This window comes from Oncorhynchus masou, chromosome 17 (assembly GCF_036934945.1).
Source record: "Oncorhynchus masou masou isolate Uvic2021 chromosome 17, UVic_Omas_1.1, whole genome shotgun sequence".
Taxonomy (NCBI): Eukaryota; Metazoa; Chordata; class Actinopteri; order Salmoniformes; family Salmonidae; genus Oncorhynchus; species Oncorhynchus masou.
In genome coordinates, this window is record NC_088228.1 from 25,203,080 (window position 1) to 25,341,295 (window position 138,216).

The 138,216-nt window shown below is 43.3% G+C and overlaps 3 protein-coding genes across 8 annotated transcripts; 2 read left to right on the plus strand and 1 right to left on the minus strand.

The window, feature by feature from the left end:
• The first annotated feature begins 11,465 nt into the window (after positions 1–11,465).
• Positions 11,466–20,255, plus strand: LOC135558243 (potassium voltage-gated channel subfamily H member 2-like). The gene is made up of 11 exons (XM_064991970.1): positions 11,466–11,480; positions 12,472–12,894; positions 13,107–13,503; positions 14,739–14,938; positions 15,181–15,433; positions 15,897–16,090; positions 16,245–16,344; positions 17,031–17,312; positions 17,497–17,698; positions 17,964–18,165; positions 18,702–20,255. Exons 1-11 carry the CDS (start codon positions 11,466–11,468, stop codon positions 19,047–19,049), a joined length of 2,616 nt encoding a protein of 871 aa, XP_064848042.1. The 3' UTR covers positions 19,050–20,255.
• A 3,364-nt stretch (positions 20,256–23,619) lies between these two features.
• Positions 23,620–77,753, plus strand: LOC135558759 (microtubule-associated protein 4-like). 6 transcript variants are annotated; one of them, XM_064992858.1, is made up of 15 exons: positions 23,620–23,808; positions 32,320–32,498; positions 39,515–39,634; positions 40,210–40,296; positions 43,594–44,877; positions 66,940–67,340; positions 68,243–68,375; positions 68,551–68,616; positions 69,319–69,563; positions 70,485–70,529; positions 71,842–71,934; positions 72,888–72,969; positions 73,156–73,280; positions 73,700–73,865; positions 74,137–77,753. In XM_064992858.1, the coding sequence occupies exons 2-15, from the start codon at positions 32,324–32,326 to the stop codon at positions 74,139–74,141; spliced, it is 3,027 nt and encodes a 1,008-aa protein (XP_064848930.1). In that variant the 5' UTR covers positions 23,620–23,808; positions 32,320–32,323; the 3' UTR covers positions 74,142–77,753. The 6 variants fall into 6 exon arrangements, with proteins under 6 accessions (XP_064848930.1, XP_064848931.1, XP_064848932.1 ...); XM_064992854.1 differs by lacking the exon at positions 23,620–23,808 and adding an exon at positions 29,356–29,701; XM_064992855.1 differs by lacking the exon at positions 23,620–23,808 and adding an exon at positions 29,356–29,701 and having other exon boundaries at positions 43,597–44,877.
• Positions 77,754–94,872: 17,119 nt separating this feature from the next.
• LOC135558760 (myosin-6) lies at positions 94,873–108,657 on the minus strand. Its single transcript, XM_064992861.1, has 39 exons — positions 108,643–108,657; positions 108,504–108,543; positions 107,963–108,175; positions 107,538–107,681; positions 106,420–106,576; positions 106,262–106,289; positions 104,688–104,793; positions 104,505–104,597; positions 104,301–104,364; positions 104,106–104,204; positions 103,903–104,006; positions 103,648–103,786; positions 103,422–103,540; positions 103,155–103,304; positions 102,878–103,048; positions 102,468–102,777; positions 102,241–102,311; positions 101,954–102,159; positions 101,741–101,864; positions 101,413–101,549; positions 101,059–101,314; positions 100,707–100,949; positions 100,448–100,624; positions 100,189–100,334; positions 100,013–100,103; positions 99,522–99,911; positions 99,288–99,414; positions 99,054–99,172; positions 98,755–98,951; positions 98,309–98,492; positions 98,052–98,217; positions 97,835–97,959; positions 97,432–97,740; positions 97,121–97,324; positions 96,715–97,011; positions 96,498–96,602; positions 96,304–96,399; positions 96,070–96,204; positions 94,873–94,990 (listed from the first exon to the last, which is right to left on the minus strand). The coding sequence occupies exons 3-39, from the start codon at positions 108,161–108,163 to the stop codon at positions 94,970–94,972; spliced, it is 5,811 nt and encodes a 1,936-aa protein (XP_064848933.1). The 5' UTR covers positions 108,164–108,175; positions 108,504–108,543; positions 108,643–108,657; the 3' UTR covers positions 94,873–94,969.
• Between the last annotated feature and the right edge of the window lie 29,559 nt (positions 108,658–138,216).

Consider the following 138,216-nt stretch of genomic DNA (forward strand, 5'->3'; position numbering starts at 1 on the left):
GAGCAGAGCAGTATGGAAAATGTCCACTGCATCCACACTCCTTTGTCTTTCTCTTGCACACGGATAATCCATCTGCATATGTATGGATGGACGACGGCTTAAACTCAATGTCATACATATGACTGGCAAGGAACAAGGCGTATCGCTGTAACCTGGCTGCTGTCATTGCCGGAAGGCCTTTCTTTGGACTGAAAATGGAAAGCAACAGCTGGTGATCCGTAACCAGTTTGAAAAGCTTGCCATATAGGTATGCGTGGAATTTCTTGACGAACCACACGAGCACCAGTGCTTCTTTGTCGATTTGTGAGTAGTTTTTCTCTGCATCATTCAATATTCGTGACGCAAATAAAACTGGCCTCTCTGACCCATCTTTCAGTGTGTGTGAAAGGACTGCCCCTAAGCCACAAGCGGACGCATCATAAGCCAACTTCACTGGCAGTTCAGGGTTGTAATGCATCAGGACCTGTTCAGATGTGATGAGCCGTTTTGCCTCAAGAAACGCATTTTCACACGGTTCTGTCCACCGCCATGTCCTATTCTTTTCCAGGAGCTGATTTTCAGGCTTGATTACTGCTGAAAGGTTTGGGAGGAATCTTCTGTAGTAATTGATCAGTTCCGTAAAAGATCTCACTTCTGTGATATTTTGTGGTCATGGTGCCTGTACCATTGCATCGATTTTGTCCTGTGTTTTGTGCAATCCCTTGCGGTCGATTTCATGTCCACAGAAGACAATCCTGTCTTTGAAGAACTCACACTTCTGTAAGTTTGCATGTAGACCATTCTCTTTCAGTCTTTTCAGGACCACTTCCAGGTTAGCCAGGTGCTCTTTGTCAGTGTGTCCTGTTATGATCATGTTATCCAGGATACACTGGGTGCCTGGGATTCCTTGAAAAATCTGGTCAATAGTTTGTTGCCAAATGGCTGGGGCTGATGCAATGCCAAAAACCAGGCGGTTATACCTGTATAGACCTTGTGTGTTTATTGTCAGGTAATCTTTGGAGCTCTCTTCAACCGGTAGCTGCAGGTAAGCCTGTTTCAGATCGATTTCACTGAAGTGTTTCCCACCAGCTAGTGCAGCAAAGATGTCATCCAGACGTGGCAGGGGGTATTGGTCCACATGCAACATTGAATTGACAGTTACCTTGAAGTCCCCACACATTCTTACAGACCTGCCTATCTTCACAATAGGAACTATGGGTGTGGCCCATTCGCTTCTGCCCACTTTTGTCAGGATCCCTGTATCCTGCAAGCGATCCATTTCCGCTTCCACCTTTGGTCTCAGAGAGTATGGTACAGATCAGGCTTTGCAGAATTGTGTCATCTCTTAGTACAAGTTTTGCTGTGAAGCCTTTTACTGTTCCCATCTGATCACTGAAAACTGTGTTGTATTTCTTTCGCAAGTGTTCCAGTGTTTGGTCTGTGCCTTTCTCTTTGGACTGGAATGTGTGGAGCATTTTCAAGTCACACCAGTTGAGCTTTATTTTTGAAAGCCATTCCCTGCCAAACAATGGGGGGGGGGGCAGTTCCAGGCACCACATACAGCTGTAACTGCTGTGTTTGCTCCCCATAACTCACTCTGTCCTGCAACGCCCCCATTGGGCTCAATCTCTCTCCTGAGTAGGTCTTCAGCAACACATTTGTGTTCTTCAGCTTGATATTCTTGAAGTGCTCATTGTAGACAGTAGTGGAAATTATAGACACTGCAGATCCTGTGTCCAGCTCCATTTTGAGAGGTTTGCCTTCAATTTCTGGTGTCACCCATATTATGCTACTGCTGGGAGAAGTCACTGTGTTTAACTCCATTGTACCAATTAATCGTTCATCTGAATGAATCACTGCCACTGTTCTCTGCTAGTGCATTCACAGACTCTTTCGTTTTCTCAGTTTTCCCGTTGTGACTGAATTTTGCTCTGCATGCTCTTTGAATGTGCCCCCTTCTACAGCATTTGTGACAAATTCCGTCTTTAAAACGGCGGTCCTCTGCTCTGTGACCATCTCCGTCACACCTGTTGCCTTTTTCGGCCACACGGGGGCGCTGTCGGTTGCGTGAACTTGTGTAGGAAAGTTTGTGATTGGTCAGTATTTCTTTTACTTTGCAACTCAAATGCATCTTTAGTCGCGATTTCCATAGCCACAGCAATTTCAACAGACTTTGCAAACGTGAGATCTGATTCTGTGAGCAAACGTTTTTGAATGTGTTCATGTTTCAGTTCACAAACAAATCTATCCCTTAATGTGTCATTTAGGTTCTCTCCAACTGGCAATGTTCAGACAGTTTCTTCAACTCTGCTACATATGTACTAACACCCTCCCCCTCATTCTGATCTCTCTTGTGGAAACAAAAATGTTCCGCGATGAGGAGTGGTTTAGGTGATAGGTGATTTTGCAATATCTCCACAATTTTATTGGAGGGCTTCAGAGGGGCAGTCAGATCTCTTAGCACACGGTATGTTTTTGGGCCAATTAAACTCAACAACGCTGGTACTCTCTTGTTATCAGCAATGTCATTTGCAATGAAGTACTGTTCCAGTCGTTCAATGTAAGTTGCCCAGTTTTCTTGCGTGTCATCAAACACATCTATTTTCCCGATGCTAGCCATTCTCTTTACCTCCGGCTCCACGGGTCTTTAATCTGCCGCCTCGTTGTCGTCAGCGCTCCCCTTCGTCTTCACTGCTTGCTAGCTGTTGTGCTACAGGGTCTAAATATTCCTCTCTTCCTACGAGCTCCATCTGCATTCGTGAAGCACACTGCAGATAATCATCCTCGTCACCATTGTAGTGTCTTAGCTCTTATTACTTATTTATATAATAAGAAAGACTCTGAATACAAGAAATTGAACTGAAGCTTCACATTTACTAAAACGAGTTAGTACCAGAATAACATAGAACAACACTGCGCATGACCAAGGGGGCTCCATTCTTAAAGGGGACATCAGTAATTAACCGAACATAACAGTAGGGATGGTATTGAGCGGTGCCAGGTTTCCTCCAGACATGACGCTTGGCATTCAGGCCAAAGAGTTCAATCTTGGTTTCATCAAATCAAATTGTATTAGTCACATGCGCCGAATACAACAGGTTTAGACCTTACAGTGCTTACTTACGAGCCCCTAACCAACAATGCAGTTTTAAAAAATACAGATAAGATTAAGAGATAAAAGTAAGTAATTAGAGAGCAGCAGTGAAATAACAACAGCGAGACTATATACGGGTGGTACCGATACAGAGTCAATGTGTGGGGGCACCGGTTATTTGAGGTAGTATGTACATGTAGGTGGAGACCAGAGAATCTTGTTTCTCATGGTCTGAGAGTCTTTAGGTGCCTTTTGGCAAACTCCAAGCAGGCTGTCATGTGCCTTTTACTGAGAAGTGGCTTCCGTCTGGCCACTCTACCATAAAGGCCTGATTGGTGGAGTGTTGCAGAGATGGTTGTCCTTCTGGAAGGTTCTCCCATCTCCACAGAGGAACTCTGGAGCTCTGTCAGAGTGACCATCTGGTTCTTTGTCATCTCCCTGACCAAGGCCCTTCTCCCCCGATTGTTCAGTTTGGCCTGCGGCAAGCTCTAGGAAGAGTCGTGGTGGTTCCAAAAGTCTTCCATTTAAGAATGATGGAGGCCACTGTGTTCTTGGGGACCTTCAATTCTGCAGAAATGTTTTGGTACCTTTCCCCAGATCTGTGCCTCAACACCATTCTGTATTTGAGCTCTATGGTCAATTCCTTCAACCTCATGGCTTGGTTTTCGCTCTGACATATTTATGTAAATAAGGTATTTTGGTTTTTCTAAATGTGCAAACATAGCTGAAAACCTATTTTCACTCTGTGTGTAGATTGATGAGGAAAACATTTGACTTAATCCAATTTAGTATAAGGCTGTAACGTAACAATGTGGAAAAACTCGCAATCTAAACACCGCATGCTCTTTATTTCTTGCTCTCTTTCTCTCGGAGGCAGAAGCAGTCATAGCATTGCCATTCTGCTTCAAACCACAATGAAACGTAAAGTTAGAAACACATATGTGCACTTACTTGACATCCTGTAGCCTAATAAAGAATCAATTGTCCCAGTTCCAATGCATTTAGCACATTTCCCAATTGCAGAGTTCCCTGGAGGACCCCAGGTGCTTTTGTTCTCCTCAGAATACACTTTGGAATATATTTGAAAAGATGCAAGAGGAGGGAGAGCTGAGTTCACCAGTGATGGAGGCCGTGTGATGAGGGCGACAGGGAAAGCCCTATGGACTACGCTAGGGGGACACTGGAGTGAAACATATAACTGATCAACTAAGACTTGTTTTATGGAAAATCTGTGGATGAAGCTTTTCCTCACAATAACAATTGACATTGATATGGAGATGTGTCAATAGGTGTCAATGTGCATCATGTTCGTGACCTAGAAATGTCAATATGATCCAGTAATTCACAGTACCAGTCATGAAAGGATATGATTGAAGTGCCAGTTGTGTGAAGTTGTTTATGGTAATCCTAGCATAGATACAGGAATAGAAACATAAATTAAACATGGTCTTACTTACCAACTGGGATGTCGATAGCAAGACATTTAGTGCTGCTGTTATGTGTATTACTGTGGGTGAGGAAAATTGTATGTTCTATGTTCAGCCCAAAATGTAATTTTGTATGATTGCTATCTATTTGCTGCCTTTTCCGGATCTGCTGTCATTTCTCATTCTGACTGGTACGTAATGAGCAGGATAAATATTCAAATATAACATCAGTTAATCATGTTTCTGGCTTTTAGAGTCTTTATGTGTATGTACATTGTGTGAAGCCGTCTGTAGGGCTACAGTGGATGTTAAAGCCCCAATGCAGTCTTTTTAATTGTATTTTTAAAAGCATCACTGTATGCCTAATTCAGTAAACCACTGTGTTTATTTCATGAAAATGATATATTTGTAATCATTTATTTCCCTGTGCCTCCTTTACATTGGTATACTCAGTGTGTATACTGTATATATACACTACATGACCAAAAGTATGTGAACACCTGCTCTTCGAACATCTCATTCCAAAATCATGGGCATGAATAGAGTTGGTCCCCCCCTTTGCTGCTATAATAGCCTGCACTCATCCCAAAGGTGTTCAATGGGGTTGAGGTCTGGGCTTTGTGCGGTCCAGTCAAGTTCTTACACACAGATCTTGACAAACCATTTCTGTATGGACCTCACTTTGTGCACAGGGTAATTGTCATGCTGAAACAGGAAAGAGCCTTCTCCAAACTGTTGCCACAAATTTGGAAGCAATTTTGTGACTGGGGCAGCTTTAGCAGGGCAGAAATTTGACAAACTGACTTGTTGGAAAGGTGGCATCCTATGATGGTGCCACATTTAAAGGCATGGAGCTCTTTTGTAAGGCCATTCTACTACCAATGTTTGTCTATGGAGATTTCATGGCTGTGGTCGATTTTATACACCTGTCATCAGTGGGTTTGACTGAAATAACCGAATCCACTAATTTGAAAGGATGTCCACGTACAGTGCATTCGGGAAGTATTCAGACCCCTTCTCTTTTTCCACATTTTGATACGTTATAGATTTCTTCTAAAATAGATTCAATATTTTTTTCCCCTCATCAATCTACACACAATACCACATAATGACACAGCGAAAGGTTTTCATTTTTGCAAATGTATATAATTAAACAAGCATAAATACCTTTACATAAGTATTCAGACACGTTGCTATGAGACTGGCGAAGAAACTCCCCAAATACAGGTGTGCCAAGCTTGTAGCATCATACCCAAGAAAACCCGAGGCTATAATCGCTGCCAAAGGTGCTTCAACAAAGTACTGAGTAAAGGGTCTGAATACTTCTATGTTTGTGATATTTCCATTATTTATTTTTTTATTACATTTGCAAAAAAAAATATGAAAACAGGTTTTTGCTTTGTCATTATGGGGTATTGCATGTGGAATAATAAGGGGGGAAACAATTTAATCCATTTTAGAATAAGGCTGTAACATAACAAAATGTGGAAAAAGTCAAAGGGTCTAAGTACTTTCTGAATTCACTGTATACTATGCTGCCCTCCCAAGCAAAAAGACAGTAACTGCTTTGGTCGAAAATGAGTTAATGTCATTTTTGTTACATTAAATGCATGCTTAATCATGTGGACAAGTATCCTGCCTCTATTGTATTGTGTTTTGGAGAAAATGGGGTCGTATTAGCAGTAACTGCAAAAAGTTACTGTGAAACCACGGTAAGTGGCAGTAACTGAACTTACTGCCTTTTACCTGCCCTTGGCTGCAGTTACTGCAGTGATGCCATCGAGGCTGTATGACACTGACAACTACACACATATATATACATTGCTAATCTAGGGATACAACACCATGGCCAGGCATTCCCGGGGGGAATGTTAGTTGAACTTGCTCTGAAACGCCGACATCCAGACATTGGTAAGAACTAACTAGCTAAGTAGATCTGACATCAAAATTAACTAACTAGCTAGCGAGCATAGACAATGCTACCTGCTCTCATAAGAGATCTGCAATTGATACTAACGTCAATCTATTAGCCATATAATGAATTATATTCTGAAATGTAATCTGATGGTTTCTTTGAATCAGTACACCATACACACGATTTCTAGCCAGTGACAGCCACCTAACTAAAACTGACGCGCCCCTACCAAAACGTCAAAACCTACCTAGCTAGCATTAGCATGAAGCAATAGATTTGTGCTACATGTTCCCATAAGAAACGATCAGCAGTTTATACTAGCTTCAGTCTATTATACCTATAATTAATATAATCCTTGTAGTTGTATTCTGACATTCAATGGGTTATTTGAATCCGTAACCTTACACCACACACACGATCTCTAGCCAGTTGACGGTCAGTTGGACGTGCACACCATACTGAATTGTCAAAAGCAACGCACACTCGTTTTCCGGATGAGCACACACACAGCATTGCTAGCTCATTGATAATTTATCTACTCACCTGTTCAGGGTTTCTGTTTTTCTTTTATATTCCAATATTGCGTGACTGTCCTGGTCAGGAAAGTTAAAATCCCAAATTATATCCATCACCTTTGTTGGTGGCATATGTAATTAGTACAACAAGCTTTTTTTGACATGCCAAACGTGAGCTCAATGTGTCTGCTTCGGTGCCATCATTACATGAATGCGGAAAAAACTGTTTTGCATGACTTCCACCAATCCCTGTGGCCTAGAAGATTAGTATCTATGCGGATCAAAGTTTCCATGTGAGGGTGTATTAGGACAGTACAACCACGTCAATACTAGGTTTTATTCCTGTCAATGTCCATCCATGCCATTTTTTTGTATTTGTAAATAGAAATGAAAATGTAAGAGCCTTTTTGAGAGTAGGTATGACATTAATAGATGAACTGAGTTATGACAGTGAACATTATTAAGATAATGTTTGCACAAGATAAAATCAACATAGATTATATCCCCAGAATAACTGAAAAGGATTATGATCATATGTTTGAACACCAGAAAATCTCAGTATTAATTATTATCATCCTTAACAGAATAGAATCATTAGGATGCATGTCCCTGATTATTTGCTCTATTTATTTGAGGGCCACATTCCAACAAAGATTCCTGATCTACCTCCTTTAACTGAAGTCACAGTGTCAACACTATCTGAAGAAATAGAGAACCAGTGGGTGGTCTCTGACTCCTTATAAATCAGTCTATCAGATGAGAAATCAAGTGCCGATGATGATGATGAAGATTATTATCCACCTTCAGAGTTGGATGTTCCAGCACAAGTGGCAACTGAGGCCGTGGACACAACTCCAGAACACCTATTAAACAAGAAATCCAAGATTCCACCAATGGGTAAGCCATGTGGTCCCAAATGCAAGAGGCAATGTACTCAGAATATTTCAGAGGTTAGGCGAAAGGAAATATGGGAAAAGTATTGGGATATGAAGTATAAGGAGAAGAGGACATGGATCTTCCACATGGCGGCACAGCAATCTAAGAAACATGTCACTGTTGGTGCTGACAGTCGACCCAGCAGACCGTTTCAGTACCATCTTCCAAACCAGAGCGGTTCTGCACAACACGTGTGCAAAGTGTTTTTTCTGACATTGGGCTACCACCCCAAAAATGACAGGTTGACGTCACAATGATGGGCAAGTCAATCACAACCAAACTGATTCCACCAAAGGATCAGAGGGGAAAGAAAGCTTCTGCGAGCAAATTGAACATGAATCCAATCCTTCCATTCCCAAATCAGCCACTACAGATGAGAACATGCCCCCCATCGCCCTAGTGACGTCAATATTCGGTTCTTGCATAATGACTACAAGGAGAAGAACAAAGATGCCAGCTGCGGTTATGAAACCTATCGCAAGGCGGTAAAGGGAAGGAACATCAGCTTTGTGAAGCTTGGAGAGGAGGAGTGCGAGCTCTGTTTGGTGCAGGGTTATCATCTGAAGATGGAGCACAGGGAACCCAAGCCTGCCAAGACAACAGCCATGCAGCACCTGAATTCACCATCACCAACCCTGACTGCATGCAATGTAGAAAATATGAGGAACATAGGAAGTCTGCAGGGCAGAGCAGAAGCCATTACCAGGCTGATTCACAGAAAGATTGGCCTGAGGACTGGTCTGTGAGGAGCGTTGATATGCAAAAAGTCATCATGCTCCCTCGCATGCCAGGTGTGAAAACAGCATTTTTCATAAGAAGAATTGTTCCCAATCACGAGACATTCACCACCATTGGAAAGAAGTCTAAAAAGAAGAAGAAAACAATCTCAGTGGTATGGCATGAAGGAACAGCTGGTCGGAAGGCAGAGGAGATTACTTCATCTTACGTAATAGCACTGGAGAATGAGAGAGATGTCAAGCATGCAGTGTATTGGGTGGATAACTGCACTTCTCAAAACAAAAACTGGTACCTCCTAACATCACTGGTGAGCGTTGTCAATGCTGACTCAACTTTGATGGAGGACATCACCCTCATGTTCTTCGAGCCAGGACACACCTTCATGAGTGCAGACAGTTTCCACCATGGCGTGGAACAGGAAATGAAAGCTCGACCTGGAGGTGTGGTGTACGACTTCGGGGACTTCCTCCATGTGATCGCTACTTCCAATGCAGGCAAGGTGGAGGTGGTCGAAATGAAAAAGGAAAACATCCTGGCATGGAAAGCTGGCCATTCCATCGTCAAGCTGAAGAAGGCAGCAGCACCAAAGCTGGTAGTGATGGCTGAGATCCAGTTGAGACGTGGATCCAGGCGCCTCTTCTACAAAGTCTCCCATGAAGAAAAGGACTTCACACAGCTTGACTTCCTCATGAAGAAAGTCACTCTAGAGACACCCTCGACACTACGTACACAGGATAGAGGGATAGAAGAGTTCAAGAAGATGGACATTATCACCAAGCTGTGTCCTCTGATGCCTCCACATTGAAGGCAGTTCTGGAATGACTTGGCTGTGAACAGCATTGCTGAGGATGAGGAGTGATATGGAAGAGCACTGAAGAAGTTTTACTTAAAAATGAAATGTTACTTAAAAATGAAATGAAGCATTTTATCAATTGTCATTTGGGTCCTCTTGTGAATATGAACATGGAAATATGTTTAAAATGTATTCTTAAAGCTGTTATTTATTCATTCAAAAGTGTCATTTGAAAAAATACAAATAAAATGTTTTTATTAGCAATCTCATGGTCATTTTTTATAATTTGTATTACCCTACATCATACTTCGATCCTGTTCCGTCATTATATATTACAAGACAGGTCATCATTTCATGTAATTCAAAGAATTTCAGTGCTACTTTTCACATTTATTCTTATAACAAGACATGCAGAACCTACATCTCCATGTAAATGCAACTGGTATCTTAGTGGAAGACACAAAGGATGCAGTTTCAACTCTGTTACACTGTCAGTAATTACACTGCTCTTGTATTAATAGCATAAATGAGAAGTATAGTAAACTAACAAATGAAAATGGCAGATACTGCTCTTTGCTTTGGTATTACCCTGCAATTTATAATAGATCATGCCAAGGAAGAAGACAGTAACTGCCATTTAAGTGTCAAAGGTCATGTCAGAGGTCAGGGTCAACATGAATAAAAAATGTACTCATAGTAAGGCAACAGACCATTACATCTCCAATGATAACCCTAGAATTAATTTGGCTGGACAATTAAAAAACTTTGAAGCCATTATTTTCAGTTCCACTCTATGAGCAGTTACCGCCTTTTTGCTTGGGAGGGCAGTATGCTTTTCTGGAATTGGGGAATAATACACCTTTATTTATTTACAATTCTGTCATTTACAGTGGAGGCATGAGCCTGACCAGCAGTTCCCCAGAGAATGCCAGACAGCCTATATAAGAGTGAGTTTTGATTGGGTTTTGGTGAGTGACTGAGAGGCTGGGGAGAGTTTGGTCGGTGAGGTTAACATTAGAACGGCTAGGGCTTGATTGGAAGTCCTCAGTACTCTGACTGTCACACTGTTTCAGTTTGCCTTATGTACACTGTTTTGTCGTGTAGATGTTCTGTACCTGGCTTTGATATCATATGTAACAGTATAGGTTCCGTCCCTCTTCTCGCCCCTACCTGGGCTCGAACCAGGGACCCTCTGCACACATAAACAACAGTCACCCACGAAGCATCGTTACCCATCGCTTCACAAAAACAGCAGCCCTTGCAGAGCAAGGGGAACAACTACTTCACGGTCTCAGAGCAAAGTGAAGTCACCGATTGAAACGCTATTAGCGCGCACCAACGCTAACTAGCTAGCCATTTCACATCGGTTACACATACAAAGAAACAATAACCAAAGGGCTTAGGGCTACAGCAGGTCATGTGATTCAATGTGCTTTAGCTGAAGATGCATGGTACACAGAAGGCTCATATCTTTGTAATTTATTTCCATTCGTATTTGGTCTTCACTTTGGAACTACAGTTTGCAAAGATGTTATGGGGACATTATGAGGATGTTGTGGTGTCATTCAGGTGTCGTGCACGAAGGCATGATATTTCTAAGAAGTTGCCAACATACCCTCCCATAAGTGTGTACAGTTCTTTAACTTCATCTGTCACATTTTCTTTGCAGAAGCCTGAAGGCTGGAGCCACCTGCTCCTCGACTCCAGTCTCTTGTTAAATCAAATCAAATTTTGTCACATGCGTAGTAAACAACAGGTGTAGACTAACAATGAAACGCTTACTTACGAGCCCTTCCCAACAATGCAGAGATTTTGTTGTTGAAAGAGTAATCAAAAACAATAATAATTAGAATAACAGCACAAGGAATAAATACACAATGAATAACGTTAACTTGGCAATATACACCGGGTGGGTACCAGTACTGAGTCCATGTGCACGGTAATTGAGGTAGATATGTACATATACTGTAGGTAGGGATAAAGTCACTAGGCAACGGGATAGATAATAAACAGTAACAGCAGCATACAGTACGTGATAAATCAAAAGAGATTAGTGCAACGAGGGTCAATGCCGATATTCCAGGTAGCTGTTGGTTAACTATTTAACTAACTATTTAGCAGTCTTATAGCTTGGGGTTAGAAGCTGTTCAGGGTCCTGTTGGTTCCAGACTTGGTACATCGGTACCGCTTGCCGTGTGGTAGCAGAGAGAACAGTCTAACAGTCCTTCCTCCCTTACTCGCCCCTTGCCTTGCAAGTGTATACTCATCAGACGTCATGATAAGTCATCAGAAGTGTCCACTTAATTTGAGGGCTGAGGGGATAGTCTTTTCAGTGTTTGGACCGCAATCACTGACTAGGGCCAGCTCAGGGCTGACACTGTCATCTTGATTTCAATATGTACAGATATAGGATCTTAATTTGATCACTCTTTGGATGCTGAGAATTTTTCTGCACCACAGGAAATGCAGATGAGCTTTGTGATTTACATCAATTCACTGAACGCCCACACTAACACATGGTTATATTAACAGTATTTCACTTTTCATGTAGCCTGCTTTTGGCCAGCTAAAAGCCCAAGGCACTGATCAAGCAACATTATGGTCTCTAAACTTTCAAATCCTGTTGTAGAATCTTCATTTGACCTATATTGTCACAGCAACATTTTAACATTTAGCCCGTAATGTTGCTTGATTGGTGGTTAGGCTATTAGCTGGCTACATGAAAAGTGCAATACTGTTTCATTTGCTCCTTTTGCTTTTTTTTTGCGCTATAATAAATCAAGTAGTTGTGTTGAAGCCTAATGGCTACGCTCAATAATCCACTGTTTGTGTGCTCCCATCCTATTCATTGGTACAACTTGAATTTGAAGTGGCTTTAAAGTAGAGAAAAAGGTAAAATCCTCCAAAAATGTAAATGATGATACTGGCCTACATTAAAGAGCATATTTGCTCTTGGACCACATCGTTTTTAGAGGACAGGTTTCCCTCGTGGTCATCAAATTCAACACCCTTCCATCTTTTGATTTCAGTCTCATCAGCAAAGTCAGTCACATTTCCTATCCTTCCTTCCCAAGGTCCTCTCACTAGGTGCAGATGTCCTACCAGAGTACAAGCTCCAGACCCCTCGCATCCATAAATGGACCATCCTGCACTACAGCCCCTTCAAGGCGGTGTGGGACTGGGTCATCCTGCTCCTGGTCATCTACACTGCCATCTTCACCCCCTACTCTGCGGCCTTTCTCCTTAGTGACCAGGAGGGGGCGGCCATGCAGACCTGTGGCTACTCCTGCTCTCCGCTCAACGTGGTGGACCTCATCGTGGACATCATGTTCATTGTTGATATCATCATCAACTTCAGAACGACGTACGTCAACAACAATGACGAGGTGGTCAGCCAGTCACAGCGGATCGCTGTGCACTACTTCAAAGGCTGGTTCCTTATAGACATGGTGGCGGCTATCCCCTTTGACCTGCTCATATACCGCTCGGGAGAAGAGGTGAGGAGATCAGGGTGGAATGGTCTTATTGTACCTATCCAAATGCTGCTGTGAGAGTCTGTTATAAGAATACGTGCAAATATGTATGTATTCTTTCTTAATAAGTAAGCTGACACAGTGATAATAATAAAGCTATTTTTGGTTTTATTGCTAGGTGTTCTGCATGTGTGAATGACCATTGTTTGACCTCTTTCTGACTTATACCGTTTTAGACAACAACTCTGATTGGTCTGTTGAAGACTGCTCGGCTGCTGCGATTGGTGCGCGTAGCTCGGAAGCTGGACCGATACTCTGAATACGGAGCGGCCGTCCTATTCCTCCTCATGTGTACCTTTGCCCTCATAGCTCATTGGCTGGCCTGTATCTGGTACGCCATTGGTAATGTGGAGCGTGCAGGAGCAGCCCGGATTGGCTGGCTGGACTCTCTGGGTGACCAGCTCGGAAAACCCTACAATCAGACTATACCAGGGTCAGGTCCCTCCATAAGGGACAAGTATGTGACAGCGCTCTACTTTACCTTCAGTAGCCTGACCAGCGTGGGCTTTGGAAATGTCTCACCCAACACCAACTCTGAGAAGATCTTCTCCATCTGCGTCATGCTCATTGGCTGTAAGTCACAATTATTAACCCTCAATACACAAATAAGTATTGCTTTATATATGCCTCTATTGCCTCTATTAACCCATGATTTGAAATTTGACAACACATGAATGGACAATGTGTAATTATGGATTATGTTTGTGGGATGTGTTCAACCTATTGGATAGCCATATCTCGTGCCCACTGCCCAAGGCAATTCTCCCCCAGGGATGTTCATTTTACTGTATCGTGTCTAATAATATAAAAAGCTGCACATTTTGATCAAATCAAATCAAATGCTATTTGTCACATGCTCCGAATACAACAGGTGTGGTAGACCTTACAGTGAAATGCTTACTTACAAGCCATAACCAGCAATGCAGTCCAAAAATAACATTTTAATAAAAACCTTTAAAAAAAAGAATAAGAAATAAAAGTAGCAAATAATTCAAGAGCAGTAGTAAAATAACAATAGCGAAGCTATATACAGGGAGTACCGGTATAGAGTCAATATGCGGGGGCACCAGTTAGTTGAGGTAATTGAGGTAATACAGTATGTACATGTAGGTAGAGTTATTAAAGTGACTATGCATAGATAATAACAGAGAGTAGCAGCAGTGTAAAATGAGGGGGTCGGGGGGGCAATGCAAATAGTCTGGGTAGCCATTTGATTAGATGTTCAGGAGTCTTATAGCTTGGGGGTAGAAGCTGTTTAGAAGCCTCTTGGACATAGTCTTGGCGGTCCGGTACCGCTTGCCATGCGGTAGCAAAGAGAACGGTCTATGACTAGGGTGGCTGGAGTCTTGGACAATTTTTAGGGCCTTCCTCTGACGCCGCCTGGTATAGAGGTCCTGGATGGCAGGAAGCTTGGCCCCAGTGATATACTGGGCCGTATGCACTACCCTCTATAGGTCTTTGCGGTCGGAGGCCGAGCAGTTGCCATACCAGGCAGTGATGCAACCAGTCAGGATGCTCTCGATGGTGCAGCTGTAGAACGTTTTGAGGATCTGAGGACCCATGCCAAATATTTTCAGTCGCCTGAGGGAGAATAGGTTTTGTTGTGCCCTCTTCACGACTGTCTTGGTGTGCTTGGACCATGTTAGTTCTTGGTGATGTGGACACCAAGGAACTTGAAGCTCTCAACCTGCTCCACGACAGCCCCGTACATGCACAAAATCATCATGTTTTCCTAGGATTGTAATGTTACGTTTCTTTTTTGCAAATATGCCAAGACCTCTATCTCTGTTCTCTCTGTCTATCAACAGCTCTGATGTATGCTAGCATATTTGGTAATGTGTCAGCCATCATCCAGCGTCTCTACTCCGGCACAGCTCGTTACCACACCCAGATGCTGCGGGTTCGAGAATTCATCCGGTTCCACCAGATCCCCAACCCACTGAGGCAGCGGCTGGAGGAGTACTTCCAACATGCCTGGTCCTACACTAACGGCATTGATATGAATGCTGTGAGTCATACACACATGCACACACACACACACACGCACGCACGCACGCACGCGCGCACGCAAACACACACACACACACACACACACACACACACACACACACACACACAGCTACTTGTTCTGGTCATTTACTGTAATTGTGGCAAAATGGTCACAAAGTAGTACTTGTAAAAAGGCAACACGCAGTGGTCGACACAAAAGACAAACCAGCTGATATCTGTCCACTCCTCAATGTTGTCCAGGTGCTGAAGGGCTTCCCAGAATGCTTACAGGCTGATATCTGCCTGCACCTCAACCGCACCCTGCTGGAGAACTGTAAGGCCTTCAAGGGCTCCACTAAGGGCTGCCTGCGGGCCCTGGCCATGAGGTTTAAGACCACCCACGCACCGCCAGGCGACACCCTGGTTCACACCGGTGACATCATCTCAGCCCTTTACTTCATCTCCCGTGGCTCCATAGAGATATTGAGAGGAGATGTGGTGGTGGCCATCCTGGGTAGGATATCATCTGAACTGCATTTCCATATGGCACAATAAAAATGGACTTGATTTGAATTGACTAATATCAGCCCTATCCTAAAGCAGTGGCTTTTAACCTTATCACTTTTAACCTGTATATTGTTGAAGAGGCTTTCAACCCAGTCTCTCTCATCTCCTCCACTCCTTGATATGCCTCATAGTCCTCCACAATGTTGAGCGTAACATCCTCATCTAGTGGTTACTATGTGTTAGTCACAAGAATATGAGCAATCACATCCATTTGGAAACCTTGTAAATCACTATAAATGCAGAAAAAGTGAATTACATATGAATTACATATGAATTACATATGAATTAATGACACATTGTCTGAATATCTGAAGCATATCATATATCCATGTTGATCATATTCTAAAATAGATATGTTATCATCTAATGTAGCTACATCCAGTAAACAATCTCTCCTTCCCTTCCTGCAGGTAAGAATGACATCTTCGGAGAGCCCATTAACATGTATGCCCGTCCAGGGAAGTCCAATGCCAACGTGAGGGCTCTGACCTACTGTGACCTCCATAAAATCCACAGGGAGGACATGCTGGAGGTGCTGGACATGTATCCCGAGTTCTCTGACTACTTCTGGGGGAACCTAGAGATCACATTCAACCTCCGGGATGTGAGTGGGCTTTTTGTTAAAGAATTTTGTCACTAATTCCTTGCTAGAAAGTGAGATTCAGAGGAATATGCTGTCTCTTATCTTTACATTTGATTGTTGGAATTCAAATGTTTTGACTAAAGAAATCACTCTATTTCTTCTCACTGTTTGTCAGACTGCCACGGTTGCTGGCTCAATGAGCAGAAAGGACTTTGACCATGGTGGAGTCAACCATCGGATTCCCAGACAAGAACTGTCTCTCAGCTTGGACAGAGGTGTGGTACCCTGTTAGTCAAGTACTCTGACAGGCACACAGCTAGATTAGATTGTTATGTGTAATTCAGTTTGATATGAGTAAACCCATTCAATTTGCATTAATCACACTTGCTTCAATTTAGACTGTTCTAAGTCTGTTCTATCCACACTGAGTATACAAACAAGAACACCTGCTCTTTCCATGACATAGACTGACCAGGTGAATCCAGGTGAAATCTATGATCCCTTATTTATGTCACTTGTTAAATCCACTTCCGTCAGTATAGATGAAGGGGTGGAGACAGGTTAAAGAAGGATTTTTAAGCCTTGAGAGAATTGAGACATGGATTGTGTATGTGTCATTCAGAGGGTGAATAGGCCAGACAAAAGATTTAAGTGCCCTTGAACAGGGTATGGTAGTAGATGCCAGGTGCACCGGTTTGTGTCAAGAACTGGAATGCTGCTGGGTTTTTCACGCTCAATAGTTTCCTGTGTGTATCAAGAATGGAGTCAACATGGGCCAGCGCCCCTGTGGAACGCTTTCGACACCTTGTAGAGTCCATGCCCAGACGAATTGAGGCTGTTCTGAGGGTGCACGCTATTCCCTATGCACGACCCTATAGGCCCTCGTCAGAAGTAGTGCACTAAATAGGGAATAGGATACCACTTGGGACACAATTTCTGCGTTCTCTGCCTTGTCTCACAGATGCAGGGGAGACCAATCCATCCCAGAGACCTGTCCGCAGGGCCAGAGGCCAGAGCTCCAGAGACCAGGGAGAGGGGCAGAACACAGAGTTTGAGGGGCTGAGGAACTCAGTTTATTCTCCTTCCCACTCCAGCGGAGATGAGGAGTCAGTGTTAACCAGCCCTGTACAACCAACTTCACTAATGGGGACCCCCTATAGTGAAACCACCATCCTCAACATCAGCAGTGCTTCAGAAGATGAGATGAACCACAAAACTGACAACACCTGCAACGCTCTCTCAGGTAGACAATCCATTCATGAACACTACTTTTATATAAAACTTTTGCCTTTGTGTTAGATCTCAGTGGTGTTATTTATCTCCATTGATGCACCAATATAATAGCTACACATGCTGCTATTCATGTCAGTACAGTATACTGTGGACTAGCTGGACTAGCTGTCAGTCTAACCTCCACTCTCTATCAGGGGCTATCTCAGGTGTCTCCAACATCTTCAGTTTCTGGGGGGAGAGCCGTGAGCAGCAGCAGTATCAGGAGGTACCCTGCCACAGCCTGCCCTCCCCTCCCCCTCATCCTCCCACTCGCAACGTTGCCCAGAGCAGCAACAACCGACGGCAGCGCAGCGAGCTAGAGAACAGGCTGGACCTGCTGCAGAGACAGCTCTACAGGTCTGCTAATTCCATATTTAGTGCACTACTTTTGACCAGGGCCCAGGGTATAGGGTGCCATTTGGGATGCAGTCGATGACATCCCAAACCTTTGCTGTTGGGAGGCTGTCTCCCTTTAACTGAGCGATAATAAGATGACACAAGTAGTTTTTACAATAACCTTTTACTATAGTGACATTGGGTACTTCAAGGATGGAAGGCTTGAGGTTTAAATGTGGTTGTAGCTGTGGTTGTAGATTCTGACTACTCTACTGGGATCCCTCAGATTGGAGTCACGGATGTCAACAGACATCGGGGCCATCATGCAGCTGCTCCAGAGACAGATGGTGCTGGTGCCCCCGGCCTACAGCACAGTGTCCTCCTCCCCTGAACCGTCTGTCACCCCCACCCTCACCCCCAGGCCTGCAGAAAGGCTGGTGCAGCCTGCCTCACCACTGGACTCAGAGACCCTAGCCTCCCTCTCACAGGTACTATATACCACAATTTGCAACTGAGCACACTGATGTGGGACCATCAAAGCATTTTGGCTGGTGAAAGACACATCTTCCAAGTGATTGTTTTTAGATTGAACCTGGTTATCAATTTAGTGCAGTTGATTTACGGACATGCTGACATTCTTTGCCGGTATTAAGGTCACGAAGTGCAGTTGCGGTTGTGTCATCAGTGTGATAGCAGCACATTGGTTTGAGAGCGTTTGTTTTTGTGCAAAAACATTGGGTTAAAGACACCATTAACATTAGGATGTTGGGTGGAAATCCGCTGAGCCCACCAGGTGGTCTGGTCTAACCCCCTCTGGATGTAGGTCATCAGCTGGTTGGGGCTATCATCCCTCGTCTGGATCCATAGCAAACCACTGATCAGTCTGTCTTATCTAGCATACTGTATATCAACCAATTATCCCACTTTTATGTTTCCATGTTCACTCTGAGAGGGTTTTCTGTAGTTGTCTACTGTAGATCATCTTATGATTCTTCTCACCTCTCACTCTTGTTCTTTACCTCAGTTCTTGGTCGACACAGACTTTGACAACAGCCCTTCCAAGTCCTGTGAGTCTCTGCACAGCATGGAGCCAACCCCAGTCCTGGACACACTCCCCCAGACTCAGCCTATTTGCATTAGCATCCCCCCAGAGCATCAACCCCTGGGCTTGTCCAACCATCCAGATACTGTGCCCTTAAGCCTGGTCAAACATGGGAACTTCTCAGTGTCAGTGCTGGGGTCAGGGACAGGATTGGCTCAGTCAGAGCCCTCGGATGGCCGGCGGCACTCCCTGCCTGAGAAACACACAGCTCTGGACCTGGAGAGCCCCTGGACAACTGCACACAGATACAGCTCTGACCCTGGGAGTTAGGGGCCATCCATGGCACGGTATGTGCAATACTAACAGTCTCACTGTTTATTGACATGGAGTCAGAAGAGGATGTAGTCAAACAAAAACATATCCAAACTGCTTCCCTCTCTGCTCCTGAAATACAATATCCTGGGCTTCGGATAACAACACTGTTTGGTCATCATGGTCTTCAAAGCATATCTTTCCACAAATGTATACTACCATTTGCAGTATTGTATATGGAAACATATTTGTCGTTGTTAGTCAATATCTGTCTCTATATGTCCTTGTTGTCTCCACGTACGGGTCAACTGGAGTGTTAGCCGGACTAACACTACTTTCTGTTTTGTCTGGTGTAGTTGTGATGGGAGAGATGTTGCTAAGTTTCACTGGTCTACTGATGTTGCTGTACCGGCTGTCCGGCTCAATGGGTAAAAGCCATGAATTCTGGGATCCATGTCAAGTTCTTGAATTACTGAACTATATTAGCAAGCGATATGCAAACTGTACAAGTTTTCTGTTCTGTTATCATGTTGTAACACGATATGGTTTCTTCTCTCCTTTGTCCTTGAGTTAGCCTAGATGTTAAATGAGATGGCGGGCGCGCTGAATGATGACATAATAACCAATCCCAGGCCAGCAGAGGATTACAGAATGATGATATAATCTACTGAATGAAGTATCTATCAGAACACATTAATATTCCATGATGCAGGCTGGCCAACTGGGACCATTCACCTCCCTTCTCTCTCTGACTCCAGAAGACAGACTACTCAGTTACTGTAACAAGCAAAGCCAAGTGTAATGCCACTGCTAAAATGCCACTGGTTACACATTTAAGGGCAGGACCTGCATGTGTTACAACCTAAATTAAAATGTTCTGTCTCTTGTTTGATAAAAGATTTAGATTGAATGATTTATTGAAAATGCATCTGTATATATTTAAAGAATCTATCGTTATGGTTTATTGATTCATTGTCCGTCTTAGTAGTACCCTTACTTATCCTATTGTTATAGTTGTGTTACTGTCCCATTCTGGGAAATAGATTACTGCAAGGAAAGTAGCTTGAAATGTAGGGATATAATGTAAATATCAGATACAGTTGTTGCTGGTTGCAGGTTTTGGCCAGGGTACAGTATTTATTGAATCAATTGAATAGAGTTACCATGTAGTTTGATTTAACTTTGATAATGAACATTTGAATGCTACTCTTGAATAAAAAGATTAACAAGAAATGCATTGTTTTGTGTATGGGTCATACCTTGAAGCTATTCAAACAAAGGACCAATTGAACAGGCCAATGCATATGCCTTATCACGTGTTTATTCATGTGTGTCTTACTAAACATGAACAATAGGACTTTCAGTGGAAAGATATTTAATACGAATTCATGACTTATGTGTATACGCTTCAGACTAAAGCCCTACACTGATCTGTTAAATAAGGCCTATGCAAATCTACAGTAACCCATAAAACGGCCGGTCATTATCATGTCCTGAGATACCCTTTTGAAATTACAGAGGTCATACAGTGCATTCGGAAAGTATTCAGACCCCTTGACTTTTTCCGCATTGTGTTGTTTCAGCCTCATTCTAAAATGGATTACATTTTTTTCTTAATCCTGGTCAATCCTGACACAATACCCCATAATGACAAAGCGAAAACAGGTTTTTATACATTTTTGAAAATGTATTAAAAATAAAACAGAAATACCTTATTTACATCAGTATTCAGACCCCTTTGAGGTGAAAGGAATTGTCCCTAGAGCTCCGAGACAGGATTGTGTCGAGGCACAAATCTGTGGCGCATTGAAGGTCACCAAGAACACAGTGGCCTTCATCCTTAAATGGATGAAGTTTGGAACCACCAAGACTCTTCCTAGAGCTGGCCGCCCGACCAAACTGAGCAATCGGGGGAGAGGGCTTTAGTCAGGGAGGTGACCAGGAACCTCATGGTCACTCTGATAAAGATCCAGAGTTCCTCTGTGGAGATGGGAGAACCTTCCAGAGGGACAACCATCTCTGCAGTACTCCACCAATCAGGCCTTTACTCCTCAGTAAAATGCACATGACAACCAGCTTGGAGTTTTCCAAAATGCAACTAAATGACTCTCAGAACATGAGAAACAAGATTCTCTGGATTGAACTCTTGGACCTGAATACCAAGCGTCACGTCTGGAGGAAACCTGGCACCATCCCAATGGTGAAGCAGGGTGATGGCAGCATCATGCTGTGTGGATGTTAGGGCTGAAGGAAAGATGAATGGAGCGAAGTACAGAGAGCTCCTTGATGAAAACATGCTCCAGAGCGCTCAGGACATCAGACTGGGGCGAAGGTTCACCTTCCAACAGAACAACAACCCTCAGCACACAGTCAAGACAACGCAGGAGTGGCTTCGGGACAAGTCTCTGAATGTCCTTGAGTGGCCCAGCCAGAGCCTAGACCCAATCGAACACCTCTGGAGAGACCTGAAAATAGCTGTGCAGTGACGCTCCCCATCCAACCTGACAGAGCTTGAGAGGATCTGCAGAAAAGAATGGGAGAAATTCCCCAAATACAGGTGTATCAAGATTATAGCGTCATACCCAAGAAGACTTGAGGCTGTAATTGCTGCCAAAGGTGCTTCAACAAAGTACTGAGTAATGGCTCTGATCACTTAAATCACTGTAAATGTGATGTTTAAGTTTTTTATTTTTAATACATTTGTGAAAAATGCTAAAAACCTGGTTTTGCTGTGTCATAATGCGGTATTGTGTGTAGATTGATGAGGGGAAAAAACAATTGAATCAACTTTAGAATAAGGCTGTAATGTAACAAGTCAAGGGGTCTGAATACTTTCCAAATGCACTGTAGATGTGTTTGATACCGTTCTGTTCCTTCTGTTCAGCTATTACAATGATCCTTTTCTCCACTATCTCTACTCACCAGCCTCCTCTGATGAAGCGATTTAAAGACATTGCCATATTACAGTGCATTCGGAGAGTCGTTCATGCTCAAGTGTCTCCACTCTACAATGAGTTCTTCTATTTAAGAATGATTGAGGCCACTGTGTTCTTGGGGACCTTCAATGCTGCAGAAATATTTTGGTACCCTTCCCCAGATCTGTGCCTCGACACAATCCTGTCTCTGAGCTCTAGAACAATTCCTTCGACCTCATGGCTTGGTTTTTGCTCTTACATACATTGTCAACTGTTTAAAAACCAATTAAAAAAAACACCTTCTGGAACAATGGGGACTGTGAAGAGACACACATAAAGGTACAGACACATTCATGCTTACACATTGTGACATTGTTGTATGGTGATATTGAACATGTTGCGTTGTGGATATGTGGTGGTGTAGGGATGTTATATGATGTACTATTTCATCTTTAGCTCATTCAGTGCAAACATAGTTCACCGTTTTATCTTTAGTTGTATATGTAATGTGGGTGCTTTGGTGTGTTTGGACCCCAGCAGCAGCTAATGGGGATCTATCCCTAATAAATACAAATAAAGACAAATAAAATCAAGTTGAAACATCTCAAGGATGATCAATGGAAACAGGATGCACCTGAGCTCACTTTCAAGTCATATAGCGATATAAGGTATTTAAAAAATATATATTATACATTTGCTAAAATTTCTAACAACCTGTTGTCACTTTTTTATTATATGATATTGTGTGTAGATTGCTGAGGAATATTTTTTATTTAATACATTTTACAATAAGGCTGTAATGTAACAAATTCTGGAAAAAAGTCACTGTCTGAAAGCACTGTATATCATGCATAGTCCATGATGGATGGACAAGACCAAAGTCAGAGGGGAACGGGTGTAGGCCCATATATAAACAGCAACAGCATAACTATAGATGAAAGGCACTTTATATTTGGCTGGTCCAACAATGGCCAGGGATTATCCACCAGGGATTATATTCCAAATCAAATGAGACCTGTAACCTCTTAATCTTATAGGAAGCACTGCATTACAGCACAGCACAGCACGTGAATCTGTTTGGATGGGATCGGAGGTCTCTTCTTGTGTCATGGTCTTAAATGTTTTAAAGCCTGGAGGGTCTGACTTTGTTTACCACATTAACCGAGAGAAACAGGTTTTTATTAGTGTCACTGAGGTCAGGGCAACATGCCCCACGATAAAGCAACACAGCTGCAGACCATTAATCCGGGAGAGTAGGCTAAAGTTACACATGAGCCTGTAACACTAATTAGATTTCATAATAACCGGCTGAGAGAGACAGGCTATGTTTCCATTGTGACGACGAACAGAGAGACTACGAAATGTAGGCTATCCTTGCATATATTTGAGTGAGACTAGCGGCAAAATGCGCAACTGCCATTGAGAGCTGCCTCCATATTATCATTCAGGAGGTTACGTATCGTGCCCATACAGTGTAAACATAACTGTTATCTACTGTTAGCGATGATTGGTCAAATTTCGTCACTTGCGTGGAGGGATGGAGACTATTGTTCATTCTGCACAATCACAACAGCTGTCCTTCAACAGATGTGGGCGGCATCTATGCAGGACCGGTGCGCGGCGCCGAATCCTGAGCGTGGATGCAATCATGTGCACCGCTGACAATCTCTGCGTCAAATTTAGAGAATCAAACGAAAAACACGGCAGCACTTCTCGACTGTGATAGGCTGAGCGAGGCGAAGGAGGTGGGCTGTTTTCCTGCGGTCAGTGAGTGAAGCGCACTGTATGAGAAGGTGGAACAGACTTCAACCAGCGACATCCACGAGAACCATTGAGAACTGATCAAAAAGAGACAGCATAGGGTGAGTAAAATTATGAATAATGACAATTGACGGGAATGCTACAGGTCTGGTGATTGTCTGGGTTGCAATATTTGTGTGTTTTGCTAGATTGTTCCATGCCCCAGACATGTAGTAATTATTGATGAATGGTTACACGTTTATACGTAGCAAGAAGCGTACAATATGCGCAATATACACAGTTCCCGTCTGGTTGACTGACGCTAATGCGCCCTATTCATTGTTGATACAATATCACATGATGCACTCAAATTAATGTTTACCTGTCCACAGTGGGCGTGTTTGATTCACTCCCACCACGACCAATGCAGAACATTCTCTTTGTTGTGGTGCCGCAGTTGAGTTAAGGCCAAAGGATGCTGACTGTAGACAGGTGTCCACCGCATCGCAGATAGGTTCACGCCAACAGAGCTGACATTGATCGTCGTTACATAAATGTGATATTATGCAGCTTCGACATTATAATGAATTAAGATAACAATGATAGATGCTTAAAGAGTGCACTGCCAGAAGGCTCATCCCTGCGGGAAACGACGAACACCACACAATGCCCCCCTCTCCATGCTGTATCTGTGCTGTGGATTAGGGCACATTGTTCTCCATCAATGTGTATTGTGTAGCGCCCCTCTCTCTTGACTGTAGCCGTACCATGCATGTAGGTAGGCCTATTGTGTGTTGTGCAATCATGGTTCCGTATGCATGTGAACTATGCCCTCTGTAACGTCCTGCAGTCGTCTGAGACCATGCTCTTTTCCTTGTTTAGATTTGTATTATCAGGTGTATTGCTCCTTGTCACACAAGAACGATCTATGTAGTCAGTCAGACAGACGGACAGACAAAGACGCAAGATAGATAAATGGACCGGGCAGACAGACAACAGACATAAGGACAAATGACTGTATATGGCATAGACAGACAAGTAGACAGGCATGCTTGGATTAGTAGAGATAGCCTAATGCATGCCGTGAAATGTATCTCTCTCAGTCCTCTGGAATGACGGGATTAAAGTGCAATCCTCAACAGATTATGGGAGACAGAGCTAGATGGACTGGGACAGCACAGCAGCGTGTCTGTCCATAAAGGTTCACAAAGCAAAGCAGAGACTGTTCCCAAAGACTTGCCGGACAGTCATACCATACAGATTGCCATGGTACTATGAGTAGAGATGTGTGGTACAGCGGAAAGCACTCCAGTGATGTATTGAAGTTTGCTTTGCTTTGTACGAAATACCAATATAGAACCAAACTTTCAGTCTCAAATGTCTGCATGAGTCCAGTGATCTAACAGCCTCTGCAGGAGTAGGAGATTCCACGATGTCATTGTAGAGTAGAGATACCTGAACCTGAAAGACACCATCTCTTAGGCTTTGTTTAAACAGGCAGCCCAATGTTGATGTTTTTCACTGATTTTGACCAATCGCATGAGATCTTTTCACATCAGATATTTTTCAGAGCTGATCTGATTGGTCAAAATACCAATTAGTGAAAAACATCAGAATTGGGCTGCCTGTGTAAACACAGCCTTAGAGATGTTGTCTTTCATGTTCATGTATCTCTACTCTACAATGACATCGTGGAATCTCCTACTCCTGCAGAGGCTGTTAGATCACTGGACCCATGCAGACATTTGAGACCGTTCTGTTCCAGATTCCAAACTGTCATTGTAGAGTAGAGATATTTGAGCATGAAAGACGAAGTCTCTAAGGCTGTGTAAACACACAGCCTTAGAGACCTGTATGTTATCATTATTATTTAATGATGCTGTCAGTCACAGAAGAGCAGTGAAATATTTAAGTTGTCATTCAGACTGTTTGAAGTGAAGAAAGCCATAACAGTTTGCTGGATTTTATTAGTAATTCTATATATTAATATATATTCCTGTTGCATCTAGTCCATCATTCCATTGCTCCTCCTCAGTCAACAATGGATATTCAAATGAAAACCCCTCCGTGTGAAATGAAAACAGGCTATTTTCCGTAAAAAATATCCCCCATTATGAGAGCAAAGTGAGGTAAATCCAAAGCGACAACATATGTTTGTTGAAGGGGGAAGCTCAGTATGCCTTGGTGTGCGGCTTCCTCGTCCGCTGCGTGGTCTTGGTGTCAGGTCAAGGTCTGCTGGTCTGTGGTGATGTCTAGCTTTCCTGTCATAAACCATCTTCATCATCTCCACCATGAGATGCTGTCCACTGACTGTGATCTTTGAGGACACCAGCCCTCCTCTTTTTCTCCCACAGTGGCCTTGTCTTCCCATCACCAGAGAACTTCACAATAGAGGCAATGTGAAGGTGCTGTATGAGGAGGGCAAGGAGGGCAAGGAGCCAGGGTCTTTGAGAAGAATCCAAGGGAGTAGAAAAAGGGAGAGTGAATGATGTCATCCCCATTAGATGCCACTGTGGCTCCGTTTGAAAATGGATTCTTTGGAGAAATATTTCCTAGATGACTAATGTCAAGTAGCCGTGTAGTTAGGTGGTTTCTACACTTGTTACTCATTGCTAGTGACACAGTAAATAACAGAGGAGTTATATCATTATATCATTGCTATATATTCTGAGATACCTTCTTGTTCATGCTGAGTGTTATGACTCCAACATGATTCTCTAAGAGATTGTACATTTGTAATTTGAAGGCTAGACTTTGTTAAGGAAGGATACGTATGTGTATTTCTAAGAGGAGCAAAAAATATGAGTTTAAATGAGAGAGTAGAACCGATTACAATGAGTGGAGGACCATCAGGTCAGTAACTCCTGGGTCAGGAGCCATTGTAATGGACTGGACTGTGTCAGGTGAGCATCCCATCTTCAGCTCAACATACTTAAACAGGAATTTATGATTCCTGGCAGTTTACATAGCAACACAAATGCCAGAATCCCTGAAAGTTCAACTAAGAGCAAAGAGTCAATAGCCTACCACTTGTTTCACTGTGTTCGAACAGAGACCCTGTATTCCCATGCAGCCGTTATAGTTTACACATACACGCACACACACACACGCACACACACACACACACACACACACACACACACACACACACACACACACACACACACACACACACACACACACACACACACACACACACACACACACACACACACACACACACACACACACTTCACAGCTAGTCCTCAAGTCAGTTGATTTAGGTGAGTGTCCACACTGGGGGTAAATACAGATCTCACCACTGTGCTCTGACTAAGGCCCACCTGAGTGACTGAGTGACTGACTGGTTGACTGTTTTCAGGGAATGTGTGTGTCTCCCCTGAGAGGATGAGACAGGGCGATAAAGCATTATGTCAGCAGTAACTAGAGATGGTGCCCATCATGCATGAGAGAGAGATATAAAAACGCTGACTCATGACAAACACGAGGAGACCTGGCAACACATTAACACATTAAGGGACATCTGAGACCAGTGCACCCTCGTGTTAAAGAAAAGATTGATCACTGTAACCATAACAAACTACTATTTATTCCCTGACATTACAGTAAATTCCTGTTGGGTCGGGGAACCAGCCCCCTCACTTAACGTAATAACACCACATTATAAAGAGCAACTGCTTTTACATGAATCACACGAATGAAATCAAGATAAAGACTTTAAAAGGAAACAGTCATTTCTGATTTGAGATCCAGAGTGGTGCCAACTTCTCATCAAAAATTTCTTTAACACAGACCAAGACCATGGAATAGATCTGATCCTGCTGAAATAAAATGATAATTACTTCATGGAATAGATCTGATCCTGCTGAAATAAAATGATAATTACTTCATGGAATAGATCTGATCCTGCTGAAATAAAATGATAATTACTTCATGGAATAGATCTGATCCTGCTGAAATAAAATGATAATTACTTCATGGAATAGATCTGATCCTGCTGAAATAAAATGATAATTACTTCATGGAATAGATCTGATCCTGCTGAAATAAAATGATAATTACTTCATGGAATAGATCTGATCCTGCTGAAATAAAATGATAATTACTTAATGGAATAGATCTGATCCTGCTGAAATAAAATGATAATTACTTCATGGAATAGATTTTTTTTGCTGAAATAAAATGATAAATACTTCATGGAATAGATCTGATCCTGCTGAAATAAAATGATAATTACTTCATGGAATAGATCTGATCCTGCTGAAATAAAATGATAATTACTTCATGGAATAGATCTGATCCTGCTGAAATAAAATGATAATTACTTCATGGAATAGATTTTTTTTTTCTGAAATAAAATGATAAATACTTCATGGAATAGATCTGATCCTGCTGAAATAAAATGATAATTACTTCATGGAATAGATTTGATTTTGCTGAAATAAAATGATAATTACTTAATGGAATAGATCTGATCCTGCTGAAATAAAATGATAATCACTTCATGCATGCCACAGCCTATCTTTAGAAATAGCTCAAATGTTGCCGACTGATAACCTGATATATGATCAAATAAATAGATTGTCTCAGCATTGGGCTCCTGAGTGGCACAGTGGTCTAAGGCACTGCAGCTCAGTGCTATGTTTAGGTTTGGCCGGGGTAGGCCATCATTGTAAATAAGAATTTGTTCTAAATTGACTTGCCTAGTTAAATAAAGGTTAAGAAAAAAAATATATTATAATAATTGTCACATGTTGTATTATATTCTATGAAATTATATTATTTTGAGGTTTATTGATGAATGAGACTGTATAAAGAATGAGATATGTTGAATATTGTGCTTGAACTGCGAGTTTGCACCTGTTTTCCAAATGAAATAACCCACAAGCGAAAACAAAATGTGTAATAGTAGAAAAGGCCCTTTGACCTTTTGAGTTAGTGACTAGTTCACCTGTGCTTATCTTAACTGCGCTCTGGCAATGATAACATCACTGTTATGGTCCACCGAGTCGATGACCCATAATGCTCAGCTCTTGCAGCACTCCCTGCACTTTAACATATACAGATCTAGAGCTGAATGGCCAATAGTACTGTAATCAGGTGACTCCTACTACTAATAACTTCCGCAGTTCAAATCGGTTTGACAAAACCGATCATCAACCCTAGTGCAACAGATCAACGGTCTTTAGGTAGGTGTTGCTATGTTAGTCAGTCATCTGGTGTTGGCAGTCAGAGGTTAGATACATATCTGCCAATAAAGTGGGGGAGTACACAGTACAATATTTTGCTTGGTGATCATAACTATTGGATTACTATGCCTTTTACAGTAAAACGGGGGAATTAACATATGGGAATATGAGTGGCGAATGAGGCTTACTGAGAGCATTTTGTGTAAACAGAAACACCACCCCCCTGAACAAGGCTGTTGCTTTGGATGGCAGGATAAAGCCAGGGATTCCCTGCCAAGCTGCTGGCCCAGGCCCACTCTGTGGGTTACTCTGTACTGTGTTAGGCTCGGCTGTGTGTTACAGTAGGCCCGCTGTGGTTTTGGGGGATGATTGCGTGACAGACGGAGGGAAGGATGGAGTCTAATATGACATGTCCTGGCTGCATGTGGACGTGGGGGACTTGGGTTGACTCTAGCTTGCACTAATCCCCATGCAGCAGTACCAGCTGCTCTCTCAGGCTTTTACACTCAATATGAGCATAAAGCGGAATTATGCTCCTTCCTTTTAAATGGGAAATGTCCGATGTTGCACTCAAAACTGGGGAGTCGTAGAGCAGATGTAGCGGTCAGACTGGGGGATGCAGCCATCTGAACAGCTGTCTGAACACCAGGTGGTGGGTGCATGGAGTTACAAGACATAGAGAGGTTAGAGGTGGAGAGAACTTGGGCTTTGAATGGAAAAAAACGTACCTTTAAGAAAGAAGGGAAAGAAAGAGGGTCTGAAAAATGATGACCTTTGAATTGGGATCAGAGAACGTGAAGGACTGTGGAGAAGAAAGACAAGTAAGGTAAGCAGAACCTTTATTGGGAGGTGTATAAAAGGAATTGTAGAGGAGACGGAGTTGAGACAGGGGCTGTTGTAGGATTATTCATCTAATGTTTGCATGCCCTTGCATAATAATCACACAAACGTCTTTTCAACATTTGGATGGATGCATAAAAGCTGAGCTGTGATCTAGCTATTTTACTCGCTCACTGCTGACACCCTGCTGTGGTCCTGCCTGAATGCGTTATTTTTGACTGGGTGAATTTTGATGAGTTTTCTGTGTCACGCAGTATTCTCTCTCTCCTAGGGGCTGCTACAGTGTGTCAATGTAGTAATCTGACTAGTCCAACTGTACTTGGTGTGGCTGCTCCCAAAACAATGGGGCACAGTTTCAATCATGGCCAACACACACTGTACGTACGCAAATCTGCAGGCTGGTGCACAATGACAGCATGAAGATATTTTTGTGAGAGTGGGTGTGTGTGTGTGTGTGTGTGTGTGTGTGTGTGTGTGTGTGTGTGTGTGTGTGTGTGTGTGTGTGTGTGTGTGTGTGTGTCTGTGTCTGTGTCTGTGTCTGTGTCTGTGTCTGTGTTTGTGTTTGTGTTTGTGTATGTGTGTGTAGAAATAGAACAATCATCGCTTGTTCGTGTGTGGAGGAGGAGAGAGTGGGTGAGTTGAAGGGACGGGTGGAACAAAATAATGAAGTTGTGTGTTTGGGAGTGTGTGTCTGTGTGTCTGTGCATCTGTGAGTGCCACTGATAGACCTTTTGTGTAGAGCAGCTCTCAACATATGTATTAGTTTTGCTGTCTGTCTCACAAAGATACACTCATTACGAAGAGTAAATGGTGCACTGTGAAGAGAGGAGAATGTCCTCCCTCTAACTAAAGCTTGGAGGCTTCTATCCCCTACTGCACTGTAGCATGCAGGGCTGGATCACTAAAGGCAGACAAAAACACACTGTTCTGCAACAAATTAACAATAACTACCCTCTTTCACCTTCATTTGAATTGATAATCCAGGGTAATTATTAACTTCCACAGTTTAGACGGCACCCCTCCAGGTTTCTTTGCAGACACTTTGATGTAGTGAGTACTCTCCATTCATTGGGTACTGTACGTGTTTCAGACGACACTCCCGAATGGCTTCTCTGCCTTTTAGGACACAGTGGCGGGGTTCCCGGATGTCTTTATTGCAGTTCCACTGATCCAGCTATCACAACTACAAAAACCACAGCATGTTATGGGGGTAATATACTGTCGGCCTGAATAGGCTAAGTTGATTATCTGTTTTGCGGTGGCGGTGGTGGTGGTGGATACTAGTGTAGTGTGAAGACAGCTAGCTGCAGTGGTGTACTGTTTGTGTCACTTGTGTCTTTAGGGGGAGAGAGGATGTGGGAGAGATAGAGGCTACAGGGCGAGAATGAATGCAATGACGGTGACATAATTTCCATCCATTCTTCATTTTTCTGTCTTTGCTCAATTTTGCATGAGCCCTATGCTAGCTTCGGGATCCCAGGCTTCGAACAAAATAACATTTGGAAGGGTGGCCCCTGGAGAATAGCCCTGTGCTGGTCTCTTCCCAGAGCCACTGTGTCTAACAACACCACATGCGTTTTGGCTAGCAATATAAACCTTGGTAAGTTTTTTACCAAACCCTGTTGTTATTATGGGCTGGGCGATGGTCTCTGTCAGCTAGGCTATATCCCCTCGGCTTCACCCCCCCACACACACACATTAAGAGATGACCTTTTGGACTGAATCCCCCCCATGGTAGAGAGACAGTGGTTTGACTGCAGCTGTATTTAGTGTGGCTGGTTTGACTGCAGCTGGATTTAGTGTGGCCGGTTTGACTGCAGCTGGATTTAGTGTGGCCGGTTTGACTGCAGCTGGATTTAGTGTGGCCGGTTTGACTGCAGCTGGATTTAGTGTGGCCGGTTTGACTGCAGCTGGATTTAGTGTGGCTGGTTTGACTGCAGCTGGATTTAGTGTGGCTGGTTTGACTGCAGCTGGATTTAGTGTGGCCGGTTTGACTGCAGCTGGATTTAGTGTGGCCGGTTTGACTGCAGCTGGAGTTAGTGTGGCTGGTTTGACTGCAGCTGGATTTAGTGTGGCTGGATTTAGTGTGGCTGGTTTGACTGCAGCTGGACTTAGTGTGGCTGGTTTGACTGCAGCTGGATTTAGTGTGGCTGGTTTGACTGCAGCTGGATTTAGTGTGGCTGGTTTGACTGCAGCTGGATTTAGTGTGGCTGGTTTGACTGCAGCTGGATTTAGTGTGGCTGGTTTGACTGCAGCTGGATTTAGTGTGGCTGGTTTGACTGCAGCTGGATTTAGTGTGGCTGGTTTGACTGCACTTGGATTTAGTGTGGTGCATTTACATTTACATTTAAGTCATTTGGCAGACGCTCTTATCCAGAGCGACTTACAAATTGGTGAATTCACCTTATGACATGCATAAATGGTGACGTCCATTAGCCAAGATCAGCCATCATTAAAAGCTCTGACAAGTGGGCCTCCATACCAGTATACGGCTATAGAGAAATGCAGTATGGGGTTAGTGCGAAATCTTGTACTGATGAGGATAATGATGTGAATGATGATGATGATACTCTATGACCTCTAACCTCCTTTCTCCCTCCCCAGGACCATGGACCTGAGCTTGCATGACGCTCTCACGGATGGGGCGCCCCAGTCGGGCCCGGACAACCCGGTGAGGAGGGACTTCATGGCTTCCCTGGAGAAAGAGACCTTTGATGACAAAGTAGGCGAGACTGTGGAAAAGACTGACTACCGCCCTCTGCTGGACGGGAAGGATGGTAAAGGTAAACTGGGGTGCAGGATGGATGGAAGCTATGTGGGAATGGGAAAACCCATAGAGAATTGGGGCAGCAGAGAGACAATCCAGGGAGAGGATTTAGCTGATTCTTCTGCTCAGTAAATGCATATATTGTGACGTATACCTTAATGCCAGCTGCTTACAACTTTAGGATCGACACTCTGTGAGTTCCCTGCCTCCGCTTCAACCCTTCTTTTATATCTATGCAGATTATCCTTATCTCATATGCATACAATATCATGCACATATGCTATTGTGTGTACAATATAGTATATGTATCATGTAGTGTGTGAGTACATGTGTTAAATAATGGAGAGAGAGGAGACCTAAGGGACGGAGGAACCAGGCCAGACAATGTTCAGGAACAGAACCACCTTCTCCAGCGCCTGTTATTTACTGTGCTCTCTTCCTGCCACAGCGTGTGTGCGTGCGTGCGTCGTGCGTGTGTGTGTGGGTGCCTGTGGGAACGTGTGCATCCGAACTCTCGTGGGTGTGTGTGTGTGTGGATGTGTTGTTTGCTTTGGTTTGTGGCTGCCATCCTAATGTGTTGAAATGCAATTCCACCACTTTGGAACCTCATTATGATGATCTCCAGTGCAATGCTAGAGTCTATACAGGTGAAAATGGAGCCTATCTATGATTTGTAGAGAAAAGTGAAAACGTCTTACACGATGTGTTTAATTCTACCCTGTGATGTCACAGAGAATGATTATTTAGGAGTTTTGTATCTTTTTAACACATACAGTATTTAGACACTGGTTCGGTGCTGGAGACAATGAATATTAGGTTGAAAAGTGGTGGAATTGTCTTTTCAGTTTGTGGGTCAACCTGAACCAAAGAGCGGAGTCAAAGAGGGACAATTTATGTATTTAAAAAATAGGATTTTAACTCACTCCATTTCTTAGGCTGTCTTTGGGATCTCTGTGATTCAGTGGTATTGTGCACTGATGTTATTGTGAACAGATTTATTTCTGAACTTGAACTTCATCTTGGGTGGCAACTTCCCCCTGATTTTATCTGAGAGAAATTTCACCCCAAAATTTTTTGGCTACTGGAAAACTTCTGTGTTTGTTTCCATCTACCAAGAAAGTACTTCACAGTTCATGACAACTCTGTCATGAACATTTGGGGAAATTCAATCCTTTGGGCCACTCCCGTCACTGTGGTTAACCCTCCATTGAAATGGTTTATTGTGTTGCAAGGACACATTTTCACAGCTGAATCATCCTCTATGTTGGATGGCAATTGGTATTTTAGCCCCAGAGTGCAATTCCTAATTTGAACAGGAATAACAACATAGAAAGTGAGAGAAAAAACGATCAAACAAAAAGTTCAGAGAATTAATATTATTTTTCCTAACTCTACCATTGGACGCTGTTCCTCAAAGTTACAGCAGCAGTAGCCAGCAAATACATGTGATATGTAATATGTTAAAGTTCAAATGTATAAGTCTCCTCCACTCCAGATATAATATACTTCCTGCCAGTCAGTTCCTTCAAATCCAACTCTCTAACCACAGACAGTCTCATTATACCTCAGACAGACAGACTCCAAGCACTCAGAGCAATCCCTTTCTCTCCCTCTCTCTCCATCTATCACTCTCTCACCTCTATCTCCCCCTCTCCCTTTCTACTTCTCTCTCTCTCTCGCCCTCTCTCCCTCTAGAATGACTATCACTGTCTTTGTCCGTCTCTCCCACACTCCTTCTCTTTCTTTGTCTCTCCTCGTGTCATGTCACTTCCAGAAGTGTCAGCCTGGAGACAGCATTAGGGCAGCATAGCCCTGACTGGAGCAATATAACAAACTCAGTCATGCACAAGTCAGGACACAGCAATGTCAATTAACCCGGGCCATGAACATCCTCTCCTCTGGTGTCTTGGCAACATCGGTTGCATGTTAATTGTCCTGCTCTCGAACTGTAAATATTCACATGCATATTCAGTCAAAACAATTGATTAGGATTAGGGGTGGATTAAAGGTGGCATTCTTTGACTTCTGAGGCTTTATGACCTCTATGTCAATCCAAACGGAAGACATTGATTTCTTTAAAAGTGGAGTTGATTGACACAGATGGCGTCAGCTTTTCCACACAGCTGCTTAATTGAATGATGTCTAATTAAGATAAATCAACATCCTTAGGCTACGCTACAGTATGGGGGTTTATTTCAGGAGGGCATACAGAACACAGTGTACAATGTAGCATGATAGCTCGTTCCAGCAGTGTGCTGCATGATAGAGGCTCTGCGGTTAGCATGTGACTGCAGTATGCTGGAACATCAACCGTAGCAGAAGGAGGAAACAGCTCTGGCTCATCAAAAAGACACAACACCAGTGTTGGCAGTGCAGATCTGTGTGTGTGTGCTGATTTCAGCATCTCCTCTGTACTGTATAATGATTGATACTTTTAGAGCAAGAGCTCTGGTCAGCCGCTGTGTAGATCAAGAGTTTCCCAAGGAAATATGAGAGCATTTGCTGCTAATCAGTCGCGTACTGTACACTAATCCTCTTCTTTGATACTGTAAGTTCAAAAAAATGCTGTACTTTTTCCAAAATAATCTCTGATTTAGCTTCTGTTGGATCTCGTCAATATTCTTAGCATGTCTGATTTGTAGTGACAATTCAACATGCGTTCTTCCCTGAACTGAATCCACACTACACCTTGAAAGACAAGAAGGATAATGTATATTTGCATGTAAAATGTCAGTGTATATACACACTAAATACATACTAAATGAAGTTATTGTATCAGTCTATCATCTTAGCATGAGTAAAGGGATTCAACCCATGTTGTTGTCATGCAGTGCTATCAAATTCAACTTGCACTGAACTTTTGCCCCCTCTCCTTGACCTACACAAAGTCATTGCTGTGTTCATTAATCATTAAAGGCTTTCCCAGAATCCTCCCCCTTCTCTCCTTCCCCCATGTCCTTCAATCTCAAAGTCATTTGTTGTTTACTTGGTCGATTGTCATACGGAGTTGTCATATAGAATTGGATACTTTGATTTGGCTTCCCCCCTCCATCTGTTTGTAGTAAAGAATCAAAGATCAGGCCTACATGTGCTTATGACAAACAGCAACACAAAATGATAGAAAGACATATGTATACAGGAGGGAATTCAAAACAGCTCCTCTCACTGTACAGCAGTAATCATTATCATGAAAATGAAGCCGTTTTCTCTTTTTTTGCTACACCAATTATCCCATAACCGGCGAACAGATATGTATGCAGCTGAAACACGACTCTCATGGTGGAGGAGGCTGAAGCTGGGTGTGCCTGCCAAATGGTGGCGTTGCACTGGAGAGGTTTGACAAGCTGAGTGCATATCAACCCCACAGGGACCGTCTGGAGCTGAGGCTTCAGCTGATTCCCTGTCAGGCGATAGAGGCGATAGAAGACGATGGACTTTATCAGTTCTCTGGCCTCTAAGAAATAGCCCTTGAACAATGTCTTAGAAATGGGAAATAGCCCCTGGAACATTATCTTATGTGTTATGTCCAGCGTTAGGCCTATGTGTCATTCACCTACAGCCTATTGGGACTATACCATAACAGCTGGTGTAAGCTAATTACTTGTGTATTCAGTGTGGGTGTAAACTCATTAGTCACAGAACACATACACCATACTTTATAAGTGGTCCATTAGCAACCCATGGAGGGCGTTCCATCCCTCCTACATAAACAACACAACTCCCTCCTTCATCCTCGTGAACCGCAGGAATTTAACATGCTCGTGAATGTCAGTCATGTACAACGTATTTTACAAATCATTTCTCACAACCACAGCCTTATTTAGTTACTGTTCTAAAACAGAAATCATCAAATGTCTGCTTAACCTCCATTCTGCACCTTACGTAAGGGTGTCCTTACGTAAGGGTGTCCTTATGTAAGTGCCGGGCTAGCAGACATGCTTCTGTGCTGATGGAGTGAGGGAGAGGGAGGAAGGTCATTGTGACTCCTCCGGCAGAGTACAGAGGGAGCCATTGCACCCCGGCATGACATGGCAGTCTTTTGGTCTGGACACTAGCAACCTCACGGCGCGTCTGCTTTTAAGAGTTTTATCCTCTTACTGTTATTATTGCTCCTGGACCCTTGTGCCACAACAGGATCTTTGTATTTTATCTCCTTGCCTGCAGTTTAGGCTCCTAATTTCCCCTCTGTCAGGCTACTTGTCTAGAATATCCATATGTTTTTTTAGCTTCCTCAGCGATCCCAGGGCATCCCTTGTAGTTCACTTCTGAAACTAGAGAGTTCAAACTCCCCAAACACATAATTTAGGTGTCCCTTTCAATTTAACCGAGAATAGCCTGGACCGTATTTACTTTCTGAGGTATCATACAATACTGCACCAGACAAGAGACCTAAATAATACAGTGTAGCCTACAACACTTTCAAAGTGAAACTATTTATAGTTACCTGTGACTGTGAGAGCTCTGACTGCAGTCAACTGTATCTGTTGTCTGATCAGATGCTCCGTGTGTATTCTAAAACCAGCCTGATATTGTTAGCCCTGGTTCCATTGGTTCCGTGCCATCCTCTGGGGCATTGGAAACTCTGGGCTCCTATGCCAGAGAAGTCTTTGCCATGCTCTGCGTGCCAGGACTGATGTCAGCTCAGACACCGTGCCAGTCCGGCTCGGGTGTTGCTGGGGCAGTGGGGATGTGGTTTTTGGGCTGTGTTGGCATAACTCCACTTAAGGGTCCTGAGGGGAGGCGGACGTGCTGCATGGAACGTACATAGGAGAGGACCAACACCTTGATGGTCCCCAGAGGCTGCTGTTGCTGAGCAACACAACATACTGGGACTTACACCTTCCCTCACGTGACTCTTTCAGATATCTTTGTTTTATCATGAAAGCTGTGCTGGTATTTATCACTAGAAATTGGTGTGTGTGTGTGTGTGTGTGTGTGTGTGTATGTGTGTGTGTGTGTGTGTGTGTGTGTGTGTGTGTGTGTGTGTGTGTGTGTGTGTGTGTGTGTGTGTATTTCTCCCCGTTTGGTATTTTGTATGTCTCACTGCAGGACATATCACACAGTATCTGACTCTACACACTGATGGATGACTTTATGACTTTCTTTTTGTAATATCACCTAAGTTGCATCTAGTCAAGCTGAAGAGGTCAGATTGACATGCAATGATTTCTCTGGGGTTGTGTGTGTTTGAATGTATATGGGCCGAATGATCTGGTAAAGCTGCAGAGCCCTACAGGAATAAACATCAGATAGTACAGTGAGTTCCTCTCGGCTGGAATTTAAGCTTTATCTGAGGTTTTTATGTCAATCAGTTATGACACAGACGGGAAAGGGTTTGCCGCCAGAACCTCAGATGCTCTCGTCTGGTTGGTCGGTTGCGTAACCATAGTAATGGCCCACGGTCCTGTACTGTCCCATCTCATCACTGTCACCCCTCTGCTGTGTTCCAGAGAGGGCTGCTTTTAGGGACAGCACCCTGAGACACATTAGAGTAGTCTAGGCCAGACATCAACTGACACTTTAGACCAGGTGGGCTGTATTCAATGTGCTTATCAGTTGTTGGAGGTGGAGTTCATAGAACTAAACATTTAATTGACCAAAATTACCGTATTTTTCAGTAGTTCAGAATTATAGTATACAATTTTTTAAAATTCTTAAAGCCCCCAAAGCAACATCACCTTTGGTCAATTTTGTCACTTTAAATATTAGGCAGGGGCAACAGAGTTAGTTACTTTAGCTTAGCATGGTCACATGCAATGTTAGCTAAGCTGCAAGCGTGCATGGTTGTGCAGTACCCTCGGGACTGCCGTGCAGAAGAAATATCAGCCCGCGCAGAGAAGCACAAGATTGAACATCACTTAACTTTCTCGAGTTTTCGCCTTTAGTTAACACTATCAAGGTCTCCCTTTACTGTGGGAATTGTGATCAAATCAACACAATATTAGCCACTTTCAATGCAACATGCCGAAACAAACTATGCAAGAGATGTTGTTGTAGACAGAACGCATCAGAGTAGGATTCCATTGCATTGACAAGCAGGACTCAGTCTGTACTCTAAACAGACCAGTGCTGCATAACCAATCAGAGCTGCAGTAGGCTGACATGCAAATAGACCATTGCTATATATGGATCTGTGCCATTCACTTTGCACTGAACTGTGTTTACAGCATGAGCGGTCGTGAGTAGGTGCGCTTGTTTTGAGATCAAAGCGAGAGCTGCATGTAGCCAAGTGTTCACATTTTTTCATATCCTTTGCTAGTTAGTGAGTTATTAGCCCAGTTATAAATAATTTGTGGTCAGCAATGGTGGAGTGATTGCTTCTTAAAAGAGCATAAAATGTGTACATTACTAGACATATTTGAAAAGTGAGTCAGGTAAAAGAGCTTTTTTTTGTCTTTAAGGGACAGTGTTATATTTTGAGACAGGCTTGAATAAGCTAAGTAGCCAATAGGCAGAGGGTAGCATACTTTGTCTGATTCTCTGTAATAATGGTATGGAAAAAATAATGAATGTATTTTGTAAAGTGGATTCTTGCATCACACAACACAACAACATTTTCAATCACTTCCTTGACTGCAGGACAAGTGGGTAAGCAGGTTAATGTCAAGCCCGGTATGTTTTTTTCAAAAGTCTCATGGAATGTAGGCCTACATTGAACACAACACATTGGCTGCTACTGTAGGCTGAATGATAGAACAGCTATTTCCATGTTAAAATGTTATGGGATACATTTTCTCCATTGTTTTTGACAGTAGTCCACTCTGGTAGTCCTACATTATGATCAAATAGCCACAGTAGCCTACTTGGTCACTGTTATAACTGTCACTTAAAGCAGGTACAGCCTCAGTGTTCACAGTAAACGCTCACTTGTTGCAAAGACTTTTCACAATGTTCAAGTTTGCGCTCAGCAGACTTGAAGTTTGTTCAGAACTGAAAAAAATGAGAGGGAATGACTTAGTCACTTGGTCCTATCTCTAACACTTGATGTTCAATCCTGATGTTGATGTTCTGCTCTTTGCCTCTTCGTTGCAGGCTCCAGTATGAAGCCAGGAGGACAGATGGGGACTGGGATGCAGCGGCAGGAACCAATGGGAGAGAAGCGTCCCTGTCCAACTGGACAACAGGCTGCCTTCAATGCTGACTACCTTTCAGGTGAAGCTTCTTTCCCCCGGTTTGAATTCCTCTAGTGTCTTGTGTATGCTCAAGTGATAAGGCATGCCCTGTGAAAAGGCGTTTTGTGAAGGAACAGGTTTCCATGGTTTCGATATTTGATTCTATTTTTACTGTCATAGTCTTTTTCTGATCCCTATCATCAATAGCCTAAGATGCTAAAGGTCCCTCTGTGGCATATTAAGCTGTCTGGTTACCGAGAGCTGCCTGCCAAGTATCCCTGGCACAGCCTGGGCACTCTTAGGAATGTAAATTGGGCAGTACAGTATTGAAGGACACCTAGTTAAACGTGTGCCTGCATCGAAGTAAGGCTGTTGTTGTTGTCTCCTTGTCGCTGTCTTCTCTGACCATCTGGACATTCATATTTCATAGCTAACTATGAGTTGTGTGATTGTGAATGATATTGCTATCTCCTTTGGGGGGTTTAGGAAGGCTACTGATTTGTGTCTGTGGTGTACTAATCTGGTATTGGTAACTGACGTCTGATCTCTCTCTCTCTCTATCTCTCTCTCTCTCTCTCTAATCTCTCTCCCCTATCTCCCCTATCTTATCTCTAGGCCCAGTGTCTAGTATGATGGGAAAGCCTGGTGAGGGGAACCAGAACAAAGGAATGAAGGACAGCAACATGCCAGACTCTCTCATGGGTACTGCTTAATAATACTGTAAAGTGTTTATGTAACACCAGCACGTAGTTAGGGTTGTGACGGTCATGTAATTATGAATGACGGTATTTGGCCAGAGCCAAATGGTCACCGAAATAACCTTTTTGAATAGATAAAAAAATACATACATAATATATAATATATGCATTTCTTTTTTTACGCACATTGGAATTGGAATCGTATTTACGCCCATTGTGTACGTTGTATGCGCCATTAATGGGCCGTGCGTTGCACTCCTTCAAGAAATGAATGGAAGTCAATTGGGTGCTAGCTCAAAAACCCAACATTAGCATGAATCCCATGAACAAGAAGTACAACATTACTCATTTTTTCCTGAGAAATGATATAATCAACTTGTTCTCTGTAATATCGTATAGCTTTGGAATAGTGACATTACGTAGGCCTACTTTCAAGGAAAATAGGCATGTTTCTCGACTCATACCCTGACTTTAAGAAGGGATTAAGTGACAATTAGCTTAGCTACCGCATGACGCCGCATGCCAACATGGATGCGATTGGTTGACAGTCTGCTGTGTGTGGCATTATATGTTTCTCCATTCATTGCCCAATGGGATTCCTATCTCCTCCTTTCTCTAATGTCTCTGACTTAACTGGCATTACAAAAATACAATCCATTGCATGAGCCACATCAGTTAATATCATTTGAATGAACATTCTACATTACCATGTAAATGTTTGCATCACAATACTAGGCAGCTATTGCTAGTGTACCAATGAGTTTACCAGTCAAATTGCCAAGAGTTTGCTTGTTTCAGCAAGGCGCAACAACGTTTCATCACGTTAAGAGTCCATGTTATGGAAGAAACGGACTCAACCACACGAATGCCCGACCGTCCCATCTTCAGTCAGCTGTTCGTCCTCCCCCTCAGGGAACCAGTGGCAATATATCTCAAACTTCCCCTTTGGATGACTAAGTTATGTTAGGTTATGACGGTTCTTTTATTTTCATGACGGTCTTAACCCATAGGCCAACCATCGATTACACGGTTATACTGTAATTGTTAATTGTGCCAGCCTTACACGTAGTGCTTATCACTGTGTATTATAGCACAATATAATTGTAATAACCTGAATAATGGAGTAGTTACAACACATAGTAGAATAGTTTTAACCTGTTTGTCTTAATTCCACTCCCAGGTTTTTCCCAGCCAGGGATGATGAGCGTGAACATGAATATGAACACGAACATGAACATGAACATGAATATGAACATGAATATGAACAGGAACATGAGTATGAATATGAACATGAACATGAATATGAACATGAACATGGGTTCAGGAGTTGTGGGGGGCATGGCTCCATTCCAGTCAGGAATACCTTTTATGGGCATCCCTCAGAAGGCCTCTCCTCTGTTTGCCTCTGAGCCCCCCAAGCAGTCCCAGGCCCCCTTTAAACTCAATGGCCACTACCCCTCTGCTCCGGGCCACAGGTAAGAGGTTGTCTCACACAGAACAGTTCAACTGGGGGCCTGGGTGGGATGTCCAGAGGTCCAGTCATCAGTTACAGTAAAACACGGTATCAAATGTCAGGAAATCCAATAGGTTTTGATGATGATAGAGCTAAAATGTGACCACGAACAGGGTAAACTAGAACCGTCACTTCTAGAAGGTTCCTCAAAATGCCAGAGGGAACATTAACAGTAATCCATAGGGAACATTTTAGATATATTGCCACTGTTTTTTTTTACAAACGAATGCAGAACTTGTAGTTAATGCCCAGCTAGTGGTATTAGTTGTTACTTACATAACGGTTACTTTCATGTAGCGGCCTTCAGAGCAGAAAACCAGTGCTGCTCCGGCATGAATTACAAGGTTCAAATCACACAACTCTTTAGCTTATTATGCAATTCCTCAGATCTTACTGTAACTTTATAACATTTGTTTGAGAAGCAAAAATAATTATGTGAGGATTCCTAACCTTATTTATTAGAAAGAAAGAAAAATCCTTAGACAAACCCCCCCCCCCCCCCTCCCCCGCATCAAAGTCCTCATTGAAGTGCTCCGTTATATTTGGATACATATATAAAATATGGATCTTTAAATATTCATCTTGAGCTCCATACCCACCTTTGGCATTACCTTCTGAGTGAGGCAGCCACATAGACTAGAAGTAATGTGCCTTCTGCCAGGAGGCCAAACTGAGGCTTTGGATTAAAGATGCACTCTTCACTTTTTAAATACCGATACTGCATGAAACATAGATGATAATGATAATCAGATCTGCTGCACATGTTGTTTAGCATAGACACATAATCAATGAAGGAAGGACATTAAGGAAAATAGCACATCAATCAATTAGAGAAGAGGGCAGCGATACACTATGTAGAAGAAAAATACATGATCATTAATAATTGGGGGGAGAGAGGGGAGAGGAGCTGTTCATTATTTTTCATTTCTCTCTGCCCTGCCATGTTAAGTATTGGAATGGTACTACCCATCAGTATTAACTAAGACACATGGACACAGAGAGGTTTTGGCCTTGTTATGTCTTTATCACAACATGAAAAAAGGCATGTGCAGTATGTTGTTTTTGTTGTTTTTGTGTGTATCGTATCTTTCAGTTAGTCATATATTTATGATTTTATGTAAATATTGTCTGCTTCTAACACTGTCCTCCTCAATATTTGTTTGTTCTGGGTACCCCATGTCACTTGACCCCTTCCTCTTGATTCATTGTTTGTCTGTGTTTGTCTATGTGACCTGCCTCTGTTGTTGTTATGCAGTCTGCCTGTTCCTTGTACATGAATTCATCTGCTCATCCGCTCATGCGATGTGCTGTTGAGTGTACAGTAAACATCACACTTCTCAGTCTCAGCACAATCTCCATCCTCCCCCTGCCCCGCCCCGGCAGGGAGAATCACACCCAATCAGCTGCAAGCTCGGAGCAGTGCACACACAAAAAACTGTCCCTCTTAAGACTAACATGTAATCCATAAGCCTAAAATTCACATCTATAAGCCTACTGGCCAGGCCGTAAATCATTTATAGTGGAGGTCGTGTCAGTATGACTTAACTTTCATCAGTTCAAAACTCAAGGCACAATTTTATTTCACACAATTGATTGAATAATTTTTATTTGTAATTTAAAAAAGAACAAATTTTACTCAGTGGTTGAGTTTCATACATTTTGGCCGGATAAGATATACCCTGATTTTACACATAGCAATGAATGGAGAGGATTGGCAATTGGTTATTGGTCTTTACTATGGTCTTTACTATGGGTAGTGACATTCCTTCCTCCTCTCTGCTCATCAAGAAGTTTGGACAAACCCAAACTCCTGGGCAGGTGGTGAGTCCAGGCTGCAAGCTTCAGCGGGTCTCCCCCTCTCCTCCAGCAACTCAGTGGAGGAGAGCCCCTACTCCGACCCCCTCAGCCCCCACGGCTCCCACAGCCAGGAGACCGGCTCTGGGGACGAGAGGGGGAGTGAAGGGGTCAACAGCAGCAGCAAGCAGCAGAAGAGGAAGAAGAAGAAAAGGAGGTCCAGGGAGGAGGTGTATGACTTATTGGACAGGCAGGAGGCTCCGGATGCAAAGGAGGAGGAGGGCGAGACAGAGAGCGGAGCCTCAGACGGCCCTCTGAGCCCATCCTCCCCAAGCAAGGAGGAGAGCTGGGAGTGTGAGATCCGAGGGAGGGGTGGGGGTAGGGTCAGGGGCAGGAAGAATAAGAGCAGGATGAAGCTCCCAGAGGAGTGGGGGCCAACACCCCAGGAGCCAACGACACCTCATGCCACACAAGCGTCGGTGGCCCTGGAGTCTGCAATGGTAAATGCCTCTGGTCTCTTAAGTTCAACCCTGGAGAACATCTCCTCCCTCGTAGCCGGCCCCCAGACTAACCCCTTTAGCAGTTTTATAGAGGACACCAAACCCTCTCACACCCCCACTGCCCCACCCCTCACTGAGAACCCCAAACCCAGTCACATCCTCACCACAGACCCTGCCCTTACAAACACTTTTACCAGTATGTTTGAGCAACCTTCCCCTGCTAAGGTAAACATGGACTGGGAGGTTGAGACTCCTGTTAAAAACACTGCCGCTACCCTCCATTATGAACCCATGTGTATTGATGACTTTAAAATGCCCCCGCCCTTAGCCACTAAAGATGTCCTACCTCCCAAGAAGGCTCTGTCTTTTACTGACAAAGCCTCTTCTGATCATAGTCGTCCTGAGGTCATGTCGTCTACTTCTGACCAGAAGCAGCTGGGCCCTCAGAGCTCCCCGGCTCTTAGCCCCCAGGTCTCGAAGACCTTCCTCTTCCTAGACTCTGCCCTGCAGACCCCCCAAGCCAGCACTCCTGCTTCACAGCCCCAGTCCCAGACGACCACACCCCAGGTCCCTCCTCCAAACAACATCACCGCCTCCTCTTTCCAGACCACTCCTCCTCCACTGTCTAGCCACTCCTCCCAGCCTGGTCACGACACTCCCAGTCCCTGCCCTGCAGTGGGCTCAGGCCTCAACCCTGCAGCCCCGCCCTTTATCCCCACTACACTGCCACTCACAGAGCACCAGGAGCCACCGCTGCCAGAGCCCCCCCTGCTGGAAGGTTGGTGACACTGAAGAGGGGACATATCTATCAGTATGGGGGTGAATGATGACATTATAGTGCATGGTTCTCTCTGTGGACTGGGCCTGCTGTTGCTCAGCCATTATGTGTTTATTAGCACTGGTAATAACATGCTAACTAATTACACTGCTCTTTAACCTGACTGTGTCTGACTGGGCCTTGGGTCCCTCTTACCTAACTGACTGTCTGGCCTGTCTCTGTAGTACTGTACTGTTGATGATGATGATTATAATAGCATATTCATTGCTATGTGTCTGTCTACCTACCTGATCATGTCAGCTGACCGGCCCAACTCGTTTTACCTCCTATCTCTCTCCTTTCTAACACTGTAATCATATACTAATGACTCTACTGTTTCTGTAGATTACTCTCTGTGTGACTCTCGAGTGAATCCGCTCTCCTTGGGATAGAAATAGCTAGCTTTCTCCCCCCTGATTGCCGCTATCCTAAATTGCAACGAGGAATTCTATACCCTAACTCTTTGACATCGAGTCAACCTTTCTTCACTAATCAAAGGGATGTTGGTTTGCAGTGTGATTCTCTCTCTTTCTCTCAAGAGACTGCTTTCCCCTTGACTAAATGATGCTTTTGTTCCTCAAATTGCCTAAGCTGACTGAGGAGTCACTAACAGCTTTTCTTTCACATTCTGTTTCTACTTGTATGTGAATTCACTTTCAGAACCATTTTGAATGTCTCAAAATGTTCCCGGCTAGAATTCTTAGATATGTAATTTGACCATTTAAAAAAATACACATTTTACTTTCATGCAATTTTTGATTGGAAATATTAAAACATATTTTTACCCAAATTGTGAATTGCTTGATGTGGAAGTTATCATGTAAGTGAACTGAAATGACTGAAAGCTATGTTTTGTCTTTTCTCTCCCCCATGTGTACTGTATCTCCTGATGATGGCTCTGATGATGATGCTAAATAGGTGAGTTACATTTCCATTGTTGCCTTTGAGAATATTTCAATGTTTCTCATCAGTGGAATAATATGAAGGGAAACCCAGTGTTTATTTCTTTCCTATTTACTACAAATGTCTGACACAGGTTTTTGTTCTTTTCAACATTTCTTGTACTTTGCCCGTCTAACATTTGGTTATATATATTCCATGTCAGGAAAAAGCTGGCACGTTTTCTAGTTTGCTCATTTGGTTGAGAGTAAGTTTGCCATAGTTCCGAGACTGTCCTGTGTTGGTCCTTCTCATTTTGTTTTCTTGGTTGGAGATTCCAAGGACTGCTAGGTTGTCACTTTCCTAAATTGCCAGACGGGCAGTGTGTAAGGTTGTTGTAGGGACGCTGTTCCTCCTTCCTGGATAACACAAATGTTTTTGGTTGACAAATGGTGGAAGTCAGTAGCATACTGCTTGTCTGTCTGCACCCCTCACATTCCCTTACTCACCCTTACCCATTCATCCCCGTCAGCAGTCTGTTAATGGGTAATTTACAGATGACCAGGTAGGCGGGTTGGTGTGTGGAGGGACAGTGAGGGACCGGCCTCTGCTGGCCTCTCTGTATTCTCACCCCACATCCTCCTCCCTCAATCACCGTCTTTGTTTTTCTCCCCCCCCCCTCACTCTCCCCCTAGCAGCCTCTTTGTTTTGTTGCCTTTCTCTCTCCTCTCTCTTTCTCGCTCCTCTCTTTGTCTCTCTTCTCTCTCTTTCTCTCTCCTCTCTTTCTCTTAATCTCCCTCTATCTCTCTCCTCTCTCTCTTTCTCTTGCATCTCTCTCCCTCTTTCTCTCCCCTCTCTCTCTTTGTCTTTCTTCTCTCTCCTCTCTTTCTCTTACTCTTTCTCTCCTCTCTCTCTGACTCTCTTCTCTCTCCACTCTCTCTCTTTCTCTCTCCTCTCTCTCTTACTACTTCTCTCTCATCTCTCTCTTATTTCGCTCTCTCTCTCTCTCTCTCTCTCTCTCTCTCTCTCTCCTCCCTCCCTCCCTCCCTCCCTCCCTCCCTCCCTCCCTCCCTCCCTCCCTCCCTCCCTCCCTCCCTCCCTCCCTCCCTCTCCATCCTCCTCTCCCTAATGCAATATTGATGGCTGGGACTTTTTTGCAGTTACGTAAAGCACACAACCTGTCTTTTTATAGCCGGTGATCAGGGTGTGTGCAGTAGGCAGAGGGAGGCAGACGCTCAGTGGCTGTGCAGCGCAGTACTGCAGTCAGGGTTAACACAGCGCTCCACCAAAGGTCTGTGTACTGGTACTGCTCGGCCCTGCTGCATAGTCATTATTCTGGTCAGCTGAGCACAGACCATCCTTCCACCAGCTAAACAAAGAGACCATCCAAAAGAGCATGCCCAGCCTGGCAAAGCATATAGCTGCCACAGTCGCCACTATGGTACTGATTGAGACGGGCAGTGCTGTGCAGTCTTTCTATTTTTACGTCGTAGGTACCTTTCAGTAAATACTTCATCATCATGCTGTCGGTTTTAAGTGCAATTCTGTGTTTCACAGTGAATATCATCAAACTGGACCATATATGTTGGTGCTATTTTAGTGTTGTTTATAAGATTGAAAATCCACACTATTTTTAACGATTTATTAAAGCTGCAATATGTAACTTTTTGTTTTGGGGGACCTGACCAAATTCATATAGAAATGTGATATATAGATCTGTCATTCTCATTGAAAGCTAGTCGAAGAAGAGATAGAGCTGTTCTATGTGCACTATTTCTATGCTCCCCGTTCTTAAGTTTAGTTTTTGCGTCTTTTACTTTCAGTTTTGTACTCCAGCGTCAAAGAACTGAAAGTACAATGTTTTTGGTTATGGAAAATATATTTCACAGCGGTTTAGATGGTACAATGATTCCACACACTATACTTGCTTGTTTTGTCACATAAACTGACATTTTAGGAACCAGGAAATAGGGGAGCGATTTTTGCATAATTCACCTTTAATTGACCAATGAGGCCATCATCTGGTGGTTCAATAAATGACTGGTGGTTATATCAAGGTTTTATCTGTAGCTGTGAATGTGGTCTAGCTGGCTGAAGACACCTCATGAATATTACAGAATGATAAAGCGAGAACACACCTGTGAAGATTCTGCTTGAGGCAGCAGCCCTGGGAACCGCAGTCCTACTTTTAGCCACTCGCCGTATAAAAGAGCACACTAATATGAAAACAGAAAAACTTTTCAGTATAATGAAAACTAGACAAGTTGTCATCATGATAACCTGAATAGAACGTTTCATTGATTTTAAGCTTCAAACCAGAGAATATCAATGTAATCACTTTCCTCTTGTGGAAACAAGCGCTTGGACCTTGGATTGAGAACAAGATTTCATGTTGTCAGTACAATAGGCCTGAAGCTGAACATAAATATTGAATGATAGCAGGATCAAAAGGAGGACACTTGATAAACAATAGCAGTCATCTCAAATGCTAACCATTTGTATGAGCTTTTGGTCTTAAAAAGGGTTCAGATATTTTACCAGGTCACTATGCCCATATGGGCAACATTCTTGTTGTTGAAACTAGATCAATTATACTATGATAGTTACTAACTAAGGTTGATAACTATGATCAAAACATATCATACTGCAAATATATTCACAATTATGATCATTTTGATTAAAAAAACAGATTCCAATATTAACATTTCTGGTGACCCTCATTGATTATTACAGGAATTCATTGAAAGACAGCTCACTGCATTTCCTCACGGTTATGTGTTCTGATTTCTCAGCGAGGCAAATGATGTCTACAAAGCCAATATTAAACTCCACTCAGTCAGTGTGGTCTTTTTCCATGTCTCAAGCCTTTCCATTTTTTTTTTACCCTGTTTTCGTTTAGGGGCATAATTTGGCAGAATGATTGGATTTAGTTTCATTGGTGTATCCGGATCAGTCCGCTGGACCATCAGATGTATGAATTCATATAACTCTGATACTTCATTCGATGTGACACTTTATTTGACTTCATCTAACCCGATTTTGTTGCCATTCCACAAGATAGATTGTAAGAGATGAGTCTCCCGCCGTCTTTTCCTTTGCCCTTTCTCTCCATCATTTGGAGTCCTCTCTCTCTATGTCCCTCTACTTCTCCCCTTCTTTATGTGTTCATTTGGAGTCCTCTCTCTCTATGTCCCTCTACTTCTCCCCTTCTTTATGTGTTCATTTGGAGTCCTCTCTCTCTATGTCCCTCTACTTCTCCCCTTCCCTTCTTTATGATTGTATTCATTTGGAATCCTCTCTCTCTATGTCCCTCTACTTCTCCCCTTCTTTATGCGTTCATTTGGAGTCCTCTCTCTCTCTATGTCCCTCTACTTCTCCCCTTCTTTATGTGTTCATTTGGAGTCCTCTCTCTCTATGTTCCTCTACTTCTCCCCTTCTTTATGTGTTCATTTGGAGTCCTCTCTCTCTATGTCCCTCTACTTCTCCCCTTCTTTATGTGTTCATTTGGAGTCCTCCCTCTCTATGTCCCTCTACTTCTCCCCTTCTATATGTGTTCATTTGGAGTCCTCTCTCTCTACGTCCCTCTACTTCTCCCCTTCTTTATGTGTTCATTCAGAGTCCTCTCTCTCTATGTCCCTCTACTTCTCCCCTTCTTTATGTGTTCATTTGGAGTCCTCTCTCTCTCTATGTCCCTCTACTTCTCCCCTTCCCTTCTTTATGATTGTGTTCATTTGGAGTCCTTTCTCTCTATGTCCCTCTACTTCTCCCCTTCTTTATGTGTTCATTTGGAGTCCTCTCTCTCTATGTCCCTCTACTTCTCCCCTTCTTTATGTGTTCATTTGGAGTCCTCTCTCTCTATGTCCCTCTACTTCTCCCCTTCCCTTCTTTATGATTGTGTTCATTTGGAGTCCTCTCTCTCTATGTCCCTCTACTTCTCCCCTTCTTTATGTGTTCATTTGGAGTCCTTCTCCTCTCCGTCTCTCCATCCTTCCTTTGCCTTTTCTCTCTCGTCCTTCCACGTCATAGCAGCCTCTCTTTGACTGGGTGCTTGTTGCCATGGATATGGGAGGCGGTTTCCGTAGAGATGGAACAACTCAGGACTGCTGAGATGAAAAAAATGGGGTGTGACAGTCTGGAGGTTGGATTCCAGAAATAGAATTCTGTGACATACTTCCTCTCTGCTCCAAGGCTGTTATGGTATGAGGGGATGGTGCTCAGTAGAATTGGTTGTTAATCTGGTATTCACTGGACACAGACATATCACCAACAATATCACTCACACTGGACACAGACATATCACGCACACTGGACAAAAACATATCGCTAACATTATCACTCACCCTGGACACAGACATATCACTAACATTGTCACTCACACTGAACACAGACATATCACTAACATCATCACTCACACTGGACACAGACATATCACTAACATCATCACTCACACTGGACACAGACATATCACTAACATTGTCACGCACACTGGACACAGACATATCACTAACATTGTCACGCACACTGGACACAGACATATCACTAACATTGTCACGCACACTGGACAAAAACATATCGCTAACATTATCACTCACCCTGGACGCAGACATATCACTAACATTGTCACTCACACTGGACACAGACATATCACTAACAATATCACTCACACTGGACACAGACATATCACTAACAGTATCACTCACACTGGACACAGACATATCACGAACATTATCACTCACACTGGACACAGACATATCACTAACAGTATAACTCACACTGGACACAGACATATCACTAACAGTATCACTCACACTGGACACAGACATATCACGAACATTATCACACACACTGGACACAAACATATCACTCACACTGGACACAGACATATCACTAACAGTATCACTCACACTGGACACAGACATATCACAAACATTATCACTCACACTGGACAAAAACATATCACTAACATTATCACTCACGCTGGACACAGACATATCACTAACAATATCACTCACACTGGACACAGACATATCACTAACATTATCAGTCACACTGGACGCAGACATATCACTCACACTGGACACAGACATATCACTCACACTGGACACAGACGTATTACACAGAGAATGGTACACTGGAACATGTGGAAAATGGCATATCACTAACATTGTCACTCACACTGAACACAGACATATCACTAACAGTATCACTCACACTGGACACAGACATATCACAAACATTATCACTCACACTGGACAAAAACATATCACTAACATTATCACTCACGCTGGACACAGACATATCACTAACAATATCACTCACACTGGACACAGACATATCACTAACATTATCAGTCACACTGGACACAGACATATCACTCACACTGGACACAGACATATCACTCACACTAGACACAGACGTATTACACAGAGAATGGTACACTGGAACATGTGGAAAATGGCTCCATACTGGCATTGGTGGCTATTATAATTAGAGTGGAGAGGGGTCTATTATAATTGAAGTGGAGAGGGGATCCATTATAATTGAAGTGGAGAGGGGATCTAATAATTGGAGTGGAGAAGGGATCTATTATAATTGAAGTGGAGAGGGGATCTATTATAATTGGAGTGGAGAGGGGATCTATTATAATTGGAGTGGAGAGGGGGTCTATTATAATTGAAGTGGAGAGGGGATCTATTATGATTGGAATGGAGAGGGGATCTATTATAATTGAAGTGGAGAGGGGATCTATTATAATTGGAGTGGAGAGGGGATCTATTATAATTGGAGTGGAGAGGGGATCTATTATAATTGGAGTGGAGAGGGGATCTACTATAATTGAAGTGGAGAGGGGGTCTATTATAATTGAAGTGGAGAGGGGATCTATTATAATTGGAGTGGAGAGGGGATCTATTATAATTGAAGTGGAGAGGGGATCTATTATAATTGGAGTGGAGAGAGGATCTATTATAATTGGAGTGGAGAGGGGATCTACTATAATTGAAGTGGAGAGGGGATCTACTATAATTGAAGTGGAGAGGGGATCTATTATAATTGGAGTGGAGAGGGGATCTACTATAATTGAAGTGGAGAGGGGGTCTATTATAATTGAAGTGGAGAGGGGATCTATTATAATTGGAGTGGAGAGGGGATCTATTATAATTGAAGTGGAGAGGGGATCTATTATAATTGAAGTGGAGAGAGGATCTATTATAATTGGAGTGGAGAGAGGATCTATTATAATTGAAGTGGAGAGGGGATCTATTATAATTGAAGTGGAGAGGGGATCTATTATAATTGGAGTGGAGAGGGGATCTACTATAATTGAAGTGGAGAGGGGGTCTATTATAATTGAAGTGGAGAGGGGATCTATTATAATTGGAGTGGAGATGGGATCTATTATAATTGAAGTGGAGAGGGGATCTATTATAATTGGAGTGGAGAGAGGATCTATTATAATTGGAGTGAAGAGGGGATCTATTATAATTGAAGTAGAGAGGGGATCTATAATAATTGGAGTGGAGAGGGGATCTATTATATTTGGAGTGGAGAGGGGATCTATTATAATTGAAGGGGAGAGGGGATCTATTATAATTGGAGTGGAGAGGGGATCTATTTCCAAAAAAGAGAATGTTTGGTTCTCTGTAGTTAGATATTTACCATCATACTTGGCCTTGAACTGAAATGATTTGTGCAATGTTTGTTTGTACAGATCTCTGTATTTTTCATGACGATTATTTGAGATTGTGTTTAATGGGTTAGGGTTTGGCCGGGGTAGGCCGTCATTGCAAATAAGATTTTTTTGGTGTCCCACCCTCGGGACAGTTGAGATAATGTGCGCTAATGTGATTAGCATGATATTGTAAGTAACAAGACTATTTCCCATGACATAGACACATCAGATATTGCCCGAAAGCTTACATTCTTGCTAATCTAACTGCACTGTTCAATTTACAGTAGCTATTACAGTGAAATAATACCATGCTATTGTTTGAGGAGAGTACACAGTTATGAACTTGAAAAGTTATTAATAAACCAATTAGGCACATTTGGGCAGTGTTGATACACCATTTTGAACAGAAATGTAATGGTTCATTGGATCAGTCTAAAACTTTGCACATACACTGCTGTCGTCTAGTGGCCAAAATCTAAATTGAGCGTAGGCTGGAATAATACTGTAACGGCTGATCTCCTCTTCGTCTGAAGGGGAGTAAGGATCGGACCAAGATGCAGCGTGGTAAGTGTCCATACTGTTTTTAATAAAGACAAATGAACACTCGAACAAAAACAATAAACGATAACGTGAAATCTCCAAAAACCAAAACAGTACCATGTGGTGACAAACACTCACACGGAAACAAACACCCACAAACCAACAGTGAAACCCAGGCTACCTTCGAATGATTCTCAATCAGAGACAACTAACGACACCTGCCTCCGATTGAGAACCATACTAGGCCGAAACAGAAACCAAATATAGAAAAACAAACATAGACTGCCCACCCCAACTCACACCCTGACCACACTAAATAAAGACAAAACAAAGGAAATAAAGGTCAGAACGTGACAAATACATTATGGCCTTTATCTTGCATTTCAAAGATGATGTTACAAAAAAAGACAAATAAACACGTTTTTGTCTTTGTATTATCTTTTACCAGATCTAATGTGTTATATTCTCCAACATGAATTTCACATTTACACAAACTTCAAAGTGTTTCCTTTCAAGTGGTATCAAGAATATGCATATGCTTGCTTCAGGTCCTAAGCTACAGGCAGTTAGATTTGGGTATGTCATTTCAGATGAAAATTGAAAAAAAGGAGTGGATCCTTAAGAGTTTCAGACTTGCCTAGTTAAAATAAAGGTTAAATAAAATAAAATAAATAACGAATGTGGATTATAAGTGTAGTTAATGCGAGAGTCATCTTTCTTAGAGAGATGTAAACATAAACAGACAGAGGAATATGTTGGACATGGGTCTTGCATAACAATGTCCATTCATGAGAAACTGGACCGTTAGAGCGATGTAATGAACAGAGACAAGGGCTCTGTTTGGGGAATGAGGCTGACTGTTGTCATAGACAGACGTGTTGCAGTGCGTTGTCTAACTTTGACCTAATATTGTGTGTAGGGCTGTAGAAAACACTGCTGTTTGGGAAATATGTTGACCAGTGAGGCTTCAGTATGGTGCTTTTGTAAACTTATCTGAGGAGTGTTGCGTCAGTGCATTAATATCTTATGTGATCAACTCAAACATTTGCCATCATGACTTTGCAGTGTGAATTCAAATGTGATATTATTGAAATCTAATATCGCTTATGCTAGCGGCACATGATCTCAGAAGTTGACAATGTCCTGTGTGATTCCAATATGTTCAGCGTTTTCTCCATATCAACCCCATTGTTCTGTACTCCTTGAACAATACATTCCCTCTTTGACTATCCCCTTCTACAGTAAATGGGTGACTGTTTTGGGGGGATTAAGTCACCTTCAATAATTTATTTGAATTCGTTTTTCCTCAGGCAGCTGGAGGTGGTGTCACGCCCTGGTCGTAGTATATTGTGTTTGTCTTTATTTATTTGGTCAGGCCGGGGTGTGACATGGGTTTATTGTGGTGTGTTTTGTCTTGGGGTGTTGTTAGGTGTTGGGTGTGTGGCTTAGTGGGGGTATCTAGCAAAGTCTATGGCTGTCTGGAGTGGTTCTCAATCAGAGGCAGGTGTTTATCCTTGTCTCTGATTGGGAACCATATTTAGGCAGCCATATTCTTTGAGTATTTCGTGGGTGATTGATCCTGTCTCTGTGTTTGTGTTCACCAGATAGGCTGTATAGGTTTTCACGTTTGTTCTCTGTTTTCTTCGTTATTTCATGTCTAGTTCATTGATTAAAGAACATGAATAACTACCACGCTGCATTTTGGTCCGCTTCTCCTTCGACAGACGAGAACCGTTACAGAATCACCCACCACAACGGGACCAAGCGGCGTGGTAACAGGCAACAGCAACAGCAGAAGCAACAAAGAGAGGAATGGACATGGGAGGACGAATTGGACGGAGAAGGACCCTGGGCTCAGCCTGGAGAATATCGCCGCCCCAAAGAAGAACTGGAGGCGGTGAAAGCGGAGAGGCGCCGGTATGAGGAGGCAGCACGGCGACGCGGATGAAAACCCAAGAGTTAGCCCCAAAAATTTCTTGGGGGGGGGGGCGAGAGTGTGGCAGAATCAGGAGTCAGACCTGAGCCAACTCTCCCTGTTTATCGTGAGGAGCCAAGGAGGAGACCAGAACCAGAGCCGGTGTTGGAGGTGAGCGAAGCAGAAACTGTGAAGGAGTTAATGGGGAAATTGGAGGAGAGAGAAATGAGGGAGTTGTTGTGTTGGTGTTTTAAGCATGGAATTCGCCCGACGGAGCGTGTCGGGGATTTGACGGCACCTGGGTCATTGCTCCATACTCGTCCTGAGGTGCGTTAGTCGGCTGGTGAAGATGGTGCCAGCCTCACGCACCAGGCCTCCTGTGCACCTCCCTAGCCTTGCACGTCCTGTGCCAGCACTGCTCTCAAAATCTCCAGTACGCCTTCACGGTCTAGCCCATCCTGTGCCACCTCCACACACCAGCCCTCCGGTGGCAGCTCCCCGCACCAGGCTTCCTGTGCGTGTCCTCGGCCCAGTACCACCAGTGCCAGCACCACGCATCAGGCCTACAGTGCTCCTCGCCTCTCCAGCGCTGCCGGAGCCTTCCTCTCCTGCGCTGCCGGAGTCTCCCGTCTGTTCAGCGCTGCCCGAGCTTTCCTCCTCTCCTGCGCTGCTGGAGTCTCCCGCCTGTTTAGCGCTGCCAGAGCCTTCCGCCTCTACAGCGCTGCCGGAGTCTCCTGCGTGTTTAGCGCTGCCAGCCTGCATGAAGCAGCCAGAGCTGTCAGTCTGCATGGAGCAGCCAGAGCTGTCAGTCTGCATGGAGCAGCCAGAGCTGTCAGTCTGCATGGAGCAGCCAGAGCTGTCAGTCTGCATGGAGCAGCCAGAGCTGCCAGTCTGCAAGGAGCTGCCAGTCTGCAAGGAGCTGCCAGTCTGCAAGGAGCTGCCAGAATTGCCAGTCTGCATGGATCAGCCAGAGCTGCCAGTCTGCAAGAAGCCGCCAGAGCTGCCAGTCTGCATGGAGCAGCCAGAGCCGCCAGTCAGCATGGAGCAGCCAGAACTGCCAGTCAGCATGGAGCAGCCAGAGCCGTCAGTCTGCCAGGATCCGCCAGTCAGCCAGACTCTTCCAGATCTGCCAGTCAGCCAGACTCTTCCAGATCCGCCAGTCAGCCAGACTATTCCAGATCCGCCAGTCAGCCAGACTATTCCAGATCCGCCAGTCAGCCAGACTCTTTCAGATCTGCCAGTCAGCCAGACTCTTCCAGATCTGCCAGTCAACCAGACTCTTCCAGAACCGCCAGCCAGCCTGGATCTGCCGGATCCAACTACCTGCCTGAGCTTCCTCTCAGTGCTGAGCTTCCTCTCAGTGCTGAGCTTCCTCTCAGTGCTGGGCTTCCTCTCAGTGTTGGGCTTCCTCTCAGTGCTGGGCTTCCCCTCAGTCCCGAGCTACCCCTCAGTCCCGAGCTGACAAAGTCCCGAACTGCCTCAGTCCCGAGCTGCCCCTCAGTCCCGAGCTGCCCCTCAGTCCCGAGCTGCCCCTCAGTCCAGAGCTGCCCCTCAGTCCCGAGCTGCCCCTCAATCCCGAGCTGCCCCTCAGTCCAGTGGGGTTCTGGGTGAGGACTACTAGGCCATGGTCGGCGGCGAGGGTGGATTATCCTAGGACGCGAGGAGGAGGGACTAAGACATTGATAGAGTGGGGTCCACGTCCCGCGCCGCAGCCGCCACCATGGACAGACGCCCACCCGGACCCTCCCCTATTTGTTTTGATGTGCGTCCGGGAGTCCGCACCTTAGGGGTGGGGGGGTTCTGTCACGCCCTGGTCGTAGTATATTGTGTTTGTCTTTATTTATTTGGTCAGGCCGGGGTGTGACATGGGATTATTGTGGTGCGTTTTGTCTTGGGGTGTTGTTAGGTGTTGGGTGTGTGGCTTAGTGGGGGTATCTAGCAAGTCTATGGCTGTCTGGAGTGGTTCTCAATCAGAGGCAGGTGTTTATCGTTGTCTCTGATTGGGAACCATATTTAGGCTTTGTTCTTTGTTTTCTTTGTTATTTCATGTCTAGTTCATTGATTAATGAACATGAATAACTACCACGCTGCATTTTGGTCCGCTTCTCCTTCGACAGACGAGAATCGTTACAGGTGGGGTGGTGGCAGGGTGGTGGAAGGGGGGGATATCATCAGAGATTTAATTATTTTGTCTGCCTTCCACGACAGTTGTGAAGAGGGAGGGGTCTAGTACAGGACTGAACCAGTGATGTTAGAGTGAACATTTGGACAGCGTGTTGGTGTGAAGAAGGTCGTCGGGTGTGAATTCAGTTCACACAGGTCTGGATGAGGTGTTTATAACTAGAAGCACTGGGGTTTTTAAGGGTATACTGCATGTCACTGTAGTGTTATCGCACACTTTTTTCGAGGCCAGTCGTTCAATACCGTCCTAACAGAGTAGCCCATAGCATGTGGCAACAGCAGACAGAAGGAACACAGTGTCCACAACCAAGTCCACAAACAACAAACACAATAAACAAAAGAGTCAAATGCTCCAGGCAGGGCCATGAGCCAGAGATGCACACCCAGGGCCCCTAACGGGGGCAGGAAGGCAGGGTGGAGGAGAGGGGCAGTGGGTGCAGTAGTGGGCATGGAACTAAGTGAAGAACTGGAGATGACAGAACAGCATTGAACGCAAATGTATACCACCAGAACCAGGAAGAGATGTGTAGCACTAATGGATGCTGTTACAGAGAGGACAAATTCATTCAAGAAGAATGGCAGTGGAAACTGGCCCTGTATCGCCCAAAGCTGCTCTCTCTCTCTCTCTCTTTTCTGGGTTTCTAATATAATGCCAAGCTGCCTGTCAATGAGGAGTCAGAGCTGCGCTTTATAGAACATCAAGGGAGGGTGTGTGTCAGTGACGTTAGTGTGTGTGTGTGTGTGTGTGTGTGTGTGTGTGTGTGTGTGTGTGTGTGTGTGTGTGTGTGTGTGTGTGTGTGTGTGTGTGTGTGTGTGTGTGTGTGTGTGTGTGTGTGTGTGTGTGTGTGTGTGTGTGTGTGTGTGTGTGTGTGTGTTTGTGTGTTTGTGACTTAGCTTACTGCTCGAAGGCATGAGTTGAGAATCTGCTCTAGCGAATGGGGATATGTTTCGTGGAGTCATGTGACCAAAGCTCTGTTAGGGCTGTGATGTCAGAGAGGGGGAGAAATGGAGAGAGAGAGAGAAGGAGGGAGAGAGAGAGAGAGAGAGAGAGAAGGAGAGGGAGCAGCATTCAGTTCAGCCTCACAGCTTCATCTGATCAGTTCAGAGCACAGAGAGAAACACACAATTACTACACCAGCACACAAATAGTCTGTACTTCACAGAAACACCAAATACCAAAGATAGAGTACATTACCAGCCTTCCTTACAGCCAAGGGAAGATTCCTTTACTTTGCTGTCTCGAAGAATCTAGAAGATTCTAGAAGAATCTAGAAGCAGCGGAGAGAAGAGAGAGAGAGGTGAGGATGTCTTCTCTCTCCAATCAGCAGCAGCAGAGTGGTGGAGGTGGACAGCGCTGTGAGAATACTGAGCTGGGCAAGGTGCCCTCTGTCTCTATGGCGTCTCCTCAGCAGGCCCCCCAGGGCTGTGACCGGCAGCAGGACCAGATGGGACCACAAGGTTTCGGGGGCAGCCCAGGGGCACCCAGGCTAACTGACGAGGACAAGCTGTCAAGCCTCTTTGATGGACCTTCATCTGGATCAGGGTTCAAGGTGGAGTCGTCTGACCTCAAGGTGCCAGGGAGGATGGGTGTTGGACTCGGGGCACCTTTGGGTCTGGGCAGTGCTTGGGAGAGCCCCACAAATTCCCTCTCCTCTTCGCCCTCTCCAGCCTCCCCTGGGAAGCTCTTCTCTACCCCGGGACGAGAACACAGGGCCAATGGAGCTGCAGCCCTGCGGGTGTCACCTGCTGTGCAACATGACGCCTCACCGTTCCCCAACACACAAAATGTGGACAACTGTGTATGGAATCCCTCCTTCTCTGGGCCACCCCACACAGGCCTTAAGCCTGCTGTTCAGACTTCTGCACCTGTACCTGCAGACAACTACTGTGTCATTGGTGTTGTCAACGACAACTACTCTAAGGGTGGAAACTGCACTGTGTCAGGATTCTCTGAAGACCGTGATGAGGACACAGGGCCTACTTTACCTCGAGGAGGAGGGACCGAGCAGCAACACAAAGCCGTGAGGCGCACCATTTCTGACTGCTCCCACCTATCTGTGCCGGGTAGCTTTGACTTCTCCCAGTACCCAGTGCAGCCTGGCGGACTAGTGGACCTGCCCTCACCTGGAAGTAACATTATGGGGTCCAAGTCTCCGCACTCGGCTGTGCAACGCTCTCTGACAGTGGGGGAGGAGAGAAAGACTGTGTCGCCCACACTCTCTCCTCTGTCCCCACTGAGCCCTGTCAGGGCCCCCAACTCCCCTCCCCCTAGGAAAGGTACTGGTAATGGGATGTCACAGAGCCAGAGTGAGAGTGTCCTACTGCCGGTTCCCCTCACTGGAAAAACCTTCAACATCATCAATACCAAAAGCTCCATTGAGGGTAGGTGACTGATATGATTTGAGGCCTATTCCTCTTGGTGTTTGGACTAGCTCTCATTACCACATTATAACATGTTGCTCATATACACCTTAGACTTGGCTCCTCTATCTCTCATTGGTTATGTAAATAATGGTGTACACTGATTTAAGTACTTAGATTTGGGAGTTTATTTGGGATGCCTGACCATATAGATCTGTGGGCAGTGGTATTCGTCTGGGCTGGCTGTTTGTTTTAACTATGATGGAGTGCTGAAAGAGAAAATGGAAGGAGCCAAAAGAAGAATGGATGTAATAAAAATTTAAAAACAACAAAAAATACAACAACAACTAGAAGTTGTGGTTTTTGGTATATTTTTACTAGGATGATGTGCTTCTTAAACAATTTAGTGTTTTAAGGGAGCAGAAGGGTTTACAATTCAGAAAGAATAATTGTGTACATCCATTGTTGTGTCTACACTCCATCAGCATTTTGCTTTGACAAAATGCCACAGGCACCAGAATACCATCGTTGAGGAGGTCTGGGGTTTCATACAGAATTAATAGTATGTGTGTCAAGATCCTCTGAATATGAATGTCTATTGAAATGCTGAGGTTAATTTACCATCTCCAACTCCCATCTCTTCAGATGACTGTGTTGTTCAGTGATACATCACATCAAAGTGGCACTCCAACAAGTACCTCGCACTAAAGGAAGGGTGTGTGATGGATTTGAAATTGAGTCTGGGTATCCATTTATACAGAAAGTAGTCATTTCTGGTGGCACCATGTGGGGACTGGGGACTCTTGGGAATGCTTTCAAATTGCATGACTACTCTGTGTTTTTCATATATACACTTAGATTCAATAACACTAGACAAGCAGGCAGTATGGAGCCTAAGGCCATTTTGCTTGCACTATATACTGAATGTACAAAACATTAGGAACATCTGCTTTTTCCATGACATAGACTGACCAGGACAATCCAGGTGAAAGCTATGATCTCTTATTGATGTCACTTGTTAGATCCACTTCAATCAGTGTAGATGAAGGTGAGGAGACAGGTTAAATAACTATTTTTAAGCCTTGAGACAATTGTAGGTTAGTAGATGCCAGGCACACCAGTTTGTGTCAGAAACTGCAACACTGCTGAGTTTTTCACGCTCAACAGTTTCCAATGTGTATCAAGAATGGTCCACCACCCAAAGGACATCCAGTCAACTTGACACAACTGTGGGAAGCATTGAAGTCAACATGGGCCAGCATCCCTGTGGAAACCTTTCGACACCTTGTAGAGTCCATAACCGGACAACTTGAGACTGTTCTGAGGGCAAAAGCAACTCGATATTAGGAAGATGTTCTTAATGTTTTGTACACACAGTATTAGAGCTCTCTTTCACCTACAGCTAGCCTATCGCTATATATCTCACAAAGACACCATCGTGACAATGATACATCTGCATCCTTCAACTAGTGACAGTAGGGAGCAAGCAGAAATAGCTGGCAGCATCCTCCTGCTGTAACAAGGGTAGTTTATACCTCATGGATGAAAGTCATTGGAAAATTATCTCTCTGCTTATGTGGCTGTGTGTTTCTATATAATGCAAGGTCATTTCAAATACATTCTCTACAATATGCACACATGTACTAATTCTTGCAAATGAGCTATATGCATCATCACTTCATATTTGTGTGTGCATGTGTTTGTGTGTGGGGGGGGTGGGTGGGTGGGTGCATGCATGTGTATGCGTGTATATGAATGCGTGAGTCTGGTGTGTGATGCTGGTCGCCTGCAGTAAAATATCATGAGCACCATCATGTCCCTGTGTGTTAGTCATGCTCTATGTGACAATGTGTTTACACCACTGGCCAGGCATACAGGACAGCTCTATATTAGTCTATAGTGTCTATAGTGTATGTTTATACCACTGGCCAGGCATACAGAACAGCTCTATATTAGTCTATAGTGTATGTTTATACCACTGGCCAGGCATACAGAACAGCTCTATAGTAGTCTATAGTCTATGTTTATACCACTGGCCAGGCATACAGAACAGCTCTATATTAGTCTATAGTGTATGTTTATACCACTGGCCAGGCATACAGAACAGCTCTATAGTAGTCTATAGTCTATGTTTATACCACTGGCCAGGCATACAGGACAGCTCTATATTAGTCTATAGTGTCTACAGTCTATGTTTATACCACTGGCCAGGCTTACAGAACAGCTCTATATTAGTCTATAGTGTATGTTTATACCACTGGCCAGGCATACAGGACAGCTCTATATTAGTCTATAGTGTCTATAGTCTATGTTTATACCACTGGCCAGGCATACAGAACAGCTCTATATTAGTCTATAGTGTATGTTTATACCACTGGCCAGGCATACAGAACAGCTCTATATTAGTCTATATTAGTCTATAGTCTATGTTTATACCACTGGCCAGGCATACAGAACAGCTCTATATTAGTCTATAGTGTATGTTTATACCACTGGCCAGGCATACAGAACAGCTCTATATTAGTCTATAGTCTATGTTTATACTACTGGCCAGGCATACAGAACAGCTCTATATTAGTCTATAGTCTATGTTTATACCACTGGCCAGGTATACAGAACAGCTCTATATTAGTCTATAGTGTCTATAGTGTATGTTTATACCACTGGCCAGGCATACAGAACAGCTCTATATTAGTCTATAGTCTATGTTTATACCACTGGCCAGGCATACAGAACAGCTCTATATTAGTCTATAGTCTATGTTTATACCACTGGCCAGGCATACAGAACAGCTCTATATTAGTCTATAGCACAGGTCAGCAACAGGCGGTGATTTCTCTTGGTCCCCTGAAGTTTGTAGTAAAAAATATATACACTGGACACCCCTTAAAATTTGTGGATTCAGCTAGACCGGCCACACCGTTGCTGACAGGTGTATAAATTGAGCACACAGTCATGCAATCTCCATAGACAAACATTGTCAGTAGAATGGCCTTACTGAAGAGATCAGTCACTTTCAACGTGACACCATCATAGGATGTGACCTTCCCAATAAGTCAGTTGGTCAAATTTCACCCCTGCGAGAGCGGCCCCGGTCAACTGTAAGTGCTGTTATTGTGAAGTGGAAAAATCTAGGAGCAACAATGGCTCAGCCGCAAATTTGTAGGTCACACAAGCTCACAGAACGGGACTGCCGGGTGCTGAAGGTCGTACAGCATAAAAATAGTCTGTCCTCGTCGGCAACACTCACTACAGAGTTCCAAACTGCCTCTGGAAGCAGCATCAACACAAGAATGGTTTGTCAAGACTAAGATCAATGCCAAGCGTTGGCTGGAGTGGTGCGAAGCTCACCGCCATTGGACTCTGGAGCAGTGGAAGCTTGTTCTCTGGAGTGAAGAATCACAGTTCATTATCTGGCAGTCCGACTAATCTGGGTTTGGCAGATGCCAGGAGAACGCTACCAGCCTCAATGCATAGTGCCAACTGTAAAGTTTGGTGGAAGAGGAATAATGGTCTTGGCTGGTTTTTCATGGTTTGGGCTAGGCCACTTAGTTCCAGTGAAGGGAAATCTTAATGCTACAGTATACAATGATGTTCTAGATGATTCTGTGCTTTCAACTTTGTGACAATAGTTTGGGAAGAGGCCCTTTACTGTTTCAGCACGACAGTGCCCCCATGCACTAAGCATACAGAAATTGTTTGTCAAGATCGGTGTGGAAGAACTTGACTGGCCTGCACAGAGCCCTGCACAGAGCCCTTCTAGGCAGAGTTGCAAAGAAAAAGCCATATCTCAGACTGGCCAATAAAAGGAAGATATTAAAATTGGCCAAAGAACACAGACACTGGACAGAGGAACTCTCCCTTGAAGGCCAGCATCCCGGAGTTGCCTCTTCACTGTTGATGTTGAGACTGGTGTTTTGCGGGTACTTTTTAAGGAAGCTGCCAGTTGAGGATTTGTGAGGCGTCTGTTTCTCAAACTAAACACTCTAATGTACTTGTCTTCTTGCTCAGTTGTGCACCCGGGCCTCCCACTCCTCTTTCTATTCTGGTTAGAGCTAGTTTGTGCTGTTCTGTGAAGGGAGTAGTACACAGTGCTGTACGAGATCTTCAGTTTCTTGGCAATTTCTCACATGGAACAGCCTTCAAGAATAGACTGACGAGTTTCAGAAGAAAGTTCATTGTTTATGGCCATTTTGAGCCTGTAATCGAACCCACAAATGCTGATGCTCCAGATACTCAACTCGTCTAAAGAAGGCCAGTTTTATTGCTTCTTTAATCAGGACGGCAGTTTTCAGCTGTGCTAACATAATTGCAAAAGGGTTTTCTGATCAATTAGCCTTTCACAATCACTTCTGATGATCAATTAGCCTTTCAAAATGATTAACATGGATTAGCTAACACAACGTGCCATTGGAACACAGACGTGATGGTTGCTAATAATGAGTCTCTGTAAGCCTATATTCCATTTTAAAAATCAGCCGTTTCCAGCTACATTAGTAATTTACAACATTAACAATGTCTACACTGTATTTCTAATCAATTTGATGTTATTTTAAATGGACAAAAAATGTGCTTTTCTTTCAAACACAAGGACATTTCTTAGTGTCCCCAAACTTTTGAACGGTAGTGTATATACAGTACCAGTCAAAAGTTTGGTCACAACTACTCATTCCAAGGTTTGTCTTTATTTTTACTATTTTCTACATTGTAGAATAATAGTGAAGACATCAAAGCTATGAAATAACACATATGGAATCATGTAGTAACCAAAAAATTGTTAAACAAATTAAAATATATTTTTATATTTGAAGTTCTTCAAAGTAGCCGGCCTTTGCCTTGATGACAGCTTTGCACACTCTTGGCATTCTCTCAACCAGCTTCATGAGGTAGTCAACTGGAATGCATTTCAATTAACAGGTGTGCATTGTTAAAAGTAAATTTGTGGAATTTCTTTCCTTCTTAATGCGTTTGCGCTAATCAGGTGTTGTGACAAAGTGGAGTAGGGGTGGTATACAGAAAATAGCCCTATTTGGTAAAAGATCAAGTCCATATTATGGCAAGAACAGCTCAAATATGCAAAGAGAAATGACATGAAGGTCAGTCAATCTGGAAAATGTCAAGAACTTTGAACGTTTCTTCAAGTGCAGTTGGAAAAAAAACATCAAGCGCTATGATGAAACTTGCTCTCATGAGGACCGCCACAGGAAAGGAAGACCCAGAGTTATCTCTGCTGCAGAGAATAAATTCATTAGCGTTACCAGCCTCAGAAATTGCAGCCCCAGTAAATGCTTCAGAGTTCAAGTAACAGACACATCTTAACATCAACTGTTTAGAGGAGGCCTTCATGGTCGAATTGCTGCAAAGAAACCACTATTAAAGCACACCCGTCAGAAGAAGAGACTTGCTTGGGCCAAGAAACACGAGCAGTGGACATTAGACAGGTGAAAATCTGTCCTTTGGTCTGATGAGTCCAAATTTTAGATTTTTGGTTCCGTCCACCGTGTCTTTGTGAGACAATGATTTACACATGCGTGGTTTCCACCGTGAAGCAAGGCTGGTGACACTGTCAGTGATTTATTTAGAATTCAGGGCACACTAAACCAGCATGGCTAACACAGCATTCTGCAGTGATACTCCATCCCATCTGGTTTGCACTTAGTAGGACTATCATTTGTTTTTCAACAGAACAATGACCCAACACACCTCCAGGCTGTGTAAGGGCTATTTGACCAAGAAGGAGAGTGATGGAGTGCTGCATCAGGTGACCTGGCCTCCACAATCACCCGACCTCAACACAATTGAGATGGTTTGGGATGAGTTCGACCACAGAGTAAAGGAAAAGCAGCCAACAAGTGCTCAGCATATGTGGAAAGACTTTTGGAAATGCATGCCAGGTGAAGCTGGCTGAAAGAATGCAAAGAGTGTTCAAAGCTGTCATCAAGGCAAAGGGTGGCTACGTTGAAGAATCTCAATATATAAAATATATTTTGATTTGTTAAACACTTTTTTGGTTACTACATTTTTCCATATGTGTTATTTAATATTTTGTAGAAAATAGTAAAAATAAAGAAAAACCCTTGAATGAGTGGGTGTGTCCAACTTTAGACTAGTACTGTATGTATATTTATATACAGAGTAGGTGAACGGATGATTTAAAAAAGAGTTTAATTTAGGAAATCTGTTTCAAACAAATAATAATAATTATAATATATAAATTATAAATATATAAATAATTCCCACAAATAAAAAAAGAGACATGTAACCAAGGTATGAAATTACAATCTTTTTGGGGCTTAGTTGTAGTCATTTTGTTGTGTACAAATTATTCTATTTATGTTCTGGCCCCTAGACCCTCTGCTCTGATGAAAATTGACCCTCGGCTGAATCTAGTTGCCTACCCTTGGTCTATAGTGTATGACATTTACTGGAACCAGGGCTCCTAAAGCCAACCATGGGCACAACAAGGTCCAGTCCTGTATACTGTACTCAATCATTTGATCGATTTTTCGATTGACTCATGGTTTTTTACCATTGTGGCAAATCCATGATCTAGTCTGATGCATTGATCTGCCGTAAACTTACAATCCATTTTCCCTCGCTGTCTTTTTAAATTTTGATGCTCTCGTCAACTAATTGGTCAGAATTTTCTTTGAAAAGCGGATTCAGTCATTACGTCAATGGGTCATGTTTTGACCCAACTTAATCTGTCCCACATTTCCTAATCCATTTGACAAGTTGTTTTTTTCTCTCTCGGGTTGTATCGCAAATGGTACCCTGGGATACAGCCTGAGAGAGGAAAACTATGGGCCTTTAGTCAAAAGTAGTGAACTACAAAGGGAATAGGGAGCCATTACAGACATACCCTCTCTCTCTGTTGAGGTCACTGAGGATGGGTTACATAAGGAGCCGATGCCAACAATGTGCTGTTCTGTCCGCCCTGCTCGGCCCTGGGCTCGGCCCTGACTTTCTGTGGCCCTGCCTAGACTACACACCACCATGCCATGACTGGCCACTGTAGTTAACTCACTCTTATTTCCACACCAATGAGTTGCTCTGGGGTGTAGTACAAAATATTATCACTGATAGATTATCATCGTATGAGTAAAATATGGCAGTGTTCGGGAACGCTTGTATTTTGTGACGATCAATCAGAGTATTTTAGAGGTTTGACATTTAGTTGCCTATTTGAACAGCCGCAACATGTACAAAGTCCTGTTGTCCATATACGCTGGTGGTTTTCTTAGGTGGCATTTTTAGGATGCATTGTTGTAGCTCAATTTTCAAGCTAATGCCAGTCTGAATCTGTGCTTAGGTTAATAACACCCAATAAGATATGATTGCTCTCATGGCTGAAAGTGAGTCTGGCACTATGAAATGTTTCTCTACCTGTATTTGACCCTTAGAGTAATTTTTGTGTTTTTATATGACAGACAGTATTGCAGGTTTGCTAAATATGTATCTGTTTTTGTCTCTACAGTGAAAGCAGAGAATAAGGACAAACAAGAAAAGGCAGATTTCTTCCCAAAGACAGATAACTTGAACATATTTGAGAAGACGGAGAAGTCCGACAAGATGGAGAAGAAAGGGAAAGAAGATGAATCTAAGAAAGTCGACAATGCCGACAAGACCTCAAAATCTGAGAAGATCCTCAAAGATGAAGAGAAGTTCCATAAGACGGAGAAGAATTATACAAATGAAAAAGTGGACAAGCCAGAGAAGACAAACAAAGATGAGAAGATGGAGAAGAAAGAAAATGGGGAGAAAACTGACAAGATGGTCAAAGCTGAAAATAACGAAAAGGCTGGGAAAGGTACTCCAAAGTCCCAAACAACCAACGGAAGCAAGCAGGACCTCACCAGCCCAGACAGTAAGGCCAAGGTAGGTCAAGGAAAGGCTGGGACAATGTTGCCATTCATTCCATCTCAGCAAGCTGCTTCTGCAACTGTCACTGCCATCTCTAGTGTGTGTGTGTGTGTGCGTGAGTGTGTGTGTATGTATGTGTATGTGTGTCTGTGTGTGTTTGTATGCACATGCTTATGTGCAATTCGTCACTGCCAATTTGCTCTGCTGATGCTGTTGGTTTGATTATGATTTGGTGTTAGTGAATGCTGCTTCTGCTGCTTTACTATCCTGCCTGTCCTCTGTTGTATGCTTTTTGGTTTGCTTCTTTTCTCCTTTATCGTGTGACGTTGTTGTACAGCCTGTTGTTGGGTCAACCAAACCAAACTCTGCCAAAACACGGCCCACCTCTTTGTCCACTGGGGACGCAGCTGGCCCCCCAAAACGTTCCTCCCCCACCTCAAGCTCTGCCAATAAAAAAAGCCCTGTTACCAAGGCAACCACTCCCACTGCTTGCACCAAGCAGCCTACGCCCGCTGCCAGTCAAACCCCTAAAGCCACCAAGTCCATGGTGAGTTCCCTCCCACTTTCCTCTGGTGTCTTCTCACTGGCCTCCTCTTCTGTGGTTGGCACCTTGTCCCCCTCCCGTTTGTTTGGTTCTGCCGTATAACTGTCCAGTGCCCACCTACTGACTCTCACTCATAGTTTGTGGACCACCAACTCCCTGCATTATGACATCTGTCCAGTCTCTTCACCATTTAGGGTAGTCCTACAAACTGAATCTTGTCTATCACCTCCCTGAAAACCCCAGCATATTGTACATTTCCAATATCTCATTTCTGTTTCCAATCTTTGCTCGCCTCATTTCCTAATCACTTTCCTTTTTGTCCCGCGCTCTCTTCCACAACAACCATTCTCTGATTTCCCGTTTGCTTACTCAGACTCCGGAAAACGGTCCTCCTGTGCCAAAGGCCAATGGCACGGCAAATAAGAACGGTTCCTCGACAACCGCCACTACTAAACCTGCTGGGCCACGTCCCTCTGCTAGTGCCCCCTCTCTGCGCCGCAACACCGGTGAGCGCTAACTCTAACTGTACCGTGCAAACTTACATCCTTTAAGGTACTTTATTCTTGATGATGGTGATATTCAAAAACCCTAAGTCAGAATTCATTGGTCATCCCCAGATCATACATTGTTCACAAGTCTAAATCCTGTAAGGTGAGCTTGGTTATGTCCTCTACCCTACAGTTCCCAAGACTGATGATACCAAGCCAGGTGACGTGAAGAAGCCTAGTACGCTGAAGACAACACCAAGTAACAACAACCAACCTACACAATCTAATTATCTCAGTATACAACTAAAACACCCTGGAGTTTAATGTATTCTTTGAAATTGTTAGGACAGACATCCTGTTTTAATCTGTCCTGACAGTGTCATTATGATTACAGAGAGAGACAAACACAGTGGATATGTGTGGCTAAGAGACAGACAGGGATGCAGAGGGAAACAGAAATGTAGGCTGCGTTTACTGATCTTCTTTTTTTTCAGTAATTGAATTGACCAATCATATCAGATCTTTTCACATCAGAACTTTTTCAGAGCTGACCTGATTAGCCAAAAGACCAATTAGTGAAAAAAAGATCAGAATTGAGCTGCCTGTGTCTCCACAGTAGCTCCAGTTAATGAAAACACTGACTGAACCCTCAATCCTGTCGTTTCCTCCTCTGAGATGTTCATTAGTCATTTACATTTACATTTAAGTCATTTAGCAGACGCTCTTAATCAGAGCCATCAAATCAGGGGCTGGTGACCCAGCCTTGTAAAACTAGACCACAGTATCTACTGTATGTAGGTAGTAGTAGTGTGGTTCCTCACACTTCCCAGTGGACTTGTTAGCGTCCAGCCCATTGTTTCCTAGTAAGTCATTGTTAGTGCTGTGTGCGATCAGCTCAGCTCCAGCCATTAGAGGGTACTGTTCTATGGTTCCTCATGTCCTTTCGTTCTCTCTGCCCCAGTCAAGCCCAGGGTGCCTCGCACCTCCGCCACTGCTCCGAGCACTCCTGCCACCAACGGGGAGCAGCCTCGCCGACGCATCACCAAACCCCCAGTGCCCAAGCAGACCGCTATGGAGAGGAAGCCACCTGTACCCAGAGCACCTAGAACTCCCAGACCTATCAACGCACCCCTGCCGGACCTAAAGAATGTGCGCTCCAAGATCGGCTCCACAGACAACATGAAGTACCAGCCTACCGGCGGAAAGGTGCGGTAACCAGGGATAGAGATGTACTGTACATGGAAGCTTGTGGAGATGGGTCTATTTAAGAAGATCGACATGACACATAGACATTTTTGTATTAGCATATTTAAAGTGCTTTCAATGCTGCCAACTAATGCCATTCATAGCAGGGTTTTTCTCACAAGCAAATTATCATACAAATTCCATATTATTAAAACCTCCTCACCGCTACCATATAACAAGACCATATACCATATGCCTAGACTTTGGTTTAGCGAGCCAAAGCACTCTTCTACCATTGCCACCTTTATTGGCCTCCTCAACTGAATAGTGGCACAATGCATGCTAACCCTAGAGAAAATATGTCAAGCAAACTATCTGTCTAATTCTACTGTTATTTTTCTTTCTGTAGTTCCCTTTCTGTTCTCTCCCCTTTTCCTCTCTGTAACGTTTTTATTTTCTCTCTCTCGTCTCTCTACGTTACAACTGACAGCCGCCGTCACTCATTTGACCGACTGATACAAGGTGCTGTCACCTGTATTCATAAAGATCACTCTGAAAAGAGGGATCCTTTCATACAGATGATCATCTTGGAAAATAGCTGTCATGTCCAGTCTTTACCTACGGCATTGGGTGTGACAGTGTCCATCCAACAAAAAGGTTGCCTGTCACAGTGATGTAAGCATAAGGGAGACTCCCTAGAAAAAAGATCTAAAAAAACCTAGTTTCAGTACCAACCCTGCACACACTTCCACTAATCTTGCCTAAGAACTGAAGAGTTGAATTGGCTCCCTGAGCCAATGCCTAGGCTTTGGTTTTGGAACACTTCCCTCCATCCATACACCCACCACCACACTCTCCTGTGCCCTGACTGGTGGCAATGACCCAGGGCCCAGGGCAGCCTTGTCTCCTGGTATTGACCCAGGGGTGGTTGTCTCCCCTCAGGTCTCCTCGGCGGGGGCTTCCCAATCCAAAGACGGCCCGGGCAAAGTGAGTCCCTATCATCACACACCCCTCTTTCATTCTCACCCGTGTGCCTAACCACTCTCTCTCCTCTGATATCACACTGAAGGAATTGGCATAAGTGGATATTTTTGTCCACTGACTATTTGAACCTACTTGAACACACACAAACACATAAATAGAGACACGTCACACTCTAACACACTCACTCATGCACATTCTCACCTTTTCTTCTCATTCATGGAAGCCTGTTGCTTCCCGGTATAAAATGTGGAATGGTTGTGGACAGTGTATGACAAGTCTGTATCTCCTGAAATGCCATCATTCCCCTGACCTCTACAACCATGGCACTACCCAGAAGACCACAGGGACCATTGTCCTTCGCTGGTCCTCCCGTTCACCTGGTACATTTAGAAGATCCCTGAGCTTGAGTATTTTGAGAGGCCCTGGATGGCTTTTTGAGTTCGTAGTGCAACCAATGCCACTGTTAATGTTCATTTGGGTTTACTTCGTAGTTTAGCCTTACACTTTATACAGTCCTATTAGCCTTGTATGATTCACTTAAGGATTTGAATCAGTGATGTAGTGGTAAAAAGAATTGGTGGGTAAACTGATTGCCGGTGAAATAGTTATGCTTACTATACTTTCAATGCAAATGTCCAAGATAAGCAATACAGAAACAAGCTCCAGCACTCATAAGCCAAGTGATATAGCAGAGTAATGTAGCCATTGGTTGTCCAACACCTGTGAGTTGAGTTCAGTGATATATGAACTGGAGGCAGTGTGAACAGGCAGTGAGAACTAACAGACCTTGGCTGTTGCAGTGTGTTTTAGAGGGTGACTCAGCCTGCCTGTGCTGCTACCTGCGTCACAGAGCCGCAAACTCATCCAAACACCAGGCATCTCAGAATACAAAGCAAAAAAGAAATGCAGAAAGCAGACTAGTGCTTTTCATTCAAGGTTTCTGAACAGAAGTTCCCTTGCTGTGTGACAATGTTTTGAAATCAATAATTGATATCAGAGAAAAGCTGGCTGGCTAGTATATCTGTTTGGGTGTGTGTGTGTGAGAGAGAGTAACAATGCAATAGTTCTCAGTCGCATCTAGAATTGGATTTGAGCTCATTTGCATGTAAATACTGATGTCTGACCAGCCAGCATTTCTGACTGTTGTGTGACTTGACTTGACTTGACTTACAAGGAGCAAGTAAGAGTTAACACCACACTGTATGCTCTTCAAATTGCTTTCACTTTTATATCCTGGTTGCTCCTCCACCATCCTCCACTAATTCTACACTCATCATAGTGACCCATTCCCCTCTGCTACTGTGCTGTTTTGTAGGTTATGATAGTCCACAAAAAACTGGACTTCAGCCATATCACCTCTCGCTGTGGCTCCAAGGATAATATCAAGCATGTCCCTGGTGGAGGGAATGTAAGTACAACACATGGTGGTCCCATGTGGCTGCTGCCTCCATCCCCATATCCCACTGACATGCTCGATTGGACAGAGTAATGTCCTAACGTTCTAGTCATTCTAATTCTATGGTCAGCCCTATTGACCAGCCTAGATACACTGAGTATACCAAACACTAAGAACACCTTCCTAATATTGAGTTGAACATGGACTCGAAAGCGTTCCACAGGGATGCTGGCCCATGTTGACTCCAATGCTTCCCACCGTTGTCGTTGTGTCAAGTTGGCTGGGTGTCCTTTGGGGGGTGGACCACGCTTGATAAACACGGGCCAGCGGTGTTGCCATTCTTGACACAAACTGGTGCGTCTGGCACCTACTACCATACCCTGTTCAAAGGCACTTAAATTTTTGTCTTCCCCATTCACCTGAATTGCACATACACAATCCATGTCTCAGTTGCCTCAAAGCTGAATTATTATTATTTATGTTTTACCTGTCTCCTCCCCTTCATCTACACTGATAGAATTGGATTTAAAAAGTGACATCAATAAGGGATCATAGATTTCACCTGGATTCACCTGGTATACCACCTTCTATGTTATAGAAAGTTCTTAATGTTTTTTATACTCAGTGAATAATGTTAGGTCCGAGTGCTGTGCTGTTTGTGTGAACTTTCTCACCCAACTAACTAGCCTACGAGATAATAGCTTTCTATCTGCCTCTCACTCTTTTACATTGCAACAAGCATTTTCCTCATTAGGTGACAAACAATATTTTTAAATGGATACTTCAAATTGCCTACTTCTCCAATTTACAGTACCTCAGCGTTTTATCTGTCCAAATTTCATAATCAGTGTTACACTGGTGGGCGAGAGTGATTCAAGGCATTGTGTGTGAATTTCAGAGTGGGTGTTGTTTCATGTTTGCCATTCATACTTCAACATTTGTGTTGTTTGTTTGCGTGCATTCAGGTCCAGATTCAGCATAAGAAGGTGGACTTGAGCAAAGTGACCTCCAAGTGTGGCTCTAAGGACAACATCAAGCACAAGCCAGGTAAGACGCCTAATGATTTAGGAAAATATATCTACATCCCAAATGGCACCCTATTCTCTACATAGTGCACTAGTTTTGACCAGAGCCTCATGGTCCCTGGTCAAAAGTAGTGCACTAGGGAATAGGGTTCCATTGGGGAGCATCCTATACCAAATGAATTCTCTTCCTACCCTACTTGTAACTAAGGTGTGTCCACTACAGGGGGTGGAGACTTGAAGAATGAGGCTAAGGCCAATGGCAATGGTAATGGGAAGCCCAAGGAGGGATCAATGGACAATATTGGCCTTGAGGCAGGGGATGGACCAATCAAGGTAAGGTCACCATTCTGTTGTCGTCACATAGTCATTAACATTTCTATCTAACCAGGATTTGGTCATGAATGTTTTTATTTAAATACATTTCAGAAAGCTTGAAGTTATAAAGCAATTGAATATTGCAAAACACAAAAACACAGCATCTTTGTGGTTGTGGAAAAGTTTCATTTGAACATGCTGGTTGCCCACATACAGAGAGCAATTTCATCCTGATAAAACAAGCAATGTCATCATGCATTAAGGGAGTTTGTCCACTAGATGGCATGAATGATTACCCGGCCTCACTACTGCTTCAATCACAACAGATAAAGAAAAGATCATTGAACTTATGGAAATGCATAAACACTTTTTCAATTAACAAATGATTGTTAATTAACACCAGCGTGTGTCTGACTCTGATGCTGGTGTGTTTCCAGGCCGCGGGGATGCCGGAGAAAGCTGCAGGGAAAACATCTCCCCCTGGTGGAGCTCCAGCTACAGGCGCAGGAAGCATGGCTAAGGAGAACGGGAATAAGGCGACGCCTCCTCCTAATCCCTTTGGGGGTGACCCGATGGGCATGGACAAACGCATCCCTGAGACAAGTAGGTGCCCCTTGCTCCAAAAAGCACTTTCACTGTCATGCACCCTCAGAGCTTTAATATGGAGATGGCCTCCGTTGCCGAGTGCTCAGATGAGAGATAAGTAGGCTCCTTTTTAGCTTTCTTGCTACAAATGAGAAATTCTGCACAAAAACATTTGTACGTTATTTTATGCCATAAGTCTAACCTGTTTACTCTCCCCTCTACTCTTTCTCGTCTTACTTTTCTCCCCTATCCCTCCATCTTTCTCCATTGTGTCTGTATCTGCCTGCAGATTGAGTCTTATAAGCTGAGCTTTCGCGAGAACGCACGGGCTCGCACCACCAACGGCGCCGACCTTATCTCTTGGCCCACCCCGATTGGCAGCCCCCTCTCACCCCCATCGCAGCACCTCTCTCTGTGTTTCTCTGGGGTCCGCCAGCTTCCTCCTCCACACCCTCCAGCTCCGACCCAGCCCCTCGTCACCCAGCCTTGGGGCAGGGGGAAAAATACTGAATGCTAGCAGGACAAGGACTTCTTTAGCACATTCCAACTTACTCCTTTTACCTCACAACACAGTATCGCATCACTACTCTCTACCCTCGTTGAATATCTGTCTTAGTGGTCTCAGAAGAGCCAGTTTTAAAGTATAGAGACCAGAGTTCAGACAGATAGAGCAAGGTATTTCTGTACAGTGGGGTTTTTGACCTCAGAGTGAACCTTCTAGAATCTAGACCCTCAGTGTTCTGTTGTAGTTATGTCAGCGCCTGCTTCTTTTGTTCCAGCCTATAAGCACTGTTCTTATACGTACAGTAGTGCAGTCTTGATCAAAATCACAAACACCTACAGTGTCGCACTGTATATTAGTATGACTTTTTTGTCATAGACTATCACAATGAGCCACTGCTATGTATGTGACAGGCCTAACCCTAGATATAAAACCTTCCTTACCATATCTAACCCTCTGGATGAGCATAGCCTCCCCTGTACTGTAGGGACCCCAGATTTCACTTATGCAGTACAATTTGATGATTAGTGAAGCACCCCTTATTGTGAGCATGTGGGACTGTCATGTCATCCCAATGAACAGCGGCTAATATGCCACCCCCTCACTTAACCAATTCAGTATGTCTTGATAACCTTGTGTAAACCTGTGACCCCCCCCACACACACACACACAACCCTCTCAACAATAAGAAACTAGTAGGCTGTTACAAACAGTAGGATATTTAACATCTCTCTTTTTAAAAAACCTCTGTATTGTGTTTTCGTAAATTATTGTAACAATGAGCTGATGTGTTGTTCTGTTGTTTAATCATCAATATACCCTTTTTCCTTTTACTGTTACATCTCTCTGAAAGCAATACAGTGAGTGGTCTTTGCCTGAGGATACAACTTCCTATTACACACCCGTACTCGCACATGTAAACTACAGTACGGTACAGTCAGAGAGCGAGCGAGAAAAACCCTCTCAGGGTCTGTGCACAGAGACTGGATGCCTGAGGCAGGACAGAATAGTAAGCAGGAGGCAGCAAACAAAGTGAGGAAAGGCCTATGATTGCACCAGGAGAGTGGAGATACTCCAATGACGATCAAGTCTCTGTAGTGTTGGCCCAATCGTTGGGACAGGGAAGACGAATAGAGAGCCATGTTGAAGGACAGCAAGATTTAGATAGATTTAACAATATTATCATAAAAATCCAAATACAATTTTAAGTCAATATCAAGAGAAGTTTTTGAAGGACAAAGATGATCATTGATCTCCAATGTAACAATTGTACATTTTCATTATTCTCAACTAATCTACTGTTAAATATGAATTGATTTGAATGGCTGCTTATGCTACTGGTTCCACTGTGAATAGTGACATTATTGTGTAACAATAGGGCACAATTGCTTAACCAAGCAAATATATATAGCAATATATATATAAGCTAATTACTCTGTTTAACTTGCTATCGGTTTTGTAAAGAGGTTGGCGGATGGAATTGTATAGCATTATATGACTATGAATTAGGATCCGGTGTGTGTGTGTGTGTATAGTAGTTGAACGATCTTTGGGATGGTCTCATTTTGTGATCAACATTTAGACGTCTGTGGAGTCTGTCGGATTTGTGGTACGTTGCCGGATCAAGATCAAGGGCACCCGGGTGGCCTTTAAAATACTGCTAGTTTGGCTCTTAGAGTATGAGAATTGCCGTTCCTTTTGGAGATTATCCATCACACTACTCCAACAAGAGGGATAATGGCCACAGATTTCAATGTGTAATTGTGCCTTGTAGATTCTCAAGGCTGAACTGTAACAGGTGTACAGTTCCCCAAAAAAGTACATTTGTGTCCCCCACCCTAAAACACTTTTACTTTGATTTATTTGTTGTACCGTCGGTAGGGTGTAATCTGAATCTATTTGAGTGCGTGCACTGCGGTGGAGGAAATAATAGTGATCGTCAATGGCCGAGAGAATCAAAGAGCAAGTGATCAAATTATCGAGAAAGAAAAGCAAAAGCACCTTATGATATTTTTAAGGTATTCTTTCCCCCAACATTCCCATGGTTAGTTCAAAAAATTATAATGAAATGAATTCTTCCTGAAGACTAATCCTTACACTGATGAAAGCAGATGAAAGCACTTTGAATGCACAGTGGCATGTACATTTCATGTTTGAGCTCTACAGTCTGTTTGAGTGAACTGTTGCCATGATTGGATGAACAGATTTGTCTTTTAGTCTCCTTGGTGGTAACCTTGCTCACTGGTCACGTTAGTGGACTTTGGTGTCATGCTTTGGGTACAGTGGTCACTCACGCTCAGTCTGTTCTCCTTGTGCCTGTTAGGCATCACGTTTATGAACACTCCCCTTTCCAACGCTTAAATGCTAACTAGCAACACCCACTTTTCCATCAGTCTTCACACATCCGTTTGTATATAGACATCCACATGTTTTCATCACCACAGGAGAACAAGGTATTGATGTTAGGGTCTTTATGGATGTTGAGAAATGTCTTTCACGTTCATCAACCCATTTCCGGAGAGTGTTTTCTTTCTGGAGTCTGCCTTTTTTCAGAAAGGGCTGAAGTACAAGAATGTTTTTACAATTTAATATATTAAAGATGCAAGATATGAATATAATATGTATGAACCTTTTGTTTTGTTGTAAAAAAAAAATCACAATAAGACACTTATACTCAATATAAATTTGACTGACAGTAGGAAGTGTGTGTCGAGTCCAGTATGGGGACTGCAGCAGACTGTGAATAGCTTAAGCATTCAGCGATGGTTAACTTCTCAATGGATGGTCTAGGTGTGCTTTTACCCACTCCAACTCTATAGTGGATAAACTGATATTTGCTTGAATAAATTAACACTTTTATCTGCCTCTTACACGTAGACTTACTATATGTAGAAAATCTACCAGAAACAAAGACTCATCCGATTTAATGCATATTCTTCCAAGTGTTTTGTGTCGCTGGTGAGCTTATCGAGTGCTCAACTGTAATCATGAACCAGGCATTGTGAGGATAGGTTGAAGGTCAAGCTCCCACATGCGACACCTGACACACACAGCCCTTGAATGTCGTCCAGAAACCCCACCCCCCACCCCCACCCCCACCCCTTGTGAGACTAACAGTAACTGTCTTTTGGCATGTGTTATGTAGTGTGCTTCTGTAAAGCATCAAGGAGCCCATAGCTGTGCTTCTTCTTAGAGCACACCTACAGTGTGTATTATTCTCCATAGTGCACACCATAAGAGCATGCGGAAGGCAATGGATTGTAAACATCTGTCATAGATAGGAGGAGTTAATTGTTTCCCTTTCGATTTGAGTAATGTAATTTGGTATGAAAGAGATGTTCATTGTGATTCATTGTTAACTAGTGATGTGAATATTAATCATGAAATAAAAGACAAGCAAAACATTTATGACTTTATGTTTCCTATTCTTCTAATGAATTCTCTTTTGTGCATACTTTGTCATTTTTTCCATAAATAACTATCTTAGGGACAGTTCGACATTTACTGGACGGGACCAAAATAGGGGAGGGTTGTCTAACTTAATTTTTTGCTTTCAGGAGGGTTGTGTGTTTTTTAATTTGTCACATGGGATTGTTAGGGTTAGGTTTACCTATGCATACCTGTGCATTCGCTCTTTTGCATGTTTACCTATGCATACCTGTGCATTCGCTCTTTTGCATGTTTACCTATGCATACCTGTGCATTCGCTCTTTTGCAGGTTTACCTATGCATACCTGTGCATTCGCTCTTTTGCAGGTTTACCTATGCATACCTGTGCATTCGCTCTTTTGCATGTTTACCTATGCATACCTGTGCATTCGCTCTTTTGCAGGTTTACCTATGCATACCTGTGCATTCGTTCTTTTGCAGGTTTACCCATGCATACCTCTGCATTCGCTCTTTTGCAGGTTTACCAATGCATACCTGTGCATTCGCTCTTTTGCAGGTTTACCTATGCATACCTGTGCATTCGCTCTTTTGCAGGTTTACCTATGCATACCTGTGCATTCGCTCTTTTGCAGGTTTACCTGTGCATACCTGTGCATTCGCTCTTTTGCAGGTTTACCTGTGCATACCTGTGCATTCGCTCTTTTGCAGGTTTACCTGTCATGTCTTGTTATGTCTGTTCCTGTCCTTTCTCTTCACTCTGTCTCTCTCTGCTGGTCTTTTTAGGTTACCTTCTCTGTCTCTCATTCTTCAGCTTTCACACCTGTTCTCTCTTCCCCCTCTGATTAGGTCTCTATTTCTCTCTCTGTTCCTGCTACTTTCAGTGTCTGATTCTTGTTTGTGTTTTTTGATGCCAGAAGCAAGCTGTCGTCGCGTTTGCTTCCACCTTGTCCTATCCTGTCGGAGTCTGCCTGGCAGGTGCATCCTGCATTATACCAACGTTCTTTTGTTCCACTGACTACGTTGGAAGAGGATTTATGCCATTCCTGTTTTTCATTAAGGAACTCTGTTTTCTGTTAAAACCGCTTTTGGGTCTTCACTCAAGTACATAACAGAAGAATCAGACCAAGAATGGACCCAGCGGCTCCGGACCCTTTTCACTCCGCTGTCGAGATCCAGGGAGCGATGCTAGGCAGACACGAGGAGGAATTGTCTGCTGCTCGACATGCCGTTGAGACCCTGGCCGTCCAAGTCTCCGACCTCACAAGACAGGTTCACCGACTCCACCTCGATCCACCGCCCACTTCCAGGGTTTCCGAGTCTCCGGAGCCCAGGATCAACAACCCGCCGTGTTACTCTGGGGAGCCCACTGAGTGCCGCTCATTCCTCACTCAGTGTGATGTGGTGTTCTCTCTCCAGCCCAACACTTACTCCAGGAGCGCAGCCCGCATCGCCTACGTCATTTCTCTCCTTACCGGACGGGCGCGTGAGTGGGGCACGGCAGTCTGGGAGGCGAGGGCTGAGTGCATTAACCAGTATCAAGACTTTAAGGAGGAGATGATACGGGTTTTTGACCGTTCTGTTTTTGGGGAGGAGGGTTCCAGGGCCCTGTCTTCCCTATGTCAGGGGAATCGATCCATAACGGATTATTCTATTGAGTTTCGCACTCTCGCTGCCTCAAGTGACTGGAACGAGCCGGCTTTGCTCGCTCGTTTTCTGGAGGGTCTCCTCGTCGAGGTTAAGGACGAGATCCTCTCCCGGGAGGTTCCTTCCAGTCTGGACTCCTTAATAGCTCTCGCTATTCGCATAGAGCGACGGTTTGATCTTCGTCGCCGAGCTCGTGGAAAGGAGCTCGCGTTCTCCGCTGCTCCCCTCTCCACATCACTGCCACCTGCCGCATCACTGCCACCCTCCTCCGCCGGCTCGGATGCTGAGCCTATGCAGCTGGGGGGTATCCGCATCTCGGCCAAGGAGAAGGAACGGAGAATCACCAATCGCCTCTGTCTCTACTGCGGCTCCGCTGGTCATTTTGTCACCTCATGTCCAGTAAAAGCCAGAGCTCATCAGTAAGAGGAGGGCTACTGGTGAGCGCAACTACTCAGGCCTCTCCTTCTGGATCACGCACTACTTTTCCGGTCCATCTCCGCTGGCCCGGTTCATCTGCTTCCTGCAGTGCCTTGATAGACTCTGGGGCGGAGGGCTGTTTTATGGACGAGACCTGGGCTCGGGAACATGACATTCCTCTCAGACAGTTAGGGAGCCCACGGCCTTGTTCGCTTTAGATGGTAGTTCTCTCCCCAAGATTCAGCGTGAGACGCTGCCTTTAACCCTCACTGTCTCTGGTAATCATAGCGAAACCATTTCTTTTTTAATTTTTCGTTCACCTTTTACACCTGTTGTTTTGGGTCATCCCTGGCTAGTGCGCCATAACCCTTCTATTAATTGGTCTAGTAATACTATCCTATCCTGGAATGTTTCTTGTCATGTGACCTGTTTAATGTCTGCTATCCCTCCTGTTTCCTCTGTCTCTTCTTCACAGGAGGAGCCTGGCGATTTGACAGGGGTGCCGGAGGAGTATCACGATCTGCGCACGGTGTTCAGTCGTTCCAAGGCCACTTCTCTCCCTCCACACCGGTCGTATGACTGTAGTATTGATCTCCTTCCGGGAACTACTCCCCCCGGGGTAGATTATACTCTCTGTCGGCTCCCGAACGTAAGGCTCTCGAGGATTATTTGTCGGTTTCGCTCGACGCCGGTACCATAGTCTCCTCCTCCTCTCCCGCCGGAGCGGGGTTTTTTTTTGTTCAGAAGAAGGACGGGTCCCTGCGCCCATGCGTGGATTATCGAGGGCTGAATGACATAACAGTTAAGAATCGTTATCCGCTTCCTCTTATGTCTTCAGCCTTCGAGATCCTGCAGGGAGCCAGGTTTTTCACCAAATTGGACCTTCGTAACGCCTACCATCTCGTGCGCATCAGGGAGGGGGACGAGTGGAAGACGGCGTTTACACTTTGAATACCGGGTTCTTCCTTTCGGCCTCGTTAACGCTCCAGCTGTCTTTCAGGCACTAGTTAACGACGTCCTGAGAGACATGCTGAACATTTTTGTTTTCGTTTACATGGACGATATCCTGATTTTTTCACCGTCTCTCTCGATTCATGTTCAGCACGTGCGACGCGTCCTCCAGCGCCTTTTGGAGAACTGTCTTTATGTGAAGGCTGAGAAGTGCATTTTTCATGCCGCCTCTGTCCCTTTTCTCGGTTCCGTTATTTCCGCTGAGGGCATTAAGATGGATCCCGCTAAGGTCCAGGCTGTCATTGATTGGCCCGTTCCTAAGTCACGCGTCGAGCTGCAGCGCTTTCTGGGCTTCGCTAATTTCTATCGTCGTTTCATCCGTAATTTCGGTCAGGTGGCAGCTCCCCTCACAGCCCTTACTTCTGTTAAGACGTGCTTTAAGTGGTCCGTTTCCGCCCAGGGAGCTTTTGATCTTCTTAAGAATCGTTTTACATCCGCTCCTATTCTTGTTACACCTGACATCTCTAGACAGTTTGTTGTTGAGGTTGACGCGTCAGAGGTGGGCGTGGGAGCCATTCTTTCTCAGCGCTCTCTCTCTGACGGCAAGGTCCATCCTTGCGCGTTTTTCTCTCATCGCTTATCGCCGTCAGAACGTAACTATGATGTTGGTAATCGCGAACTGCTCGCCATCCGCTTAGCCCTAGGCGAATGGCGACAGTGGTTGGAGGGGGCGACCGTTCCTTTTGTCGTTTGGACTGACCATAGGAACCTTGAGTACATCCGTTCAGCCAAACGACTTAATGCGCGTCAGGCTCGTTGGGCTCTGTTTTTCGCTCGTTTCGAGTTTGTTATTTCTTATCGTCCGGGCTCAAAAAACACCAAGCCTGATGCTTTATCTCGTCTCTTCAGTTCTTCTGAGGTCTCCACCGACCCCGAGGGGATTCTCCCTGTCGGGCGTGTTGTCGGGTTGACTGTCTGGGGAATTGAGAGGCAGGTAAAGCAAGCACTCGCTCACACTCCGTCGCCGCGAGCTTGTCCTAGGAACCTTCTGTTCGTTCCCGTTCCTACTCGTCCGGCCGTTCTTCAGTGGGCCCACTCTGCCAAGTTAGCCGGCCACCCCGGCGTTCGGGGTACGCTCGCTTCCATTCGCCAGCGTTTCTGGTGGCCCACTCGGGAACGTGACGCGCGTCGATTTGTCGCCGCTTGTTCGGTCTGCGCGCAGACTAAATCTGGGAACTCTCCTCCTGCCGGCCGTCTCAGACCGCTTCCCATTCCCTCCCGACCGTGGTCTCACATCGCTTTAGATTTTATCACCGGACTGCCTTCATCAGCGGGAAGACAGTTATTCTTACGGTTGTCGATAGATTCTCTAAGGCGGCTCATTTCATTCCTCTCGATAAGCTCCCTTCTGCTAAGGAGACGGCTCAGATCATTATCGAGAATGTTTTCCGAATTCATGGCCTTCCGTCTGACGTCGTTTCCGACAGAGGCCCGCAGTTCACGTCTCAATTTTGGAGGGAGTTTTGCCGTTTGATTGGGGCTTCCGTCAGTCTCTCGTCCGGCTTTCATCCCCAGTCTAACGGTCAAGCCGAACGGGCCAATCAGACTGTTGGTCGCATTTTACGCAGCCTTTCTTTTCGTAACCCTGCGTCTTGGTCAGAACAGCTCCCCTGGGCAGAGTACGCCCACAACTCGCTTCCCTCGTCTGCTACCGGTCTATCCCCTTTTCAGTGTAGCCTCGGGTACCAGCCTCCGCTGTTCTCATCTCAGCTCGCCGAGTCCTGCGTCCCCTCCGCTCAGGCTTTTGTCCAGCGTTGCGAGCGCACCTGGAAGGGGGTCAGGTCGGCACTTTGCCGTAATAGGGCGCAGACTGTGAGGGCCGCTAATAAGCGTAGGACCAAGAGTCCTAGATATTGTTGCGGTCAGAGAGTATGGCTCTCCACTCAGAACCTTCCCCTTAAGACAGCTTCTCGCAAATTGGCCCCGCGGTTCATTGGTCCGTTCCGTATTTCTCAGGTCATTAATCCTGTCGCAGTGCGACTTCTTCTCCCGCGCTATCTTCGTCGCGTTCACCCGGTCTTCCATGTCTCCTGTGTTAAGCCCGTTCTTCGCGCCCCCGCTCGTCCCTCCCCCCCCATCCTTGTCGAGGCGCACCCATCTACAGGGTTCGTAAGATTTTGGACATGCGCCCTCGGGGCCGTGGTCATCAGTACCTAGTGGATTGGGAGGGGTACGGTCCTGAGGAGAGGAGTTGGGTTCCCTCTCGGGACGTGCTGGACCGTTCGCTGATCGATGATTTCCTCCGTTGCCGCCAGGTTTCCTCCTCGAGTGCGCCAGGAGGCGCTCGGTGAGTGGGGGGGTACTGTCATGTCTTGTTATGTCTGTTCCTGTCCTTTCTCTTCACTCTGTCTCTCTCTGCTGGTCTTTTTAGGTTACCTTCTCTGTCTCTCATTCTTCAGCTGTTCTACATCTCCTCTAACTAGCTCATTCACTCTTTCACACCTGTTCTCTCTTCCCCTCTGATTAGGTCTCTATTTCTCTCTCTGTTCCTGCTACTTTCAGTGTCTGATTCTTGTTTGTGTTTTTTGATGCCAGAAGCAAGCTGTCGTCGCGTTTGCTTCCACCTTGTCCTATCCTGTCGGAGTCTGCCTGGCAGGTGCATCCTGCATTATACCAACGTTCTTTTGTTCCACTGACTACGTTGGAAGAGGATTTATGCCATTCCTGTTTTTCATTAAGGAACTCTGTTTTCTGTTAAAACCGCTTTTGGGTCTTCACTCAAGTACATAACATTACCTGTGCATACCTGTGCATTCGCTCTTTTGCAGGTTTACCTGTGCATACCTGTGCATTCGCTCTTTTGCAGGTTTACCTGTGCATACCTGTGCATACCTGTGCATTCGGAAAGTATTCAGACCGCTTCCCTTTTTCCACATTTTGTTACGTTACAGCCTTATTCTAAAAAGGATTAATCAACACACAATACCCCATAATGACAAAGAGAAAGCAGGTTTTTTAGAAATACCTTATTTACGTAAGTATTCAGACCCTTTGCTATGAGCCTCCAAACTGTGTAGGGGCCATTTGATGAATGGAAAGAGACATCTGTTAAAAAACACCAAAATGGCCATTTAATGACATTCGGAGATCGTCAAGCCAAGCCTTCGATACTGCGTAGGCCTACAAGGTAAAGAGGGATGTATTTTCTGTTTGTGGAGATTGACAGAGTCTATTTATTGTGGTGTTGAAAATGCAAACCATGATATTGATGTGCCCAAAGTCGGTATGTTTTGTTTATTGGTTGTGTGGTGCATTGGCACAGAAATCTGTTGGTGGAAAATCCATTTTATATGATTATAAAGATCGAGATGTTGAAAATCTCATTTCAACCTACAGTAGCTGATCATTGTCTGCAGCCGGTTCTGATCGTAGTGTAGGCCTAGTGAAACAGGCAGGGAATGTGAGCTTGTCCATCCGTGGTGGTCGGCGAAACCTCAACCTTCTGGCCCATAGCCCTGTGTGGCATTGACTGTGCCACAAAAGCATGCTGACGTGTCAAAGTTGACAGGGTCGCTAGAATTATTGATATGTGTGGTCGTTAACATTATTTTGAATTAATTGTATGAGGGGGGAGGGTGTGCAATTTTTTTTCACAGTACAATAGGAGGGTCGTGAAAATAGTTTTTGCGTTGGGGGGGGGGGACTTTTTTTAAGACAAGAACACAGAGTATAGTGCACATGAAGTATCAGCACGGTGCACAATTGAATGGTAGTGGCTAGCCAACTTTGCGTTTAATACTGTATAGAGAGAGAAGCTAACGACACTTATGTAGAGGGACAATGCATCTTGGCAGACAGCCAGACGAAGGAGACTCAAAGTCAGCCTCTCCATTATAACCTATTGTGCCAGCCACTAGAGAGCTGTATCGCCTAATACCCTGTATTGCCAGGTCTTGTTGACATGGAATAGTTATAGTCCTGAGGATAAAGATAAACTTGTGAAATTCCTCCTGTCTGCCTTTCACTGATTGGGAAGGACAGCTTTAGATGCACAATAAGGTTCATTGTCAAGTGTCAACCAATAGTAACAGGTGACCCAATGAGAAATCATGTCTCCCTACAACGTCGACTGTAACTTAACCACCCTCTGTCTTTTCAAACTATATTATTAGAGTTCACGCATCTCCCTTCTCTAGACTAAATAAACACCTGCTGTCCGTCCCTCCGTGTCCCACTCTTTACTGTCATGTCCTTGAAAGTCCCCCAACCAAGCCATCAGGGATGTGTGGTACCTGTCCTACTTGAGTGTGCAAACTGACACGGCTTGGGTTTCAGAGAGGACTATTGTTAGGGGTGTTTGTTCTTATGTGGTGGCAACGTGGCATAACGGTCACTTTTTAGAGAAGGACTGCCCACCTTCCTCTTTCTCCTCCTGACTAACATTGGATCAGTCATTGGTGGTTCTGCTGGAAGGTCTCTTCAGTGGTCGTCTTCCTATCAGACTCCAGTAGGCAACAGATGGGCTCTTCGGTGGTCGTCTTCCTATCAGACTCCAGTAGGCTACAGATGGGCTCTTCGGTGGTCATCTTCCTATCAGACTCCAGTAGGCTACAGATGGTCTCTTCGGTGGTCGTCTTCCTATCAGACTCCAGTAGGCTACAGATGGGCTCTCTCACCACTGATGATCCTCTGAAGCTGACAGAGAGAAAACATAGCTTGCAGAAGAATTGAAGAGTGGAACATATAAATGTTGTTTCATTTCACATTACGTTGATGCTTTTGATCTGGTGGCTCTGTTTGTCTCACACAGGATCAATTTGAAAATGCTCAAGATGCTTCCCACCAATAGTTTGTCACCCATTGGCCAGTATCTCTGAATGCCTCCACTGTCTCTATGGTCCAGCAGTGTAGGCAGGCACCAGCAGGTATGTAATCCAGCTTTGAATAATTGCTCATTAAAACCTTTGAAAGGGCATACACTACAGTTGTTTACTTTGTGAAAATACTCACAGTTGAAGTCGGAAGTTTACATACACCTTCGCCAAGTACATTTAAACTCAGTTTTTCACAAATCCTAACACTTAATCCTAGTTATAATTCCCTGTTTTAGGTCAGATAGGATCACCACTGTATTTTAAGAATGTGAAATGTCAGAATAATAGTAGAGAGAATGATTTCTTTCTTTCATCACATTCCCAGTGGGTCAGAAGTTTGCATACACTCAATTAGCATTTGATAGCTTTGCCTTTAAATTGTTTAACTTGGGTCAAACGTTTCGGGTAGCCTTCCACAAGCTTCCCACAATGAATTTGGTGAATTTTGGCCTGTTCCTCCTGACAGAGCTGGTGTAACTGAGTTAGGTTTGTAGGCCTCCTTGCTCGCACACACTTTTTCAGTTCTTCCCACAAATTGTCCATGGGATAGAGGTCAGGGCTTTGTGATGGCCACTCCAAAAACCTTGACTTTGTTGTCCTTAGCCATTTTTCCTCAATTTTGGAAGTATGATTGTATGCTTGTCAATTTGGAAGACCCATTTGCGACCAAGCTTTAACTTCCTGACTGATGTCTTGAGATGTTGCTTCAATATGTCCACATAATGTTCCTACCTCATGATGCCTTCTATTTTGTGAAGTGCACCAGTCCTTCCTGCAGAAAAGCACCCCCACAAAATGATGCTGCCACCCTTGTGCTTCATGGTTGGGATGGTGTTCTTCGGCTTGCAAGCCTCACCCTTACTTACCTTTACTGTGGATATAGATACTTTTGTACCTGTTTCCTCCAGCATCTTCACAAGGTCCTTTGCTGTTGTTCTGGGATTGATTAGCACTTTTCACACCAAAGTACGTTCATCTCTAGGAGACAGAACGCGTCTCCTTCCTGAGTGGTATGATGGCTGCGTCGGTCCATGGTGTTTATACTTGCGTACTATTGTTTGTACAGATGAACGTGATACCTTCAGGCATTTGGAAATTGCTCCCAAGGATGAACCAGACTTGTGGAGGTCTACAATTCTTTCTTCTGAGGTCTTGGCTGATTTCTTTGGATTTTCCCATGATGTCAAGCAAAGAGGCACTGAGTTTGAAGGTAGGCCTTCAAAAGATTTTCGGCGAAAGCTATCCAAGCGTTTATATGAGGATAGCTCTCATTAGACAAAGCATTACAAACAGCTAGCTGCAAAGTGGATTGGCCACGAAAGTCAGAAAAGCAATAAAATGAATCGCTTACTTTTGATGATCTTCGGATGTTTGCACTCACGAGACTCCCAGTTACACAATAAATGTTCCTTTTGTTCCATAAAGATTATTTTTAAATCCAAAAACCTCCATTTGGTCGGCGCATTATGTTCAGAAATCCACAGGCTCGAGTGGTCACGACGGGTCAGACGAAAATTCCAAATAGTATCCGTAAAGTTTGTAGAAACATGTCAAACGTTTTTTATAATCAATCCTCAGGTTGTTTTTACAATAAATAATCGATAATATGTATTTCAACCGGACCGTAGGTTTTTCAATAGGATTGCGAGAGAAAATGTCTGCTCCAAGCTGCTCACGCATTCAAAACTCTGCTGGCACCCAGCCATCCAATGACGCAATGTGATCTTTCTCGCTCATTTTTCAGAATAAAAGCCTGAAACTATGTCTAAAGACTGTTCACATCATGTGGAAGCCATATGAAATCTGAATCTGGTTGATATCCCTTTAAATGGAGGGAAGGCATGCAATGGAACAGAGAGGTTTCAGGAAAAACAGCACTTTCTGGTTGGATTTTCCTCAGGTTTTCGCCTACAATATCAGTTCTGTTCTACTCACAGACAATATTTTGATAGTTTTGGAAACTTTAGAGTGTTTTCTTTCCTAATCTGACAATTATATGCATATTCTACAATCCTGGCCTGAGAAATAGGCCGTTTCATTTGGGTACGTTTTTCATCCAAACGTCAAAATACTGCCCCTTAACAAGATGTTTGTGGAGTGGTTGAAAAACAAGTCTTAATGACTCCAACCTAAGTGTAAACTTCCGACTTCAACTGCGTTTATTTTTACCTTTATTTAACTAGGCATGTCAGTTAAGAAAAAATTCTTATTTTCAATGACGGCCTAGGAACAGTGCATGTTCAGGTGCAGAACAACAGATTTGTATCTTGTCAGCTCGGGGGTTTGAACTTGCAATCTTCCGGTTACTAGTCCAACGCTCCAACCACTAGGCTACCCTGCCGCCCCTGTGTAACATAGACCTACACCATTTTTCAACTCTCAATTTATTTTGAAATGTAAAAACCCTAAAAGTTGATTTGCTACCAGATTTCAGAGTGACAAAAGCAAATACCAATGAAAGATCCAAAAATGGTGTGGGAAGAATATATTTATAATTCAAGACAACACATTGTAAAATGAATCACACACACTCCTCGCATGCTCACCTATGGTGAGTTTAGGCCATAGCCAAGTTTGGGACATTAACAAGTAGGCTATCAAATCAGCCATGCACCACAGAATTCCACCTAAAATCAGTGTAGTTACTAGGGTGTGCAGCGAGACATTGCTGTCTGATGATGTTCTGTTCTTTCTCCCAAGTAAGTACTAGCTGCAGCTAGGAAGCGAAGCAATGGCCTACATTCAGACCAGGGGTCACCAACTGGTCAATCGGGATCTACCAGTAGCCCGCAGCCCACCTATGAGTAGCTCGTCAAAAAAATTCTGAAAGTACATGGAAGTACATGCACTCCACCACAAACCTGTGATCTCACAAGTATTAGACACTGAAAGCACCCAGCTACTACCGAATCAACGCAGCATTGACATTATGTCACCCCTGGTTAGCCACTATTGGCTTAAAAAGCTAATTTAAGACAATATCTGCCAATTAATTTCTGTCAGTCTGTCTGTCAGTCTGTCTGTCAGTGTGGTGCGTGTGTTTGTCTATCACACCGTGTGTAGCCAGTTGATGTGATAACCATCTTGTGGGTTGGCAGCAAAAATGAAAGCAGTAATATACAGTACATTATAATAAAATGTGTAAACATGAAAATACATGTTAAAAACATATATCACTTTACATTAAGTGTGTGCCCTCTGGCCACTACTGTACTACAGCACACTATCCAGGTGTACGTGTGTGTACAGTCGTGGCCAAAAGTTTTGAGAATGACAAATATTAATTTCCACAAAGTTTGCTGCTTCAGTGTCTTTAGATATTTTTGTCAGATGGAATACTGAAGAATAATTACAAGCATTTCATAAGTGTTAAAGGCTTTTGTTGACAATTACATGAAGTTGATGCAAAGAGTCTATATTTGCAGTGTTGACGCTTCTTTTTCAAGACCTCTGCAATCTGCATTGGTATGCTGTCAATTAAATTCTGGGCCTTATCCTGACTGATGGCAGCCCATGCTTGCATAATCAATGCTTGGAGTTTGTCAGAATTTGTGGGTTTTTGTTTGTCCACCCGCCTCGAGGATTGACCAGAAGTTCTCAATGGGATTAAGGTCTGGGGAGTTTCCTGGCCATGGATCTATAATATCGATGTTTTGTTCACCGAGCCACTTAGTTATCACTTTTTCCTTATGGCAAGGTGCTCCATCATGTTAGAAAAGGCATTGTTTGTCACCAAACTGTTCCTGGATGGTTGGGAGAAGTTGCTCTCGGAGGATGTATTGGTACCATTCTTCATTAATGGCTGTGTTCTTAGGCAAAATTGTGAGTGAGCCCACTCCCTTGGCTGAGAAGCAACCCCACACATGAATGGTCTCAGGATGCTTTACTGTTGGCATGACACAGGACTGATGGTCGCGCTCACCTTGTCTTCTCCGTACAAGCTTTTTCCGGATGCCCCAAACAATCGGAAAGGGGATTCATCAAAGAAAATGACTTTACCCCAGTCCTCAGCAGTCCAATCCCTGTACCTTTTGCAGAATATCAGTCTGTCCCTGATTTTTTTTTCCTGGAGAGAAGTGGCTTCTTTGCTGCCCTTCTTGACACCAGGCCATCCTCCAAAAGTCTTCACCTCACTGTGTGTGCAGATGCACTCACACCTGCCTACAGATCCACTCACACCTGCCTGCTGCCATTCCCGAGTAAGCTCTGTACTGGTGGTGCCCCGATCCCGCAGCTGAATCAACTTTAGGAGACGGTCCTGGCGGTTGCTGGACTTTCTTGGGTGCCCTGAAGCCTTCTTCACAACAATTGAACCGCTCTCCTTGAAGTTCTTGATGATCTGATAAATGGCGGATTTATGTGCAATCTTACTGGCAGCAATATCCTTGCCTGTGAAGCCCTTTTTGTGCAAAGCAATGATGACGGCACGTGTTCCCTTGCAGGTAATCATGGTTGACAGAGGAAGAACAATGATTCCAAGCGCCACCCTCCTTTTGTAGCTTCCAGTCTGTTATTCGAACTCAATCAGCATGACAGAGTGATCTCCAGGCTTGTCCTCGTCAACACTCACAACTGTGTTAACGAGAGAATCACTGACATGATGTCAGCTGGTCCTTTTGTGGCGGGGCTGAAATGCAGTGGAAATGTTTTTTCAGTTAATTTGCATGGCAAAGAGGGACTTTGCAATTCAGCTAATCACTCTTCATAACATGCTGGAGTATATGCAAATTCCATCATACAAACTGAGGCAGCAGACTTTGTGAAAATTCATATTTGTGTCATTCTCAAAACTTTTGGCCACGACTGTACAATTCTCGCTGTTCCATGAGGTGTATTTTTATCTGTTTTTTAAAATCTGATCTGACTGCTTGCGTGAGTTATTTGATGTGGAATAGAGTTCCATGTAGCCATGGCTCTAAGCATTATGGTGCACATCCCATAGTCTGTTCTGGACTTGGGGACTGTGAAGAGACCAATTTATCTCAGCCAATCATCAGTCATTTGTGTAAGTGCTATGCATGTTGAATAACCTTCCCTATAAGCGTGCTGAAAGTCTGTTGTACATTTATTTACTGTAAAATTGCAATGTATCTGGTCAAACACCATTTTTTCCAAAAGTTTACTAAGGGTTGGTAACATGCTGATTGGTTGGCTATTTGAGCCAATAAAGGGTGCTTTACTATTCTTGGGTAGCCAAATTTCTTTTGCTTCCTTCCAGGCTTGAGGGCACACACTTTTCCATAAATTTAGATTGAAGAGATGGCAAATATTAGTAGCAATATCGTCTGCTATCATCCGCAGTAATTTTCCATCCAAGTTGTCAGACCCAGGTGTCTTGTCATTGTTGATAGACAACAGAAGCACTATTAAGGGGGAATTAGACTAAAAAATGTAAATGTGTACATTTATGTCCAGAACTTCTGGTCCAGGTCTTCTGGTGTGATTTAAGCATTAACGTGGACTCAGAACATACAATGTCATTGTTTCTCTATGAACAATTGTCATATTGAGAGTGAAAGAGAATAATAACCTAAAACCAGGAAAAATAAAAACTGAGATTTCTGAGTCAGATTAAAAAAATATATATAACTTAGTTAGCTACTTGAGCAAGTTTGCATTGTAGTTTTCTTTGGGCGGAACAAGCTTAAAACATAATAGAACTGCTGTAGTAGCTATTTATTGAGACGAGCTAGCTAGTCCAACTGGGTGAAGTAAAATCTAAAAAAGGACCATGTCATGTGTAAATTTGGGCTATTATTTTGGAAATCTGCAGTGTTTTATAAAAACTTCATTTTATGTGATGTCGGGGGTATTGTCCGTCCACACGAGTCGCCACTCAACTCCATCTTAAATTGTGTAATTGAGTTTCGTCAGCTAGTGAGACTGCAGTGTCTGGGTTATATATTTGATAGCTCGCTAGTTACTGGAAGAAATTGTGTTCAGGGACCGCCTCTAGAGAACCTGCTTGTGATCATATATTAAATTATTATCATAAAGCAATACCTATATTTCTGACCTATATTTTTGACCTGCCACATGATCCATCCTGAAACCTAAGAAACCAGATCCAGCTAGCTATGTAGTAAGTAATGTTTGTTTCAACAATGATTTGGCCATTCTTTGCTATTCTGTCTGTATTTGTGGCTGTGGCATGGCCATCGTCTTGCCAATATGAGCATTTTAGGGCACTTGTATTCAGTCACAGTCCAGCAAGTCATGTATGTTCAGGAACATATGGATGATAGGGGGCATCTTGTTCATAAAACAAATGTTAGGTTTACTAGCTACAGTTTGATCTCTGAAGCTGTTTACTCTTTTTTTAATGAACTCGTTAACTCCTGTGACCCTATGTTATTCAAGTTATTCTACATTTAAACATTCAACCTTTGCACCAACAAAGGTCCTTCACTGAGCTCTGTTGAGGGGATGAACATTCCATTCCTGGCTACTCAATGACACTTTAAGCCAACTCATTCCCAGCTGTCCATATCCCTCCTCTGAGCAGTTATTTGGTAGCCTAACACTAAAAGGCCTTCATCAGTTGCTGCAACCCGACTCCATTGGACTTGGGTCTTTAACACAGAGGGGTCCTATTATTAGTTCATTGCCACTCTTGAACAATACCATAAATTACCATGCATTGTCTGTTTAGAGATTGTGTATTTCCATGTTATAATGGCATCAGGCAGAGTTCTGCTGTCGTAAATGTGACAAGCAGAATATGCTTTACATTTATACTTGGGAAAATGTATCTGATCAACATTCCCTTACAAACGTGAAGGCCATTCCATGCAAGCATCCCGGAGTCTCTGTTGACGTTGAGACTGGTGTTTTACGGGTGCTATTTAATGTAGCTGCCAGTTGAGGACTTGAGGCGTGTGTTTCTCAAACTAGACACTCTAATGTGCTTGTCCTCTTGCTCCGTTGTACACCGGCCTCCCACTCCTCTTTCTATTCTGGTTAGGGCCAGTTTGCACTGTTCTGTGAAGGGAGTAGTACACAGCGTTGTACGAGATCTTCAGTTTCTTGGGAATTTCTCACATGGAATAGCCTTCATTTCTCAGAACAAGAATAGACTGACTAGTTTCAGAAGAAAGTCCTATGTTTCTGGCCATTTTGAGCCTGTAATCGAACTCACAAATGCTGATGCTCCAGACACTCAACTAGTCTAAAGAAGGCCAGTTTTATTGCTTCTTTAATCAGGACCACAGTTTTCAGCTGTGCTAACATAATTGCAAAAGGGTTTTCTAATGATCACTTCGCCATTCAAAATTATTAACTTGGATTAGCTAACACAACGTGCCATTGGAACACAGGAGTGAAGGTTGCTGATAATAGGCCTCTGTACGCCTATGTAGATATTCCATAAAAAATCTGCAGTTTCCAGCTACAGTAGTCATTCACAACATTAACAATGTCTACACTGTATTTCTGATCAATTTTATGTTATTTTAATGGACAAAAAAACACGCTTTTCTTTAAAAAATAAGGACATTTCTAAGTGACCCCAAACTTTTGAATGCTAGTGTAGTTATTCTTTAATTCTCTTTCTCTATATACTGCAGTGAGGTCATATGGACAGTCTGAGAGCTCTGACATCTGACACCAAAGAGTTAGCCAGTGTAAGATGAGAGAAACAGCTTCAGGACCGTGCTCCTGCAGACAATAGCAGGTAAGGTAACAGAAGAGTAGATACAGTACATTCGGAAAGTATTGAGACACCTTGACTTTTTTCCACATTTTGTTGTTACAGCCTTATTGTGAAATCGATTAAATAGGTGCATCCTGTTTCCATTGATCATCCTTGAGATGTTTCTACAACTTGATTGGAGTCCACCTGTGGTAAATTCAATTCATTGGACATGATTTAGTAGGGCACACACCTGTCTATATAAGGTCCCATAGTTGACAGTGTATGTCAGAGCAAAAACCAAAGCCATGAGGTCAAAGGAATTGTCGGTAGAACTCCGAGACAGGATTGTGTCGAGACACAGATCTGGAGAATGGTACAAAACATTTCTGCAGCATTGAATGTCACCAAGAACACAGTGGCCTCCATCATTGTTAAATGGAAGAAGTTTGGAACCACCAAGACTCGTCCTCGAGCTGGGCGCCCGGCCAACCTGAGCGTTCGAGGGAGAAGGGCCTTGGTCAGGGAGATGGTCACTCTGGTCATTCTGACCCCTCTGACCAGATGGTCACTCTGACAAAGCTCCAGAGTTCCTCTGTAGAGATGGGAGAACATTTCCAGAAGGACAACCATCTCTGCAGCACCCCTCAGTAAAAGGCACATGACAGCCCAGGTGCCAAAAGGCATCTAATGGACTCAGACCATGAGAAACAAGATTCTCTGGTCTGATGAAACAAATATTGAACTCTTTGGCCTGAATGCCAAGCATCACATCTTGAGGAAACCTTGCACCATCTCTACATTGAAGCATGGTGGTGGCAGTATCATGCTGTGGGGTTATTTTTCAGCGGCAGGGACTGGGAGACTATTCAGGATCGAGAGCGTCTGCTAAATGACTTAAATGTAAATGTAAATGTGAGGGAAAGATGAATGGAGCAGAGTACAGAGGGATCATTGATGAAAACCTGCTCCAGAGCATTCAGGACCTCAGACCGGGGCGAAGGTTCACCTTCCAACAGGACAATGACCCTAAGCACATAGCCAAGACAACGCAAGAGTGACTTCGAGACAAGTCTCTGAATGTCCTTGAGGCGCCCAGCCAGAGCCCGATCAAACATCTCTGGAGAGATCTGAAAATAGCTGTGCTGCGACACTCCCCATCCAAACTGACAGAGCTTGAGAGGATCTGCAGAGAAGAATGAGAGCACCTCCCCAAATACAGGTGTGCCAAGCTTGTAGTGTCATACCCAAGAAGACTTGAGGCTGTAATCGCTGCCAAAGGTGCTTCAACACAGTACTGAGTAAAGGGTCTGAGTACTTATGTTAATGTGATATTTACGTTTTTTTATTTTTACTACATTTGCTAAAATGTCTGAGTACTTTCCGAATGCACTGACGAATGTATTGACAAGAGTTTTTTTTGTAAACTGTTGATATTGGTAGTCGCCTTGTTAAAATGTTCTACATTTAACCAAGTGAAGATCAATATGATGACAGATCAATATATGCCAATAATCAGATTGCCAAGCTTTGATGACCATTAATGACAGCAACAATTATTTGAGAGGAGTGAGACTATCACTCACATACTATGAATAAAGACACAGTCAGTAGATGTGAATCTGATTGCGATTTGACTTTATTCTACAGAGTTACTTAGGGCTTTGGATAGACATCACCACAGCAGAAGGTTTCAGAGGTCCATATGAGAGCTTCACTCTTCATCGTGCCCTTTCTGTGATGATAAAGAATGAGGGAATAGAGAGAGAGACAGATCAGAAGATTTTGGTAAGCACTGGCCAAGCTTTATATAGATACAGTGGAAATCTAGACTGTATTCAATCAAACCTGCCATAGCAATATAATAGTGTCTTTGTTTTCAAACTACTGCCTATGAACAAGCACTTCCTCTTTCTGAAAACGAAAAGTATCTACTTGTGAAGGGAGTCTACCTAGTAGATGGTAATAGTGGGTTTTTACAGTGCCCAAAACTATTCTGTGTTTTCATTTCACAACCGTGATAATACAATTGCAGGTTCAATTAAATGTAAAGTGATGAAAATGTGTCCTAAATCTGAAGTGCTGGATTATTCAATATAAGGTCCTAGATGTGTCACTTAATACATTTTAAAACACTGATAAATTACCCCGATTGTTCTATTTTGTCAACTCGCATAAGTGTAACAGTTGATGAGCCTTCAGCTACATCCTCATTACCTCCTTAATTCAATCACAAACCAATCATTTATGGCTAAACCAAGCCCACGTGTCAAGGGACATCATTTACTGTAACTGTTAGACTGGATGGCTTTGTACTTTTAAAATGCTATTTACTTTTAAAATGTTGTAGTAACATTTCACAAGGTAAGTAAACACAATATAAAGGTGTAGACCTAGACCTAAAGATGGGAACCATCTCTCATAACAGAATACTGTAAACAGTGTCATTTGGAATCACTTTGACTAACCAACTGACCACCAATTTGCCTTAAAAGTCTTATTACGAACAAGCGTTACAAATACAGAATACAAATACTATATGACAAATACAGGCTTTATCTTGACAAAGTCTGATGCACTATGATAATACTGTTATAATAAAATATATTTGAATGCAGGTATGGTCTGATTTTCTTTTTTTTTATTATTAATGTTTACATCTGCTTACATAGTCACTTACAAAAAATATTTTTCCACTTTTGCTTTATGATATTGAAATACTGGAATTACAACACTTGTTTTTTACATAATTATATTATGCACACCAAAAATGAAGATATTCAAGAATCAGAAAATTAACTTAGCCTCACTAACCTTGGAACCAACATCACGGCTCTTGGCACGCAGCTTGTTGACCTGGGACTCAGCGATGTCGGCCCTTTCCTCAGCCTCGTCCAGCTCATGTTGTATTTTGCGGAACTTGCCCAGATGGTTGTTGGCTTGCTCCTCCTACGACATGGAAACACAACAAGCATCACAGCAAAAGCAGAGACCGATACTATCATACAAGCAAAAGATCCCCAATATTATAGGTAAGTCCACACTTACAGCTTCCTCGGCAGATCTCTTGTAGGCTTTCACTTTCAGTTGCAGCTTATCCACAAGGTCTTGGAGGCGGGTCATATTCTTGCGGTCCTCATCAGTCTGTAAAGACAGAAGCCATAGCGAATAGCAGTCAGTAGATGTAAAGCACACATCTATGCATGCCTGTCATGGTAACAACAATATAAATAAAAGATCACCTGGTAGGTGAGTTCCTTGATACGCCTCTCATATTTACGAATTCCTTTGATTGCATCAGCACCCTTCTTCTGCTCACCCTCGACCTCATTCTCCAGCTCCCTCACCTGTCATGACATAAAAATAACATCTAGGCTATGTAACAGGGACCATTATTGCTGTTTTGCATGTGGCTCTAATGCACAGTATGTACATCTACTGTAAAAAGCATACACTCACCCTGTTCTCCAGCTTCTGAACCTGCTTCTTGCCCCCCTTCATGGCGATTTGTTCAGCCTCATCCAGGTGGTGCTGCAGGTCCTTGATGGTCTGCTCCATGTTCTTCTTCATTCGCTCCAGGTGAGAACTGGTGTCCTGCTCCTTCTTCAACTCCTCTGCCATCATGGCAGCATCAGTGATGGCCTTCTTGGCCTTTTCTTCAGCATTTCTGCACTCCTGGACTGCCTCCTCCACCTCAGTCTGAAGCTGGTTTGTGTCGCTCTCCAGCTTCTTCTTTTGGTTCAGCAGGCTGGTGTTCTACAGATGGAATATGTTTCCACTGTTAAACAGTGGGACAGTCCAGAGGAAATGTACAATACATCAGTAGCAGACTATTAATAAGCACCCTAAATAACAATGTTCACACCTGTGAGTGCAGCAGCTGCACCCTCTCACTGATGTCCAGCAGCTCTTGCTCAGCTAGCTTGCGGCCTCTCTCAGTCTGTTCAAGACAGCTTCTTAGCTCCTCCAGCTCTGCCTGCATCAGATTGTTGCGTCTCTCTACAATGGCAATGTTTTCCTTCAGATCATCATTGGAACGAAGAGAGTCATCTAACTGGAGTTGGGCATCCTAGAAGAGAAGACATTTGTATAACGAATTAGTCAATTGCTCATTAAATTTACATTTGAGTCATTTAGCCAACACTCCTATCCAGATATAGACCAACAATAATTTACCTTCAGATGAGCATGAACACTCTTTAGCTGTTTCTGGGCCTCTGATGCCTGCCTGTTGGATTGGCTGAGCTGGATTTCCATCTCATTGAGGTCTCCCTCCATCTTCTTCTTCAGCCTGAGGGCCTCAGTCCTGCTCCGGCACTCTGCCTCAAGAGAGCTCTGCAGGGTATCAATGGCCCTCTGCAGATTCCTCTTGGACTGCTCCATCTCCTCGTCCTTCTCAGTCAGCTTGCGCTCAATATCAGCCTTTACCTGATTAAACTCTAGCTGGGCTCTCAGAATCTTACCCTCCTCGTGTTCCAGAGAAGCCTGTTAGATCATAATGGTTCAGGTTTATTATAAAGGCATACAGTATCAGTATGTATAATATATTATGACTTGATTCTGGACAGAGGGAACCTACCTCAGCTTCCTCCAGAGCAGATTGGATCTCACTTTTCTCCTGTTCCAGCTGTTTCCTTATTTTCTCCAGCTCGTGGATGCTCTTTCCTCCTTCACCAAGTTGCTCAGTAAGGTCGGAAATCTCCTCTGTGAGGTTAAGGCCATACAGTGGCATTTAGATTGCTGTGTTGACATTAATTAAATATATGCATCCCTGTACTGATAGCTTGACAGTTTACCTTGGAGGTTCTTGTTCTCCCTCTTCATTGTCTCGAGCTGATCCAAAGTTTCCTCATAGGAGTTCTTCAGCTTGAAGAGTTCAGTGCTCAGAGACCTGGCCTCTTTCTGTGAGCTCTCTAGCTCACACTGAGACTCCTCATACTTCTGCTTCCACTCAGACAGAACCTGTTGGAAGCAATCAAACAAAAATGTCATTTGAAAGAAAGGATCATGAACCTATAATTTAGCATATTTATCTATGGCTTAAAGAGTTTACTTTGTCAAAGTTTCTTTGTTTCTTGTCCAGAGCAGCAGCAGCAGCATTAGACCGTTCCACATCCACCATGAGATCTTCAATCTCATTCTGCAGTCTGTGTTTGGTCTTCTCCAGGGAGGAACACTTGGCGTTCACTGCCTCCACAGCTTCTTCAGCATCCTGCAGACGCTGAGCCAGCTTCTTCCTGGATTAAAGAATAATAAACAGAAGATATTTAGTGCCAGCAGTGACATTTGTTTTGCTTCACAGGTAAATTAACCTTTGATGATACTTCACCTCCCTACTAATAGCTGCGTGGTCAGCTATCAGACAAACTTTTTGTTCGTCTTACATTTTAGAAGAAGCATAACACAAACAGAAAGCCTATCTGCTAGAAGAGAAACAGAGTCTTTCTTTGGAGAACATTTGAGTGAAAGAGTGAATAAATTACTGCCATGATTTCTTACTTGGCTTCCTCCAGCTCCTCAGTCCTCTGAATGGCATCGGTCTCGTACTTTGTTCTCCACTGAGCCACCTCAGAGTTAGCCTTGGACATGCCACGCTGCAGCTCAGCCTTGGCCTCCTGCTCCTCCTCATACTGCTCTCGGAGCAGGTCACCATCATGTCGAGCAGATTGCACTGCATGGGCTAGTGCATTCTTTGCCTGGAGCACAAATATTTTCACACATTTTGTATCATTAGCTAAGGATGACGTGATAGAATACAGTATATTATATAGCTTTGGGTGAACATATTTATCTCTCACCTTTGTTTCCTCCTCCAGTTGTCTTTTGAGGTCCTCAATCTGCTGAGTGTAGGACAGCTTCCCTCTACTTAGCTGAGATACAAGGGAGTCCTTCTCCTCAAGCTGCCTGGAAAGCTCCCCTAGTGAAGTAAATGATGAAATTGTTATGAACAATTCCACCGCCTTGATCCGAGTGGAGGAAGGCATTGTTTTCTAATATTGACAATCATTTGTCATACGAGATAACAAACTTACCATTCTCTGTCTGCAGCCTAGCTTTACACATGCTGAAGTCATTGATGCTGCGCATGCCCTCCTCATACTTTGCCCGATATTCACTCATCTGATCTTCCAAGGTCCTGCATGCCTTCTCTAAATTGGTCTGAAATAAAGTGCATGATATAAAGACAAATGTGAGTTTTTAAATAACCCATCATGCATCACATTTGATGAGAAACATAAAGACCAGATAATGAAATGGGGCCATACCTTGGACTTCACAATATGTTCCATGTTGGAGACAACATCATCAAGTTCAAGCCTGAGCTCGCTCTTCTCCTTCTCCAGCTTCTGCTTCACTCTCTGCAAGTTGTCTATTTGTTCCCCAAGGTCAGCGACACTGTCAGCTTGTTTTTTCCTGAGTGTGGCAGCTGTAGCCTCGTGCTGCAGAGTGGCCTCTTCAAGGTCTCTGCGGAGCTTCAAGAACTCATTCTCCCTCTTCTTGTTCATCTCAATCTGGACAGATGTGGCTCCACCAGCCTCCTCCAGCCTCTCACTGATGTCCTCCAGCTCTCTGGCCAAGTCTGCTCTTTGCTTCTCCACCTTGGCTCGGGCAGCTCTTTCTGCCTCGAGCTCTTCCTCCAGCTCCTCAATACGAGCCTAGCGAGGGGGGAAAAGATTGTAAGATTCTTTTGAGGTGACTTAAGTCAAAGTAATGTGTATTTTCATGGTTACACATTCAATTGCACATGATTCATTACCTGAAGCTCCTTTAGTTTCTTCTGCAGCTGAATGTTAGCTGCTTGCTCATCTTCTATTTTACTGTTCAGCTGGCTGACCTCAAAGTCTTTCCTGTGGCCGAAAGGCATTTTTTTGTTGCAAATTAACAAATATAGGCATGAATGATATAAACTGGGAAAAAAATGTTTTAACTTACTTCTTAAGACGTTCCTCTAGTTGCTGTTTATCATTCTCCAGGTCCATTAGACTTTCCTGGGTCAACTTCAAGTCTCCCTCGAGCTTCCTCTTGGCTCTTTCAAGATCCATACGGACCTTCTTCTCTTGCTCCAGAGAACCCTCAAGCTGGGGAACATCAACATAAAACTCACTACTGTTTTATCCAGTCAACTTCTGATGGCTACACGAATGCTGTGTTTCTATCCTTTAGTGCTCGCAATACAACATCAAGCACTTACGTCATCAACTTGTTGCTCCAGCTTAGCCTTTGCCTTAGTTAGAGTGTTGACTTTGTCTTCCTCACTCTGCAGGTCGTCCAGTGTTTGCTGATGAGCCTCCTGGAGAGCTTTCTTCTCCTTGGTCAGCTTGGCAATGATTTCATCCAGAGCTGCCATTTCCTCAGTCAGGTTCTTCACCTGTGAATAGGAAGTGAAGGTTGAGCAAACAACAACATAAACACAGTTTGTATTTGTTTATAAATATGGAGGTGATAGTGACCTTGTTCTCTGTGGCGTGCTTCTCCTTCTCCACTTTAGCCAGAGTGAGCTCCAGGTCATCAATGTCCTTCTTTATCTCAGAGCACTCGTCCTCCAGTTTCCTCTTCTTAGCGGTCAGTTCTGCATTCATCTCCTCTTCATCCTCCAGTCTCTCAGTCAGCTCTTTGGATTTAGCTTCCAACTGAATCTTGTGTTTGATCAGTTGTTCACATCTTTCCTCAGCATCGCAAAGATTATCTTGCTCCTATGTTGAAAGGTTTCATTAGCTTAATGACAATTTTCAAGTATTTTTTGCAAGGATCACAATTCATGATGAAAGTTACTTCATTTATGGGACGATATATTTAACTCACCGCCTGGACTGAAAGCTGTAAGTCATTTTTCTCTTGGAGAAGAGAGACCATTTTCTCCTCTAGTTCCTTCCTGCGAGCCTCAGACTTTGCATAAGCCTCTTTCAGCTTCAAGAACTCTTCCTTCATGTTGGCCATCTCCTTCTCAGACTCAGCAGATTTCAGCAGAGGCTTGATCTTAAAGAATAGCTTCATCCAGGGCCAATTCTTGACCCCCATGAAGGCACGTACATTCCACTGGATCACAAGTAATGCATCTCTGTGAACAATTACAAATACAGTTTAGCAGATATTGCATGGAACTACAATGTGAATTCGATATAGACGTCGAAGTCATTTGTGACTGTTTGTGCTTACCTTCGTTCAACAATCTTCTGGAATTCAGCTCTAGCCAGCAGACCGCGTGCTCTGGACTGGATTCCAGTGATAATGAGGGACAAACGATCATCTCTCATCTCCTCCAGCTGACCAAGTAGACCAGCCTTGAAGAACACCTTAAAGGGATTTCAAGTAGAGCATATCTAAATCCCCTCTCTATATACAGAATGAACCCATACTGTTGAATGAATTAATAACATTTGGGCACTTTCACTTTAGGGAATATTCCATTGGAAGATATATGTATATTTGCTTATTCATCGGAATATATGTATATTGTGCATGATCATCCTTATAAAAGTTATACCTTAGTGTGTCCAAATCTGTATTGAGTGTGATCAATATCCAAAGACCCAAGTAATTTCTCAGCTCCTTTCTTGCTGTCAATAAACTGTCCTTCGGGGATGGCAGCAGGATTCAGGATACGGTATCTATTTGAAGTATTACATAGTCTTGAATATAATACATATTACAAAAGAGGACCTGTTTCCCAATTCAGTTGAACCTATGTATTGTATACCTCTGCTTGAAGTCTCCATACAGGACCCTATTGGGGAAGCCTTTTCTGCAGATCCTGATGCCTTCCAGCACACCGTTACAGCGCAGCTGGTGCATGACCAGAGGATTCTCCATGGCCCCAGGAGTCTTGGTCTCATTGGGGATGATGCAGCGCACAAAGTGAGGGTGAGTGGACCTCAAGTTGGTCATCAGCTTGTTCAGGTTTTCCTGTAGAAGCAATAAAGCCATGCATGTAACTGTAAATGTGAATAAATAGACACCACCGTTTGATGTGTTCTTCATACTCACCCTGTGCAAGGCAGACACAGTCTGAAAGGATGATCCCTTCTTCTTCTTCCCACTTGCCTTGCTGTCATCAGCTGAGAAGTACAATGGATATCAAATAACGTCTTAAAAATGTACTTATTATTATTAAACTTATTAGGTTTATTTGACTGGGACATTGCCTATTGAAAAGGACTGATCGAGGTGCTTTCAGAACTGGTTTATACAAAAGAAAATCATAATTTGCATACCAGCATCTGTTCCAGCATAATTCTGGAAGAGCACGGTCAACAGTTTGAGGTTAGACTTCTGGAACAGTCCGACCACAGTCTCATTCAGTGGATCCTTGTTCTTTACCAGCCAGTTGAAAATATTGTAGTCCACAGTACCAGCATAGTGAATCAGGGAGAAATGAGCCTCTGGTTTCCCTTTCATAAGCCTGGGCTTCTGGAAGTTGTTGGATTTTCCAAGATGGTTGTCGTAAAGCTTGGATTTAAAGGTAGCATCGCTGGCCTTGGGGAACATGCACTCCTCTTCAAGGATGGACATGATACCCATTGGCTGAGGGGAAGACAAATATGAGCAGTGTGACTTATGACCTGAAAACATTTAGATGTGTGTAGGTGCACTTGTCTTATCGAAAAACATAACGATTCCTTACCTTTTCAATAAGGTCAATGCAAGCCTGCAAGTCCATGCCAAAGTCAATGAACTCCCATTCAATTCCCTCTTTCTTGTACTCCTCTTGCTCCAGCACAAACATGTGGTGGTTGAAAAACTGTTGCAGCTTTTCATTGGTGAAGTTGATGCAGAGCTGCTCAAAGGTGTTGTACTGCAGCAGAAAGGTGAACTTAGTTTTACAACTTGTAAAGTATCACTAATAGATTGAGGTAAAAAAAAGGGATTCAAGTATCATATTGAATATCACTTCAGCTCACATCAAAGATCTCAAACCCAGCGATGTCCAATACACCAATGAAGTACTGGCGAGGCTGCTTGGTGTCCAAGGATTGGTTGATTCTCACCACCATCCAGAGGAACATCTTTTCATACACTGACTTTGACAGTGCACCAATGGAATAGTTCACCTTTAATGAAATAGAAGAAAAAAACATTATTGTAATGGTTATGAACCTTTCCTGATTAACATTGAGCTCTGAGTTCTTTGTGTTTTCAGATCTTTGTTATACGTATTTCTGGCTCACCTGTTGGACAGTTTGCCCCTTGGTGACCCACTCGTTCCCTACTTTGACCCTTGGGTGACAGAGACCCTTGATGAGGTCAGCAGAGTTCAGGCCCATCAGATATGACACTTTGTCAGCATCTAAGGATAAATAAAATGAAAGGATACATTAGCATATTTGTTAACGTACTGTCTTTAAGATGTATCATCAACACAGAGGTTTGTTTTCTTAATGAAGTCCCCCTCACCCTCAGTGCCATCAGCCTCTGCCTGCTCCTCACGCTGTTTCAGCTTGAACTTCATGTTGCCATAGTGCATGATAGCACCAGTCAGCTTGTAAATGCCATTCTTCTCCTCCTGAGTGAAGCCCAGGACATCAAAAGCTTCCTAAATTAGAAAAGGAGAAAGATAGAGAATGCTACCAGTGCACCAATAAATACATGAAGGTAATCTAGTTAAAACAGATATGGCACCAGATGAACCAACCATTGATATTTACTCACATCGGTGGCACACAACTCATCACCATCGTCGATGGAGGCTACAGTTGTCTCTCCTTGGGAGATGAATTGGTAGTCATAAGGGTTGTTGGTGATGAGCATCATCTCTGAAAAGCAAACAGAAATGTCAGATTCGGTCAAATCCAGTGAGGTCCGAGCAAGGATATGTTTTAGTTAGTACATGGATGACAGTATTCTTTATTTACCGAGCAACTCTGGTTTCCTTTGGGACAGAATCTGGTAGAAAATGTGATAGTCTCTCTCAGCCTTGAGCTGGAAAGTCACACGGGACTTCTCTAAAAGATCTGTAAAAATGCAAGGCGGAAAAGTTCATTGAAGGAAGCAGTTTAACATTATTGTATATATGAGAATAGTTAATAGTTGATTTGAATATTCCTTACAGGTCTCAATGTCTGCGGAGGCTAGCTTTCCACTAGCAGCAAAATGAATTCGGATGAATTTGCCCTGAATAAAAGTTAAAGAGAACCAATCATTCATTTTGACATACAATTAACATACATAGTGAGTATATTATGTGCATTGTATCATATGTTGTATGTTTTCAATGGTAGTGTGATCACAATGGTCTGTGGACAGAAACTTACGAATCTTGAAGAGTTGTCATTTCTAATGGTCTTGGCGTTACCAAATGCCTCCAGAGCTGGGTTAGCCTGGATGATTTGATCCTCCAAAGTCCCCTGGAAGTATTCATAGCAGTGCTTTGATTACAGTAATGAAGGGTAAAGTGCCATTAGAGAACATGTTATCTGTTTATTCAACAAGCTAACCTTTTTCTCAGAGGCTGTGTCCTTCTTTCCTCCTACAGCTGCAATACTGGCGTAGTATTGAATGACTCTCTTGGTGTTGACAGTCTTCCCAGCACCAGATTCTCCGCTGAGGATACAAATACAGTATATAACAGTAAAATAGGCTCAAAACAAATGGAAAGTATCTCAAAAGGCAAAATTCACACTCAAATGGCCAGGCTTTAGAACTGAACATCGATGCATCATGAAATAAATTAAACTAATAACTTGGTTCAAGGCTGTCTTCTGACTGATTAAAAAAAGATTCCAGAGCAATCAGAATGCTGTACATTTTACATTTATATTTTAGTCATTCAGCAGACGCTCTTATCCAGAGTGATTTACAGCAGTGAGTGCATACATTTTCATATTTTTTTCAGTCTAGTCCCCTGTGGAAATTGAAGCCACAACCCAGGTGTTGCAAGTGCCATGCTCTACCAGCTGAGCCATGCTCTACCAGCTGAGCCATGCTCTACCAGCTGAGCCATGCCCTACCAGCTGAGCCATGCCCTACCAGCTGAGCCATGCCCTACCAGCTGAGCCATGCTCTACCAGCTGAGCCATGCCCTACCAGCTGAGCCATGCTCTACCAGCTGAGCCATGCTCTACCAGCTGAGCCATGCTCTACCAGCTGAGCCATGCTCTACCAACTGAGCCATGCCCTACCAGCTGAGCCATGCTCTACCAGCTGAGCCATGCTCTACCAGCTGAGCCATGCCCTACCAGCTGAGCCATGCCCTACCAGCTGAGCCATGCTCTACCAGCTGAGCCAAGCACTACCAGCTGAGCCATGCCCTACCAGCTGAGCCATGCTCTACCAGCAGAGCTACACCCTAAAGTGCAACAATTTAGCTCACTATTCCCTCATCCCCTAAAAACCAGCCAAACGAAGAAATATTGTATATTCTTCATTAGTCTACTTTTGATACAATCCCACAAATGTTGCATGTCAACATTCAAGTTTTCAAGATATAATATCACTTTACTCCTGACGCCCAACATCAAACAAGAGCAAGAAGTCCAATGCAAACACAATGTTAGCTCTATGTGCTTTTATTTTAGCGTGGATGCTCAATCTCATTGATCTCAGCAAAGTCCTTTTCAATTGGTGAGCTAAGTAAGACCGTACCAGCTTTTGTGAAAAGACATGGCCCGTCATATCACCATTAATATTGCCCCTATCCACCAATACTGGCATGTACTGACTGTTCAACATTAATTTGCCCTCAGCCCCCAACCAGGCTTCAATGTTTTTTTAAGTTCCTTCTTATCGGGAATCACAGGATGCCTGTCACTAAATTTAAAGTGCATGCTTCATCCATTGTTAATCAGATGTATCAACACAACAGTCCAAATTGAGGTAGTTAAAATAACACAAATATTTACATGTCATTGGTTTGTCAGTGCAATACTTTCCAATTAATCCATCCATTTATCACAGCATACAGCCACATTAAGCTTCTATACAGTAGCAACACTTTGATGTCACTGCCAGACAATGTAAGACCTAAAAGAAATAGACAAATTCAGCTTGATGAAAAGGAGAGAAAACTCACGTGATAAGAATGGATTGGTTCTCCCTGTCTGAAATAGATATGAGGACATGGTCACATATTTTTTTTAGAAAGAATGCACTATTATTAGTACCGTAATATTTGAAAATCTTTTGGGTGAAAGTTGAATAAGATTCTCTAAGTCATCTTAGTGAGTTTACCTGTCAGCATGTACTGATAGGCGTTATCGGAGATAGAAAAGATGTGAGGAGGAGCTTCACTCCTCTTCTTGCCTCTGTAGGCTGAGACCACCTCCTGGTTATATACTGGCAGCCACTTGTAGGGGTTGACAGTGACACAGAACAGCCCGGAGTAGGTCTGTAGAAACAGGAAGGAGTCAAAATAGAAGAACTGAAAGTACATATTTAATAGAGTTTGATCAAATACAGAGTATGATATTAGGCCTACATTTATTATTGTGAATTCTTGGCCTAACCAGATTGTTGTGCAGTTGAATCTAAGATCTGTTGGGTATACAGGGCATTCGGAAAGTATTCAGACCCATTGACTTTTTCCACATTTTGTTACGTTTCAGCATTATTCTAAAATGTATTGAATCGTTTTCCCCCCTCGCCAATCTACACACAATACCCCATAATGACAAAGCAAAAACAGGTTTTTAGAAATGTCAAAAATATAATAATAATAATAATAATAATAATAATACAGAAATATAGCATTACATAAGTACTCAGACCCTTTACTCAGTACTTTGTTGAAGAACCTTTTGCATCAATTACAGCCTCGAGTCTTCTTGGGTATGATGCTATAAGCATGGCACACCTGTATTTGGGGAGTTTCTCCCGTTCAATCAATTGAATTTACCACAGGTGGACTCCAATCAAGTTGTAGAAACATCTCAAAGATGATTAATGGAAACAGGATGCACCAGAGCTCAATTTCCAGTCTCATAGCAAAGGGTCTGAATACTTGTGTAAATAATGTATATTTTTATTTTTATGGGGTATTGTGTGTAGAATGATGACAAATTTGTAAAAATGTAATCCATTTTAGAATAAGGCTGTAATGTAACAAAATGTGGACAAAGGGAAGGGGTCTGAATAATTTCTGAATAATTTCTGAGTCTTAAGAATACCAAAAATGTGGCAAGTATAAAAAACATGGTTTAAAAAAAATGCTTGTTGGGTGTTTGGCTGATAGACTATTCAATTGAATTTTGATTTATTAGAGATAGTACCTCTTCCGGTCAGGTTATCTACTTTGTTTCATTCCACAGTGTTAAGAAATTGAGAAAAAAATCCAGCATGTGTGAACTCACGTAGATCATCCATGCTGCATAACGCTCTTTGAGGTTGAACAGCACAGCTGGCTCATGAAGGAAGGTAAACATCGCCATGTCTTCAATTTTATCAAACTTTGGCGGGTTTTGAGGGTGGACATCACAGTCCTTCACAGTCACAGTCTGTAAAAAGAAATGATCTGAGTCACAAAAGCAAGTACTGTTGAACTATTTGTCAGTCATTTTAAAACAGTTGTTCACCAACAGTACATGAAAAAGGAGTATTAGATATTTAGATTCCACAATTATATATGTTTTTACAGTAAATGTAACACACAAGTGTTTAGATCCAGTAGTTTCTGGCATAATTGTTGTAATATTACATATAAAGTCATGTTTTGTTCAAATATAATCTTATCATCGCTAGTTGTCCTGGTTGAGCAGCTCTCTCACAGCTTACTGACCTTCCCATTCGCAGTGTCAGCGGTGACTTTGTCACCATCTCTGCTGGTGATGGAAGCCTTCACAAATTCCACTTCGGTGTCAGGCACAAAGCATTCCTTCTTCATGTCGAAGGGACGGGTCTGGGCCTCCAGGCGCTCCCTGTCTGACTTCCTCAGGTAAGGGGCTGCGGGCCCGAACTCTGCCATATGAGCGTCTCCCATGATTTACTCTGTCTAGAGAAAGGAGAGGAAATCATCTCTGTTATTTATTTATTTTTTATTTAAAGAAATGAAAGAGCTATTTGTTGCATGTTTCCATTTATTCCATGTTATATCAGGCATCACTGAAATAACAGAACAGAATTTAATAAAATGTTGTAGATTTTTTTAAATTCCTTTTGTTCATTTTGAATGACTTTATTTAATTTCCCATTTCCATGTATTCAATTGATTTTCTAAGGCATTATTTCTGAAACAGTACGACTTGATTTAAAATAAAACATTTTAACAAAGTTTCATGCAGAATCAATAACACCCTGACATGATGTTAAAATGCCCTTACCACACCAACCCCTTTATGATGACTGATAGAGGTAACGGTCCTGTGGAAACAAACACACATTTTAAACCATATTTACCCTTTCTAGCACTCACCTTCTTCACACAAAAAGGAAGATTATAGCTCCAGCATCACATCTTACCTTGCAGTAGTATGGTGGCCTATTGTGGTCCAGACCATGTGTCCTCTTTATAAATGAAGCCTCTCTGCCAAATATGGATATGCATCTCAGGGGCCAGGAATGTTATTGTGTCTGTGTTTGGTTGGGGTACAAGTGTGGTGGGGGTTAATGAGTGTCGGAAAGCCATGTACTATAGAAATCCTCGGGTAGAGGTAGTCTTATCGGTGTCCCTGATGGCTCCATATTAGGTGCTTCGCGGAGTGTTGTAGTTAATCATAAATATATTCAAGCAGCGAGAGGAAGTTAACTCCATTTTTAAATAGTCAAGGGATTTTGTCAGCAATCTCAAAATTCAAGATTATGTTGTTTATTTCATGTTAAACAATCTTGCAAAAGAAAATCCCTTGTAATCTAACTGGTTTGCTTGCATTGTTGGAATCGATACCATCTCAACTGAAATTCAAAGCTTGAACTGAAAATAGAAAATGTACATGTCAGATAGAAGCTGGGTGGTCTACATTTTCTAAGTGCAGGGCAGATCTGGCTTTAATGATGTTACTTAAATTACAATTATAATGTTCCTTTCTAAAGGAAGAAGAAAAATATATATATATATTTATCAATATGTTCATTTTTTTGGGGAAAAGAAATGAAGAAAGAAGATGAACAGATGCCAGTAATTGTAGGGGAGACTGGGGGCAATTGTAACAGGGGGCAATTGTAACACCTTGAATTTCTCCAACAGAAACAATCTATAGTGATGAAATGCACACTGTGCATGCCCATTTACGTTCTCTTCCTGCTTAACAAGTTATAGCCAAATACATCTCACTATTTTTTTTATGGGCAAATGTTTGTTTTTTAGGGGTGAAAGTGGTTTTTTCCACCGGCTGTATTTTTCTTACACTGCCCTGCGCAATAATGTCCAATAATTCAAACGAGCATAATTATCATCACTAAACATTGACATGAATGACGTGTCACTACTGTTATCGCTTGCTAGTCACATGAGGTTTTGTCATGGCTGCTCGGTTGGAGGCAATTGTAACACAGTGTTAAAATGTCCCTGAGCCAAGCAGTCAAATTATGAAAACAAGGGATTTAAACTTAAAGAATGTATGAATTATACGTTAATTATTGAAATATGATCTTTAAATAGCCTTGGGGTCCTGTAGAGAGTCAAAGAAGTTGTAAACAGATATAATATCGGCATCGTGAGATTATTCAGATGTTTCGAGAGGAACCGAATTGCCAGCACACACATGGGTTTTACTGTAAATATTTATTGTGTACAGTACATAGAAATGTGCATATTTCTTGCAAAATCATTCCATACTTCTATGATAATATGATAATTCATATTCATGAATGTTTTTGAAGTGAAGTGAATTTATTTTGTTTATTTCTTTAGGTGTTCCATTTGACCCCGGTCTGGACTTTTCGGATTAAAATCAATATTGTGATTCCACCGTCTTATGTACAGACATATAAGTGGTATGAACGATTAGGAGACAGATGTAAGTATCGTTCAAATGGTCTCTGAGCAATAGAGTCAAATACAACAACTGTTACAATTTCCCCCAGTCTCCCCTGCATTAAAGAACCAGAGCAAATGTTTCAAGAGGATAATTCAGATTATGTCTCAGATGTCTTACCTTGGCATAAGGATAAGTATTTGACTACTGGTGTTTTTCTGAAAACACAAAAGAAGATATTGGATTTCACAAAAGGGATATTTAAGAAAAAATAATGTCATGACAGGGTCTTCAATTTCCCAGAGGGCTTAAGAGGAGTTTATGTTCGACATTGGTAACATATTGTGTTTTGTTATCATAGGCATAGACTTTGTGGAAGCATAAGCAGCAATATAAAATAGCCAATGGGCCGGTCTAAATAAAGAACATTTAGGCAGCGAGATTAACCAGGCGGCAAGTGTCATGCAACACGGACGGAGGTCTGTCACAGGTGACAAGCTTTAGATTTAGCTGAAAGATAGTAATAACAATAGATAATGGAGACAGAGTAACTGCGGATCAATACGACGCCAAGGTCATTGGCCTTGTTGATGTTTATGGTGATACTACCTTAACATTTTGATATATGTAAGTGAAAAATATTGGAATAAAAATCTAACATTTTAGATAGTAAAAACAAAATGTCGACTGGAATGGGCTTCCATAGGTTCTCCATTATCACCTACCAACAGCCAGTTAAAACTCTTTCCCTTAACTGCAGTCTTGTTGACATGGCATTGTGTCTGAGGACAAAGATAACCCTGTCAAATGCCTGCAGAGTGCCTCTCACTGATTGAGGAGGACAGCTTGTGAGTCATGGTGGGTTTTAAGCTTTCAGTGTCCAGCCATTGCCTACGTGTAGGATCAACTGTAGCAGATGACCATACCCAACAAAGGTTTCTTTCACATAAAGAGAGAGTGACAGTTGTATCTTGTAACCCATCAATATGTTATGTTACATTTATGGTGTGGAGTCAACGCTGATCTGTGCACGGTCAGGGTTATGGCTGGTTTTCTCTGAGTCCAAATATTTACGTCCCGGGAATTCTGTCCATCACATTTGATGTGTCGAAGAAATACAAATAATAAAGTACTCCCAAAGTGAGGAAAAGCAATGAAATGTAACTACTTAAAGTAAAATAGAATGTTAGTAACTTTCACTAATCGTCACAGCCTTTCAAAAGGTCAAGAGGTTAAAGATGAGTCAAGTGCTGGTAACAAGTTAAGATTATTTATCTTCTGATAGCTTCCCCAGGCCTGCAAATGACAGCTGGCGTTAGGGTGGCAAATTGAAGTGAGAAATGCCATGCCACTGCTAAAGACCCTGTGAAGATAAAATTGACCTCCCTATATCACTCTGCCCAAAGTCAAGCCAGCCCAGATTAAATTAACATGAGAAGATATTAGACAGCTAGATGCAAATGGGGCATTTTAGTTAGTTTAATTAATTAAAATGAGTGACATACAGTAGTAGACTTGTTTCGTGCACCATCACCATACCTACCTCCTACACACACATGTATGTACGTTCATACACTCAAAGGTTTTAAATATTCCACTTGTCCAACCCCTTTAATTGTGCCTATCACTTGTAACATTCTGTTCCTGAGTGCTCTTTGAGCCCTATTCACAGCAGTCCACACACCTCTTGACATTTTAACCTTATATGAACAATTGGCAGGTTAACAACACCATGTATTTTATTAGCCTGACGGCTCTGCTTTGTCATTGAGTCATGGATAACTGCATACATGGAGTGTGTCTGAAAGTGGGCGTGTCAACAGAAGTGGGAGGATCAAGAGAAGTGGGTGTATGGAAAGTGAATCTGCTAATTGGGCAGTCAAGATAGTTTTGCGTGGCTGATTGGGCTACACGACGAGTCGATTGTTGACAACTGCAACTAGCATTTTAGCTAAGCCTAACCCTAACCCTTTTCCTAACCTTAACCTCATTCCCCTAATCTGCCATGTTAATTATCCTAACCTGCTACGGTAATTCTCCTAACCTACTATGTAAACATTAAGTTGACCCGCTATACTCGTCGCTGTTTATCCACCCACTGATGTTACACACATCGCTGTTAATCCACCCACTGATGTTACACACATCGCTGTTGATCCACCCACTTCTTTTGCAACGCCCACTTTCAGACCCACTCCAAGTATGGAGTTACCCATACTTGCTGTCATTCACTACATACTTCAGTCTGAGACTGCCATCATTGAAGTTGTTTGTGGTGACGATAGGCACAGGGGGCATTGTACAAAACAAAGTAATCAGCGATTGGATCGTCTGTAATAAATCAAAGCCCATGACAAATGTTCAAACCCACATGTGTTCTAGCTCTGGCTAAACCCATCGGTTTCTGAACCAATCAGACAGCCTGAATGTGTTCACATTGGGAGACGGGTTGGGGAGGTACTCAGATCCAAACTCATTGCAGAGAAGAAACTAACGTCCGTGGGCGTGGCGTAGTGTTTGGCCAGAGCAAGGAGTGGGGGTAGCCAGGCAATTATTTTATAGGACTGCCTTGTAATTGCCCTCAAACTCAAAGAATGAATGCAATGCAATGAATATGTAAACACTTCCTAAGGGCAAATAGTTATCATATATTTTAATAGCAGGGAGCTACAAGTCACCACAAATTGGTGTGAAAACGTACCTTTATCAAGCATGTTATTTAAGAATAGCAATAATAGCAATGTTTGATTGTTTAGTCGTTTAAATGTCAATCAATGTGTCATCATGTCATGCCACATTTTATTTTTCCTAATCACTTATCAAATACATCTCTGTACACTAATCCTCAACATATATTCTCTCCCCACAGCTACTGTACAAGGTGTCAGCATGTTCACTCATTGCTGATGGATTCCTGTTTCTCCAATGGGGGTTTCTGATGGCCACAACACTGTGTTGACAGAAGTGACAGAACCTTGGCGAGGGACAGCAAACAGCACCAGGACAGAGCCTCTGCAGACACCAACAGGCACTGACTACTTAGTATTTTTACTATGGTATTTTATGAGAGACTATGATGTCAAAATCAATATGGACAAAATGAAATGCAGAGTGGAAAATTACACAAAATTAATATGATTTTTTATTTAATACTCCTATTAGAGGATGTCAACCTTGATATCAGCATGAGTTAATATACCTAGTTGTTCTATTACCATGATACAGACACAATGTTTGTTAACAGCTATACTATTTCTTAAATATTAAACTGTAAGAGTGTGGACTAGATGATCTGTAATGAACAAAAATATAAACGAAACATGCAACAATTTCTAAGATTTTACTGGAGGCGGCTTATGGTTAGAGACAGCGTATGGTAGAGAAATTAACATTCATTTCTCTGGCAACAGCTCTGGTGACATTCCTGCAGTCAGCATGCCAATTGCACTCAACTTGAGACATCTGTGGCATTGTGTTGTGTGACAAAACTGCACATTTAAGAGTGGCCTTTTATTGTCCCCAGCACAAGGGGCACCTGTGTAATGATCATGCTGTTTAATCAGCTTCTTAATATGCCACACCTGTCAGGTGAATGGATTATCTTGGCAAAGGAGAAATGCTCACTAACAAGGATGTAAACAAATTTGTGTTAAGTGGTGCGTGACTGGCTGCACGGAAGTCCGGCGCAGGAGAGCAGAACTGGGTAAAAACCGGAGCAGTTTAATAGCAAAACCAACGGCACCCAGAACAACAAAATATGGGTACAAAATAACCCATCGCAAACCAGTCGGAGTGCACAAGCACTTTCAAACAAACAATTCCACACACAGACATGGGGGGGACAGAGGGTTAAATACATGACAAGTAATGAGGCAAAACAAGACAAAGCAAATGGAAAACGAAAGGTGGATCGGCGATGACTAGAAGACCGGTGACGTCGACCGCCGAACGCCGCCTGAACAAGGAGCGGAACCGACTTCGACGGAAGTCGTGACATTTGTGCACAGTATTTGAGAGAAATAAGCTTTTTGTGTGTATGGAGAATGTCTGGGTCATTTTATTTCAGCTCATGAAACATGGGACCAACACTTTACATTTTGTTTTTTATATTATTTCCAATTTATCTCAACTTTGACAACTTATTTTTTAGATCATGAAAACTCAAACATTGTTTTAATGGCATTTTTCCAAAAACATTGTATCAAACACAGCCACAATCGAGAAGTATTGTTGTTGCGAAGTGGCATAGGGATTTATTGTGACAGACCAGCTGCTAGTGTAATTATGCTGCATGGTATTGCGAGAAGCCTAACTATCTGAGGTGGTTTATTGCATGAATTTGACACCCTGACTCTTGAGCTTAATGCTCTATTTTGAGAACAGTAGAGTTGTTTTATCTCTCTCTCTATTTTAGCTATCATCACCTCACATTTGAAACACTTAAGCCCACTCACCCAACCCTCCTGCCCACCCCACACCCTGTCACACCCTGACCATAGTTTGCTTTGTATGCTTCTATGTTTTGTTTGGTCAGGGTGTGATATGAGTGGGCATTCTATGTTTCATGTCTAGTTTGTCTAGTTCTATGTTTGGCCTGATATGGTTCTCAATCAGAGGCAGGTGTGAGTCATTGTCTCTGATTGGGAACCATATTTAGGTAGCCTGTTTGGTGTTGGGTTTTGGTGGGTGATTGTCCTTGTTCCTGTCTCTGTGTTACTTTGCACCAGTATAGGCTGGTTCGGTTTTCGTGTTACGTTTGTTGTTTTTGTATTGATTCGTGGTTTCCTTTGTTTCATTAAAACATGAATCTCAATAGCCACGCCACATTTTGGTCCGACTCTCCTTCACACCAAGAAAGCCGTAACACACCCCATGGATTTTCTGTCTGTCCACCCTTGCTTGGCCTCTCTCGGGTTCCCTGCTACCTCAAACCTTATCCCAATGCCAACGTCAAAAAGGTGCTTGACCTCAGGATCTCAGAAAGCCTCATCACCATCCAACTCTCTGAGATAGTCAAGGATATAGATAAGTGACTATGGTAAGAGTTGGCTAATTAACTAGGTAATGTCCTACCTTTATCAGAAATCAAGGTAAGACCCAGATACAGACACGTCAAATTGACAGTGGTTTAATATTCCAACATGGGCTGGCAATAGACAGGTCAAGGCAGGCAGGGGTCAGTAAACCAGAGGTGGGGCAACGGTACCGGATGGCAGGCAGTCTCAGGGTCAGGACAGGCAAGCTTCAAAACCAGGAGGGCAATAAAAAGAGAAACTGGGAAAAGCAGGAGCTGAGAACAAAAACGCTGGTTGACTTGACAAACAAGACAAACTGGAAACGGACAAACAGAGAACACAGGTATAAATACACAGGGGATAATGGGGAAGATGGGCAACACCCGGAGGGGGGTGAAGACAATCACAAGGACAGGTGAAACAGATCAGGGTGTGACAACCTTATACACTTTTGTTTATTTATGTAAAAATAGGAAAATAATATAAATGATAAAATTATGATTATTATTATTGTCTTAAAAACGTCAGCAAGCATTCAACACGTGGGTGCGTATGGAAACAGCAGACAAAGGGCTTTGAGACATGAAAGATGGGGTGTATACGAAGGGTACAGGGCAACAGAAGACGAACAGCAGAGGGGCTAATAATCTTGGAGATGGGAAATGGGCCAATAAACCGGGGGCAGATCTTTGGTGGATAGCCATACCTTCTGCCCAAGACGATACAGGGGAGCCGGGGCCCAATATCGATCTGCTTGTCATCGATACCTGGAGGTGGTCTTGTCTCAAAATCCTGTTTGGCCCACTCCGACTGGCCGTTGGACTGAGGGTGGAATCCAGAGGACACACTGCCCGATGACCCAATGAGAGCGCAGAACACCTTCCAGAACCGGGAGAGGAACTGAGGCCCCTGGTCGGAGATCATGTCCACCGGCAGTCCGTGGATCCGAAAGACGTGCTGCCCCATGAGCTGGGCCGTCTCCTTGGCCACTGGTTGTTTGGGGAGAGGAATGAAGTGAGCGGCCTTGTAAAACTGGTCAACCACCGTCAGGATGGCAGTGCTGCCCTCAGACAGGGGCAGACCCGTGATGAACTCCAGGGATATGTGGGACCAGGGATGGTGAGGGACAGGCAGTGGTTGCACAAGACCAGCCGGAGTCTTATTCTGAGCACAGACTGTGCAGGGGGAGACAAACTCGGCGACATCTGGAAACCATCGTAGGCCACCAAAAGCGCTGTCACACGAAGGCCAGGGTCCGACGGGAGCCCGGGTGGCAGGCAAGCCTGGAGGAATGGGCCCACTCCAGGACTGCAGAGTGGACAGCGTCAGGCACAAACATCTGATTATCAGGGCTCCCCCCAGGGACCGCTGCGCATACCCGGATCTGTTCCCTATACCCCAGCTGAGTGCCGTCACCAGGCACGAGTTGGAAAGGATGGTCTCGGGCTCCGGGGTGGTAACCGCAGGGCTATAGTGGTGGTACAGTGCATCTGGCTTGACATTCTTGGATCCTGGCTGGTACGAGAGGGAGAAGTTGAACTGTGTAAACAGCAGGGCCCTTCTGGCTTGCCTGGAGTTGAATCGCTTGGCGGTGCGGAGATACTCCGGGTTCTTGTGGTCGGTCCACACGATGAATGGGTGTTCCACCCCCTCCAGCCACTGTCTACATTCCTCCAATGCCATCTTCACCACGAGAAGCTCACAATTGCCCACATCGTAGTTCTTTTCCGTGGCATTGATGCGGTGGGAGAAGAAGGCACAGGGATGTAGCTTGAGATCCAGGGCAGAATGCTGGGACAGGAACGCCCCCACTCTGACATCAGAAGCATCGGCCTCCACCACGAACTGATGGGAAGGATCCGGATGAACCATGATGGGAGCTGTGGTGAAGAGATGTCTAATTCTATATTTTTTTTACAATGTTCAGCTGTAGCTAAAGTAAAAAATCCAAAATCAGTAGTTCTACTTTACCAAAGCTTGCAGCAGGTGCACCCTCCATTGACATCCAGTAGCTCTCGCCAGCCAGCTTGCGGCCTCTTTCAATCTGTTCAAGGCAGCTTCATAGCTCCTCAACCTTTGCCTGCATTCCGCTCGGCTCCGGGCAGCCGAGCGGAAATGGAGGAATACTCGCCTCCCTGCGGACCTGGCATCCTTTCACTCCCTCCTCTCTACATTTTCCTCCTCTGTCTCTGCTGCTAAAGCCACTTTCTACCACTCTAAATTCCAAGCATCTGCCTCTAACCCTAGGAAGCTCTTTGCCACCTTCTCCTCCCTCCTGAATCCTCCTCCCCCTCCCCCCCTCCTCCCTCTCTGCAGATGACTTCGTCAACCATTTTGAAAAGAAGGTCGACGACATCCGATCCTCGTTTGCTAAGTCAAACGACACCGCTGGTTCTGCTCACACTGCCCTACCCTGTGCTCTGACCTCTTTCTCCCCTCTCTCTCCAGATGAAATCTCGCTTCTTGTGACGGCCGGCCGCCCAACAACCTGCCCGCTTGACCCTATCCCCTCCTCTCTTCTCCAGACCATTTCCGGAGACCTTCTCCCTTACCTCACCTCGCTCATCAACTCATCCCTGACCGCTGGCTACGTCCCTTCCGTCTTCAAGAGAGCGAGAGTTGCACCCCTTCTGAAAAAACCTACACTCGATCCCTCCGATGTCAACAACTACAGACCAGTATCCATTTACATTACATTTACATTTAAGTCATTTAGCAGACGCTTTAATCCAGAGCGACTTACAAATTGGTGAATTCACCTTCTGACATCAGTGGAACAGCCACTTTACAATAGTGCATCTAAATCATTTAAGGGGGGGTGAGAAGGATTGCTTTATCCTATCCTAGGTATTCCTTGAAGAGGTGGGGTTTCAGGTGTCTCCGGAAGGTGGTGATTGACTCCGCTGTCCTGGCGTCGTGAGGGAGTTTGTTCCACCATTGGGGGGCCAGAGCAGCGAACAGTTTTGACTGGGCTGAGCGGGAACTGTACTTCCTCAGTGGTAGGGAGGCGAGCAGGCCAGAGGTGGATGAACGCAGTGCCCTTGTTTGGGTGTAGGGCCTGATCAGAGCCTGGAGGTACTGCGGTGCCGTTCCCCTCACAGCTCCGTAGGCAAGCACCATGGTCTTGTAGCGGATGCGAGCTTCAACTGGAAGCCAGTGGAGAGAGCGGAGGAGCGGGGTGACGTGAGAGAACTTGGGAAGGTTGAACACCAGACGGGCTGCGGCGTTCTGGATGAGTTGTAGGGGTTTAATGGCACAGGCAGGGAGCCCAGTGTTGGAAAAGCTTGTCAGTAATCAACTGACTGGCTTTCTTGATGTCTATAGTATTCTCTCTGGTATGCAATCTGGTTTCCACTCAGGTTATGGATATGTCACTGCAACCTTAAAGGTCCTCAATGATGTCACCATTGCCCTTGATTCTAAGCAATGTTGTGCTGTTATTTTTAGACCATTCCATTCTTGTGGGCCGGCTAAGGAGCATTGGTGTCCCTGAGGGGTCTTTGGCCTGGTTTGCTAACTACCTCTCTCAATGAGAGCAGTGTATAGGGCAGAGGTGGGACCAAGTCATTGTTTTACAAGTCACAAGTAAGTCTCAAGTCTTAGCACTCAAGTCCCAAGTCAAGACCGTCAAGTATCAAGTCAAGTTTCGAGTCCTAAACAAGCTCTTCACCAAATGTAATACCATTTCATATTTTTTAACAAGAGTAATAGTATAATACATTACGCAAATCATGAATGCTTTTAAAAATATCTATATATTTATTACTTTCCAAATAAACGTTATCTGTCCATGGAAATACATGGGTAGCCATGAGAAAGACCCCAATAGTGATCGACTATCGAGGATCGATATGGGGTGCAATCGGGCGATGTCGGCTTGTACACAATCGCCCAATCTTAACACACACACACTCTCTCAGTTTTTTTAGGAACAGCAGTAACATCAGGCAGGCAGGACCAACTTCCTAGCCAGTTGTAGCTCAATCTTGAGTGCAATGATCACGTTCCCGCACTGACTGTGTGGAGGCTCACTGACTTAACGTTACGTTAGCTTACATGATACAACAGTAAAGTAATAAAATATATAGCTGTCGACTATATTAGCCACTACTTACCGTTCTTTGTGCAGCTGCAAATGTCGAACAAAGTTGAAAATTGCGGCTCCATCTGTAATTTTCTTCCCGCATGGTTTGCAAGTTGCAATCCGTTTTTTGTTGATACAGTGTCATCTTTATGTCCGAAAATAATAGTTTTGGGTATCATCTTTCCAAAGGCTCCATCTGAATTCACCCACCGACATTCCTCTGCACTGCCACGCACAACTTTTTTTCAGCTGGCACAATTTGATTGGCTGCTGTCGGATTCGAACTGTAATCCGTTAAATGAAGAGTTGATGTGCTGCACTGTCACGACTGGCTGAAGGACTGAACCAAGGTGCGGCATGGTAAGCATATCTTTTCTTTATTTATAAATGACGCCGACAAAACAAAGAAGAAAACCAAACCGTGAAGCTATGTGCCCCGAACAAAGTCAAAGTTAACTTCCCACAAAACAGGTGGGGGAAAAGGGTACCTAAGTATGGTTCTCAATCAGAGACAACGATAGACAGCTGTCCCTGATTGAGAACCATACCAGGCCAAGACATAGAAATACAAAACATAGAAAAAAGGACATAGAATGCCTACCCTAGTCACACCCTGGCCTAACCAAAATAGAGAATTAAAAGCCTCTCTATGGCCAGGGAGTGACATGCACACTTTTTAAAATAGCATTATTTTAAATATTTGGGGAGGGTATCAAGTCAGGTCGAGTCATAAGGCTCAAGTCCAAGTCAAGTCACGAGTCATTGGTGCTAAAGTCAAAGTCGAATTGCAAGTCATCATATTTGTGACTCAAGTCTGTCTCGAGTCCAAGTCATGTGACTCGAGTCCACACCTCTGGTATAAAGTCAGAACATCGGCTGTCTCAGCCACTGCCTGTCACCAAGGGACTACCCCAAGGTTCGATCCTAGGCCCCACGCTCTTCTCAATTTACATCAACAACATAGCTCAGGCAGTAGGAAGCTCTCTCATCCATTTCTAAGTAGATTATACAGTCTTATACTCAGCGAGCCCCTCCCCGGATTTTGTGTTAAACGCTCTACAACAATGTTTTTTTAGTGTCCAACAAGCTTTCTCTGCCCTTAACCATTAACCTCCAAAACAAAGGTCATGTGGTTTGGTAAGAAGAATGCCCCTCACCACACAGGTGTGATTACTACTTCTGAGGGTTTAGAGCTTGAGGTAGTCACCTCATACAAATACTTGGGAGTATGGCTAGATGGTACACTGTCCTTCTCTTAGCACCTATCAAAGCTGCAGGCTAAAGTTAAATCTAGACTTGGTTTCCTCTATTGTAATCGCTCCTCTTTCACCCCCGCTGCCAAACTAACCCTGATTCAGATGACCATCCTACCCATGCTAGATTACGGAGACATAATTTATAGATCGGCAGGTAAGGATGCTCTCGACCAGCTAGATGTTCTTTACCATTCGGCCATCAGATTTGCCACCAATGCTCCTTATAGGACACATCACTGCACTCTACACTCCTCTGTAAACTGGTCATCTCGCAAGAACCACTGGTTGATGCGTATTTATAAAACCCTCTTAGGCCTCACTCCCCCCTATCTGAGGTACCTACTGCAGCCTTCATCCTCCACATACGACACCCGTTCTGCCAGTCACATTCTGTTAAAGGTCCCCAAAGCACACACATTTTTGGGTCGCTTCTCTTTTCAGTTCACTGCAGCTAGAGACTGGAAAGAGCTGCAATTAACACTCACTCATTAACACACAACTCTTCATTCAAAGACTCTGTCAAGGACACTCTTACTGACAGTTGAGGCTGCTTTGCGTGTTGTATTGTTGTCTCTACCTTCTTGCCCTTTGTGTTGTTGTCTGTGCTCAATAATGTTTGTACCATGTGTTGTGCTACTATCATATTGGGCTGCTGTCATCTTGTGTTGCTACCATGCTGTGTTGTCTTGTGTTGATGCTATGCTATGTTGTTGTCTTAGGTCTCTCTTTATATAGTGTTGTGGTGTCTCTCTTATTGTGATGTGTGTTTTGTCCTATATTTTTATTAAATGTTTAAAAAATATATCCCAGCCCCTGTCCCCGCAGGAGGGCTTTTGGCAGGCCGTCATTGTAAATAAGAATTTGTTCTTAACGGACTTGAGTTAAATGTAATGTTACAATCTTAGAAAAACGGGTTCCAAACCAGTGTTTAGGCTGTTCCCATAGGTGTCACGGATTCCGCCGGTACTGCTGCCCTTCCGTGCATCAGTTCCGGAGGTCAACGTCACCGGCCTCTAGGAGTCACTGAACTGTCTCATTACGAACACCTGATTCCAATTCCCCAGATTAGTAATTGTATATATGTGCCCTCTGTTCACCATTGTCTTGTCGGTTATTGTTCCCATGTCCGTTGGTCTGTGAGTACCTGTGCTTTGTTATTTTGGCTTTCGTGCTACATGTATTGCGCACTTGTTATTATGGGTCTCGTCCCGTGTATTGTTGTGCATTTGTTATTACGGGTCTCGCTTCCTGTAGTGTATTACGGGTCTCGCCCCCTGTAGTCTATTAGTGTATTACGGGTCTTGTCCCATGTAGTGTATTACGGGTCTCGTCCCATGTAGTGTATTAGGGGTCTCGTCCCGTGTATTTATTAGAGGTTAAATCCCTGTGTTTTTGTATATGTGTTTGTTTTGGGCTTCGTCCCCGTGACTTTTCATGGCATGTTGTATATTTTAGGTAGAGTATTAAACCCCCCTGTTATGAATTCCTGCGCCTGTCTCCAATCATTTATACAGGGTTCTCCTATGGGGACAGTATACTGTTGTATTTACTGTAGTGTTTTCGTGGACTGTAGTACGGAATACTGTAGTATTTACTGTAAAGACGATGCTGGAATAGAGCAGCGGGTACGGGGAGTCAATATTTAATAAGTAACAGACATGAAACAAGACAGGAACAGTGTCAGCACACAGGTAACACAACGACATATGACGTTGAAGCGAGAAACAGATATCAAGCGAGGAACAGATATATATATAAGGGAGGTAATGACACAGGTGACTGAGTCCAGGTTAGTCCAATAATTGCTGATGCGCATGATGGGGGAAGAGAGGTGTGCGTAATGATGGTGGCATGAGTGAATAATGCTGGGAAGCCTGGCGTCTTCGAGCTAGTGGTTTGTTAGAATGGAAAAATGCTATCTAATCTCTATATAGGATCTCACATCATCAACTTTTTGCTCTCCCCTGTGTGAATTATCCCATCACTCACCTCATGGACAGTTTGCCCTTTGACCCACTCGTTCCCTACTTTTACCTGTGGGTGACAGAGACCCTTTATAAGGTCAGCAGAGTTCAGGCCCATAAGATATGATACTTTGTCAGCTCCTGGGGAAGAAAATCAAGGAGTTGTAATGCTTTACCTATGGATTCACAGAACTATCCAATGCTCTGCTTTTGGCTTTTAGCCTGCGCTCACATTCCGTTCTATCAGCCTCTGCCTGCTCCTCGCACTGTTTCTGCTTGAACCTCACATTGCCATAGTGCATGATGGCACCAGTCAGCTTATACACTGAGTTCTTCTTCTCCACGGGAAAGCCCAGCAAATCAAAAGCACTCTGTGGAAGCTGAGAAAAGCACAGCAATTTAGTAGTGAGAATTGGTCAAAAAACAAAAAAAACAACACCGATATTTCATGATGTAATGATGCTCTGCTATCGTAGATATTATTATTTAAAATCAAGAACAGGGTAGGCTACAATGTTTACTTGACATATGCAACATAAATCCATCTTTTGGATTGACAACATAACAAGCTGGCTTGAAATTTAGCAAGACAACACTTTGTTTCCCAAACCAAAGAATTACAACTGTCATACCTAAATTCAGGGGCCAGAGTAATGGTAAAGTAACTCACATCTGTTCCCAACATCAGCGTCATCAATAGACATCAATAGACAATAGTCATATGGATTAGCTGTCACCAGCAGCGTCTCTGTATTCCCATGAGAGCGGGGAGAGAGACATAGAAAGACAAATGTAGACATGATATTACATTATTACACTACACAAATGAATGTAGTCAATGCATCATTGTTATCTAATTGTGGTACTGACCCAGTAATTCAGGTTTGTTGTTTGACAAGATCTGATAGAAGATGTGGTCTCTCTCAGCCCTCAGCTCAAAAGTGACACAAGATTTCTTTCAGCCACTTTCTTTGGACATGTCTCAATTTTAGCAGAAGTTAGTTTTCCTCGAGTGTCAAAATTAATCCTGATCAATTTACCCGAAACATAAAATGTTTGTTAGTTTATTTTCAGGTGATTAATGCTGTATTAAATAAATCTGAAAATCTATCAGAAACTCTCGAATCTTGAGGAGTTGTCATTTCTAAAATGGTCTTGGCATTACCAAATGCCTCCAGAGCTGGGTTAGCCTGGATGATTGGATCCTTAGTTTCCTTAGAATGTTATAGAAACACATATTAGTGTCACGCCCTGATCTGTTTCAACCTGACCTTCCCATTTCACTGACCTTCCCATTCTTGGTCTGCACCAGTGGAGGCTCCTCAGAGGAGGAAGGGGTGGACCATCCTCAGTGAATTTCATACACATTTAAATTGTAAAAAAAGTTATACTTTCTAGATAAAACTATACCAAATATAATCATGTCACCAAATAACTGATTAAAAAACCCTATTTTGCAAAGAAGGTCTACAGTAGCCTCAACAGCACTCTGTAGGGTAGCACCATGGTGTAGCCGGAGGACAGTTTGCTTCCGTCCTCTGGGTACATTGACTTCAATACAAAACATTATCACTCATCCAACTATTTGTTTTGAAAAGGTCACATTGACTGATTGAAACACCTAGCTGATCCAACACATCCACTTTCAAGTGTTGCTATGATCTTGTTATTATGACTCCACATTATTTATAGCAATGTGATTTGGGACATTCCCATTCCTCTCTGAAATGCTACATAGGAAATACAATCTTGACTCTCACTCGTCCAATGATAGCAGAGCTAAGGGAGCAATAACTTTAAATTAACACTTGCCTCAGTTTTACCTGCTTCGAACACAAGCCATGAACTCTTCATTAGCCAATCATGCTCACTGTGCTTGCCGACCTGGGCCATGCACAGACCTTTTGGGGCAAAGTTCCCGCAACCACAGTCTTTGGTTACTTCTTTGAGCAATTATTGCAAGAAGAAGGGAGAGTGGCACAATCTGATGATTAGATCATTTTTGAAAAAAATATTTTGAACAGGAATAAATGCTGCACTTGTTAACAACAACCAAAACAATTCCAGTCAAAATAGAACATTATAATAAATACTGTAGCCCATCATTCCCATATACAACCCAAGCCCATTTGTTGCCACAATCCACAGGTAAAAACGTGCAACCCCCCCCCCCCCCCCCCGTGCACATGTGAACATGCTTGCACAATTGCTGCGCAAATATAGCCTATCAATACAGCCATAAACAGTGATGCTTTTTCAAAAAGCAAGATAGGCTACAGAAATACAATGCGTTTTACAGCAGCATTTGGAGCTGAAAGTCAGTCATGTTAGCAGCCAATATCATCAACTAGGGATATGTCATGTCACTTCCCTGAAGTCCAGAGCAAGCAGAATCATACGGCCTACTTGTTGCGGAGGATGCAGGACAGATGGAAAGGATGTTCTTTCTGGCAGCACTACGCTATCACTTTGGAGGGCAGCTTGCCAGCAGAGTGCTCGTTGCCAGCCATCATAGACTGTCTTGATCACATACTGTATGCCTGCTGGTTTATAATGCTGGTATGAAAAGGTGGACAAGTATTCAGAATACATTTCTACATTTCACAAAAATATATCACATTAGGGTTGAATAATATTGACTATGGACATTTTTCACAATTCAAATAATCGAACTTGAAGGTATCAGTGTATTTTGCAATAAACTATCTTTACCCAAGTTATTTCACAAAGAAATTACTATTTAAAATGCAGATACCAGATGTCAGTACAGTTGGTGCATACATGATGGCCAACATTACTATGCTGGACATTTGCCTGCATCGTGGAAACAGACACACAGCTTGCCACATATTTGCTACCTTTATTTTACCTTTGAAGTTTTATCACTGGGCTTCAATTTTAATCTCTACCAAATCAAATCCAATTTTATTTGTCACATACACATGGTAAGCAGATGTTAATGGGAGTGTAGCGAAATGCTTGTGCTTCTAGTTCCGACAATGCAGTAATAACCAACAAGTAATCTAACTAACAATTCCAAAACTACTGTCTTATACACACAAGTGTAAGGGGATAAAGAATATGTACATAAAGATATATGAATGAGTGATGGTACAGAGCAGCATAGGCAGGATACAGTAGATGGTATCGAGTACAGTATATACATATGAGATGAGTATGTAAACAAAGTGGCATAGTTAAAGTGGCCAGTGATACATGTATTACATAAAGATGCAGCAGATGATATAGAGTACAGTATATACGTATACATATGAGATGAATAATGTAGGGTAGGTAAACATTATATTAGGTAGCATTGTTTAAAGTGGCTAGTGATATATTTTACATAATTTCCCATCAATCAATTCCCATTATTAAAGTGGCTGGAGTTGAGTCAGTGTGTTGGCAGCAGCCACTCAATGTTAGTGGTTGCTGTTTAACAGTCTGATGGCCTTGAGATAGAAGCTGTTTTTCAGGCTCTCGGTCCCAGCTTTGATGCACCTGTACTGACCTCGCCTTTTGGATGATAGCGGGGTGAACAGGCAGTGGCTCGGGTGGTTGTTGTCCTTGATGATCTTTATGGCCTTCCTGTAACATCGGGTGGTGTAGGTGTCCTTGAGGGCAGGTAGTTTGCCCCCGGTGATGCGTTGTGCAGACCTCACTACCCTCTGGAGAGCCTTACGGTTGTGGGCGGAGCAGTTGCCATACCAGGCGGTGATACAGCCCGCCGGGATGCTCTCGATTGTGCATCTGTAGAAGTTTGTGAGTGCTTTTGGTGACAAGCCGAATTTCTTCAGCCTCCTGAGGTTGAAGAGGCGCTGCTGCGCCTTCTTCACGATGCTGTCTGTGTGGGTGGACCAATTCAGTTTGTCTGTGATGTGTATGCCGAGGAACTTAAAACTTACTACCCTCTCCACTACTGTTCCATCGATGTGGATAGGGGGGTGTTCCCTCTGCTGTTTCCTGAAGTCCACAATCATCTCCTTAGTTTTGTTGACGTTGAGTGTGAGGTTATTATCCTGACACTCTACATGACAATTAGCCGAGATACACATCAGAAAGAGTGCCGTTTTGGCGGAACACTCTTCATTACTGCTGAGTGCTAAAAGACATGTATCTTTAAAGGCTTTTTATGACCTACTAAGACTGATATGTGGTTGCCTCACCTTAATGGATGCACTAACTGTAAATTGTTCTGGATAGGTGCGTTTGCTAAATGACTAAAATGTAAATGAGAGTCGGTTTGTTGATCGCTCTCCTAAAATTTGGTTGGGTCCGATCCACCATGGTCCACCAGAACCAATACATTTAAATAATTTAGCAGACGCTGTTATCCAGACAAACCCCTCAAGCCAAAGCACCATTATCTCTGCCATTACCACACTTATTGTTAGGTTCGGCCACAAATTCTACTCTGGATGTTGAGGTTCGAAATTATGCACACTTACTTCAAGCAGTGTGCACGGAAATTGCACAACCTTAAGAATGCATGTGGGACTCTAGCAAAGAGACACCAACTGTTCCAAGTCTATTTAAGTGCTGGCAGTTTATTTCAGGTAGAAAACTGAACCGACTTTTATGCCAGTGATTACAACAAGAAGATTGACGATTCAGTCGCTGTATTTCACTTCAAATCTGACAACACGGCTGTTTCAAATGATATCACTGTCAAAGGCACAATGTACAGGAAGAGAATGTATGTTGTGATGGGGAAAGATGAGGATGGATTGCAAATGGGTGAGATGAAGTTGATCCTGGTCCATTGCTACTCCTCTGTTTATTCTGTTTTAGAGAGGCAGCAGGCTGTGCAGATAGTTGATGTAGGTATTCACTGCCTAACAGGAGTAGCCCAGGACTCAAACTTGATCTGCATTAAGCATAAAGACCTTCTTGATTATTACTCCTTAGTAGAGTACAAGGTATGTGGCAAATCAATGACGATCCTTCATAATTCTTTCCCTTTGCTGTAGAGCAGGGGTGTCAAAGTCAAATGGACGGAGGGCCAAATAAAAAATTTAGCTACAAGCCGAGGGCCGGACTGTTCGAATGTTCATTGAAAATTTTTTAAATGACGCATATAGTCTAGTGAACCTAATTGAACCTACTGAAAACCTAACAAATATATTCCAATATGATCAGATAAATAAAGCAATATTTTCTTATGGCTCTGTCAGTAATCTTTAATTTTCAACAGACACAAAAGACAAATTTCCTTTATATAAAAATCCCCATAACATGAACATTAAATGAAAGAAACCGGTATTCAAGGCACCATCAGTAGCCTATATTTTCTATTTTAGCAAAAGTGGGCTAAATTTACTTCAAAGAAAAAAACAATAATAGCAATTTTCTATCATCCACTCAACTGAAATATTTTTAAAATATAATTGGATTGAAATACAATAAAATAAAGTGCAAAAATCTATTAATCAAAAACAACACTTTGTTTAAGGAGAAGTAACATGCAGTGAAAACAAATATTAAACTTTAACTTTTAAACTTGAACTGAGTAAAAACTCTAAATATGTGATTGCACAGTAATGTTCACTTGTTTGAGGTTGAGGGTGATACTTGGTGGTGTCCCATCTTTTCCACAAGTTCATCAATGTTCGGGGTAAGGCTCTGAGCTGAGGAAATCCTCAGAATTGAGTGGAGGTGTTCAGCAGTAAGTCGACTTCTGTGTGATGTTTTGTTCAGGTTCATCAAAGAAAAAAGTTGTTCACACAGGTATGTGCTGCCAAACATAGACAACGTTTGAGCAGCCTGGATGCGCAGCTGGGGCATTGTGTCGGGGAGGAAACGGGCGAACTCCGCAGCACCCACTGCCGCATATTTTGCCCTCAGTGCATCATTGCATTGGAGGTCAATCAACTCCATTTGGAGGTTTGGTGGTGAGCTTTCCACGTCAACAGCAAATGGGTTACCGAGCAGTTCCAACCTGCTTTTTGTGCTTCAAAGTCAGCAAATCGGCGTCGAAAGTCAGCGGCAAGCATACCTATTTTATCAGCCAACTGTGCGCTCGGGAACGCACTGGTAGAGAGCTTCTCTTTCATGGTCTGGCAGCTGGGAAAGTGGCTCAAATTTTCTTTCCGCATCTGCGTCTCCCACAGAGTCAGTTTGGTTTTAAATGCCTTCACTGTACTGTACATATCAGAGATGACATGATCCCGACCCTGCAGCTGCAAGTTCATTGCATTCAGATGACTCGTAATGTCACACAGAAAAGCCATTTCACACAGAAACATTTCGTCTCGGAGTTGTGTTGTGTCTTTCCCTTTGCTGTCCAAGAACAGACAAATCTCCTCACGAAGCTCGAAACATCTTTGAAGCACCTTTCCCTGGCTTAGCCATCGCACCTCTGTGTGATAAGGCAAATCACCATGCTCCGTTTCTAACTCCGTCAGAAATGCCTTGAACTGGCGGTGATTCAAACCTTTGGCTCTGATAAAGTTAACTGTGCGCGTGATGATGCTCATTACATGCTCCATTTTCAAGGCTTTACCGCACAACGCTTCCTGGTGTATGATACAATGATAAGCTGTCAGCTCACCTGTCGCGTTTTCCTCTTGCATCTTTTCCCGTATCTTCGCCACCAGTCCGCTCCTGTGTCCACACATCGCAGGTGCTCCGTCGGTTGTCAAACCCACGAGTTTTTCCCAAGGCAGCTCCATCTCATTTACACATCTTGACACCTCTTCATACAAATCATGCCCCGTAGTTGTGCCATACATAGGACGTAAAGCCAAAAACTCCTCTGTCACGCTTAGGCTGGAGTCCACTCCGCGGATGAAAATTGACAACTGGGCAATGTCAGAAATGTCGGTGCTCTCATCCACAGCCAAGGAATATGCAATGAAATCTTTTCCCTTTTTCACAAGCTGCTCTTTTAGATTGATGGACAACTGGTCTACTCTCTCGGCAATGGTGTTTCTGCTCAGACTCACATTTAAAAAGAGTTGCCTTTTTTCTGGGCAAACTTCGTCACAAACTTTAATCATGCAGTTTTTGATGAAATCCCCCTCCGTAAATGGCCGGGCTGATTTAGCGATCTCTTCTGCCAAAATAAAACTGGCCTTGACAGCAGCCTGGCCTTGTGATTTGGCTTTTTTGAACAGAGCCTGTCGAGATTTGAGGCCTCGTTTTAATTCCTCTGCCTTTTGTAGCCTTTGTTCCATGTCCATATTCTTGTTTTTGTCCGCGTGTTTCGTTTCATAATGTCGTCTCAGATTATACTCTTTCAGTACCGCCACACTTTCTCCACACAGAAGACACACAGGTTTTCCAGCTACCTCCGTGAACATATACTCCGACTCCCACCTTGTTTGAAACCCCGGTTCTCAGTGTCCACCTTCCGTTTTGCCATTTTTGATGGGTATCTGAAAGTTAATTTTACTGTGATGCTGACGACTGCTGTGCCAATAAATATTGAAATGAAGCAGCCTACTGCTCGGTGCGTCACCGTTGCATTGTGGGAAATGTAGTATTGGTGCGTGTAAAAGATCTGCGGGCTGCCGGCTTGCTGCGGTCTGCGGGCCGGTTCTAATAATAAATCAAGATCATCCCAGGGGCCGTAAAAAACCTTCTCGCGGGCCGGATGTGGCCCGCGGGCCTTGACTCTGACATATGTGCTGTAGAGCCATGACAGCGCTAGTAGAGGAGATAGGAGAAGCAGTATTGTCAGTGCTACCAGATTTGCCTGAGTAGACCACTTTCACCCCTCCAGGACAAGAGAAAGGGGGATACCTAGTCAGTTGTCCAATTGAATGTATTCAACAGAAATGTGTCTTCCACATTTAACCCAACCCTCTGACTCAGAGGTGGGAGTAGAGGGAAAGCCAGACCTTCAACTTCAAGACCTACTGTACAGGAGCAAATCAGACCAGAAGCTGCTAAATGCATGGAGATTTGAAGGTATTACATTTAGCTAAAGATTTACAAAGTACTGTACTGTTGAAAGGAAATGTTTGGAATTGTATTACTTTAAATTGTATTACTTTAGTTGAGCAACTATTTTACTTCCAAGGACAAACAAGGAGTGACACAGCTGGTGCCATCAAGGAAATATCAATAGTTGAGCCATTAAGCCCTTCTCCTTCAGTCATTCTCCACATCCAACACAACCTGGTCAATACGACCAGTACTGTAGACCTGGACATCTGGCCCGGAGAACTTCACTGTCCCTTGGGGCAAAATGTGCATCAGCCATCGCCAGAGGCACACTGCCAACCCATGAAGAATGAAGAGAGATGGTGAGAATTACAGTAGGTGCAATGAGAGTTGTTGAACCTAATCCAACCAGAGCAGATTGCTGTACAATAGCCAAGAGGATGGTACAACAGTTGCCGAAAATCTTTGCTGATACAATGAAAGTTGGCTCTACAATTGGGAGTGGCTATGGATCCCTGTTAAACCATGATGAAAAGACGCGTTGAGCATAAGAATCGTGATAATCCTCTGGTACGACTCAGAAAGAGAAAAACACTCAGGCTCATTGACTGTAGTCAGTGCAAGAGGGCCAACTGACGAATACGGCTGTGTAAGATGGCAACCTGACTTTCCCACTGAAGAAACGTAAGAACCTTTGGCGGCAAAGCATAAGAAAATGAAGCAGTTTTATTCCAAAGAAGGGCCTACAGGAGGTGACAGAGGACAACTCTCGCAGCTCATATGCAAGCAACATTTGACTTACAGCGCAGTGCCTTCAACGCTAGCCCGGCACCTAAGGTAGCCGAGCTGAGGAGTGAGTCACTAAAACTGATTGTTCAAGGTAGTGTATCCAATAAGACTTTCTGTGTGAGTAATTGTTTTTAGACAGGGCCTTACAATCGCAAAGTTTCACAGAAGTAATTGTGAAACATGTAAGTGATCTGATTTCAGGGGACATAACGACTGCTGCCAAATGGATGACAAGCATCGAGAAGGAGGTCGTGATGATGGTCCACTCAAACTTTGTGGAAGCGCCGGCAGCTTTTTTTCCCCCCTCATTCTACACCTTCAATCTGCAATACCAAAAGCAGGCTTCACCACCCTAAAGTTCATCCAAGGGTAAACAATTCATCCTTGGGAGAATTCCTTTGGGGTCGGGGGCTTTAAACGGAGGCATTTTGTATCACAGCTTGGTTTGATAGGTTAATTGAATCAATATATGTTGATAAGTTTGAAAGGCTTCTTTGTCAGAGCGTAAACACATAGCGAAGTCATTATTTGAGCTGGGGACAATGTACAGAGGTAATGCAGCACACTTCAGACACTATTTAAGACATCAGGGGACATAATCATCTTTCACCAATGTGTGTGCTCTTTGTTTTCACAGATGTTTTGTTGGAATCAATGCATCCACTGGCTCGAAGACCGCCACAGCAGAGGTTGTCTGCAAGAAAAGCAGAAAGGTAGTGGAGAAGAAGAGCCACACAATGAATGTACATGTCTGTACTCTGCCCAGGAAGATAATGGACTTAGAAAAGCTATAGGCTAGTTCCTATTGGCCATACATTTAATTTATTTTAGTCAATTGTGACCTGCTCAAGTAAGTTTGGTTTGTCACTGGGGTTGGCTCTTTTTTTGTGTTTAACAGTTATCCAGTATGCACTGAAATTGACACATTGTTGAGGAAGTAATGCTACTTTGGATGTTTGGAAATGTCTGGCATTTACTCAAAACTGAGTAGGCAACCCTTATTAAAGCTTGAGCATGTAGTTTTGGGAAGGGCCAAATTAGAAATCTGGGAGTAGGACAAAATATCCATTGATCTTTTCTGACCTTAATCTCACAATTATAAAGTCTAATTACCCTTACCAAAACGACATACTCTGTGTTTAACCTGGGAGTGTAGCTAATGACAAACCTAAGATAAGGCCAGGCAGAGAGCAGGCCTACTACCCCTCTTAGCAGGAAACAATTTTAGCTCAAAGCGAGGCAATGTGATTTTTGAATTACCTGTGTGTGAAAATATATTTTTATTTCAAAAGCTAAGATATGTACAGTATACCAGTGCTTTTCTTATCTGTAATTATATCACTTTCTATGGTGGAACAGTTGTGAACATGCACCTTATTCAGGACATTGATATATATTTTTTAATTGATACACTTGAAACCTTTTTGTTGAAAAAAATGGCTTTGCATCTGAATGTAGAATAGCCTTGTGACAAACTATCAATATTTTTTTATGTCACATACAAGCTAGAATATCATACCAATACTGTTAAGATGAACAATTGTATTTTGTCCTAATGAATCATTTACAAATGTACACTTTTTGATAGGTGCTGGGGGAAAGGTGTAGGTTTGTCTTTGAAGCATTTACAGTGCCTTGCGAAAGTATTCGGCCCCCTTGAACTTTGCGACCTTTTGCCCCATTTCAGGCTTCAAACATAAAGATATAAAACTGTATTTTTTTGTGAAGAATCAACAACAAGTGGGACACAATCATGAAGTGGAACGACATTTATTGGATATTTCAAACTTTTTTAACAAATCAAAAACAGAAAAATTGGGCGTGCAAAATTATTCAGCCCCCTTAAGTTAATACTTTGTGGCGCCACCTTTTGCTGCGATTACAGCTGTAAGTCGCTTGGGGTATGTCTCTATCAGTTTTGCACATCGAGAGACTGAAATTTTTTCACATTCCTCCTTGCAAAACAGCTCGAGCTCAGTGAGGTTGGATGGAGAGCATTTGTGAACAGCAGTTTTCAGTTCTTTCCACAGATTCTCGATTGGATTCAGGTCTGGACTTTGACTTGGCCATTCTAACACCTGGATATGTTTATTTTTGAACCATTCCATTGTAGATTTTGATTTATGTTTTGGATCATTGTCTTGTTGGAAGACAAATCTCCGTCCCAGTCTCAGGTCTTTTGCAGACTCCATCAGGTTTTCTTCCAGAATGGTCCTGTATTTGGCTCCATCCATCTTCCCAGCAATTTTAACCATCTTCCCTGTCCCTGCTGAAGAAAAGCAGGCCCAAACCATGATGCTGCCACCACCATGTTTGACAATGGGCATGGTGTGTTCAGGGTGATGAGCTGTGTTGCTTTTACGCCAAACATAACGTTTTGCATTGTTGCCAAAAAGTTCAATTTTGGTTTCATCTGACCAGAGCACCTTCTTCCACACGTTTGGTGTGTCTCCCAGGTGGCTTGTGGCAAACTTTAAATGACACTTTTTATGGATATTTTTAAGAAATGGCTTTCTTCTTGCCACTCTTCCATAAAGGCCAGATTTGTGCAATATACGACTGATTGTTGTCCTATGGACAGAGTCTCCCACCTCAGCTGTAGATCTCTGCAGTTCATGCAGAGTGATCATGGGCCTCTTGGCTGCATCTATGATCAGTCTTCTCCTTGTATGAGCTGAAAGTGTAGAGGGACGGCCAGGTCTTGGTAGATTTGCAGTGGTCTGATACTCCTTCCATTTCAATATTATCGCTTGCACATTGCTCCTTGGGATGTTTAAAGCTTGGGAAATCTTTTTGTATCCAAATCCGGCTTTAAACTTCTTCACAACAGTATCTCGGACCTGCCTGGTGTGTTCCTTGTTCTTCATGATGCTCTCTGCGCTTTTAACGGACCTCTGAGACGATCACAGTGCAGGTGCATTTATACGGAGACTTGATTACACACAGGTGGATTGTATTTATCATCATTAGTCATTTAGGTCAACATTGGATCATTCAGAGATCCTCACTGAACTTCTGGAGAGAATTTGCTGCACTGAAAGTAAAGGGGCTGAATAATTTTGCACGCCCAATTTTTCAGTTTTTGATTTGCTAAAAAAGTTTGAATTCTAAAACATGATTGTGTCCCACTTGTTGTTGATTCTTCACAAAAAAATACAGTTTTATATCTTTATGTTTGAAGCCTGAAATGTGGCAAAAGGTCGCAAAGTTCAAGGGGGCCGAATACTTTCGCAAGGCACTGTATGATGCAGCACATTTGGCTCAGGCTTATTGGCATTTCCCACCTAGCAATGGTGAAGCTGTACTATGGGAGCTTATTGAAAGTGTTTGTCACTTTTTTGGTTTGTTAACATTAAACCATGCTTAAGAAGATATTATTTGTATTGTGCTTACTTGTTTTGGTAATGCAAATGTTTTAGAAGTTTACAGTATTATTGGCATATTTTATCTGTAAATGTCATGTTACTGTAAAATCACATACAATAGAACTGTAGGAAAATACTGGAAAATAAATCACAGTAATTTAACGGCAATTCGAGTTGCCAAGTAAATCTTATAAATGTCATAGATACAAGTAATTACTGTAAAATAGAAAGCACAATAATATATTGCAATTATAAAGGTTAATTATAAGCAGTAAGTTATTGTAGTTCATCTACAGCAACATATTGTTAATCACTGTTTTACATGAAAAAAAAATTGCTCTTAATTTTATGTAATTTCTACAGTCAATTTTTTATACAGTGTACTCATTACTCCACATGCTCAATCTAAGTCACTTTTGTTTTGAGCCGACTTCCAGAACGGGGCATTACAGAACAGGGCACCCGGCTAATGCTCGGGTGGCAGACCGGTTGCAACATTTATGCAATCACTTTTCACCCGGTGCAAAACTAGGCCTATCCTGGCGCCCAGGCCAGCTTAATCGAATCCAAACAATGACAATTTCACCCTAGATAGTTATTGAGATAAGAATGGGAATGTCGAGTGGTAAGCCTAATGAAGCCAACTGTAGACGAAAGTTGATGAGTGAGGTTGGGGTAGATGCATCTGCAACAGTCGAAAGTCAGACACTAGTGGTTTTCCAAAAGCAAGGCCCAGATCAACATGGCAGTGTCAACATAACTGCTAGTGTTTATAAAATAAATTATGTAAAAACATTGAAATAAACATTTCTATACCTGCATATCACACACTCAAGAACTGAAAACTAACGTTTGAACAATATTGTCTCAAATGTAACTTTCATTTGTATACTCTGAAGCTTTAGAATTACGGCAAAGTTGTCTCCTGTTTCAGTCACATCTTTGGCCACATTTGTTTGTGTGGGTCAAACAAAAGCACACTAATGACAGGTTGACAAATAGTGCCTCCCCACAATGCAGGCCATGGCTGCGTGATGAAGTTGTTGAAGTACAACTGCAGAAACTTGCAGTCAAAACTTCATGAACTTTGATCACATGATTTTTGCCAAGTGCATGCAGTCAAAATGTCGGTGCAAGTCAGATTTTTTTTCTCCCATAATGCAACACAATTTGAACGGCACCGACTTCACAAAAGTGATCCTCTCGAACATGCCCAGACTTCCGTTTTAGAATAGCCAGAGGATAGAGCATGTCCCCCTGCAAGTTCAGTGTCGGTACTTGATTTTGAAAATGATTTTGAAATATGATTTTTTTAACAACTTCATTATTTAAGTAAATAGCCATTAAAGGTATGTTCAGTGTCATGTCCTCTTCAAAGTTGCGTGTGAGCTCAACTACCAGAAGCGTCTGCATGCATCCTGACTCCTGTGGGAATGGCATGCCACATGTCTGCCTTATCATCTCCTCTCGTTGCCTCCTGTGTCCTCATCTGAGAGGACTTACGGGAGTTGAAAAGAACTGACCGCATTCAGCAGTGCAGCTGTTTGTATTGTCCATCAGAGCCTAACCAGGGGATCAGAGGTAAATTCCAGTCCAACTGCTGAATGTTCTATTCTCAGAGGCATAGAGAGACAAATACACAAATTGTTTTTGGTCATCACCAACGACAGGATAGTTGTTGGATAAGCAAAGTTATTTGGAGAATTATACTGGTCATATTTATGCTTATATTTTGACAGTGATGTGTTTCTCAAGGTACTGTATGTTTGTGGCCCAATTTATGGATACAAAGTATACATTTAACATCCCGAGTACACCATATTTTTGATCAGATGTTTGTTTTTGTTTTGTTATCTCTCTCTCTGTTGTCTCAATTCCCTCATAGACCTTTTTGGCATCTATTATTTCTGTGAACATAGAACAATTTAGTGAGTGTCAGATGAAAACAAGGAGACAGGAAAAGGTCACAGGCTTAGTAATAGAATAGCTTGGGATAACGACAGTGAGACATCCATTAATACCAAGGGAGACATAAGGCTGGAGCCCAGGGTAAATATTTTGGACGCAGGAGCCATTAAGAAGCAAGTAGCATTCTACATATTTTAGATTGCTGACACAATGACATGAATACTACATCCAGAAATTCACCAGCTCTGCTTTCAAAACACACCCACATGCAATTCAATGAACATGTGTAATACAGATTTTGACCACATAGTGGCAGTGATGCCACATCAATATAGGCCTATTTCATTGGCCAAGTTATTCTTGGATGGTGATTGAAAAATTGTAAGGACATCAAGCCACTCAACTCTGTTAAGTAGTGAAGGAGAAAGGGTGCATGGGTCATTCTCCCAAAATAGTGGCTTTTTGACCAGCCATTTAAATATATATATATTTTTTTTTAAACCAAAACATAGATCATTGTTTTTTTTTTAAACCTAATGGAAATCAACATAAATTACAGCTTAATGTATTTTTATATTTTACTACATAAAATGTTTGCTAAATGCTTGTGTTGCCTTTCTGTCAATGGGGTTACCTATATTAATGTTAATTCAGGCTTTACAGAATGTAATTTGACTACACCTACGGTGTCTTTGGAAAGTATTCAGACCCCTTGACTTTTTCCACATTTAAAAATAAAAAACTGAAAAACCTTATTTACATAAGTTTTGAGACCCTTTGCTATGAGACTCAAAATTGAGTTCAGGTGCATCCTGTTTCCATAGATCATCCTTGAGATGTTTCTACAACATGATTGGAGTCCACCTGTGGTAAATTCAATTGATTGGACATGATTTGGGAAGGCACACACCTGTCTATATAAGGTCCCACGTAAGGTCCCACGTGTCAGAGCAAAAACCTTCCAGAAGGACAACCATCTCTGCAGCACTCCACCAATCAGGCCTTTATGGTAGAGTGACCAGACAGAAGTCGCTCCTCAGTAAAAGGCACATGACAGCCCGCTTGGAGTTTGCCAAAAAGCACCTGAAGAGACTAAGACCATGAGAAACAAGATTCTCTGGTCTGATGAAACCAAGATTGAACTCACGACTGGAGGAAACCTTGCACCGTCCCTACGGTGAAGCATGGTGGTGGCAGCATCATGCTGTGGGGATGTTTGTCAGCGACAGGGACTGGGAGACTAGTCAGGGTCAAGGCAAAGATGAACGGAGCGAAGTACAGGGAGATCCTTGATGAAAACCTGCTCCAGAGTGCTAAGGACTTCAGACTGGGGCGAAGGTTCACCTTCCAACAGGACAACGACCCTAAGCACACAGTCAAGACAATGCAGGATTGGCTTCGGAACAAGTCTCTGAATGTCCTTGAGTGGTCCAGCCAGAGCTGGGACTTAAACCCGATCTAACATCTTTGGAGACTCCTGAAAAAAGCGTGCAGCAACGCTCCCCATCCAACCTGACAGAGCTTGAGAGGATCTGCAGAGAAAAATGGGAGAAACTCCCCAAATACAGGTATGCCAAGCTTGTAGCGTCATACACAAGAAGACTTGAGGCTGTAATCACATCCAAAGGTGCTTCAACAAAGTATTGAAATACTTTGTTGAAGCACCTTTGGCTGTGAAGCACCTTTGGCTGTGAGCGTTGCTGCAAAGCTTTTTTCAGGTCTTTCCAAAGATGCTGACAGGGGTATGAAATAGAGTACACAGCCGTGCAGTCTCCATAGACAAACATTGGCAGTAGAATGGCCTTACTGAAGAGCTCAGTGAATTTTATTTTTTTACCCCTTTGTTTTCCCC

What these genes read in the sequence shown, in the direction of transcription:
- LOC135558243 (XM_064991970.1), top strand. An exon ending in TATACCGCTCGGGAGAAGAG is followed by an intron (nt 12,895 to 13,106) that starts GTGAGGAGATCA and finishes ATACCGTTTTAG; the next exon opens with ACAACAACTCTGATTGGTCT. An exon ending in GTCTCTCAGCTTGGACAGAG is followed by an intron (nt 16,345 to 17,030) that starts GTGTGGTACCCT and finishes CTTGTCTCACAG; the next exon opens with ATGCAGGGGAGACCAATCCA.
- LOC135558759 (XM_064992854.1), top strand. Translation starts at nt 29,640, where the DNA reads ATGATGACCTTTGAATTGGGATCAGAGAACGTGAAGGACTGTGGAGAA. An exon ending in TACGCTGAAGACAACACCAA is followed by an intron (nt 68,617 to 69,318) that starts GTAACAACAACC and finishes TCTCTGCCCCAG; the next exon opens with TCAAGCCCAGGGTGCCTCGC. An exon ending in CAGGGGATGGACCAATCAAG is followed by an intron (nt 73,281 to 73,699) that starts GTAAGGTCACCA and finishes GTGTGTTTCCAG; the next exon opens with GCCGCGGGGATGCCGGAGAA.
- LOC135558760 (XM_064992861.1), bottom strand. Translation starts at nt 108,163, where the DNA reads ATGGGAGACGCTCATATGGCAGAGTTCGGGCCCGCAGCCCCTTACCTG. An exon ending in CTGACACTGCGAATGGGAAG is followed by an intron (nt 107,682 to 107,962) that starts GTCAGTAAGCTG and finishes TTCTTTTTACAG; the next exon opens with ACTGTGACTGTGAAGGACTG. An exon ending in ACAGATTTGGACACACTAAG is followed by an intron (nt 101,550 to 101,740) that starts GTATAACTTTTA and finishes AATCCCTTTAAG; the next exon opens with GTGTTCTTCAAGGCTGGTCT.